The 144179-nt window shown below is 36.4% G+C and overlaps 2 long non-coding RNA genes across 2 annotated transcripts; both read left to right on the top strand.

Moving 5' to 3' along the window:
• The first annotated feature begins 17110 nt into the window (after positions 1 to 17110).
• Positions 17111 to 88773, top strand: LOC120506739. The gene is made up of 5 exons (XR_005628586.1): positions 17111 to 17248; positions 26783 to 26969; positions 28766 to 28884; positions 87178 to 87303; positions 88566 to 88773. It is a non-coding gene; the product is annotated as an uncharacterized LOC120506739 (long non-coding RNA).
• A 7203-nt stretch (positions 88774 to 95976) lies between these two features.
• On the top strand, positions 95977 to 114479 carry LOC120506740. The gene is made up of 5 exons (XR_005628587.1): positions 95977 to 96137; positions 97142 to 97283; positions 98952 to 99013; positions 99884 to 99937; positions 114313 to 114479. It is a non-coding gene; the product is annotated as an uncharacterized LOC120506740 (long non-coding RNA).
• The last annotated feature ends 29700 nt before the right edge of the window (positions 114480 to 144179 follow it).

A 144179-nucleotide genomic window follows, 5' to 3' on the forward strand; every position in this document is an offset into this window, starting at 1 on the left:
AGCACAGTTTTAGTATGGAAAACAGAAGGGGAAAATTATATAATGTGTATGATATAATATAATATAATATAATATAATATAATATAATATAATATAATATAATATAATATAATATAATATAATATAATATAATATAATATAATATAATATAATATAATATAATATAAGTAGTATGGAAAACAGAAGGGAAAAATAATATAATGTGTATGATATAATATAATATATAATAAGAAGAATAATCCTTGGTATAAGTAAGATTTGAACAAAAAAAATTTTTGTAAGTATTGTTGCAAAGTTGTATAAAAAGTACAAAAAGGGGAATATCATCCAAACCATATGAAGATAAACAAAATATGTTATTCAAATTTATGTATCTTACTTCCATCTGCAAAGCCTGGAAATCTGAGAAAAAACAATCCATGCTCTTTCTAACGTTTTTGTTTATTTGTTGGTTTTAGGTATGATTTTTTTCTTTCTTTGTTTTTTGTAGGAAGATCTTCCAAAACATAACTGACCAAAACTTTTCCTATAAAGTAATTTTCCTTAGGATGTCAAACTTTAAAAAGTGGGCACAGAAAACAATCCATGCTCTTTCTAAGGTTTTTGTTTATTTGTTGGTTTGAGGTATGATTTTTTTTCTTTCTTTGGTTTTTGTAGGAAGATCTTCCAAAACATAACTGACCAAAACTTTTCCTATAAAGCAATTTTCCTTAGGATGTTAAACTTTAAAAAGTGGGCAAAATAAATTATTCAAAGACAGAAACATATTTAAAGGTCAGTTTGAACTAAAAAATATGCAGAAATACTGAATGACATTAATGAGTGGTATAACAATAAATGCAATGACTTTAAGTTTGGAGAGAATTCAAAGGAAGGAGTAATGAAAGGCAGTAGTGATGAGGCAATAAGTTGTCACTTAACAATAAAGGAAAATAATGATAGAATTTATAGAGAAAAATACTGTTAATGGATTGATTTGTATCTGAATTTCTATTTTACAGTGGAATGAAATATCCTAAACCAGTCCCATATGATTTATTATATCGTGAAACTGTCTCTGTGACTTATTTTTTGACAACATATTGTATAAGTCAGAGTAAAGTGGACTAGACAGTGATCTGTTTAAAATAATCTGGATTTGATAGAGAGATGATTTAGGCACACACTCAAATCTCATTTTTCTCCTTTTACTATGACTCAGTGAAAGTTGCCAAATTTCCAGGCTTTCCATAAGGTGTTAGCACAATGCATTTATTGGTATATATTTTAATAAGATATTCTACTCTGCTTAGGACATACTTGCACACATTTCCCATTTCAGTTGAAATGTTGCTTCGGTCCTACAGACTTGCCATCCCTTTAATTCCAACAATGGTAATTTTTCAAGCTTTGTTAAGTGATCTTTAACTCTGAATTCGTCCTTGTATCCTATTACCTTGTGAAGAGAGGTTAAAGATTTTATGTACTCAGGAAAACAAACACCTGCTCAGATGTTTCCCTGACTGTTTATATGTTTTGCATAAGACATGCTTTCTGAAGATTCCAAAATTAAATAAATTAATAATGTGGACTAAATTAGCCTTCAGTAAGGAAAAAAAATCTAAACTTTGGTTCTCTCTCTACACTGTCACATTAATTAAAGTATCAGGTAATATATTTCTGATGTTCTGAAACTTTGATTTTGTTTTATGTATTTTGATGTGCCTTTCACAAAAAAAACATAAAGCCTAAACCCAAGGCACATCACAAAGTCTCTGCTGTGAGGCATCAAAACATCCAGGAAGGCAATGTCAACCACAGAGGAAGCAAAAACAGTTTCAGTTTCAGAGAGCAGTTCAGAGATGATTATGAATGTCTTTAAAAAATCATCTTCTGCTCTGTTAATGAGGATGCTGGGGCTGGAACTGTCAGAAATGATAGCACTTCTTTCCTTTTTATTTTATTAACTTGTATCCTGAACCAGACATTTTGACACTTTATTTATTTAAGTATTGCAGGCTTCAGTTTCAATGTGTCTTAGATCTCCCAAAACTGCAGTTTGTATACAAGAACTGAAATTTGTGCTACTGAATTTGACTAAAAAAACAACACATTTGAATGCTTCTTCTGATATCTGACATTTCTGCCACAAACCTTAAACAAATTAAAAAAAAAAACAAACAAAAAATAACAACAAAAAAAAAAAAAAATCAAACAAACAAAAAACAACACAAAACCCCAAAAAAACCCAAAAAAGCAACAAATAAAAACATGAATGGAAAGTTAAACCTGCTTTCCAGTAAAGGTCTGAGTGGTTCACCTTGGAATCATAAGAATGTTATTAGCAGGAAAGGAACCACTGCAGTAGCTTGTCTATGGTGAGAGAATTTGTGCTAGTCCCAAAGTCTTGGCTTTCTATGTCACATGGAAAATGCAGTGACTGATTGCACCCACTGATTGGATTGAACACCACTCTGGCAGCCTCAAATGTCAAATATTTTAAGTTGTTCACTGATCTACTGACTTCAGATGCAACAGAAGCTGTAATAAGTAAGATATATTAATTTAATATGTGTGAAAAATAAATATGAATGAAAATATTGCTGAGTGAATACCTTGTTTCTTTTATATTAAATACAAAAGGTTAAATGTCGATATTGCCTGTCAGACTTAACATGAGTGTAAGAACTTCAACATTGGGTACCACAAGATTTTTTTTCTCAGTGATCAGAAATTTATTGTCATTCTTTTTATCCAAGATCTATTCTCCGACTGAGAAAAATCTTTTTTGTGATAACATTGTGACAAAGCTCAACACGTCTCTATAACCATCAAATTGCTATTTTCTTGCAGTAAGGTATATGAGGCAACATTGTGATTTTTTTTTTCTGTCAAACTCTATTGACATTTGTGCAGTTAGGTTCTAGTTAAATCAAGAACCTACTATAAGTTGCACTGGACACTGAGGGGTTAACAGCTATCAATTCTCCAGACTGTTTGGGAAAGAAAATGCATATAAAGACCAGAGCATCCTGTTAAAGATTCCAGGAGAATTTCTGATACAAACTTCAGGATACTAAATCTTGGAGCCTTGTAAAAGGTAAAAAAAACAGTGAACAAAATTATTGGATGACAAGGCATGTTGATACAGAATTATCTTTGAATGATGTTTTTGATATTTCTGTCTTCTGACTAAAAGAGAAGTGACCACAGACTTGGCAGATGGGTTGTTTTGAAACCTTTTCTATATGGTTCTTCAAAGTGTCAGACAACAAGAAAAGCTCTTTCATTTGGCTGGTATTTTTCTCTGAAATCAATAAAGTTTGCACTCGGGCATAATGAAAAATTCAGCAACATTCACTTAATCTGGCTACACATCCTGTCATGAATGTGTACTAAAGTCTATGCAGAGATAGAAGTAGATTATGTAATGTTTAAAAAATGTCTTTTTTCTTTTCTTTTTATTTTTTTTTATTTTTGAGATGCTGTAGATGAAGTTTTAGTGCTAATAGAAGATGAAGCCTTTGTTTAAGCATGTTACCATTGAGAAGCATTCAGATCAGCCCATTTCACATTATTTTTATTAATAGCTTCTCTTTACTTCAGGAAGGCATCATTATTTATCTTTGTCAATGACCATGACATACAGCTAGTCTCACAGGCACCAAATGGCTAAGCTAAAGGCTAAAGGTTCAGCTCCAGCAGGAGTAGAAAATCAACATGAGTGATGCAGATGGCTCATTCATGGCACTAATTATCTTTTGTAAAAGATATCACTGAAGGCAAAATGGAAACTGAAGCAAGAAGAATTTAAATAGAAGTTTCCATTTGTCTTCTTTTGAGAAGACAAGTGACTTTTCAGTGTGCCTCAGGGCCCATTACAATAGCAGTTGGAAGCAGGCTGTTTATAGCACATTCTGATTCTAGGTACCCTTTTCATCACATGTTCCTGTGTCTAGGTCATTTTGGACAGAGTCTTTGACGGTGGCACAGAATAGGAATGAAACACAAGACTCTCTGTGTCTGCTGAACTGCCATGGGAGGTTAATTACAGCTTATGGCTGTACTATATTACCTGTGGATTGCCTTTGGCAGCTGCTGTTAAATGAATACAAATGGGTCAGGCTTCAAAAGAACAAGTTCACCAACACATTTTGGAATAAACTATAGAATTTGACAGTGGATCTGGTCACTGAAGTAGAGTTCCATACATGGCTCCTAAATCCTATGCATTAAAAATTATCTAGAAATATTATTTATGGAATAATTATTTGGTTTGTAAGGAGTAGGTTTTATAGGGTTTTTGGACAAGAGACAGATGTTTGGTCTGTATTGGATAAACAGTTCCTAGTGACAGTATTATCCTATAATCATTGGATGTGTGCTGTGCTGCAAAGATACCGATCATAGTGTTTTATAATTGGAATGGATCTGAGCTTTATATCTCTGCAGGATGCAAAGTATGGTCTCATTTCTGTGAAATTTTGTACTAATTGGAGCTTAAAATTGTGCTTTCTTTGATGACCATTTGCAAAATTATTTACTTCACATGGAAAATCTCCATTTTTGGTTTTAGACTTACTATGACCTACTGAGAAGTTGTCCTCACATACATCATATATTTTACTAAAATGCTACCAGCAATGAAACCTGAATGGAATAATTTGAACAAAGTATCACTATTAGAAGAAGTATAACTAAATTACTGGATTCATTTGCTTAAGCAGGGCTAATTAGAATGGACAAATCACTGCTCTAAAATGACTATACTCCTCAAGCTAATATCTCTGCAGAGACCTGGTATCTCACACAGAGACTGCTTGGGAATCTCTAATATTGGTGGATTGCATTATGTCCTAAAAAATCCTAATACCTCTAAAGGTGATAATGAACCATATTCTCATTTATACTGCTGTTTCTTAAGTACCAACTGAGCTGCAAAAAAAGGTCATAAAATCTACATCTTCGGATAAAAAGGCTTCAAGGAGTAAAATCAGGACCTGATTGACAATTATGCTTAATCATAATCTTTCTCCCTCACACTATTTTGGACCACTGCAGCTCTCTGAGTAAAATCTACTCTAAATGAAACTAATCCTGAGCAATGAAGATACAACCTAATTGTAGTAGCTTGACCCTGGCTGGATGCCTGGCACCCACCAAAGCCTCTCTATCACTCCCCTCTGCAGCTGGACAGGGGAGAGAAAATCTACTGAAGGATTCATGAGCTGAGATAAGGACTGGGAGAGATCACCGACTTAATAATGTCATGAGGAAAATAGTCTAAAATTAAAGATACTAATTGGATTTATTACTGACAAAATCAGAGCAGGATAATGAGAAATAAACACAGACCTCACAATCACCTTCTCCCCTCTTCTCCTTCCCAGCTCTATCTCCTCACCTCCAGCAGTGCAGGAAGTGGGGAAAGAGGGTTAAAATCAGTTCAGAGCATGTTGTTTCTGCTGCTGCTTAGGGACAGGAGTCCTTCCCCTACTCCAGCATGAGATCCCTTAATGGGAGAAAATTCTACATTAACTTTTCCAACATGAGTCCATCCCACGGCAACAGTTCTCCAGGAAATGCTGCAATGTGAGTAATTTTTTTTATGGGGTGACATCTTTCAAGGATAGGCTACTCCAGCATGGGTTCCCCATTGGGCCCTAAGTCCCACCAGAAAACCTTACTTCAGCACTGGTCTCTCTCAACAGGTCTGAAGGTGCCTACAGGCTCCAGCAGGGACCTCCCTTGGGTTCACAGCCTCCTTTCAGGCATCCACCTGCTCCAGTGTGTGGTCCAGCTCCTCTGGGGGCTGCAGGTGGATCTCTGCATCCCTGTGGACCTCCATGGGCTGCAGGGGCACAGCTGCCCCACGGTGGCCTGCACCATGGACTGCAGGGGAATCTCTGCTCTGGCCCCTGGAATACCTCCTGCCTCTCCTTCTGCATCACTGACCTTGATGTGTGCAGAGCTGTTCCTCTCAGATATTCTCACCCTGTTCTCTGGCCGCTATCACACTGGCGCAATAACTTTTTTCTCTTTTTCTTCATAAATCTTTTATCACAGAGTGTTACCATAATTTCTAATTGACCCAGCCCTGGACAGTGGAACATCTGTCTTGGAGCCACCTGGCATTTTCTCTGCTGAACAGGAAGGAAGCTTCTGGCAGCTTCTCACAGAAGCCACTCCTGTAGCCCTCCACTACCAAAGCTTGGCAAACCCAATACAACAATTCATGTCTCTTAGTCTGAAAACTTACTGCCTTTTTAGAAATACCCACATAGCCTCTAATGGTTTCTGCTGGCATTGGGGCTCCTAATCACTCAAACTGTCAAGGGATGCAAAAGTGAAACACTGTTTTGTTTGCACTTGTCTGTAGTAGAAGAATGTGGTGGGTCCATGGCAACTCATGTACATCCTAATATTGCATAAAAACTGATGAAGGTGAAGACCTTTCCATTTAATTATGTTATATTCTTTTATTATTTTCTTTTGTTCAAAGCAGAAAGCAGTTTAGACAGAAAACATATGGTTTCTTTTACTACCTGAAGAAATACACCATCTGGCAATCTCTCAGAGCGGGTTCTGAGAAACTACCTTACATTCATAATTTTGGTGATAAACCCATTTCATTTGCTTTAGTGAATAACCATCAGTAACATGACTTAATGTTGTCTTCCAGTTAAAGTTCCAATTAAATCTTAATATGGGTTTGCTACGTAAGCAGTTAACAAGTAACATTGCTAAGTAACCATTGCTAATATGTTCTCCTGTGCACTGTGCCATATTTTTATTTACCTACTTGTTTGATTTTCTCAAGCTGTTAAAGTTTCATGCCCTTAAGCTTTACAGATCTTAAATAACAGATATATGAAATGGTAATCAGTTTAAGATTAGACATTTGCATTTAGATGTTCATATGTAGGTGTCTTTGTGTGCAATGAATATCTAAGCTTTTGTTTCAGTCACTGTAAAGCTGATCAATGCAATCAATAGAACCTAGACAATGATTTCAACATAAACTGAAATTCTAGAACTAGAGATTCGACTTAAAGAAAAGGAAAAATTACTCTGAGGGTGGGCAAACACTGTAGCCGGTAGGTTGTGGAGTCTCCATCTAAAAGTTCAAAATCCAGCTGGTTATGGACTTAAACACCCGGTACTATGTGACCCACATCAGCACAGGTTGGACTAGACAATTTCCAGAGGTCCCTCAGCTCTTCTGGAATTTTTTGATTCTGTAAGTAGTCTTGTCAGGAAGCATCACTCTCCACTCCCCTTGTTTTTCGAATTCACAGTGGGATGAAGAAGGGAGTACTGGAAGAATGAACCAGGAGCCTTGTGATACAGGGATTTATATTTCTCCACTCACCTTGTTTTCGAATTCACAGTGGGACGAAGAAAGGAGTACTGGAAGAATGAACCAGGAGCCTTGCGATACAGGGATTTATATAGGGTTATGGAGGTTTTGTTCTTCTGCTGGTAACACTGTGCAATTGTTTTTAAAGCACCTTATTTCCTAGAGTGGGCCTAATATAGTCACATAAGGACCTTACACTCCAGTCCCATCCTATCATGTCACCATCTGTACACTTGTCATGACACCATCACACAGCTCTGGTAGTATTTATTGTTCACTCTGCTACACTGTTGAACATGACCATGTTTCAGACACTGACTGCCTCTAGGCTATTAAATATGCATGCTTACACTTGAGGGACACCTGGAAATAAACAGGACTATGGAGATGGAAGCAAGTTACATGAATTATATAGTGCACATACCATATATAGTACAGTTCTGCTCTGAAGTAAATGCGGACATACTTCTGGCAGTAGGCACCACAATAGCTTCAGACAACCCTTTACTAAAGATAGGACCAAAGGGTATAAAGCCAGAGCATTTTTTTTTAGAAAAGAGGTAGAATTCCAGTTGAATTTGGAATCAAGGCAACTACAAAAGAAGAGGTGAAAGTGTCTTTGAGGAAAATGTGAAAATATCTCATAACCTGTAAGGAAATGAAATACTTCTAATCTATCTATTGTTTGAGGTGCTTTTGGTTCACACTTCTTTTTTTAATTTTTTATGCTTGTTTACTTTGTTATATGTAGAATTGTTTTTGGTGGGTAAAAGGGTTTAAGGTGGTGATCTATAGTTTTGATCTGCATCAAGAGACAGCTCTGTACTGAACACTCCCAGCTTTTAATACTGCCTATTAAAATAATTTTTTATATGAAACAAAAATAGACATAATTTAGGAATCTCTAACTGACATTTCACAGGAAAATGTCTACTAGCTTCTGGAAGAGCTGTGAAAGTGCAGAGCATGCAATTAATCTGCCTCTTTCACTGTTGTATTCTGCAGCAGCAAGTGAACAAAAGCAGTTCTCTTATTACCATCTTGAACACTGCCAGTGTTAATATCTCAGAAGAGGAGAAAGGTGTGTTCTTTTCAGGTCTAATTTTGAAATCCTAACAGGCTGAAGTTGCTTCAGAGGATTGCATTGCTTGCTTGTTTTTAAAGGAAAGAAGCCTGAAGTTAAGTCTTTAAAACAGATCTCTGAACTCCCAGTCTTTTGCTAAAAGGCTAGGAGGGGAAAAAAAGGTATGTTGCAAAGTACATTTATGTCAGAATTTAGATCAGAGCAGTAGAGTATTTTTGAAAGAAATCTCCTGACGGTATTCATTTAAATTGTTAAAATTTATATCTTCAATTAATTTTTCAGCTAAAAAATTAGACTGGTTTATAATAAGATTAACCTAGAAGAATCAATCTGGAATTACATCCATATCAAAAAACTACCAGGCATTTAGTGCACTTTGCTAGAGAGGAGCAAGTCTGAAATAAAATTGAATCAATACTGAGTCCTCAGAGAACTTTGGAATTGTTCTGACTGCTCTACACTACTCACTAGTGTAGATATTGCCCATTCTAGAAAAGGGGCACTTATATGTGTCACAGTCCCATTACTGCCTACACAGTGTTTTGCCACATGCAGTTATGTTAATGACAGCTGGAGTACCACTTGACAGTTGTGGTGAGATTTTCTGGGATTTTGCAGAGTTTTTTCTGGGGAAAAAAAAAGCATCTGCCAGTAAGATTCTGCAAAGGCAGAACAAAAGTATATTTAGAAGAGAAAGCTGCAAAATATGACAAGACAAGCTTTTAAGTTATGTGTCATAAAAATTTAGATATGATTATTCAGAACACATTGTCATTAGTATAAAATTTCCATTACTTTCATTATAAAAAGGACTGAGAAATTAATGATTTTGTGAAGTTTTGTGATGGATGCAGACCTCTAACCTAGCCAGCAGTTCTCTGGTGCAGGCTTCAAAGTTGGTATAGGTCTGAGCCAAAGTTGGGCAAGGGAAAACATGCATCAATGTCCACTGGGTCATGCTGCTCCAAGAAACATCCAAAGAAGTGTGACCCAGTGGGCATTGATGTGTATGAGCTGGGAACACCAGCCATGTACTTTTTCAAGACTTATTTATCAAGAAACACAGAGTTAAAGTTGTGGGTACCAGGAGTATCAGGCACGCCTTCCCATTGTATGCAATTTGACTGCGAGCCAACCACTTTATTCCATAAATATGACAAAGTGAGCCTTCTTTGAGCCCTTCCTGCTAGGCAATGTGGCTGATATGGTAGTGATCTCCTCTTGAGGTGGGACACCTCTCAAAATTGCTTCTCAAGGCAGGAAGACCTTCTACTAATGACAGTCTTCTTTGGATGAGTCTAATTTGTGTTTTTTCTAAATTGCATCTGGCCTGTGTACCAAGTGACTCTTCCCTTGAGCACAGATGCCTCTCAAGTTTTGAGATTCCTTGCTTGAAAATCCTTACTAAGAAATCCTTCTTTACCCATCACACTAGATCCTTGATAAGTAACTTGCAGAATGCTGAATTAGTACTAATTAAATCCATATACCTGATTTTGTTAGGTGTAAAGTGTTTTTCAAGTCTGAGATAAAGATTTGATCTAGCCACCACCAAGCTCCATCAGGATCTTAGAAATCAAGAGGGTCTGTTCTGAACCTCTTCACTCAGTCAGAGGTTCTCGCTTATCCTTTTGCATCTCTGACCTCTCTCCCCATGGCATATCATTCTAGCTTTATATGTAAATTGGTTTTTCTTTGTATGTTTCTTCCATGCAGTCACACTGTAACTAACAGCTTGTTGATGAGAGGCTGGACATGACCCAGCCATGGGCACTCACAGCCCAGAAAGCCACACGTGTCCAGGGCTGCATCCAGAGCAGCGTGGGCAGCAGGGCCAGGGAGGGGATTCTGCCCCTCTGCTCTGCTCTGCTGAGACCCCAGCTGGAGTTCCAGGTCCAGCTCTGGGGTCCCCAACATAAAAAGGACAAAGACCTAGTGCAGCGAGATAAAGGCAGGGCCACAAAGACAATCAGAGGGCTGGAGCACCTCTGCAATGAAGACAAGCCAGGAGAGTTGTTTTACCTGGAGAAAACAACTTCTGGGGAGGCCTCAGAGCACCTTCCTGCACTTCTGATTTTTTTGAGGTTCACTATTCTTATGTTTAATTGAGGTAAGGAGAGAAGAAAAGAGGAAAAAGAGGAAAGAAAGGCTATTTCCTGGATTTAATTTGCCTAGTTAAAATTCTCATCTAGTGGATATCATTATCCGTCCTTTTTTTCTTTTTTTTTTTTTTAAATTACATAATGGTCTGTTATTGGATATGTCCTTGGATTTTATGTCTGTGGAAACATCAGAACAAAATTTCTGAGCAATAATTTGCTTATTGAGGAATCTAATTTCCTTTCTGTTGCAACCATTCAGAACATAGGGTTAATTTTGATAACCAACACAAATTGGAAGATATAATTATTAATATAAAATAATGCTTACATTTAAATTTTGAAACTCTTGAAAGGCTAAACAACTTTAAGTTGCTATTGAGAGTCTTTTCCACATGAACATGATTGCTTTCCTGGATAATTTATTTTTATAAATAAATAAATAAATAAATTCTTTTTTTCCACACTATTTTCTGAAATTTGGCCACAATTTGGACTGAAACACCAGGAGGTCACATCATTCTGCCCATAGACATTTTTTCTCTGAGCAGTGGTATAACAGAGCAGCTGAGATACAGCTAGTTATCCACAAAAAAACCAAACCAAAACAAAACAAAAAACAATCCTTTTCAGAGCCATTTATTCTTAAAAATAATGGAAAATATTTGTTATTTATATATTCTGTTTCCACAGGTTTGACTTTGTAGTTAGCTGTCTTAAAATACACCAATATAGGCAAAAAACTTTTTATTGTAATTTGGTTATTTATACCTATACATAAGTATAGTATATAATTCTATATATAAGTATATATATGTATAAGTACATACAAAAGTATAGGTATAAGTAATAAGTATAGTATACGTTTTAAACACTTTTTCTCACAATACACACCTGGAACTTCTGGGCTACATTTTTACCTTTTCCCTTACTAGACTGTAAGGACTATTGGCTCAGAAAATATAAAAAATGTACCAAAATAAAACTATGAAGTGAGGGATGAAGGCAGCTGAAAAGGACAAGGTGATAAAAAAAGAAAATATAAGGCTAACATTAACTTAATATTGGTATCAAAATAAAGGGACAAGAAGGTTTGCTCTCCTGATAAGCTGTCATCTGCTCAAGAGTGGGAGTAGGCAAAACAGAACTGCTACAAATGAAATCATATATGAAAAAGACGTTTATAAAACAACACCAATGTCAGTTAAAAAATTAAAAGCATTCACACCAATAATAATTCTACAGAAAAAAATGGAAGAAAACCTGATGTAAACAACCGTTTCTGTAAAGATAAGTGGACTAAATGACAGGAAGACAAATATAGAAAAGACTATAAGAGGAAAAGGTCTATGAAAATACAAATCTAAAAATAAAATATCATGTACAACTATAATAATATTTGTGGGATGCAAAAAATCTATTACCCATCTTTGTATTTTGTGAGCTGGTGCTTCAGCTCAGCATGGCACTATCAGAAGAGATGCAAACACCCCTCAACAAGACAATCAGTGTGATTGTTTTTGTGATAAATTGCAAAAAGTTCTCTTACACACATTTTGATTTGAAGACAGATGATATCTGAAGAGAGATGGTTCTCATTTTGGATTTGGGACAATTGCTCCCTCTTGGCCAAAAATTATTCCAGTCCCTAACCATTTGTGACTTCCCCATTTGTAAAACTTCTGTACCTGTCAGGGAATCTAGTGCTGTGCTGACAGCTGATATTATATTATCCATAATATTATATATAGCTTTTGAAAATATGGAGAGATATGTGTGAGACAGGCTTTTGACCAAGGTGGACTTTCTGCCAGAGGAAGGTAGAACTAATTTTATATTATCCTTTGTGTTATGTATTATATGTTCCATAATAACAGTTTTGTTCTTGCTGACAGAAAGCTTTGAAAGAATAAAAAATCTAGACATGGGAATCCATCTGGAGAATTAAGTGTTACATTTGAGCTAAATTTGAACTTCATCTTCCTTATGTTAACGTATCTGTCTTCAATGCATAAGACCAAAAGCCAGGACAGAAGCTTCTCTGCAATACAGCTTTTCCTGTTGTGATACTTTCATTAAACTTTCATTGAAGATTTGTAAAGAGGCCACGGCATATCTGCAAAAATAAATTCCTGTGCCTGAATTCTAACTCTTGGTTTCTCTAGTTTTTCTTATTTGCAATAATGCAATACTGCAAAAAATAAAATGGGTTTAGACAAATGTTTGATATAGAAAAGTCAAACATGAAGCCCAGGGTTTGTTAGACAACAGTACCTGAGACACGCCTTCCCAAGTGTTACTTTCTGTAGTTTTATCCTTTGATAAAATGTCAACAACATGTAGGTTAGTAGCAGATTAATTGTATCTACTTTTCCTCACCTATATTAATATATATGATTATGAGACCCCTTCCCTGATCTGAGTGTGGTGAAAACTTAAATAAAAGGGTTTCTCTCTCGTCTCATTATTTTGCCCACATCAGTAAAGTCTATGGTCACAACACAGTGATCAATGTTGAATTAAGGGTAACTACCAGAAATTTTAAGAGACAAAAATTTAATAGATCCCAAAGTTCTCAAGGACTGAATTGAGTAGGGTGAATAGATAAAAGTACTAATTTAAAGTATAGAATGGTACAGGGAAAAAGCTCAAAGAAAATGTTTTCAAGAGGAAGTAATGTAGTTTATATTGAAGTTTGATTAAAGTCCTAAAACAATCCATCCATAATGCACTGCATGTGCTGATAAACTTTGAATAAGACTGCTGAAAAGAGATAGAGTGGGAAAGTTTCCATCCTGTTTTACTTGGAGAACTTCTACTTATTTTCTGTAAATGAACCAGGAAAAGAGAAAATTAGTCAAATATATATTCTGACAACAGTATCCATAGAATTTTAAGTGTGTTCTTTCAGAATAATAACACACAGAATATAATAATAATGCAAATATTTGCCCCAAAAATCCAACTGTAAGTATTGTCAATATTAGACAGGTTATAGGGATATATTAACCTGTCAAAAAACAGATGAAATTTGAATTTACAAATAAGCTAGAAAAGAGTAAATAATAAATGAATATTCATAAATATGAAAATCTGTACACTAAAATACTATCTGTTCTGGACATTCAGTAAATTATTTTAAATAACAAAAAAAACCATGGAAGCCCTAATTTGTCTGCTAGTAATTCACACGACCAAAACCAGAAGTAAATTCCATCAGTGATTCACAATGAATAAACTCATTGTGTTATTTATTAGCCTGTTGAACTCTGCAGATACATAATGTGACTGTGAATAAATATGCATGTGTTTATGTGTGTAACTGCTTATTCTGCATTCATTTCCTACTTAACTTTTACGAAATTAAACCATTAGCCAGTGAACTTTTTCCTGTCTGTGCAGAATTTATGCTTCTGCTTGAGTTGTAGTTTTTTGCTCCAGCTGGTTTTGGACGGCAACACATATCCACCATTGTATGTCTTAGTCCTCTTTGATTCTATCAACTTCATGCTTTTTCATATAGCTTTCATACAACTAGTGTATCAGAAAATAAAGATTCTGTTTATGCAAGAAATTGTTTACTCTCTGAGGAGACAATTATGCCTAGGAAGTGTTTGGTCCTGTCAAGGTCTACTAGGCACAGAGAAAGAAATCAGTGTATAGAGCTTTTTTTTTTTACAGTTGTCCAGGAGTTGCCCAGCAAAGCTGCCTCATCATGTTGGGTTTTTGGTTTTGGGGTTTTTTGTTTTGGTTTTTTTTTTTGGGGGGGGGGGTTTTTTTTGTGGGTTTTTTTTTTTTTTTTTACTTGAGCACAACATAGGAAGAATCTCTGGGTAGAGATGTGAATAAGAAATACTACTAAGTAGTAGAAGAAGACATTTTAGATACCCTTTATATCTAATAATAATTGGCTATAAATGTCAATGAAACTGTTATAGCCTGCTCAAGAGAATCCTCATAAAACTGCTGATTCCTTCTTGCTGCTTAGGGTCTGAATGATCTTAGCAGCCTCCTAGGGGAACCCAGTGTTTCTAGTATGCTGGTTTTGGAAGAAAAGTTCCACCACAGCTCTGCAACATTAATGACCAACACCCTGTGAATTGCCTTGAAATTAGGTGGCAATAAGTGAACTAAAAGCATACACATTTAACATTTCTTGGTAAGAATATTACAGTGTTTCTGCTTTTAATTCTAGAATCTTCATCAGTCCCCAGCTGACTATAGGAAATACAGTTTTTCTAAGTCACTTGCAGAAGCACAACTGCAAAAACCTCTTCTTTCTAGATCTTGAAAATCCACATTTTGTAACAACACATTTTCCCTGTATCATAATGTAGTTCTCATTTCCACTAACTAAGCCTTTATTTAACTTGGTCTTTCTACTATTCTCTGTTTTTCTTTGGTACTTGATCTGTTTAAAATGTATGAAGAATGTTTCACATGGACATAGTCATGGGCTTGCTATCCACCCTGTTAGCAGAGAATCAGGAACACATATCCACATGCAGTATGACTGTGCACAGTCCTATTGAGAGATGCTGCTCATTGGCTTCAGCTTGGCAGTCACACAGATCTGCGTTTCAGACTGAATTTGGATCTTGGACTGCCAGCTTCAAGGATAAGCAGAATGCCCTAAACCTACCTTCATCTTTAAAATGCAAAAAAAAATTCTCCGTAATATTTAGCATTGTCTGCCTAAAAATAGGTCTTCTCAGAGATTTTACATTACTTAAAAAGCATGACATTTTTATGCCAGGAAAATTAATTAATATTCTGCTCTGCCTTTTCCATCATAAACTTGGTGTGCTTTATAAAGAAGAGAATTCTACATCTGAGAAGAAAATGAGGTATTAGACTGCTGCCTGCTCTGTGAGGATGGTGGTTTTTTATTGTTTTGCAATAGTAGAATAAGTCTGGAGTTGATTAATTAGTGCAAGATACCATGTGGCCTGAAAGTCAGAAGTGAACTATAAATGGATTTACTACGTCATGCTTTTGCATCCATATACGAAGAGCAATATATTACATAGAACATCTACATCTTAATCTTCTCAATACAATACATAAAATAAAGAAAACTTTGACACAGAAGAAGTTATTCATCATATTCCACACCATGTTCCAAGCCTGTTCCCTACTGCTTCTACCCAAAGCAATAACAAAGCACTTGCCATCAGAAAAGTGTCAGTTTTATTTATATTGATCACAAAATTACCTTTTGTGCTGTTTGCTCTTCAAACTGAGTATATGTGTCAGTCAGGAAGAAGAAAACAAACCCTTACAGAACTGGCATATCTCCAATATTGCATGTGAAAGGTGGTAGGGAGAGACAAAGACAGTAGTAGGATAAATTTGATGGCGAGAAGAATATACAATGGAATAAATCTTTCTACAAAGCCTCCATGAAGTTGTTAATGTCCTCAGTAGAATTCCAGTCCTGGTTTATGACATTTGCAGATATTATAACTAGGCCAAAAATGTGTCCTCCAAAGATATATCAAGAATACCAGAAACAGTATTAGCATTTTAGAGAGCAGTATTCCTGCACCACAAATCAGAAATATCCCAGTGTCCCATCCTGGTGCCATGGCATGGAGTACTACAGGTGAGGTTGTCAGGGATTTTTTATCCTCAGAGAAAATCTCCCCCGATGTTGTGGTCTGTAAAGGTTCTGTAAAAAATTCTCTAACACTAGTGAATTGGCTCCAGGTTCTCCAGAATGTTTACTTCCAGTCATCAACACATTTCTCCTAGGTTCCAAGTAGGTATATTTGTCTTAGCTTCTACTCCAGGTCTTGCAAGAAAGCATCTTTTGAGGAGTGACATGATTTCACCTGAGTTGGAAACAAATGAAATAGATACGATACATCAAATTCCATTTAGTTCATGTGAACTTTTTGTAATAATTTATTTCATATGTCTCACTGAAAGGATTCATTTAATTATACATTAAATTTTGTATGCACTGAAGTCCATATAAACTTTCCAGATAAAAAAATATCACAGAAACTAAAATTATTGTTAATAACTTTCTGAAAGTCTAATACATAACTGTGGTGCAAAAGAAGATGTCAAGAACAGCTGACTGAAGGACAGTCAGAAGAATTGAAAAAGAAATGAAAACTTTATAATTCTATAAATTTATGCAAATCACTGGTGCACTCACAATTTGAAAACCTCATGGCTGTTCTGGTTATCTCACTTGAAAAGAAACATAGAGTCACTGATAGGCTGAAAGACATGTAAAGCATGTCTAAAAATATTAAACTGATTGAGACACTTCAAGTCAGACAAGAGATGACTGAGATATAGAGAGATCTGTAAAAACATAGGTAATATGGAATGGGTAATTGCATTTTGGATTTAATGACATGGAAATGAGAGAACATCAAATGAATTTGTGAAAGAAAATTTTCTCAAAAACTCAAAGGAAATACCTGTGTCATTCAATACTTAAATGGATCGTTGAACCTGTGGCTACAGGATGTTTTGGTTGCCAAGACTATAAATGGCTTCAAAAGTTGATTAGGCAAGGTAATGGAGGAAAGCTTCACCAAGGACTGCTAAACATGGGGGTCTGATTACAGCCTCTGGCTTGAGTTCAGGAGGTCTGTGAACCAGAGAGAGCCAGGAGCTGCAAGAACAGAAGCAAGGAAATTACCACTCTGTGCATATCCTGCTCTTGATATTCGTTCCCTGAACATCTGCTGCTGAGCACCACTGAAGGTGAGCTTCTGGTATGACTCAGTGCTGTTGATCTCAGAGGGGCAGTGGGTGGTGAAAGCAGAGAGAGCTGGTGTGGGTTTTCAGGCCTTTTCTGATTTTTTAGTGGCATTTTCTGTGTAGAATTAAAAACTAATTAAAAAAACGACCCTGATAAAATACAGCGTGCTGACCCAAATACTTCTTAATTCAAACAGTTTAAAAAGCAGTTGTGTGACAGTTCTCTTTTGTTCTAAGCAGGGAAACTTCAAAGAAAAGTGACAAAAATCATATCAGAATGGAGATTACCTGTAATTCCTTTAATGAAAGGAAGGAATGGAGCTGGTTCTCTTATTCCTCGGATAAACTCTTTAAGCAGGGAACAACAGTGGCACAAGTGTCACATATGGTGTGTGCAAGGCTTGCTACAAGAAGTGTGGAATGAATAACACTGACAGATTCACAGCCACATCATGGACCCCAGGGGGTCAACTGAAGAAGAAGCCAGGACTGCTCAGATGCCAAATTTCACTTTCCTGGAAAATGTCACTGTTGACAGCAGTCCTTTACATGCTCGAAGTGCCTCCAAGGTTAGGCATCGGTGTGACTAGTACTACACTATTTTTGAAAAAGCAGCTGAAGAATGTACAGCTAAAATAAAGCCACCAGATGAATGTAGGACAGGAGCTGGGTGACAGCAATGCCTTACCCCACTCCCTCAATTTTCACCCCCAAATACCACCTGAAAGTTGTCTGAACTCAGATGCCTTAATTTTGAGCTCAGAGGCTTTAAATAAAAGTTTGATGTTGCTGTTGTCTTTGCAAAAGCAGCCTTGAGTGAAATAATGCCCCAGCAAAATACAGTTATGTTTAGTATAACAGAACAAACAAAAGGAATTGAAAAGCATTGCACTTCATGCTTAAGATCTTCTATTCAAGAAATACTACAAATTTCCTGACCTTTCAAGCTGTAGTCTTTTTGTATCCGGAGTGGAAGCTATTTTTGTATGACTACAAACATAGAGTAGGGCAGTGGCTGTCAGTCTCTGGTGTATCAGGATGACACTTTGAAGACGTGATTTCTGCCCATCAGATCATATCACCATGTAGTGGATAATATTACTTGACATTCTATAAATTCATCTTTAAACCTTCACATCGTACAACAGAGAAGTTCCAACCATGCCACCAGTATTCATTTGGGTTTTGGCAGTTGCTTCTTAAAACCAAAGGCATATAAACAAGCAATATCCTCCGAAGATCTTTCTCAATTGGCCAAGAAATATGGGACCTGAGAGAAAATATCGCAGCCTAACAATTCAGACACTGTGAAATGTCACAGCATTAGCACTATAGTCCATGATAATAACTTCGTTATAGATAATGATTACCTTTCTTGGAAGCTTGCCAGCATGCCTGTGTAACAGGGATTCAAACCTACCATACATGTATCTTTGTTAAATAGGTGGAGATTCACTGCATTAATTTAAGCCAGGTATGAATTGAGACATTTTTACTTCAGTGTAGTTGTTCCTAACCTACACAGGAATTAAAAAAAAAAAAAAAACCAAAGCAAAACAAAACAACAAAAAGAAACAAAAAAATAATAAAAAACCCAAAAACCAACAACATAAACAAAATAAAAACAAAAGTAGCTCAAAATCTAAGTTATGAATTCATAATTTTAAATAAATGAAACAGATCCGCAGATGTTATAATTTTTTGGGAGTTGTAACTGATAAGAGCTGTCTAGAATCATAGATATTTGTTAATATTCCAAACATCTAATATATATATGAAATACAGAAAAACAAAGTATAGATACATGACCTCTCTATTAAATAGGGTAATTTTTCTCTCATAGCATGTTCCCAAATGGTTATGTATGCTTAGAATTCAACTATAATTCTATAATTCTAATATAATTAGATACATTTTAGATAACTATATAGATAGAAAATTATATTTATTAGATTTTCTGGCAACCTAGTGTATGCTTTGTCTAATTTTTCATTTCTACCGATCAAAGACACAAAGTTTTATCTCTGTCCTACAAAGACAAGAAGTTTGCTGTGGGAACTGCATTGATACACTGAGCTTCTTCATGTCACCTCTCAAATACATTAAATACAATGACCTTTTCAGAAGAAAATAATTTTCTATCTGCAGACCAACCCTCTTAAAATAGCAAATGTTTTTCTTTATTATATAAATGTGTTGTAGGATTAAGTGGACCAGCTTCTATTCCCTTTTTTTTTTTTTTTTTTTTTTTTGTTATCTAATAATCCTTCCACTGCAAACTTCAAACAAATTGCACTTGAGAATTTCTAGGTGTCTACATATCATCGGCTGGAATACATGGAACTAAAACATGGCACAATAAATATAGTTTTATGACTGGAGTTGGTTGACAAGAGGCAGAGGAAGTGTGCCCAGACCCTCCTTTTCTCCAGACTAAACAGCCCAGTTCCCTCAGCTGTTCCTCACAACACTTGTGCTCCAGACCCTCCACCAGCTTCAATGCCCTTTTCTGAAGATGTTCCAGATGCTCCAGACCCTCAGTCAGTGTTTTTCTTATAGTGAAAAGCCCAAAAGTGAAGATGTGGAGCGCCCATCCCTCGCTCCAGTTAAAAGACAAGCACTACAGCATATGTCTTAGTAGTGGATTTGGCAGTGCTGAACTTCATGACCTTAAAGGTGTTTTCCAACCTTAGTGGTGCTGTGATGCTCTATACATATACATAGTGAAAGTTTTGGGGGAACAGAAAAAGCAGAATAAATATTGTGGAAATATATGTGTATGTATGTACATATATATATATATGTGTGTGTGTGAGTGTACATATTTTCTGCATCTGGTATTACACACACAAACCTTGGAGACAAAACACTGAGACACAGGCCCAATCTGGAATGCCCTTTCTTGTGCCTTTAGGATATTCTGAAGATTTGATTTGCAAGGATATAAAAAACTAAATAACAATATGTCACAGTGTTATAATGCAGAACTTGAAACACTGATTTAGCTGAAATGTTTCCACATCAATGTAAATGTGAAAGTGAGAATGGAATTTGTACAACAAAGCAAATTTCTTTTACTGGTCATGCTGCATATGAAAGGGAGTTTGTATTGAATACGTGTACTTATCTCATGAAAAGACAGCAAGTAATCTCAAATACAAATGGAAATGTGAATATGAATAGACAATTTACACATACAGAGACAGTTTGAAGATAATAAAAGAGAGTTCTTGACCATTGGAAAAGAGATTTTCAGTAACTTACTACTTGCTCTGCAAGTATGTGATGAACAATACCTGCATTTCCTGGTCCCTAGATATCAAAACTTGAGCCCATTGTAGAATATTGTTTCCTGAATGCTGCTATTACCCAGGGTTCGTTTTACTGGAAAAGAAATGAATGCAGAATATGAACATGACTGTATTCATGTGCTGGTTCTGTCTGGGATAGAGTTAATTTTCTTCACAGTCACTCATGTGGGGCTAAATTTTGGATCTGTGCTGGAGACAGTGTTGCTAATTCAGGGATGTTTTAGTGCCTGCTGAGCAGGGCTTGCACAGCATCAGGGTCTTTTCTGCTCCTCACCCCACGCCACCAGTGAGGAGGCTGGGGGAGAACAAGGAGTGGGGATGAGATACAGCAAGGACAGCTGTAGGGGCTCAAGGGATATTGCATACCACAGGTCAACATGTTTAGCAATAAAATTATATGGGACGTGGCAAGGAGATGCTGCTTGGAGACTGGTTGGGCATTAGTCAGCTGGTGAGGAGCAATTTGCATCACTTGTCTTTCTGGGGGTTTATTTTTCTTTTTTATTGTCTTCTCATTACTTCAACTTCAGAAATACCATCGCTGTAGTATGTATTTTAAATTATTCTCTCCTATGATTTAATCTCTAACATAGAGGACAGCGTCACAGTTTCATTATTTCAATTGTCTTAATGAGCTGGATTTGGGATATCCAGCTACAGGCTATACTGGAGATAGAAATTAGAACAATTTCAGATTTTTTTTCTTTTTTTTAAGGAAGAGAAAGGAAAACATGTTTCTTTTGAGGTTTTTATATGCTTATTAGGCTTTTCCTAATGTGCCCTTCAAAATACTATTTTTAATGCATTTGTTGAATTAATAGTCTGATTTCCATAGTTTATGCAATAAAGGTTTATTTATATCAGTTAACTATGCAAAACAATTCATACAAAATATCCTAATTAAAAGCTGCTATATTATTTCTTGATCCCAGTGGGATATTCTAGTTGGAAGTATGTATCCTAAAGACTGTGATGCCAAATTATCTTTTCCATTATAGCTGAACAATTAAATGGAGCCAAAAGACATAAGAGAACTTATCTCAGATACTTTAGAATGTACTGATAATATTTTCAATCTAGTACAAATGTAGTGGCCAGTATTTGTTTTGCACAGATGAGGTAAAAACCAGAAGACAGTGGCAACCTGCTTCCTTAGGCCAGAATCTTATGTACCTGATTTATGACCTTGGCAAACATTTGAATTGGAAACTTCTGAGGACTGGACTGTCATAATTCAGAGCATATGTTTGTCATTTTTCTGTGACTTTTTAAATACAAAATAAGACTTCCTATAAACTAATTGAAAGCATAATTGACAAATAAAGGGATGTCCTGGGTTGACTATATGATGCTTGACTAGGCTATGTTTACATTACGATTATCAGTGACAAAAAATTCTACACTTACTGCTGAAAACAGACATTGAAACAACTGAATGCAAATCAAAAAGGTTTGAAAAAAATTCCTTGTCTAAATGTTTGGGGTTTTTAAAATTTCATTTTCTTTGTTCAAGTTGTGAATATTTTTCCTTTCTCATTTCAATAATCTGGCATCTTGCAACAAACCAAAGTTGAGTGCACCAAACCAAATTATTTATACTTAAGTATCTCACATTGGAGGAATGTTTGCTTTCTAAAACAGTGCACTTTGGGATAGAATTTTGTATTTCCCTGTTGAAAGTATAAATGTTCTTTTCAATTCTCCACAGAAAAGTTTAACTGTAGAAATTTACCTAGAAGTTTAAAATGTCCTTTCATTATCTAATGGTCATCAATCTCTTTACTAGTAGGAGTAAAACACATATGTGATGGTGTGATGATCAGTAAAGCAATAATTTTATCTCTGTCTTGCAAAAATTTCTGTTACAGGGATTGTCAACATTCGATATAGTACCAGTTCTCTAAATAATCTGGCTCAGTGTTGCTCTGCTCCTATACTGATTTTGCTTTTCAAAAAGAAGAAAGCCCCACATGAACTACCAAGTCAGATTTTGTGCCCTTTGTCCATTCTTCTATTGTTTGCTACTAACAAAAATAAGTTGGTCTTGTCTTCTTTATAACTGCCATTCAAGTGTCAGTTATAAAGATTTGTTTCAGACATTTTTAGGCCACCTCTTAACCACCTCTACACCAGATTAATGAAGCTCACTTTCTTGAGCTTCTTCTTATTTCTCCCCTGTGCAAAATTTCAGTAATTTCTACTCTCTGTTGGTGCTCCAACAGATTTTCCATGTTTTTGTTGAAAAGAGGACCAATACTAGCTGCAGTAAATCAGATTTGGCCTGAGCAGTGTCAGCAACTGGTGTGAATCATCAGTTCCCTCCATATAATAGCCATATTTCTTCTGATATAACCAAATATATTAGAACTATATTGATATTTGCAATGGAATTTCACTGTAGAGCTGGATCTTGTTGTGGCTGAACCCTAGCTAAGCATCAGTCACTCACTCACTCACTCACTCTCTCACCCTCCTCCAGCATTGGGGCAGGAAAGGTAATTAGTAAGGTAAAAGTGAGAAAGCTCATGGGCTGAGATAAAGACAGTTTAATAGGTTAGGCAAAAGCTGTGCACACAAGCAAATCAAAGCAAGTAATTAATGCACCACTTGCTATCAGCAGGCAGGTGTACAGCCATATCCAGGACAGTTTAATCTTAGGTGACAGGGGCCTGGATTGACAGATATCATCATTCAAGATGTCCTGTGCTTTTTAATTTTTCTCCCAGCTTTATATTCTGATAATGATGCTGTATGGTACACAATATTCCTGTGATCAGCTGGTGTCAGCTGTCCCAGTTCCTTGTGTCCCCCCAACCTCCTCTCTGGTCGGGTGGAAGTGAGAAGCAGAAAAGGCCTTGACACTGTGTAAGCTCTGCTCAGCAGTGACTAAAACATCCCTGTGTTATCCAGTCTGTTTCCAGCACAATTCCAAAATATAACCCCATACTTGTTACTATGAAGAAAATTGACCCTATCCCGGCCCAAACTGGCACAAATCTATATGATCCCCAGAACACTTTAATGATGGCTGTTCCCTGCCAGTAGTCTATCCTCTACCACAGAATTACTGCACTCCAGGTACAGAACTTGGAGCTGCTGCCTAATGAACTTCTTAAGGTTTCTGTCAGGTTTCTGTCAAGTTTCTGTCCCTGGAGTTGTTAACTGAAACTTTCATCAGAGGATGAAAGCCAGATTGGAAATGCATGTGCTTTCCACTTTAAATACAGCTGACCAGAAAATCTTCCATCTACTCAGCACTTCCTCAACTTCCAAATGAGGGGATGGAGGACATGTTCAAAGCTTTAGTAAATTCAATTATATACAAATCCTCCATAAATGTATTTTACACCACTCTTACCTGAACATGTAGCTAGTAATTTCATTTTAGCCATTCACATTGGACAAGCATGAATGACCCCTTTTTGAATCCATTTTAATTATTCCTGATGGATGCTTTCTCCTTCATGCTTTTGGAACTGAACTCAAAGAGGAATTGGCTTAATGCTCTTTTCAGGGACTAAGATAATCCTATGATTTTGAAGAGCTCATTTCTAGTTTTCCTACTGAGAGGGAGTCTCCTTTTCTACTCACAATTTTTTCCCCTCTTTTGTTCAGATTGATTATACCTCTTCCTAATATGATCTTTTCTTCATTGAGTGAGTCACCACAGCTGAGGTGGCAACACCATTTTCCTCATAAGGTTTTGGTATGATGAATGCATCTGCTTCAGTAGGAAACAGGTCAGAAGTCTTCTAGTACAATAGAAGTCTGCCTAGTAGAACAAAATTTCACCTTGTTTGATATGAGAAAACTGAACAAGGGGTATGGCATTAGAGGAAGCTGTCTTAATACCCAGCATGTAGGTTGTAATAGAAAGTAATTTTGTTGGCTAGAAAGGAGAACAGAGGCGTGCTATTTATAACAAGTTTCAACATCTGAGTTGCTTAATAGAATTGGTTTTGGGCAATAAATTATCTGCATGTTTAAATTATAATAATGATGTAATTATGGTAATATGCTAATAATTGCTAATGTAAGCATGATGTTAATGAAAAGAGTGATTTGTGTAGGTAATAAGAATTAGACACTCTAATGTATTGATCTCAATGTGTATAAGAATATCTTTGAGAATAAGTATGTAAAGTAGATAAAATGAGGCATATTTAAAGGAGTGATTCTTCAGAATTTTCCCCAGGGTGATTTTATTAATGCCAGACCACCTGCTTCTGCTAGGCCATGTGAAAAGGAAAGAAGATAACAAGCTGAAACCCTACTGGAAAACAGACACTTTAATTTTAGTGATAAAAGAATGTTAATTCAGATCCCTACTTCTGATGAATTAAATCTCTGATTGCCTTCAGTAATCTTAGACTGACTGTTAAGACAAGAGCCTAGTGAGATTATTTGGTCCTCATCAAACTCATTTTAAAGGACAATTAAAATTCTTTCTATACTAGCAGAATCTCTGATAGATCTATTCACATAACAGTGAAATTGAAATAGGAGATTTTTTTAGCACTGCTGTTTCCACGACAGATGATAGATAAATCAGCATATCCACCTTTATATTAAAAAACATATTTAGGTTTCTAAAAGCTTCTAAGCAAGCAGCATAGACACTGAGCAGTTAGTTCAGGTACATAATAAACATACAGTCTTTATTAGTCTGAACATAGCTATATAATTGCCTACACACTCATTGAAGAATGGACTGGAAATAATCCTCTCAAATGTGCAATATCCACCAAGATACAAGGTTTTTCTTAGGTCTTTTAAACCATGTGGACATATATAAAAAGAAGGCAAAAAAAGAAAGGAGAGAAGGAGTTTTCCAAGAATAATGAGCAAAACAACTGAAGGGAGATATCTTTCAAACCCCTTGTTTCCAATCAAGAAACAGGAAGGACCTTCTAGCCAGTGTAAACTGAGCAGAAACCAGGTGGATACAAGCTCTCTTCTGCACTTTTGCTTCTCCTGTCTTGGTCTAATGTCTTTTCAAGAAACAGCAGCTTTCTCTTAAAAGGAAAGAACATATGTCAGCATTAACATTAATTTTATCTAGGAACTATGATGCAGGCATAAACATTTACATCTTTTATAAAAAATGCCCTTACATCTCTTATAAAATGTAATAGACCAATATTATATATTGACATAATTATAATAGTACAGCATAAGAGAAGCAGAAACATTTTATATTGAAAATACATTTAATATAAATTATGCAAAAATAGCTTTTAAAGAAGAAATTGAAATTAATGAAACTTCAAAAGTGTTGCAAAGAATTTATCAACATTTTTGAAATGTAAAAAGAACTAGTTCAATTTCGTTCAAAATTAATTTATTCTTCCAATTTACCCTTGTTTAAAAATATTTAATTGGAAAATTGCTAATCTACACTCATCTTTGATCCAAGTAGTCAGTCAACATTTTACACTTTTGGTTAATATGAAAAAATAAGTCAGATGAATCAAAAAATTATTTTGGGCTACAAGTTCATCACACCATGAGCAAAATCCTTGTACAGGAAATTTACTCCCAAATCCACAGCTGTAAAAGCCAACCTGGCTGCTGAATGTAACGCTGGTCAAAATACCACTGTGCATCATAATGGCAAGAGAATGAGATGTGTTGATAATTAAACTTGTCTGACATGGTACCAGATGATTTTGACTGCATGACTTTGTTTATATACTAATAATGTTAATGGTTACCATTACGTAATTTAAAAAAATGGTTCATTTTTAAAAATTAATTTCAGAAATGAAGTGCTGTTTTTTGTCCACAGAAAGGATGCTTAATTTTGAAAAAGGTTTGCAAAGGTTTTTATTTTCATTCCTTTTTTTCTTTTTGCTTAAGCTAGTTTTCCAGTGATACTAACATGGCAAGGGAAATTATCAAAGAGAAACTACAAGCAGTGTAGTTTGAGCCTTATCCTCTGATGGTTTCATCATTAAGTTTTATAAGACAAGCAGATACTCCTTGATTTTCTCTGTCTTGGGGTTTTCAAAGTATACTGAAATTATAGCATATTTTTGAACACTAACATTAAATCTAAACTGGACAAAACACTAAAGAAAATGTGGTTAAAAAATCTTTGGCAAACTATGCTGAGATCAGTTGACAAAAAAACAGTGTAAAAAAACCTATTTACTGTAATGAGGAAGTATTCTGATTGACTATTAATATCTTTTTATTCTAACCCCAGGTTCTGAATCTTTTATAGGTACTGTTCCTGTCTCTGTTGCCAGTAATTCACTGCAATTCTTACCAAAAGACAGCTGAATGGAAAGACAAAGCAGATGGATGCTGTGTACTCCCGAGTTCAGACACCCAGACCTAGAGCTGTACAAAAATCCTCCACCTTGGTGATACTCACACAGATTTTCTCCTGACAGTTCTGACCACCCAAGGTGAGCATTCACCAGCCATTGATGTTCTAGAAACCCATGAGAAACAACATCCTTGTCGTGCAACTATCACAAGTTGCCACACCTTCTTAGAGGAGCGCATTAGGGAACCAGAAGATAGAGCAAAGGAGGACCTTAGGAATTGATGCTATGTGAAGGACCTCAACACATCTTCAGCAATACTTTTCCATAGGAATGCCCCAGCAGTGAGGGACACAATGCAGGACACACCCTGCCCCTCCTCACAAACTGTTTACTTTGGTGAGACAAAAGCATTGGTATTTGATTATGAAGAGAAATGAGTCTGGAATATATTAGCCATGGTTCTTCATCACACAGCAAAAGCAACTGTACATAAATCATGTCAGGTTTGATTTATCATGTCTGCATTTTCTAAAACTTTGAGTCTTTCATGGCTAGATAGTTAAAACTAACTGAGATAATTAAGACAATTTACATTAACTTTATTGTTATTATGGCAATAACTTTGCATTTTTAAAGAAAGGAAGAAGGATAAGGAAATATTGGAATTAGCCAAAGAAAAGAAATAAGGGTGAGGAAATGTAAGGATTAACTCCTGCTGTTCACAGCTCTGACTTAAACCTAGTCTGAATGTTAAAGTCATAGTCGTGCTTCAAAATGTTTTAAGTCTAGACTCTTTTGTCAGGACGGCACAAATCAAGATTGGCACCAAGGTCTGAATAGCCCAATCACATTTAACTTTTAAGAAACACATAAAATTCTGAAGAAGATGAAGCGCTTAATGAAAATATTTCCAGATGAGTATTCCAAAACTAATAAATACCAGAATTAAGGTCTCAATGTAACCCCAATTTGACACTATATTTATGTATTATGAGAGCAGCCTCTGCATTGTATTATGCTATTCTCTAGCTCCAGATTAGAGCAACCAGACACAGAAGAGATAAAAAGCCCACACTGCATCAGTGTGACTTGTCCAGAATCACAGTGGAACATCATCACTGTGATGAAGTCCAGTTTCTTTGGGAAGTATCCAGTAATCACAATTATTAAATCTTCTTATATATAGCTTATGCTTGTGCTTTATTAGCTGTTTATCTTCATTTACTGGGACAAAAATGCATGGATATCCCACAGTTGACAGTCTCTTTCATTATAAAACTTGATTGGCAGTCTGTGAACTGAATGAGGAGAGAATGCTACGAAAAAATTGCATGTGCTAATGTAATTATAGATGGTAATTCTTACATCTAAGACAGACTAATTAAGGCTGTATAGACAACCTTAATTCTGACATTTTTCTAACTTCTGAGTAATTGACCTTGCAATCGCAGTACTCCACATGTATCAATTATAATTAGCTTTTTAAAACATGAAAAACAGCCACTGTTGCCGAGGCAGAAAAAAAAAAAAAAAAAAAAAGGAGAAGAAATCTTCTCCTCTGGAGCCGAGCTGTGACTTTTTGAGAGTTAAATCTTTCAGAACAAAAATTCAGAAAGCTGCAAGATGACCTACCTACTTCAGGCAGGCCTGGCACTATTAGTAACCCCTACCCAGGGCAGGTACTAGAAACTAGAATACACATCAGCACTGAGAATTTTCACATATTTGTTGTTGAAAGGTGGTGATTAAGGATGCCTGGCAGCAATCCGGGTTTGGTGCTATTGCTGCTGCCACCAGGCTCTCTTGCCCTTGCTTTGTCTCTGTAGTCCTCTGTTTCTGCCTTTCTTACCGAAGTTCCTTCCTCTGCTATTGCCTTATTTTGTTTGCTCATTCTTCTGGGCCTTGGTCCTTGCACCTCCTCTTCTGAGCTGCAGATTAGCTGTTTCTCTCTGCTCCTGCTGCCTGCACTCAGCCTGCCTTCTCTCAGACCTCATCTATATTGAAAAATGAACCATGAAACTCCCTGAGGATTCAACCAAAGTGCTACCTTGGGGTAAGTTTCATGTGTATTTTGGCACTGGTCTGCTTTCATACAGAGCCTGGAAGGCAGAACCACAATGTTCCCTGTTAAAACATGAAAACTTTGCCTGCCTGTCAAACAGCCACAATATATCTTCTCTTATAGTGTTTTTAATATGACTCTGCAACTTTATCCCTTCAATATCATTGTGAGAACCTTTTAGCTCATGTTTTATTTATTTTTAAATAATTCAGAAACTCAATATATAAAATTCAGGTTTTATTTTGGAGCATGGAAAACCTACTATGTAATTATTATAATGTAGAAATATGTAGAAAAAAGTTAATTGAGCATTGCTTTGGAATCACTATCTCTACCTCTCTTCCACAGACAGCAAAAAGCAGAATGTTATTAGAATCATAATGATAACTGACTTGTGATTAGTAGTCAAAAATTTAACTCATCTAGTTTGAAAGGTTGAGAAGTAGAAATATTTCTTTTGCAATATTTTTAAATAAATCAAATGTCATATTGAGTAGATGAGATCCTACTGACAGTTTCAAATATTGTTTCAGTTCAATCTCTGCTTAACCTGTTGTCAGAAACACAACTTACATAGTTTTTTCAAATGACTAAAACAAGTTCAATCCTAAGCAATTAAGCAACTAAATATGATCTGCTTTGTCCAAACTTTGTTTGGAAGAAAAAAACTCTGACATGGGTGTATTTTGATGTTATAATATTAAAGGAAAATAAATTCCACAAGGAACATGACATTCTCAAATGATACAGCCAAGACTTTCTTAATATACAGTATCAGAGTTCTTCACCAGATACTGCCCAGGGAGAACACCATCTTAGTATTAATGAATATAAACAAGCAATAAATGAATTTAGAGTTAGCATTTTCTCACCATCAAAACAATGAGATGCTGGTGCATTTGCAAAGATAATGTATTTATACAGGGTATGCAGCAGGCTCCCTCTCCCCAGGGCATATATTTATATCTGAGCTTCTTATCCTGGGCTCCCCTTAGCAGTGAGGAGGAAGTGACTTTAGGGCACAGAACCAAACCTCCAAAAATGAGCCATATCTAATTAACAGGACCAAGTATGTAATCTATGCCGTAATTTTCACTGAGCTTTAATGTCATAAAGAGATTTTTCCAGATGTCTTTTTATTTCCCAAGAGACTTCATCTTTTCACTGAGTCTTTTTATAACAGTTTGGTGTTTGGTGGGGAAGGGGTGTTGTTTGTATTTTTGTGGTTATTTTTTTGTTTCGGGGTTCTTTTGTTTCTTGGTTTTTGTTTTGCTTTTGATTTTGAGGGGTTTTTTTACATTTATCAGGAAAAGGGACAGGAATATGCCTTGATATCAAATTCTATTTATTTGTGGGAAATAAGATAAATCATCTGATAAACTTGATACTCAGTTACTCTTTTTAGAATATGTTTATTTATAGTTTGAAGAGCTAGCTTAAAGCAATGGAAAGTAAAGACTAAGACATTTCAAATCTGAACAAGCTTAAAAAAGTTTAAGTAAAAAACTGGATTGTGGATATTCTTCAATCTGTTGTATTTACTGTTAAAAGAGAGGAAAGTAGAAGGAAGTGAGTAGGCACAAAGCATATACTGTAAAAATAATTATTTTAAAGCACTGAAAATTTGCCATGACATGCTGTTTTCATTATATTTTTCAATATATTATAGCTATTCTAGGGTTTTTTATTTATGTTCCCAAGATAAATCTCATTTATGTATGACATTGAAAGGTGTGTATCAGAGGCTTTGCTTCTTTTGTTCATACTGTATAGAGCAGCAGCTAAAGTAGTTCAGAAGGCAAAGATCTACAGAATTAATAGGATTCAAAGAGGGCTGTGAAGTAGTAGATTAAAAGAACATTGATGAGAGTGAGAAAAATAAATCAGTTTATTTTCAGCTGATCACTATTGATGAATTAGATGAAAAGGAAAGCAGCTATCAGTTAACTGATGGAAATAAAATTGAGTCACGTTGTATTGGATTAACTTTGCCAAAAGCTAAACTCTCATTCAGCAGCTCTATTCAGTCCCCTTTCCCACAGTGGGGGCTGCTATGAGGAAAGCTAATTCCATCCTAACCAGACCCCACAAAAATCTCTACAGAAGATATTTTAAACTCACATTTGACAAAATAGTATTTTTAAGTGAAAGATTTTCCAGACAAAATCGGAAATTCTACTTTCATTGGACTCTTGTGTTTTCTGATTCTTGCTTTAAATCCGCAAGAACACTAGGTATCTCCACACCAATTAATTACAATCTTTCACTTTGCAAATGACCATTTACATAAAAACAACAATTATATTCAACTACTTAAAAATTAAGGCTTACATACCATATTAACTAAAGACAAATATAAACTGTTTCTTAACATAGAGAATTTTCAGTGGTGGATTAAAGTAGATAATAAAGCAACATTTAAGATACATTTTCTGTAAGAAAAAACAAAGAAAAATTCTTACAAGAAATAGACTAAGTTAGTTAATTTTACAAATTTACATGTCAAATATCAATTCCTGCTCCCTAAAATCATTGCAATACTGCAGAAGAGATTGGACATGAAATTTTCCTTGGAGCAAATTTAAGTACATGCACAAGAAATAATGGAGCATGTAGATTCCAAAAGACACAAATAACTCGCTGCAGTGTAAAGCATTGGAATACCCTGGCAGCCTGTCTTATTTATGGAAAAAGGTCGCAATAGCTAGAGGACATGTCAGGAGGTATGCCCACATCTAAAGGAGACACTATAAATAGAGCTTTCATTCAGTGCACATATCTTCTGTCTTTTTAGTACACTGTCAAGTCTGAGCCTACCGGTAATTTAATGGCAATTTATAAATTATTTCTCTGCTGACTGTAATGACAGAAGCCTTGAGATTCTCAGTGTGTGAGATGGCAAAAGAAAAGTCAAGTTTTAAGTATAGCTTCCCTCTTAGCTAGGCTGTTTCTTTGGTGTACTTATAAAGCAAATGATAACAAATTTTTCACTAACTTGGTAGTAATTTAGAGCCCCCACATCTATCTGTATGAGTCAAGAATCTGCTCATCACTGCCACTGTGGAAATTACACATCTGAGTCAACAAATCTTCGTGTCTACATCGAATGAGTGAACAGGAGACTCACTTGGTTCTCGGGGCTTGCATAATATACAAGAAAATAGGAAAAGCACACTGAGCCAGACCAAGGGTCTCTTTGCTGGATGGTCTTTGATATTAGGAAGTGACAGCTGAAAAGACAGAGACTGTGAGAACCAGGCAAGCCTTTAGAATACAGGCTTATCCTGTGTTTTTTCCACTCTGTCCTCCCAGCTTTCAGCAGACTGTCTAGGGATTTCTAGAGCCAGAGATATTTTTGTTTGTTAAAGTCTTAATGTGTATCTCTTCCATGACTTTGTCATATTGCTTTTTGAACTGATTTGCACTTTTGACATCTGGAATGCTGCTTGGCAGAGTTTCCACCAGAGTCTATGTATTCAGGTGAAAATATATTTCTTGTTCGCTTGTTTCAACCTGCTCAGGGATGATGTCTTTTCATGATCTCTAGATTTTATACTGTTAGAAATAAGGAGGGTTTTCTACCCTTATATCCCATGGGACTTGAAGGCTCAGCTAAATTCAGACCTACAGGATTCATATATTTCTGAAGTAAAATTTAAGTTGCTATATCATTCTGTTACAATGAATGCATTTATTTCGCAAAAGACCAGATTCAGTTTCAGGAAAATTATGTTTATTTTTTGTCCAAGCTACTCTCAAAAGGAAGAAATTTATACAATGATTTTTATACTGACAGTTTCAAATTTTTTGTCACTATTACCTGTCAGATTCTTAGACAGAATCAGTTTAAGGATGTTCATTCTTTTACTAATCATAAATAATAATAAAACTTTCCAATTTTAGCCTTCAAAAAAAAAAATTCCATGCATTTTCAAGAAATAATAGCACCATTCACAAGCACTCAGCACAATGTTTCATAAGTGTGATATAAGGCATTGCAAATTCCAGTTTCAGATAAAAATGCATTGCTTTTTTTCCTATAAATAAGTGTTTGTGCTATGGCAAGCTTTCCCGAGAAATTTTATACATAACCCCTTGAAAATTGCAGAGAACAGACAGAGCTGTCTGATGGTATTCAGCATGATCAGGGAAGTTGAAATGATAATGACATAAAGTAATCTTGCTTAATATTCCTTTTAGATTCTCTGCTTTACTCTGGCTTATCTGGAAATTGTTACTATTCTAGTCATTTGCAGTGAAGTACAAAATTGTTTTCTGTATTTCTAGCCAGATTATAAAACAAATACAGAAGTCTAGGAAATTTCTAGAGTTCCTCAATGTATCTCTCTTCTAGGACAAAGGGACACTTTTTCAGCTCTCGTCTCCTCATTTCTCTGGTTTTTTGCCTCTAAACAGCCACTAAGTTTCACAATATGTATAAGCATATTGAATGGCTGAATAATATAAAAGTTCCAGATGTTAACTTTTAAAGATGAAAGACAGGAAAGGGCTGGTAAATTAATTGCTAGCATCTATTGACATATGTTCCAACTCCATAAAGGGTTCTTTTACAGTAAAATACTTTTAAAAAATAGGGTTTTACCTCTATCTATTTTATCACGATTGACTTAATGATGCAAAGTTATCAAGATTATTTTCATTAAAAACCTGTCAACATCCTGTGTTGGTTAAAGCTGTCCTCTTGTTCAGACTTAGATCTGTCAGACTCCTAGCATCAGCACATGTTCCAACTTATTTTGCAATGATCCTTGTATAGTTTTTCATTGCTCTTCCTTTTGAAGTATTGCTTGAGTCTGACATATCATCAGCTTTATCCATCTCAGCTACTTCCATGAGATTTTGCCTTGTTCTCTCTGGCTTTAGAAAAGGGTATTAAGAGTGGTATATGAAAAACAAGAGAAGGAAGACAAGACTGTGAAGTGGCACTTGGGAGCTCAGTGTCCCAGGGAAGTATCAGGGATCTGACTGCCCGCCCACCAAGCACTTCACCACTCTTGTAAATTTGGAATACTTAAGGCTCAACTTTTTAAAAGAAAGTTGAAAATCATATATAATGTTGCATTTCAAGACCTACAACTTGCAAGAAATAGCACCAAATATCCACAAAAGCTATAATAAAATCATTAGAGATGACAGCCATGGAAGAATGAAAGCTCCATTGCAGGAATTCTTCTGGAAACAAGTGCTTTGTAAAATGGTCCATTTTAAATACTGTCATGTTCCCTTGTGGAACTGTATCAAATTTGAGTGAAATTGGTTATGAAATACCATAGATAGTGGATTATAAAAATACATAACTTCCCACACAATGCATTAAATAAAAGAAATTCTAAGGAAATAACCTTTGTGTTTACAGTAGTTTGATGCACACTTTATTACCTACATCTGGTGGCATAAATAAAGATTCTTTCTTGTGGATGGAGATCCCTATTTAAATCTATAGTGTTGCAAATCAGAGATACTTGGCTGAAAGGTGGAAACAGACATACAACATGAAAAGGTAATTTTAGTCACTTAGGTTTACAGTTGAATGTTGGAATTGGAAAACAATTAGAAGAATATACTTCTAGATTTATTCTGTATGTGGAATTACTGACATAACTTGCTATTGCAAATTCTATCTTTGTTGAATGCCAGCAAGATATGTGCATATATTGGGAGCTAAACAGGCTGGCCTGAATATTGCAGAGGAACTAATGAATATAATCTCTAAAATCCTACTTGTACTTGGTAAATGAGATGATATTTTTATCACAAAATCTGCTACAAATTGTCAGCACTGTAGTAAAATTTCTATTCACACCTTTTTCTATGAGCATGTGAGGAAATAGTATCAAGCTGCACAATCTAATAAGTTCATAAATGCTTACTAACAACTCAATATTCATTTTTTAACAGTCTGAATCCATACTAGTATATTCAATTTTGATATTCAACTCAAACCTGTCCTTGAAGTTGCTGGTGCCAGACCCAGGAAGTATCTTCTCTGCAAGTGCATAGCTCTATTTTTCTTACACTTTAAATTGCTACTGGGTAAAAACATTTTTTGTCTTTATTAAACTGAAATCTTGAAATTGTGTTCAATACATTTTCTGTTTTCAGACACTAGAATAAAATAAAGTGTTGTAATGTTAAGCACTACATTTTCTTAGTGAATACCAGTCATAACATTTAGATGAAAATGTCTTCATATTTACAGTCTAGATTTTAAAAAAATGGTTATAATTTTATTTTCTTGTGATTTTTAGTTTTTCTCAAAGGAAATTTTGATGATTCTAAAAGTAAAAAAAACAATGGCACTTTGCTGCAAGATCACATTGTCTGAGAAGTGATTCAGAAAGTGGTTTGAAGGAAGTAGGGAATTAGCATAATTGCCATGTGTATCCTTCTTTTTGTAATGTTCTACAATGCTGTAGAGAGAACCAGGAAGACTTGTTTTTATTTTGAGATAAAGAAAAAGTATTATCAGACATTGTTACCTTCTAAATCCCAACTTTGCAAATCCCACTGGGGTCAGTAGGAGCCAAGTGACAAAATCCAACAGAACCATAGCACAGTGCTCTGAAGCACTCGCTGATCCTTTTGCTCCAAGCTATGACTAAATGCAGATATTGGTTATTTTGGGAAGTCCAGATTATGCTACTGCTTCATACTGGACTCTACAACAGTCTCAGATGAAAAATACATTTTGTTGCTGAAATTGGATCATGTTTACATATATGCACATATTTTCAAAGCAGCTCTAAGTTTGGTCATCCATTTCTAGAAGAAAATCACAATTTGTCATCTGATTTCAACTGAATTTTGCATCACATATGCATTTTAAAAATCAATTATCTGTTTGGGTTTTTTTCTAAAGACTTTTTTTCCACTGTTAAACAATTATCTTGATCCAGTATGAAACCAGTTCTGATCACCAGATATCTTTTTCTCCAGTACAAAATAAAGCAAGCAACATAAAAGTATGAACTAAAATGTGGCCTGTAAAATCTCATTTTCTTCCTAAATATCAACACAGTAATTATTAATTAGAGAAAAATTCAAAATTTATTAAATTTTCATGTTAATGTAAATCCCAGAAAACATTAATAATTATGTATATGATTTAATAGAATAAACAGGAGTTAATAGTTAGTTGTTTTTAGTATTGTGCACTGATTACTACATTAATAATTTAAACAACAAATTAACCATAATTACATTAATTGCAACAACTGAAAATGTGTGTTAACAGATGGCGTATGTGGTTTACTGTAAAAAGCAATATGAAAAATCTTTGGGTTTACCTCCTATCTTATTTTGCCTAAGATTGTAAAAGAACCTGTTCCAAAATATTGACCTGTAAAAGTAAATTGCAGGAAGGTCCTAGCTGGCCATTTCCCCTCAGTCCTGATGACAGTCAGCTCTGACAAACTGAAGAGTTGGAAAATTAAGAGGTGTTCAATCTGCCAGAAAGACAGCAGAATGTGCCTGCATTTCCAATTGTAGTTCAATTGAAAATAGGTAGCAGATGAAATACTTTAAAAATACTCCCACTCTCCTGCTGGAAACAGGAATGTGGAATGAGATGTGGAGGTGTGACCTGTTCCTGAAGGCCTCCTTTCCAGCTGCCAGTGGCCAGTGTAGCGCCCAGTTGAAGGTCTCTATGAAGATAAAGTTTCATCTAAGGCTTTCAGCAGCTTGTGGTGCAACACAATGGCTGAGGTCCAGCTCTTATTCAGGGGTCAGAGGAAGAAAAGAGAAGTTTCATGAGGTTCTCTGAGGCTTTACAGGTTGCTTACTTGTTGCACCAATGGCATAGGAAGGGTGAAAGCCTTTCACATGAAATACCCTGGAAAATACAAGGGGCCTCAGACTTGCAATGTAAATGTTTTTTTCTTAACATCTGCCATTAGCAGACTAAAAGCAATAGAGTTAATTTTATCAGTGTGCGTGAAAGCCAGACTTTATGACTACTCGACCTCAAAAGATATCTGCAGTTTAAGTCTGTGGTGGAAGTCCAGAGATGAATTAAAGGTAATGTTTCCTCCACCTTAGCAGCATTTGTCTGTAATGAGAAATTATTGCTCTTATCTACTTTGCACCTACCATAAAAAGCACAGAAATGTTACAGCTATCTAGTCAAAGAAAGAAAAGAACTAAGTTTTTACTAAAGCATAATTATGAACTGCCCAATATACCCAATAGATCTGCTAGAGTTGATTGTGGCCTGTAAGGAGCTACTCTTAACGTACTGTACTATGTGTAAAAGTGAAATTTTCTGTCTTCCTGAGTTACCCGAGTGCCCAAAGACTAATTTGCAAACTGAATCACTTCTTAATTGGCGCCCAGGGGTCGATCAGAGTCTCTGTGTATTTTGGATGCCTCCAGATAAATAGAAGTTTTCAGACTTCCAGTTTTTGGCTTAGGCTCCCAATTCCTTTTTAGATGTATCTATGAGATTCTGTGGATTTTAAGCAAGTTTTTTAAATACTGACAAACATTTAAGTAGACATGCATCTTTACATTTTTTATATTAATCTAAAACTGATTTATGTCTTAAAACACAGAATAATCAATAAATAAAACAAGTCATCAAATATATAACCATAAATCCAATGATAAAATGATGAGTAAAGAATCCAAAGGAAAATCAATCTTCATTTTACTATAAACTATTCAAAGATACCTCATAAAAAAATAGATGGTAGACTCTCGGTCTTCTGAAATTTAATAGCTAAATGTTACCTATCTTCTTTCTTTCCCTTGTAAATGTCTGTTTTTATTGATGGTTTCTAAATTACTGAATGGACATTCAATAGTGCTTTTATCAGCAATCATGGAGTACAGGTTTTCTGTAATTATAAAATTTTCTTAATGATCTACCTGTAAGTTTTTTTATGGGCATGATCCAGAAAAGTAAATTATATAATTTTCACACAGATTTAAAATAAGAGCAGGCAGGAAATAGAGATGTACATCAAGATTTAAAGTATATGGCACATGGAACAGCTGTAAGTCACTTGAAAATTTTCTGTAGTTGTTAAACTCTAGAGTAAGGTTGACCTAGGCTGGCTGTCAGCCCCCTACCCAGTGACTTCCTCACTCCTCCTTCTCAGTGGAAAGAAACTATGATGGAAAAGCTCAGGAGTTGTGATAAAAGCAGTTTATTTGTAATTGTTTATTTATTATTATGGGCTGCTATGAGTAAAGTTAACTCCACCACATCCAGAACCAATATACAAATATATCTTAAGTAATCACGTACATTATATAATCCACTCCAAGAGACAGAATAAGGAAGACACTAATTTATTTTCGCCTAGTATAATGAATGATTCACAAAGAATTTTTAAAGAACATTTTGAATGCTAATATAAGAAGAGCTAGTTCAGGGTTTCTTAGTAGTGTAGGCAGTTAATTTTTGCCCTGCAAGGATGAAGATCAGATCTCTAAACCCTGGAGATGCAGACTGTCCTTTGTCTGTTGTTGATGGATGGTGCAGAGCTGGTCAGATCTCAGTGGCAGCCTGAGAGCCAAGATTGTTAATGCCGGGAGGCCCCTCAGGTCCCCAAGGCCCTGGATGCCCAGACCCTTCACCCAGAAGGGAGAGGGGCAGCACATGCACTCCTCTTTGAGTGTAGCATAGGTAGAGTAGGCAGCAGCCACTACCTCCCTTCCTGAAGTGGTTTACAATCAAAGAATCACTGAGTTTGGAAAATAGTTTTAAGATCATTGAGTCCAATTATAAAAAAAACAAAAAAAATTTAAAGCAAAAAAACCCACACTCACATGGAAAAAAAATCCAAACAATCCAGCAGAAATCCAAACCTACATGTTACCACATTCTTTCTAGAACTGGACCCAAATCTACATCTTCAAATGTTTATGACACAAGGACTGAGGCAAACACCACATCTAGGATAGCGACAGAGTTACATTACGTAGAGTTATGTAGTTACAATTCTCTACACACGTTTATGAAGCTCCGTTGTAAAGCTGTTCAGAAGGAACACTACAGTAGGCTGTTCTTCACCAGTGATAAGTAATTTACATTCAATTGCTACCTGATTTTTTTTTTTTTCTGGCCATTTCATTACCAGTTTCCTTGCGTGTGGACTTGAGTGCATTAACTCCCCTTTAGGCTATTATATATTTATTTGGCTTATAGAGGCACAAATCGTCTGGAGAACTTGGGAGAAAAGGTGTTCTGAGGATTTTAATCCCACCTTGCTACTGACCCATGGTAGGTAATATATGTTGTTATGTCTCCTGATATTAAGATGAATATAAAACTGGCTGTTTTCATCATAGGACTCCCTCAATGCCTGAAAAAAATATTTTTAGGAGAATTCAACATTTTCTTCTTTTTTCCCTTGATTTTCTAGAGGTTTTACTGACAGCAAATATGTTCTTCCGAATAGTGCCCAGATGTTAGGACAAGCTGTTGGCAGCTCAATGAGAAAGTTCGGCATTTTTGAGTAAGCCTGGATCCAGCAGTGGGAGCCAAAATGAGTCCATAGCATCTTCTGCTATGATAAAGAAATGACAGCTTGAATGTGTAATTTCTGAAAGAGCTTTTAGTTTTGTCATTTCAGACTCTGGTCTACTTAAAACAATAGAATGAAAGTATTTGGTTTGTATCCTTTCTTCAGGTACACAATATGCATTTTTTCCAAAGTGTTAACATATAGCTAAATAGTGAAATAGTGTAAAGTAAGCAACACTAAATTAAATAATTTAGAAATTCAGGAAACACCAACTAAAAAAATGCAAAACTCAAACTTACCCCATCATACAAAGACAGATAGATAATAGCTTTCTTCTACTTTTCTTTCTCCTTTTTTTAAAGTAGCTTTTATTGTGTCAAAAATGGCTTTTAAATGACTGAGGTACAGTTAAATAGAGCAAATATTTCTCAGATCGAATGTAACATGAAATGTGGGATTTAGATCATCTAGCTGTAACCACAAAAAAAAGGAAAAAACTTGATCTTCAAATTTATCTAGTCATCTAGATTATTTCCATAATAAAGAAAAGAAACAGGCACCATCTATGAGCAGCTTACACAAATTATGTTAAATGGCCAGGGCATAGGAAAGATGGATCAATGACTAACCTAGCTCTTGAGAGGAGTGAATAAGTGAGATGAATCTCATCACTTCTCTGAAACACTGGCCTTTTTTTTTTCTTTTTTAAAAATTGTCATATCTTTTGATAGACTCTTCACCTCAGTACCAATTCCTGATATCAGACCAATAAACAAGCTGTTACCTCTAAATTCTCTATTCAATATAGTCCAGTCTGTGATTCTACCATTACAAGATGAGCATATGTATGTACATCAGTATCAATCACAGCACACAGCACTTCAAATTGCTTTAATATTTCACAGAAACAGAACAAGCTGCACAAGTGGTACAGCTCAGTGATGACTGAGCACCAGACTTAATGGAATCCATTTAAAACACATTCTTAAAATATTAAATCAAAATGACAATTTGAATACTGCCTTTAAATTAACAGCTCATAAGCATTTATTCATAAGCAACTCCATTTTAATCCTCTTGATGTATAAATACTATAAAATTATCTAAGGTCAAAATAATGTTTATGAGATTTTTTCCCTCTTTATATTTTAGTTTTATAATAATTTTATAATTTATGATTTTATAATAATTTTAATATATTCTTTATTTAGTCTTTGATTGAGTAAAACACTACCCAGAAAAAATAATTTTAACCTCAGACAAAGACAATGAAGTTTTGAAGTTTGATTCTGAGGCTGTCACCAGATGCAAAATTTTGATTTTCCCCATTGTGAGTCTTTGGGTGATATTTAAAAAAAACCCACTGAAATTAAAATGTTATTCACTGGAATTCACTGCATTTCATGGCTTACTTAATTAAAGGTAAAAGTGGAAACTTGCAAATTATTTATCAGGTATGCAAATGTATGTTTGTGATATTAAATGTTTGGTTGAAAAGTACCAAATGAAAGCATATAAAGCACAAGGTTTTAAAAATTTGTAGTCCTTTAGCCATATTATGACTGCTACTTGTCATGGCTGCCTCATAATTCTTTCATAACCTCTGCATAAGAAATCAAAGAGCTCGGTGTTGCTCCTGTAGAACAAGTGTACATCATGACAGGAACTGATAGTACATGTGCATGCAATCTCAGAAAGGAAGTTATTAGAGAGATGTTAAAGAAACTATTTGCACTCTCTGATGTTAGACATCTCTCTTAGGTAGCTAAAAGTTTTCTTGGCAATCAAGAATGTTGTTTCTTGAGACAACCAATGGAGCTGCTACCCTGTCCTGCCCATTCTAACTACTGCAGAGATTTCTGTCTTCTTCATGAACTTGTTCCTCATTACAGGTTAAATTCAGTTAGGTTTTTTCCCTCCAAAAATTGCACCATAAACTCTTGTTATGCAAGATTTGATTAATGTCCATTTCAGATGTCCCTGCAGCAAGGGCAGAACACAGATGGAGGCCAGCCACTGATCTGAGTTAAGCCATTTCCACCCGTCAGTCAGCACCTGCAGTTTATAGCAGGATGTCTTAAGGAAAGGTGGTATCAGTGATATCTTACTGTAAGAAGCTGAGAGGTTCAGAAATTGATTAATGAGCAGGTCCACAGTCCATCAAGTGAGAGCAAGATAGAGAGGTGGGTGTACCATTCTAAGGCACGCTCTCACCACTCATCCATCAGAGCCCTGTGTTAACAGATGAGTCACTTCAGTTTCCCTCTTCAGTCAGTAGAGAAAAAGGCTTCTCCTAAGGTGAGCTAAAGCTAGAAACTAACCCAGCTGCATGCAAGTGGAACTCATTTCTTTCCTTTGACAGCAGGACTCAGAAGTTACTGTACTTAAACACTGAAGTTAGACCTTGTGAGTACTCCTTAAGAAAAAAATTAATTGCCCTTCGAAATCTCGGACAAATATGTTGAAGGGAAAACATTTTCACAAATTACTTATAAGTGGCTATACCCTGAATCCATTCTAGAAATACAGTGAGCAATGCATTGCAGTGACTACAGACCTCAGCTTTTTCCTGACAAACATCAAAGAGTAATGAAGAAAATATGGAGACAGGTGATTTCACCTCACTTCTTTTCCACTTCATAGGCTAGCAAGAACCAGGCAAAACATTGGCTGACAATGCTGGAAAATATTTTTTTTCTAGTCCTCTTCTATATTGGCAGTATACAGTGGTTTTTTAAGCTCTGCACTCCATTCAGGTCATTCAGAAAAAAAAATTGTTCTGACCCTGAGCAGACAAACCATTTACTGATGCTGAATTTCCATTCCTGTCTGTTTCCACTGTGTTTGAGAATGTAGAGTGAGCAGCATTTAAAGGATTTTTATCTATGAATATAGGTAGTATGAGATAGAAAGTGTTAATGCTGAATAATAGGATGGAAAACATATTGTTTATTTTTTTCCTGCAAAGCTCAATGCATACTGAGTAAAGAAAAAATGTACCTGAAGGTTAAACAAAGACCAAGGCAAGCATAATGAGTTAGCCAACACTTGAAACACCTCTCAACAGGGCATACTAACCTTCAGTAACTCTCTTCTACCACAGTAGACCACTTGTGCTCTTCAGGCTAGCTTGGTATCTCTGTGTCAAATTGCAAAGTTGATTCACTCCCAGAACTACATTTCTAAATTGGAATGACCATAATTTTAGCTTATGCAACTTTGCTAGAAATAATATAATAAAGCAATTTACATGGATCACTTGTGGTTCAAACACAACACTATTTTTTAAACAGGAATCCATCAGGGAGAACCTTCTAGTGCTGTAGAACTGATATAGCATGGGATCCTGGTAGGAAAACAGAGAATTGGCCCTGTGTAAGAAATAGGCATGCTAAGAATATTGATTTATGATGGACCCTGATGATTAGTGTTTCAGAGACTTTTTCCCCAAAGGACATTGTAGCTAAACTTATATTTTACTAGTTGTACTGAATCTGAAACCCAGTCGTGGGAGATGTGATGGTAGGTGACTGCCTTGGCCTGTGATCATGAAATGGTAAAAATTAAAATTTTCAGTGAAATCACAGAACTGATCAGGTGGGAAAGGATTGCAGCCCTACCTCCCTGCTCAAGCAGGGTCATCCTAGAGCATATGGCAGAGAACTGTGTCCAGACTATGCAGAATATCTCCAGTGAGAGAGACTCCTGATGTCTACTGGCAATCTGTTCCAATTTGCTGTTGCTAATAAGAAAAAAAAAAAAAAAAAGGACAGCAGAGTTGTTAGACTTCAGGAGAGCAAATCTTAAGCTTTTCAAGAATCTATTTAGCAGAGTACTCCAGGTATCTGCTTTTAAAGGCTTAGGAGTTCAAAAGTGCTGGTAAGTATTTAAGAACCACTTTACAGACAAAGAGGAGCAACAATTCCACTGTGTCATAAGTCAAGCAAGCAGGGTAAAAGACCAGCTTAACCGAATATGAAACTCCCTGTTGAGATCAAGAGAAAAAAATTGCATAAACTCTGGAAGCAAAACCAAGCTTTCCAAAATGAAGAGCTCTGTTTTATAGATGCAGGAAGAAGGTGCAAAAGGGCAAAGCTCAATTAGAGTGAAACTGACCATTGTTGTGTCATACAACAAGAAGAGTTTTCAAAGTGCAGTAATAGCAAGTGAGATCTAAAGGAAGCATTGGGATGATCCTTTTTGAAGATAGTTACCTGACTAATAGGGATGAAGAGAAAGCCGATGGCTACTTGGTACTTTTGTGAAAAATCCAGATATCTCACTGCTCATATTAGTCAAGATTTTAATGGTTAAAACATCAATCTCTTTATACTGCTTCTATGTAAGTGTTTAATGGACCTTCTGTCTCATTTCAGACTCTACAGAAGTATTTATGATAAGGTGCATCTGCATACACCACTACAAGCACATATGTGTGGGAGGAATCTCACTCTACTGGGGTAAAATCAGGGATAAAAAAAAAAGGTGCCACTTAATCCTTAAAATATATCTGAACATATTAAGCATTTAAATTTAACAGTTATTAGTGCACAGCACTGGATTTCAAAAAGGATGTCTGTGATAAGGTTGTGATGTGATATCATGTTCTCTTGCTTGCAATTAGTTGCAAAGTTATCTTGTGTGTAAGTCACCACCAAACAGTTATCTTATTAATATTTTTATATCTGCAATAGCAACAAGAATATTAGTTAAAGGTTATTCAGACCCTAAATGAAGAATAATATAAAGTAAATATCAGCACAAAATATCTCAAAATAGGTGCTTTATTTCCTACTTTTTAAAGAAAATTAGTTTGGAAAACAGCCAATCCTATTGGAGTAAAAAAAAACCCAAATCAAACAAATTTGTCTGTTCAGAAGTTTTCTGCTAGATGCCTATTGCATTTCATTTCAGTGTCACAAAACCAAGAATCAGCCATTAAAATGTTTTTGACCAGAAAATATTAATAATTAGAGAATCAAAATTTATTTCTGTCTGTATTAGCTTAATGATTGGATTAATGCACAAAAGACTTCATAAAGAATGGACTGAAAAAATTACTGACATGCTAAACATAACTTTACTGCAAAGAGTATACTGACACCATTTCATTCCTTTACTTTTTCTATTCTTTAACTCAGAGTTTGATCTTGCAGCTATAAATTAACTAGGTTGTATCTAGCACAGGAAATACCTGAAGCAGAATGAGAGCTTCTCTATAGAGTTATAAAGAAATGACATTTATTCCTACTAAAGAGTCCAAGAGGAAAAAAAAAAACCTCAAAACCAAAACAAAACAAACCAATAAAAAGCCCTGAATAGAATAAGGCTTAGATCAAGCAGTTTTGTTCCTCATAGAGTTCCCAAATTTCCATAATTACTGTTCAGTGACTTTTCCAAGCCAGAGGTTACATCCTTAGGATTATGTTTAGCAGCCACTAAAGACCTATTCTTTGTGCACAGGTCCAATCCCTTTTTTAAGTTATTTGTATTTTGGCCTTCATAACATCTTGTGGCAATAAATTACATGCTCTAATTGAGCTCTATGCAGAAAATAATTTGATTCCTTCTCAGCACCATTCCAATATGTCCTGGATTTGGGGAGTGTAAGGCATGGACTGGATGCAAGACAAACCAGGAGAAAAAAGGAAGAAATGCTTAATGGGAGAATGATAACAAGTAATCATTCTATAATATTCTTAGTGCAATGAGAGTGGTAGGAGGCACTGCATATATTTCCATAGCTGAGCAACAAAAATACTTTTATGGGTTTCTATAGACCTTGCTTCAGAGACTTGTACAGAGCTATTACAAATTTCTTGGGCCATACTTGTTTTTATTGAACAAAAAAATAAATGCTTTAGGATTCAGAGGTATCCTGAAAATCTTTCTTCATTAAACCAAAGATCTCATCTTTTTCAGGAAAACAGCTCTCTCTCCATTCTCTAAAGCACATTTTGGAACCTTAAACAGATGTTTTAAAACTGCAGCTTGGTATTTTGGTTCCAGACACATTTCACAATGACAAGAACTTCTACAGTGTATTGCATTCAGATCTTACAGATATTCTAAGAACTGGGGAATTAAGGAGATCAGTAAACAGATGCAGGGTAACAACTTGCTTTTTCCAATCTGTTTTTGCAATTACCCACATGACTGCAAGGGAAGAGCAAGAATACGAAAAGGTAGCTAGAAAACAGAAATTCCTGGAGCTAGCAGGCCTGGCAGCTGAAAGCAAGTGAAAGCATACCCCTACCATCCTGTCCTGCATCTGCTCACTTGCTACGGAAATAAGACAGAAATAACCGATTTATGCATCTCAAGGCCAGAACAGTGTCAAGTGGCTGACAAGATTTCTGCTAAAATGCCAGCAGCCCTTGCTCTTCAGCAGCAGAGAATATTAATGAGCCTTAACCACAATCTGGTCTAGGACTGCTTCCTACAAAGTGTTACAGAGAGAAGTCCATGTCTCATGGCTCACAGGCACCCTCCATATGGAATCTCCCTTCAATTTTGTTTCGTGATATAAAAGATGTAGAGGATTTAAAGTTTAATAGCATGGTGGGTTTAGTGATCAGTAAAAATACCAATATTTGCCACAGAATAATTGTCTCCATTGCACATGGTATGCCGAAAGAAGCTTTTGTAATGCAAGGCAGATATATCTTTATAGGACACATTTCAGCTGTTGATATTTAGATTTCTATATTTCTGTTTTTCTACTGGGCAAGAGTAAGAACACCAATCAAAGCTTAATGTACTGCACTAGCAGGTAGCATGGGTTTAATGATCTTTTTATTATTTGAACTGAAACACCATTTTTTCTATATATGTTATGCCTATGAAATTTTGGAAAAGAAAATAATTGTGTATTGAAATATTTCTTATTTAGTGATTAGTCTAGAGAAAAATTGAATTATGTCTCTAACAAACTCTTGATTTAGCAATAAGCCAAAAAATGAGAAATTTTTTAAACCTTCAAATTTCTAAAAGAAATGTTAATTTCGCAGCTAGTCATCTATTTCTCACCAGTAGTCATCCCCCACAGACAAACATAGCATTTCACTGAAGTTATTTGTGCTTTTCCTTTGGCCCTTTTTGCTATATTGGCAGATGTCAGATAAATTATTTAAACAGTATCTTGTTTTACTTTTAACTTACCATTACGATAAGTTGAAAGTCTATATTACTGCTAGTCTACTGGACACTGATCCTGCCCTAGCAGGCTGAACTGTAATTTGATGTGCTTTGGAAGAAGGACTAGAAATGACAATTAAAAACATAAAACTAACATTTGGATGCAAATTGTTGATAACTGCTTGAATTTCAAGGCTCTTAATGAAATAGACTTACAATGTTGAGTGAAGCATAGTTTTGGAAAGTTGTGTCTTGCCTTTACATGCCACAAACAGTGCTGTAAAACATTGGAAAAGTTCATTAAGTGTTTGTAAAAAAAAAAAAACAACAACAAAATCGAATGAGAAAATTGATCTACAATAGTTGCCTTTTCTTTTTTTTTCAGTTCTGTGTTCCATCCAAAACTCAGTTGATTGCTGGATTTTTGTTCTTTGAAAGTTCTTGTGGTTTCTTGTAGTCTATTTAGTGGAAAGTCTTTGGCATGTTTCCCTTTGAGATTATTTATAATACCCACAGCTATATGAATATCAGGCATTTGCCTAAAGCAAGAGATTCTTGTGTGATGCATAACAGCTTCAGAAAAGCTGTTCTTTGTATTTTGGTTGTAACAGCTCCTGGAAAAGTTGGAATGTTGCTGTTTTCATCCTACTAGGTAAATTATGGTGATTCCTCTGAGAGAGTGTATTTGTTGGAGTATGTTCCTGCAAAAGTCAGAGAAACGTGGAGAGATAGCAGTCTGAAAGTACTGAACCTTGCTGGAAGGTGCCAGGGAAGAGTTATGAGAATGTGAATGTGCTGTGTGAAATTTCTAGACCAAGGGAGTTCTTCGGTTTTTCTGTGAACCCTGAAGAACTCTCATCAAACTACTTACCTGGTTCCAGCCTTTTGCCAGGGAATAAAATTGTAAATCTGAGTCTCCTTGTACAGGGAAAAACTTTCAAATCCCACTTTCCTCTCTGGATGATTACTCTAATAATCAAAATAGTAGGTAGTAATAGGCAACAGTAGTAATGGGTGTGGGTCATCTGTAAATAAATAATTAAGGCAGATTCATTGAGGTGTTTCATTCTGGCAGAAAGAAATGGAATTAAATGGAAATCACTGTATTATACGTATATATATGCATACTTAATTCTGATGTATGAACACATAATATGGGACAAAATCCAGGTTTCAGACCTTTTTTTGAGTATAAGTCGTTGAAAGGAGTATAGGTCTCTTGATCAGCGGGCTGGTTATTATTAAAGCTGTAATTCTTTCCCTTTGCTGTATGAGAACAAAAGGACCCAGCATGCTTTTGTGATATCTGGGAACTAGGATTGCAGAAAGAAGCATTATGCTTGGACAGATCATTTTCACAGTCAAAACAGTGAATTCATGCTAAACTTCTGTATTTCTCTCCTACTGATGCAGAACAACCTATAGTCATAGTATAAATTCATACAGTGAAAGAGATTGACTTGTAATAGATGTATTTAAATTTCATTCAGTATTTGTGAATTTCAGCTTGCAAACCATTTGTGCTGCTTCACATTCTTTACTCTTGTTTGGGACTTGTTGAGTTTTGACTTTTTGTTTTTGTATGTTTCTTTGGTAATATGAATTATATGCAAAGGTTATAGCTCCTGGAATTGGTGCTTGACCCTACTACATGTACACACAAACAGCATTCATAAACTGTGTCAGATTAACAGAAAGGCAATAAAGAAAAGCAATTATCAGTGTAAAACCTTTCTGTCTTGTTTTTGATGTTAGCTCATACCAGAGTAAATAAACCTCAGCCCTCTAGTCCAGGTATTTACCTAGACCTTTACCAAAGTCATTTAAATTATCTTGAAGGGAAAGTTGAGTAACATCCTACTTTAGCACTTTGCAGTCAATCAAAAATTGTTTCCTTCCAATACACCTATTATCTGGCAAGTGTATGATTTAATACAGAAGAAGCACAGGATGATTTTTACTGGAATAACCTTTTATGGTTTTTTTTATTTTTTTTTTTTTATTTCTGCTAGCATGTTCTTTTGAAGAGCATGGATAAAACAGTCTTCCAATAGTATGGGAGGCCTAGAGTCTTTACCCAGCTCTTAAGGCAGTACAAGTTACTGTTACATTTTCTAATTAGAAAACTAGAAGCTTTTTAAAATAGAGGAAACATGAAATCAATATGTGTTTCTAAAGTATTCAGCATAAGTGACCAGCACAAGGGTCATGAAGGATATTTGAGGTACATTCAAGACACCATAATTCACTTCACGTTACTTATTCTAGAACCACATTCAATATGCTGCAAAGAGATATGTGCAGGCAATAAAACTCAAATTTTCTGTTTCCGATTGCTGCCGTTGTGAGTTCCCCATTAATTACAAAGCATATTTCATTTGGATTAGGAGGCATATTTCTTTTCTATATATAGCTGCAGACCAAGAGATGTGCATTTATTTGAAATAAGTTCACATTATTGATTACTGGTGTTTCAAGACTACCAAAAAGAGCATATTAAATGTATTTCATATGTAAAAAATGGAACAAAATCACATTATTTTATTCTGATAATTTAATAATTCATTCATTTCATTCCATTTCTTTCTGCCATTAGCACTGTTTTGTTTTTGAGCAGTCAGTTTTAACAGGAAAAAAAGAAAACCTGTTTCATCTGCTTTAAAAATGTCTTCAGGATAGTAGTCAGAAAAAGGAACAACAAAACATTAACCATCCATTCATAAACTGTGCTGCCACAGAAGATACTGTGCTTTGCTGTTTGTTCTGTTCAAACCAGGGCAGCAATAGAACCACTGCTATTCACATTGGCACTCAATGCTGTGTGTGATTTTACCTGCAGTTCCCCTTATCCACCAAACCCGTGGGCTCACCAGCTCCTATGAAAGGAAATCCTTACTAGTGTTTCTATGTCCTTCCACTCTGCAGGTGTAAATAGCCAGAAGAACTGTTCCTTGAGGAGGGAAAGTAAAGCCCCCTTCACATTAGATCATCTTCAGCAGATCATACCTGGTGCTCTGGTGGGTTTATGAGTGGTGCACTGAGAGCAATTAGTTCCTGAATGAGGATAACAACAGGCGATTACCCTTTTTAACAGCTGCTAAGTGGTGTTAATTGCTGGCTATATACCACAAGCTGAGCAATTTTGTGCAAACTGTACAAACAGAACAAAACAAACAGATGATGTAGGGAGAAAAATGGGTCTGAAAGAACCTCTATTAATCCCAAACAGACATACAGCTGGAGAGACCATATTCATTGCTGGTGTGAATTATTTGTAACAAGCAGTTTGTCAAATCCAGCCCGTTACTGAATTGTCTGTGAAGAGAAAACAATTTATATTAGTTTCTTCATTATTCACAGTCATTTAATGAATGGTTTGTATGAAAACATTTTTTGCCTAAGGTTTGGTTTCTTCATCATGGCTAGTTTGTGATAAATTCATTCTTATTGAATGATGTCTTGATTTCTGTGAAAGAGAGTACAGAATAAGATTTTTTCAGAATCTAGCCTTAAATTTTAAGTTGATAATAAGCAAATTATCTCTAAAAATGGGAAGAAAATATCTCTAAATGAAATTATGATGTAGAGTTTCTTTTATTCTCACTGAAATGTTGAAAATAACAGGAAAAGTCCAGACAAGAAATCTTACAGATGTTTCCATATTGTTTTTTAGATGCTCTTTTGGTTTTCAGGTCTCTGTTGCTAAGAGCATTCACTAATCACAGTGCAGTACATGACCAGCAAAGCTGGCCACTGTGCATATTGTATTGCATAATAGCATGTTTTAGATTTTACATGACAGATAAGAGTTGATTTATTTGGAAAGTAAAACTGCTGATTATAAAAAGAGCCTACATGCTGTGAAAATGTTGATAGGTTATGAAAGTAATCATAAAAGGGGAAAAAAATAGAGTTTAGAAAGTCCCTCTCCTGGTTTTAACTGGGATATAATTAATTTTCTTCTTAGTAGCTGAACAGTGCTGTGTTTTACACAGTAAATATTCAGTAGGAGAATAATGTTGGTAACAGAGTGATGTTTTGGTGGTTGCTCAGTCCTGCTTGTCCTGTCAAGAACTTTTCAGTGTCTTGTGTTCTGCCAGTAAGGAACTGCACAAGCAGCTCTGAGGGACAGTGGCTGAGACAGGTGACTCAAAGTACCCAAATGATATTCCATACTGCAGAACATCCAGTATATAGACTGGGGGAATTTACCTTTCAAGGATCAGTCGTGACTTGGAGACAGGCTGAGATGGTGGTGAGAATTGTATTGTGTATCACTTGTTTCTCTCAGCTCTCTTTCTCCCCCTCCTTTTTTTATTACATTTATTATTAATTTATTATTATTATTATTATTATTATTATTATTATTATGAGATGGTGGTGAGAATTGTATTGTCTATCACTTGTTTCTCTCAGCTCTCTTTCTCCCTCTCCTTTTTTTATTACATTTATTATTAAATTATTATTATTATTATTATTATTATTATTATTATTATTATTATTATTATTATTATTATTATCCTCATCATCATCATCCTTCTCATCATCATCATAATTGTGTATGTTTTGTTTAGCTTTGTGTCAATCATGTAACTGTTCTTATCTCAACCCATGAGTTTTACTCTTTTCCTGATTCTCCTCCCTATGCCACCATGGAGAAGGTGCAATGAGTGAACAGCTGCATAGTACTTAATTGCCTGCTTGGGTTAAACCAGTCCCAAAAAATCACTAGAATAATATATTCACAGCTGAAAAATTAGGTTCTGCAAACAAATTATGAATGTCTATTTGAAGTTATTCTTTGTGATGAACTACATACAAACAAGCAAAGCAAACATCAATAAGTGCACTAGATAACATCAAAGTAGTGGCATTGTTGATCTACCTAAGCTAAATGCTCCATGCTGGTTGCTTTTCCAACTGTGAATCAAGAAAAAGGACCAAGTACCAAGCATGCAGCAGACTGAAACACCAGGATTGTCATCTGGTTTCTGCTGCTTTGGTTCCTTCTCAGCTTAATCATCTGATTAATTTCTCTTGCTCTTTTTTGTTTTCTTTTAGAAAGGATGTTATTCTCCCTAAAGTTTATGTTGATCTTCTATACACAAATATTTCTCCTAATATGCACATCACCATTATAAGCCATGAAAAAATTCTTTATTACCAAAAAGACCTTTTTCAGTGGACTCCCATGGAACAAAGGCAGCATCCTATTTTTGCAGAAAGCCCGTGAAAGTAATGAAACTCTTACTTAGCTAAGAGATCAAATGCCAAACATCATCAAAGTGCTTAAAACTTGTGCTTCCTTTTTCTTCTCTTTCTACAGAGCTTTTGAAGGACAGGAGAGTGCTGGCACACAATAAACACAGCTTGTCTCTAAGACATGGCACTTAGGCTATGACATTAGATTTTTGGGTGTTTTGAGTGGAAATTTGGGTAGTTTGAGTTCAATTTTTCTTGAACTGTGAAAAACATAATTTTAGACTACATTTGATCTTCATATAATATGAATATTTGCATGGAATTTGACTTTACAAAGTAAATTAGAAGTCTTCTGAATTCAATGATTTTCATATTGTCAATGGGAAAGTAATTTCTATAGCAACATTTTAAAGGTTATTTAAACACTGAGGAAAGATTTGGGGGAGAAGGGAAAAGGAAGTGGTTTTCTTTCTTTTCCTTGCCATTTATTTTTGCTTAACATCTTTCAGGAAGAAAGCAATAAAAAAAGAGAGAAGAGAAAGAACAGAAGGTCTGGTACTGGCAAAATGGCCATTGACCGAGAAGAATAAGGATTATGACTCTGGGATTTTATCTGTACATTATAATAGATTTACAAGCTGAACAGCTAAAACTTCTTAACTTCCATGCCCTGGAGAATCTTGTTATACATTAGACCTTTCTTTAAGTAATGTAGGTTGTAGTTTAAGTTTATAGTCTGTGCAAATACATACAAACAGAAAGAGAGGAGGCACATAAACCTAGTCTTAATTTTAATAAGGCTGTATTTTATATACGTCAATAAAAGTCTCTATGCTCTAAAATCATTTCGGGGAATACAGAACCAAGTAAGGTTTCTTAGCTTGATGTGTAGCACTTGGTTTCAGTAAAATAATTCATTCCATGGTTTACAATGCTACAGAGTTTCCAAATGCAGAAGCCTGCTAGGAGGATGCTGCAGCAGCTCCATGCTGACTGTCAGTCCAATCAGGATTTGTCCTCAGTCTTTCCAGTTACTGGCATGTGGACATACAAACCCTCAACCCACATTAACTGCCAGTACAGACACCCTTGCATATGCACACACACACACAAAAAATATCTCTCAGTGCAGCCCCAGATCCCACTGTCTCTCCAGCAGCTGGCCTGGACTCCAGATCCCCCAGGCTGGCACCTTCGTTTGCCACCTCCTTCTATGGCTGCAGCCTCAGAGGCACACGTCCTGCCCCCTGTCCCAGCCCACATCACCTACTCTCTGTATTAACTGGAAGATCCTTCACTGACTGTTATTGCCATGCTCATTCCTGTCACTGGCACTGTGGACACAGGGACTGCTCTGGCTCCTGGTCCCAGCCCCAGGGCTACCACTGAGCCCCACACACACACTTTTGCACATAGGACAGAGACCTCCATTCAGGAAAATGGCTTAGGAAATGGGGCTTAGTGAGAAGCTAATACACACAGTAATGATCAGGAACAGGGTGTAGCCAAGCAGATGCACTAACCAGTGCCTGCTTGCACACAAGTGGCTCATCTATCAACTTATACTTCTATTTTTCCACTTCTTCCCCAAGATACCTTGATTCCTCCTTTTCCCCACCCTTGGTTTGTCCCTAAAACATCCCATAGTCAATCCTGTGCAATCCCAGTGCCCTTCCCCTACGCTCTATACCAGGCTCCATTCTCTTGATCTTGCTGCAGAAGGTGAGTAATAAAATAAGTAAATAAAGGAGGCAGGGGCCAGTGTACATCATGGAGCCAGCAGCAGCATACTGTGTACAAAACTACATATCAATGAGGGGAGCAAAGAGGAGAAGGAGTCACTGCTCTTTTAAGATAATATGGACATAGTAGGAAGATTGTTTTCTTCCAGCCTCACTAGATTGATGTACCCAGATACACCCCTCACCTCGCAGTGCCTGGGAGTGCCTGATGAAATACAATTACAAGTTTATGCATGTAATATATACTATCTCCCCTCTCATAGATAATTATAAATTGGTGCTGCTGAGTCTCTGAAATCCTCCCCTGCATGTCAAGATGACTATTTCTTCTGTGTTTCTTTATTCGTCCCCTGGCACAGTTGCAGTAGAGAGTGTGGACAGGCAATATGAGTAAAAAATACGTACTTCAGAGGAATGCTGCAAGGGTTTCTTGCACTCTTTCCTGCCTTACGTACTTTTACTGTAATTTCTTCAACTTCTGAATGTTACTATAGGACAGATAAAGTAAGAAGATCTCAAAACTGAAGATAGATATTTTGACATTTTCTGTAAAATCCTGAAGCATGAGGTAAGATGAACTGGTGGAAAGAAACTGACTAATCCACAAAAATTCAAATCCTCCCTCATACTCCTTCAGAGTTATAAATCAGAATATTTTTACCTTGATATACCTGACACATGAGTAGAAAGTAGGCAACTATTTCTCCTTCATTAGTTTTTAGTGGATAAAGGCTGTAGCAATTAACATAATGAGCAGTGACACTGGCACCTTAAATTTTGAGGTAGCACTCTATGTAATAGACTTCACAGTTTGAACTTCATGCATGTCATTGGAAAAGTCCTTCTGTGATTTTATCTCAAGACTGAAATGAAATGGAATGCAAAGGATCATATGGAATGTAAGTTTCTCCAAGTACACGGTGGGATTTGGGATGTGGGTTGAATTTTCCCAGTAGGAGTGTTACAAACAAAGCTGCAAACACATTCATTTGTTAGCACATCAAATTTGTCTCCACTCTCTAACAAAATAACACCCTCTTTCCTGGTACTGTTAATGTACTGATAGAGTGGAGTTTTCTTAGAAATCCCTTCATAGTTAGATCTCTTTTCTCATCAAGGCCTATAGTCCCGTGTGAATGCTTCCCTTCATACTTCTCAGTATTTGCTCATGTTAACATTTTATGAACTTTCCTGTTGAATTTGAGGACAGAAAAGATAACTTGATTTAGCTGAGATAATCTATTGATGCTTCCCCTAAGCCAGTGTCTGAAATGAATGATTTGAATGGAATAATTTGAAGTTTTATTTTAAAAGCTATCAGCCCTTCTGAAGTGATTTTCCCCCCATCTTTGCAGAAACACACACACACAGACACATATTTATATATATTTTTCTTCCTTACCATCTCTGAGAGTTATTTCCCTTAGAATCCCTTGCTTTTACTTTGCCATTCTCTATCTGATGTTTTGTTAAGGGTCTTATCATAGTATTATCACTCGTACCTTCATTTCAGTCACTTCTTCCCATTTTAATAGAATTGGTACAGAAGATCTTGCCTGTCTAATTTATGTCTCCATCTTCAGTTTAAATAACTTCTAAACTAATTCAAAAATCTTCTTGAACCATCCATTTTCTTTTTCCCTGCTCTCAACAGGCCCCTTGATAGCTAAATATTCCCCTTATTACTAATTAAGATACTTCACTTATTCTTCTATTAGTCACAAAAAGATTTCTCTCTGGAGTTTTACTCATTGTATGCATTTGGTGGCTTAGAGTAATCCCCAGTCATAGCAGTTTCCTTTTCTTCTTTCTTCTTAATATTAGGCACAGATTTTCAATCAGTTTATTCTCATGTAGCATCTAAACCAATATTTACACCTTTGATATCAAACACATTTCCTGCATTTTTCCCTTGCTTGTCTCCTTGAACAAATTGTATTCTTCTGTGTCTGTGTCAGATGTGCAGCATATCCCACAGTCTCTGTGATGACAGCTAAGTCATCATTTTGATCATGAATTAGGTCTTGAAGTATCTCCTTGTACCAGTGTTTTGATAGTTTACTGACAACTAAGAGAGTACCATTATTCTTCCTATAATTCTCTTTTTCATTAAATCCTTGTCTTCTCCTTCCCCATAAATACTGAGCTTAAATTCTGCAAATTATATACATTCCTTCAGATTTTAGTTCATTCCATTATAAAAGAGATAAGTTTAGTTCTTCTAAGTGGGACAATATGTAATAAATTCACAGAAATTGGAGTTGTACCAGTATTAAATCTTTGGAATTGAGAAGAAAATTATACCAGCAATCCTTCCTGACTTGAAATGATGTCTTCTGATGATTTTTAAGAATTATTATTACATTATTATTTATTATACATATCACTATAGAGAAAACTACAATAGGTCTGAGCCCATATTGCAGTGAAGACATTAAGGTTTCCCTTTGGAAACAATAATAAATTGTGTCAGTTTTCTAGGTCTAAGCAATTTCCTTGAAGAGTGTAATTAATTTGTAAGAAAACACCAGCCAACAGTAAAGATTGCAGAATAAAATAGCAAATCAGAAACTTGTTGAAAAATAACACTTGCCATAAAAATGATAACAATACCATGCAAAGAAATTGAAAAACAACATGTAAATAAATTACCGTGGCACTGTTCTTGCTACTATGGTTAATGTTATGTCAGCATTTTCATTATAAGATCCATTTTTCAAAGTTTATGAGTCATCTATAAAATTTTAAAAAAATCTTTCTGAGACTAATGCTGGAAGATCATGCTCTAGAAGGAGTTTTGATTACAATAGTGTAGAGGAAAAACACCAACTACTCTTCATAAAAGAGACTTGAGTTGAAAAACAAGATATCAGTTTAAAAATATAATTTAAATTTTTGTGAATAAATTCTAGTTGGAGATGCAGCTATAAAATTAGCTTTCTTTCCCTGTCATTTGGGGAAAGAAAATGGGACTGAAGCCAAAGCATTTAGGTGGAGAGTCTGTAGAGTGTCTTTGAACGAAAGAAGCCATGTTGTCATTTTAAATTTTACTGCCTGCTCCTCATACTCCTCTCTAAAGAAAAATGTTTTGAACCGAAGCTCATTAGGAAGAAGTGACAATACATCTGTAGCTGAGTCATTGATGCAAGTTTATATTGGTGCAAGAATAACACACTGAAAGCTTTTAAACTAAGATTTAGCAAAATATTTCCTCTGGAGGTATTAAGAGAAAATATGCTTTGTTAATAGAACAATTTCTCACTTATTTAGAATATGTTTTCTCTAAATAATGGAGTAATGAGTAATAATATGGGCCATGAATGATAGAACAGGATGCTATTAAAAGAAAGCACTTTATAAGCTTTATCTATAGCTTCTCAGCAATTTTCTGTTGCTGTTGAAGACAGACTGCTGAATTGAAAATATCCTTGATCTGATCTGACTAAATATAGCATTCTTATGTTTTTTTTGTGGACTTGGGGTAGTGTTTGAGACCATTAGCATTGAGATAATGTTGAAGGACTCTGGACAGCATAAAGAGACAAATCCAGTACAGTCAGCTTTCTACAGTTCAGCCTCAAGAAGAGATGACTGAGAGGGAACTCATGAATGCCGACAAGTATCTGAAGGGAGGGTGCCTATAGGATGGAGCCAGGCTCTTTTCAGTGGTGCCAAGCAAAAGGACGAGAGGCAATGGGCAGAAACTGATGCACAGGAAGTTCCACCTGAACATGAGGAAGAGCTTCTTATCAGTGTGGGTGACCATGCAGGTAGCCCAGAGAGATTGTGGAGTGTCCCTCTCTGGAGATACTCAAGAACCATCTGAATACAGCTTGTGCCATAAGTTCTAGGATGGCCTGCTTGAGCAGGAAGGTTGGACCAGATAAACCCACTGTGGTTCCTTCCAACTTTACCCATTCTGTGACTCTGTAATTGTGTTAATTTTGTGAAGAACCCTGGCATGAAAAATAACTTGATACCATTTTGAGGGCAAATAGCTGAAATTACTAAAAAAAATTATTCAGGATATATTTTGCTTATGAATAGAGGCCTAGAAATCCATATAAAATCTTCATTGAAAGCCCATGTTTTCACCAACAGACATTTAAAAGGCATCAAAGGCACATTTTTAATAAAATGTTACTTCTTTAGAGAGAAGAGAGGGTTTGCAGTGACACTTCATTATGCTTTTAAAGTTTCATTATGGGCTATCATATCAGACACTTCTGTGTCCACACTGTAGGTATCTCTGGATATTGGATGCATGTGAGTACAAATCAAGGAACTTCAGTTTAATTGTCTGCATATTTACATATACAGATATAGTTGGATTTACATATACCGATACAAATTCAGATACTAGAAACTCCTACTTCCCTGGCTGAGGCATTTCTAAGTACCTTTTCCTTCAAAAGCTATTTCTTTCTTGTACATATCATCAAAAGAGAAACACAGAGTAGTTGATGTGAAAGGCAGCTCCAGAGTCAGAGTTCCTATGCCCCACTCAGAGCAGGGTCACCTAGAGCTGGCTGCCCAGGGCCAGGTCAGTTGGGTTTTATACATCTCCTAGAAAGGAGATTCCTCAGCCCCTCTGGGCAACCAGTTCATTGGGCACTACTGAGGACTCTGGCATCACTTCTTTATTCCCTCACCAGCAATTTATACACATTGACTCAATCCTTCTAAGCCTTTACTTCTATAGTTTGAACAGCCTGAGCTCTGTCAGCCTCTTATAAAAGTGATGCTCCAAGGCCTTCATCAGCACTGTGGCCCTTCATTGAACTTGCTCCAGTAAGTTCATGTCTCTTTTGTACCGGGCATTTAGGTCTATGAGTGCACCAGACATCAAATTCATCTAGTTCTATTCAATATCACTAGTGGGGAACTGAAAGCTATTCAATTTACCCACATAGATACCCACAGCAGGGTTCAGTTATCTAAACACAGATGTTCTGCACTATTTCAAAAAGGTCTGGAGTATTCTCCATGCCCTCCAGCTGCCAAGCACCAGATCATATTTTCCATCCTATGTGAATATCTTGGAAATTTTCTGGTTTGCTAGAAGCCATGGATAGTCTAGGTTTAGACATTGATGTTACAATAAACCTTAGACAGTAAAACAATTTTCCATGTATTATAACTTCATATATAACTCTGTTATATCATGTTATCCACATAAGCTAAGGTTCCCCTTGGAGTCGTCAGAGTTTCTGCCAGGGGCAGTTCATAGGAAGAGATAATCTCCTTCCATTTAACCAGCAAAAATAAAGTGAAATTATATGAATATGTCCTCACCCCCTCTGATCACTCTCTCCTTCTCCCAGACTTACACAGCCAAGGCCAGAAACACAAATAGAGGAACAACAAAAGAAAAATACAATCTTAAAATACCTGAGAATTAAAAACAGGAAATGAAGAGCTGATTATAGGTCATTTTTTTTCTCTCCTTCAAATTTTGCAATAAATAACATGCTTTAGTAGTGCTACATTATTACTATCTCCCAATGATTTTGTTTACAATGCCTCTCATTATTACCCACTCTCTCAATGTGCACTTTAAAAATGTGAATCACATTACCATGATTGCATTTGCATTAAACACATGGTTAGTTTTTTAAAAGTACAAATGCTTGTAATTTTATGACACACCCGCATGAATTATAAAATGATGCATAATAGAACTTTGCTTGATTTCATAATTACCTGTTGTTATCTTGGGCTAATTAAATATTCAGCACTGCATGCTAATCCTGAAAGCCTCCCTGGCACCCTCTCTTCCCTTTTCATGATTTTTTTTAGTATATTCCATTGAGTTACAACTTGTTTCATGGAATCTGTAGAAAGAAAAATGTTCAACAGCTATGGATATATGCAAATCTTCAAACAACCATACTCAAAGTTAAAAGTGGAAATTTCAATATGTACCTATTATTTCTGGCAGGCATATAGTTCATTGCTTTGATCATATTTCTTTACTAAGCTTCCTCATCTGGTTGAAATAGAGCCTCTTAGAGCTATTTCTCCCCTCTTTATTTTCTCAGAAAGTTACCTTGTATTTTATACAGCCTAATCTTCTAAAAGAGGCTGTTTTCTACTTGTCCATGGTGTATTATATGAGCATCTAAAGATACTTTGAGGAATTTCAGACTTGAAATACCTTGTTCAAAAATAGAAAGTGTGGCAGAATAATTACTATATTGTAGTACTTTAATTCATATGAATAAAATGACCAGCCTTGCTATCATTCAAGTTAGCAGCAAGGTCCTCAGCAGACAGAATACATTATTAAAGCATACAGAGGTGCTGTTACTTTCATAGCAGGTGGAACTCATTTTTTAAAGAACGAATTATGTGACCTAGGCAAATCATCAAGCAACTTATTTTTCCATCAGAAAGAGAGCACTGTTTTCCTTCAATGTTTCATTTCAGCCCCAAGATAGACATCTTCAGGAGGTGTCTAAGTCAGCTCATTTCACCTCCCTTGCTCTGCTCCCAATAAAAAAAGTTAGTTTTGGATGGAAGGCAGCTCATTTGCCTATAAACATCTGGTGTAGACATGCCATGTGGTGTTCAGCCAGAAAGGAAAGAGGTTTAGCTTGGGTCTTCTGTCAGATACAAGCTGTAGTCTGATGTCCCAGATACGGTGGGGAAAATTAAGAGCAGCCAATACCTGCATTTAAGCTATTGAATCAACTTTAGATGTTTGAATCAACTTTAGATGTTTGCATTTGTAGCTGGCTAGAGATAGGTAAGAAATGGTTCGTTTAGTAATACGTACAGGTAGGTCTTTTCCCAAGAGAATAACTTATTCTGATGAACAAGAGCTTGCAACATATGGAATCATAAAATTTGAATTTTACTTGCAGTTCTTTGTTTTAGACTTTGTTTAAGCTTAAAACAAGTGATAAATTGAAAAAAAAAAAAAAAAACCCCAACCAAACAACCAACCAAACAAACAAAACAAAAATACCAAAACAACAAAAACCCAACCAAACAACCAACCAACCAAACAAAACAAAAACAACAAAACAACAAAAACTGTCCTGGTTTCATACAGGGATTAAAAAAAAAACAAAGCAAAACAATCCATGAAAACCCAAAACAAATAAAACCCAAAACCTTAACTTCCCAAAAAAACCCCCACAATTAAACCCAAAAAACCCACACACAAAAACCCATCAAAAATAAAACCAAAATAACTCCCATTTGCTGTAGAAAATTTAGGCCTTATACAGGTCAAATTTTGCATTCATGATTCAAGTGTTGTTCCCAAGCATCTGCTAAGTTTATATATTTTAAAAGTTACTTTGAGGAAGTACATAGAATGTAAAATCTTTACTTCTTTACCTACTTTGATCTCCTCCACATCACATTGTTCCTGTAGGTATAGTTAGCCTAAATTTAAATTCTTGGTTCTAAACTGCTGCACTACTACTGCTTTCAGCACATTAAGTGTGTGTCTTAGTACTGCGTAAATGAAAGGGGTGTCAATCATCGTGCTTTTAGATTCTTGTATTTCTCAGTTAATAATGATGATCTTTGAGCTTGGTCCTGCAAGTAATCATTTGTGAGAGTAAAATTAGGCATATAGATTTGCATTTGCAGGATTAGTGACAATGTAAGGTTTGGCATTGTTAGGTTGCTATGCAAATGCTTAGCAATTCTCTCTTTGATTTCCTCCATTTTTATTCCCTTCTACATCTCCACACGTCCTTAGACAAGTGAGCATATAGTTAATTGTCACTATATGACACGAAAAAACACAACGCGAACACTCTGCTGTTCTCAAGGTAAAAAGGGAAGTTTATTTTCTGATTCCAACATTTACAGATTTCCAAAGGTGACAGTGGATTGGAGGGTGAAACTGCCACCTCTCCAGTGACACTGGACAAATGAGCAGTCTGTCAAATTTCTCCTCCATAAAAAATGCAAAACAATAAGTTGTTTAGAGAAAGAGTGTGAGAAAGTTTGCTACAAGAATGTAAACATCAGAAGGCCTATAAAATCTTAAAAAATCGGGGCAACAGTCAATTTCTGTGAAAGTTTAGTGCTTTGCAAATCTAAAACCTGAGATAGGGTAAGATATGCTTAGATATGTTTCTCTCAAACTCGCTTTGAACATTTAAGACTTCATTGCAGCTAATCTTATCACAGAAACTATGTTGGAAATAAAAATGTTACAAACCAGTTGTACAAACCTTTGATGTGCTCATACACATGCATCTTGGTGATGGTTCTGATGTCTTTTCCAACATACTAGCATTGGAAAAGACAACAGAACCATCACCAAGATGCATGTGTATGAGCCCATTCACATCTTTTATGTATAGTGCAAACAGGATTTTTTGATTAAACATTTAAAGTAATCCATTCCCTCCCATATGTTTATCCTTTTATTAACTGTAAATAGCTGAGCCATTTTCAGTCCTGTCATTATTGTTAGTTTGTTCCTGCTCTCCACTCCACATGAGCTTTCCCTTGGCTTAGCTCCCTTGTAGAAAATGCACCAGCATACAGAAGTCAGAATAATACCAATAGAGAGGAAACAAAAAAAACCAAACAAACTTACATTTTACCAAGGCCATTTAAAGATCCACAATCAGTAGCACACAAAACATTTTGACATGGTTTGATTCTGTATCTTTTGTTGCCAGATTGCAGACACACTTTACAGTAATGGAAGCGTTATTTCCTCTGATAACCACCATAATTTATCAGAATACTTCTCTTCTTGAGTAGTATTTCCCCGGTTTTGCTGCATTAAAATAAATTAAATAAATTTAGATCAGTTTTGGCTCAACTCTCTAACTACTTTGTCAAAGTCTTTTAGAGCAAACCTCAGATGCAGTTGTTATTGTCCTCTGTGGCAACAGTCATTGCAAACATCATTAAGGATGTGAGGTCTCTCCCTTAATTAAGAACTAAAAGGTTTCATTTCCTAAAACAAAAGCATGTGGCAGGTTTTATTGATCTGGTCTATGTCGCCAACTGAACACATTAGCAGGGGTTATTGATTACTCTAGTGGTAATTAGCTCTGTTCCTTGTCAGGTAAAGCACACATTCCTAAGATCTTTCCTAAAGAGGCCTATATGTTCATTCACATTCACCGAGTTATACAATGGAGGGGGTTTTTAAAGTCTTTATTGCCTATGTATCATTTTCTAAAATTTAACAGCAATCATTAGAAAGGTCATTTTCCAGTCATTATCTTGTTATAATTCTTTCTGAATGCCACTGATGCACTTAGGAAATGAATTCAAAAACAAAAGAAGCACAGCATTGTTATTTTTGTTTTGTTTTGTTTTAATTGTAAACACATATGGTTATTACTGCTTTTACAAACTCCCTGCAAAAGAACTGCCATTATATGTTAATATGGAACTGTCATAAATAATTTTCTAACAGAATACATAGGATCTCTCCCCCATTTTGAAAGAATAATTTCAGACTGACAACTGTCCTAATTAACTCCTTAGTAACATTAATCCATTTTTGGCTCTGGTATAGAGCAAACCAAAAAAGATGGCACTTTGGAAAAAGACTTGATAAGTAAAAAGGAGCCTAAAAATGTCTGCTTACTTAAGACAACTGGAAGTCCTGGCCATCATGGGTAACTGAAACCAGTCTGATATCTGCAGAGGAAAAACATGGAAGAGCTCAAGCAACATGAGATGTTTCTGGACTGCATTGTTCCTGGTGCAGGTGGTTGAGAAGTAGATGAAGGGAGCTGCTTTCCTTGGTCTCACAATTACAACAAATGATGAACTGTCAGGAATGTGAATGCTGGGGGAATTCTTGACTCCAGAGATGGTGCAATTTGTGATCCCGTATGGTCCATCCCAATATGTGGACAATCAAGTAAAGATGACAAGAAGTCTGGCTGTGTGAACGTGGATTGTCTTGCTTGTATTAACTACAGTCAAATGTAGGGGGGAAAAAAAAGAAAAAGTGAGAATATGAGAGGTGGAAGCAAGATAACTTGTCCTCTCCAAGGACAAATTTGTGGTTAGGAAAGCCAAAACTCATTTGTAGTTATATCTGTCAAGGTTTCAACAAGAATATCAGCAGCAAAAGGAAGACCAGAACCATCAAACTGCTGCTGAAGAGCACAGGCAACTTGATGTACCACAGCCCAGAAAATACTTTTGCTTTTACTGCTAAGATTTATGTTCTAGGATTCCAGACTCCTCAAATCTGTGGGAAAGTCTGGAGCAAAGTAGAGTTACCCTCAGTGGAAGAGGATCAGATTTGGGAATATTTAAAGAAACTGAACATCCACAAGTCTATGGGACATTGTGCTCATGAGTGCTGAAAGAGCTGGAAAATGTTGTTGCAAGGCCACTCTCAGATACCTTGGAAAGATCATGTTAAGTGCAAGAGATTCTTGGCCAATGAAGAAAAGGAAACTGATGAAGACACACAAGAATAAGGATCGGGGAAACTACAGGCCCATTATCTTCACCTGAATCCCAGGGAAGATGAAGAAGAAAATAATCCCAAAATACATTTCCAATCATATTAAGGAAAATAAGGCTTTTGAGACTAGTCAACATGAATTTAAAAAAGGAAAATCAATTGCATGTATTGGGGTTTTATTTTATATAAATCATATATATCATATCGAATGCCTGAATACCCTGGTAAACTTTTGCAAAGAAATCATTGGCTCAGCAGATTACTGTTGTGGTTCATGTTCACTTCAGATTTTGACACTGTCTCCCATCAAATCCTCACGAACAAATAGGTAAAGTCTAGTCTAGATAACTGGGTAGTGAGACAAAATGAAAATTAGCCCAGCTTCCAGGATTAGAGAGTGGTGATCAGTTGTGTCCACTCCAGCTGGAGGCCAATCACTGGTGGTGTGTGCCAGGGTTTCAAATCAGGGCCAATTCTGTTCAACTCCAACAAGCTTGCAGATGTTACGAAAAAACCCACCTGCAGATAGTTGGGAGTTTGGTTGGGGGTTTTTTGTTGGGTTTTTTTTTGGCAGAAAAGTTGGTATTTTAATGATGACTCTTGATGATTATAAATTTGAAAGCATTGTTAACACACAAAAAGATCAAAATATATTTTACAGAGAAAAACATGATACAGAAAAACACTGAAATAGTGAAATATAATCATTTAAGGCACACGTTCATGCATGTATGTCTTGAATTGTCTTGATTTAGAGATGTCTGAAGGCTAGCTATTGTTAGTTATTTCTACAAATAGTTGAGAGGGACAGGCACCTCTAGACTGAGGTACAGCCTCCCAAGGGAATGAATAATTTTCTAGGGGAGCCTTCCAGTGACTATAAATACAGTTTGAAGAGTGTGTCTAGCTATAACTAGGCCTGTTTTACAAGATTAATAAAATACATTTTGGCTATAAAGTGGAAGCTCATCAGCTGAACTTTGCAAAATTTACTGGTACAGTTATGTTTAATCTATTTCAGTAATTAAATGCAGTTAGCCCTGTGTATCACCCCTAAACAGCTGCAGCAGTCCTGATGTCTGCTGAAATTGTGAATTCTTTTTTCTCTTTTTTTTTTTTTTTTTTTGCTTAGCATCCTAATATTCATATTAAGCATGCCCTGCTCAGCGATGTGAATACACAATGCTTTTTTTTTTCCCCCAGTGAAAACCGGATCACATTTGCTTGGCGAGCTTTAATGGGTTCTTTGCAAATCTGACTGTAATGGGAAGTCTTCCAGCATTATTTTTATCTCAGCAAAAATGCACAGATATGATTTAGTGAAGCAAGGAAAGGTCCAGAGAATCTTTGTAACTCCCCATATCTCAAGTCCATTCAAGAACCAGAAAACAATACATGCCCAAGAAATAGCTGTGTGAGTGTAAGTAATTTTAGAATGTCACTGTGATTAAGATGCTTTGACACATAGGGATAACTCTAACTTTTCTGGAATTTGAGAGAGACAGATATAGAAAGGAATGCTAAATTTTTACTCAATTGGGGAATAATAGTGAACCACCATTTATGTGACAAAGTCAACATAAAGACAGATTCCTGACTACACCAGTAATGTCATTTTTTTTCCAAACTATACTAGAAATTAACCACCAATCACAGACAATATTTTATCTGGAATCTTCAGTATACATTTACATTACCTGCTGTAACAGAGTCAGGAACAAGTTTGGAAAACTTATTATAAACAGACCAGACTTAGCTCTCCACACTGCTTAGCTATCAGCTGACTCTCGATGTCTTCCTAAAGAACTTCAGCAAGTTTTCCACAAGTTTTCTCCATTCCAGTTCAGGGCATAATGCCAGACAGATTCTCTCTCCATAAGGCAGTGTGTATACAATTGCATAATGTCTGTCTGATACAATTACATACAATCTCCTTAGTCTTGAAATATTATCCAAACTTGTATGTTACCTTTGAATACTCACATATGCCATATGCCAGTGTACAGAAGCCACAGTCTTATTTTTATGTTATAAAAACTTCTCCCTATCAAATTGCACTATAATCCTTGAATTATTTCAAGCACCTTGAAATTATTCTCATTAGCACTACTGCAACACATGCTAATAATTTTGTATTTTATATTTTAGGGGCACTGTCTGAATCTTCAGGTGCAAAGGGCTACTGTATGGCTGTAGATGTAGCCAGCCTGCCAGAGGGGAGCTGTCCCTGGCATAACATACACATGAACCAAAGAGTTCTGCCTGACATCGGGTCTAGGGGCTGCTCCCTAATTCTCTTTTATTCATCAGAATAGACACACTTAGGGTCGAGAAACATTAAATCAGACCAATAGTAAAAATCAACCAACCAACCAACAAAACAAACAAAAACCCACAAAAAACTCTAAAACTTCCACCAAACCCAAAACAAACCAAAATCAACAAATGAAAACAATCTCACCCCAAAACACGAACAAAACAAAACAACAAAAAATCCCCAAACCAAATGAAACAAACAAAAAAATCTAAAAAAAATCCAGACCAACCAACCAACCAACCAACAACCAAAGGCAAAAAAGAACCCAACAGCCTGTAAATAAGGAGATGAGGGAATTGCATTTACTGCTTTACAAGATAAGAAAAATGTGTTAAAACACATTAATTCCTAAAAAGCACATAAATATTGCCTATAAACATAGCTGTGGAATAAGTTCTAGAGAATCAGAATTATTTTTTAATTGATTCAGTATTTTCCAACCTTCCCCAGTTCGTAGACATCTAACAATTCTTTAGGAGTCTTTGACATTCTGAGGAAAATCACGTAGGTTCTATTCTGTACATGGAATATAAACAGACTTCCTCTTTTCTCTGATGCTTCTTGCAATCTCTTTCAGAGTAGTCCCCAGATATACAGTGATTTGCAGACAGAGGAGTAAAACCCCTAAATCCCTCGTCAATAGAAAAACTGAGTGATCCAGAAGTAAAGTTAGGATGAGAACAAGTAAGATGTTGCTATTTATGTGAACACTGATGTTCTAGATCCGAACATGAAGAATGAGCTGAAATTTAATACTATAAAGACTTATGAAAAAAAGTATTTCACACAAATATTGTGACACCCAGGAAATGAATTGTTGAGAGCATTATTGTCTTTATGGTACAGAGAAACTATTCAGTAAACTGTGATCCTCTGATAAAGTCAAGTAGTCTAAAAGTTCATAAAAATAAAATTATTTTCCTGTTTTTAAAAAAACCTGTAAAATATAGTTTTAAATTATTTATCAGACCATAATTGTAATCAAAAAACTTTATTTTCAAATATAATTCTAGATCACTCATGCTATGCTGAGATGCTGCTTCTTATCTAATTTGGATTAAAAAAGAATACATTCTATAATTAGAATGAAAAAACTTTGTCACAAAAGAAAATCAAAATCTATGAGTCATTCTAATTAAAACAGAAGCTTATAAACCCATATTCCTCAAATAAATGTGAGAACTCCACTTTGCATGCTACTACATTTTTAGGATTGTTTATTTCTTTTGTAAGGAAAAATATATTACTGTACACCCTTAAAATGCTACAGTTCAGTTCACTTAAGCATTACAGACTTTAATTTTTCATTTTTATTCTTTTGTTTGGGGGTGGTGAATAGTCCTCACAGGCCCCTTGACAGAACTTTAGTATTCTCTACTCCAGTCAGCTATACTGGAGCCTCACCACAGTCTGAGCAATCTCAGGAAACATCATAGTCTAGACTCAAAAAATTATCAATAGGAGGATGTTGCACAAGAAGGAAACCATAATAAACAGTATTAAGTGAAATTCAACTTTTGAAAGACAAAAAAATTCAAGATTTTGGTTTCAAAAAAGGAAGGAGGAGGAAAATTCAAAAACATTTTGCAGAATGCAAATTATTTTCAAGACTCTAATTATGGTATTTTAATTAAAATGAAAAAGTCTGTGCCTTCCCCAAGTGCCAATTCCCTGTAAAAATTAGGATGGGATTCATTAAGCCTAATTTTAGTCTCCATCTGAGTCATTTTATGCTCCTTCAGCAGCTGATAGAATTGAGCAATGCTAGGGAGCTGTTCCTTTGGTTAGTTCTGAATATCTACAGCAGAATGAGAGCTTAAAATTTGTTGCTTTCATTGTTCTCATTACTGTCCTATTCCCCTCAACACAGCCCTCTGTATTTGGCTATAAAACAAACCCAAAGGGAACATTTACTGTAGTCACACCCACCACAATGATCTAAAGGTGCCTAACAAGGAGACAGCTGTTTTTCACAAGCCTGTTCAATACTAAATTGTATTTTTCTACATAGGAACAGGGGACAACAGCAACTGCAATATGGAAGCACCAGGTCCATGCTGTAGACAGAAAGTCTTATCCTTGGATGTGAGGCATAACTGTGGACTCAATCCCCACAAATTATAAGAAACATGGTTAACTGTTTTGCTACATGATAAAAAAAAAAAAGTCAGTTTAGCAAAATTTTATATATTTTTTAGGTAATTTGTTTTCCTAACACAGGTACTAAAGTAATAAACATTATTTTAAATACCTGGTATATTCAGTAAAGTACAAATACTTGTGTATGTAAAAGTATCTTTATAATCTGTAATTTTGTGTTGCCTTCCCCTTCCCAGACAGGAGCTGAGCACCCACAGTAACAACCAAGCAGATTAATGAGCAACACACTCAGTGACAAAAATGGGGTGGAGGGCTGCTTGTCTTCCAAAGTCCGTGTCTACCATTGTTCCTCAGGATGTCCAATTTTTCACTATATAATGCAATGCAATACCTAATATCCTAATACCAATTCTCAAAATTACTGTCAACATAATGGAAAACCAAACTCATCAGGAAATAAATGAAAGAATATGAATACCTGGATTCAACATATTTTCTAGAAAACAATATAATTTTGGTCTATCTAAAACACTACCCTGAAATAAAATTCAAATGCTTGTCAGATAGCAAATATACAAACACTTAGTAATTTTATTACCTGTATCCTTTTCTCTGTAGATAAACAAGAGGCATCATTCCATTCCTTTGCATGGATGTCAGATTAAGGCTCATTTGTCAATTACATATCTCAGCATATGAAATGCAACCACTAATCTGTACAATACTGCGTGTTTCTGAAAAGCATGGACAGAACATCTAGAAATCTACTCTTTTTTTTCTCAAGTGTCTGTTTCAGTAATTAGGGAAATACATCTCCTCATAAAGCATTGAAAGTATTGAAAGCCCTTCTTGAACTAGACTCATTATTTAAATTCCACAGTAGCTTAGCAAAAAGGAAAGAAAGAAAAACATAATTTATTACCAAGAAGAGGGTACTATGCAATACATAACCTCCTAATACCAATTCTCAAAATTTTTGTCAACGTAATGGAAAACCAAACTCATCAGGAAATAAATGAAAGAATATGAATACCTGGATTCAACATATTTTCTAGAAAACAATATAATTTCGGTCTATTTAAAACACTACCTACACCCTGAAGTAAAATTCAAATGCTTGTCAGATAGCAAATATACAAACATTTAGTAATTTTATTACCTGTATCCTTTTCTCTGTAGATAAACAAGAGGCATCATTCCGTTCCTTTGCATGGATGTCAGATTAAGGCTCATTTGTCAATTACACGTCTCAGCATATGAAATGCAACCACTAATCTGTACAATACTGCGTGTTTCTGAAAAGCATGGACAGAACATCTAGAAATGGTCACCTACTCTTTTTTTTCTCAAGTGTCTGTTTCAGTAATTAGGGAAATACATCTCCTCATAAAGCATTGAAAGTATTGAAAGCCCTTCTTGAACTAGACTCATTATTTAAATTCCACAGTAGCTTAGCAAAAAGGAAAGAAAGAAAAACATAATTTATTACCAAGAACAGGGTACTATTTCACTTCTTGTGAGTTTAAGTGCAGAATTTAGGAATGACTTAAGGCACAGTCACACTCTGCAGGTGTCCTTGTGGTTTCTCCCTCTAAAACACAGGGTCTGCCCCACTCCTACATCTGTGCTCCTCATGGCCTCATGAAGGGTCTCCTGTCCTCTGGGGATGCAGGAAAGATGAACTCTCTCTTAGGTGTTTATGTATGGAGCATATCAACAGCCAGCAAAGGAGCCCCTTGGGTAGATAGCCCGTAAATCAGGCCTGACTCTTTATCAGTTGAGATCCCTACTACTACTGCTGGGTTTAGACTTCAGCACTCTTGAGAGGTAAGACAGGCTGTAAAAACTTTGATGAAAATTGTGTTGTATTGTTCTGATAACACACAAATAGTTAAATCTAAACTGTGTACAGCTATCTGCAGCAGGAACATGTCACCCATTGGCTTTCCATTTTCTGAGAAGAGTTGGATGTTGTTTGAGAACAGAAAGGAAGAATTGGTCGAAAGACAAGTATTTACAAATTAATGAAAATAAACTGGTATCTGGAAAATAATGTTTTTAAAATCATAATCTGTTAGAATTCTATTAAACTTTTACTTCTCTATTTGGCCAAGAATTTTCATAAAACCTTTTGAAACTTTGTGGGTTTTGATGCCCATACAAGGAGTTCTGTAAGAAGAAAAAAAAATTAAATACTGCAACACATGCCTTTGGAGACCTTGTATCTACATGCCCCAACTCCCTCTCTATATGATGAACATGACATTAACATATTACTTTTCTGAGATATGTTTGAAACATATAAAATGAAGGCTGTTTCCCCCTCTTGTATTCAATCAATATCAATAGAGCTGACTGAAACTTGGGTGTGCTAGCTTTGCAAAAATTGATTTTTTCTCTCATGTGATTTGAATTTATTTTTTTTATGAGTAAAAAGTAAGAAAATAAGAGAACAGGAGCCCCATTTTTGGTAACATACTTTGTTCTAGAATTTTAGAAGAAAAACAAATAACAGGAGATAAAAGAATAGGAAGGATTTATTCTTTTTTCTGATTCAGTTTCATTATGAAAATCTACTTTTTATTGGCAATACTCAAACTCATAAAGGTATTATTTATTATTTTATGAGCAGGATCTGTTCATAGAAAGAATAAAAGTACATGTTAGAAGATGTGACACAATATGCAGTATGACATTTAGTAGCACTCTTTCATTAATTTCACTTCATGGCTAATTTTCCATAGAATTCTGCTGATCTGTGGTTACAATTTTTCACGATAGATACAATTTGCTCTGAAGAATGACTGCAATTTCTTTTGAAGAAGAAGAAGATTGAGCTCTGAGTGCTTTCACTTCATGTTACAGTGAACAGTGAGCAGATTTTCCCAGAGGACATGCAGTTGTGAGGCTGCAGCTATGTCATCACAGAGCTCTGCTGGAATGCCCTGCAAGTTAACAGCTGGCAGCCTCCCTCCCCAGCACCTGGCCAGCATCACACTGCAGAACCTCAGACACGATTCAGCCGCACCAGCACAAACTGCACCACCCTCAGAGGAGTCCACATCCCTCTGCCCCTGTGGGATGCTTACCCACATGAACTCAACAGAGACCACGACGGTCCTTCCCTGGCATGCAGCATAATAACAGCAAAGGCTGACCTCTGAAACTAAACATTTTGTTACTCTTCACAAAACTCCCAGAGATGCTTAACTGCTTTATTGTGTTTTGTTGTTGGTTTGTTATTTTTTTTTCAATAGGAAAGGAAATTAAAACATACTTCATTAATTTGTTGCTAAATTTTCAGCACTGATATGCATAAGAGAAACTTTTGGCACTTAAAAATGAAAGGAAATTTTTAGTTGCTGTGCACAGAGCCCAGCTAGCAGCTCACCACCCCACAGCCCTCTCTATGTTCACTCCATTCCCTACCAGTATTGAGGAGAACAGGAAAAACAGAAGTGATCAAACTCATCAGTCAAGACAATGACAACTCAATAAACAAGAAAAAGGCAAATCAAAATTCCAAAAAACCTGCGCAGTCTGGAGCAGTGGACCCAGCACATTGAATTTTGCAAGTCAGCTGCTGTGCCAGGCACAGTGACTTTTTCAACTGAATGTCTCATATCCCTTCTGTAGACCAAATTCTACTACTTTTTGAAATTATATAATTTATCAAAATGCACAACCTTAAAAATTAATTTATTCTCATCAGAAACAAAGATGATACAATTTCTGAAGGATTAACCTTCCAAAGTGTTGTCAAAGAGTGATACTAGGCTTCGTGCAACATCAGAAGACTTTGATTCATCACATACCAGCTAGCTGTAGGAATCTCTACAAGTATAAAGTTGATACACCTCTCTGGATGCCAGAAATTCACTCTTGTGATGCAAAGTCCCTTTCTCCACCCTACAAATGATATATGAGTTACAGGGGTGAAGAAGATTTCACCAGGACAACTGTGCACAGAAAATGAAGGGTGCAGTAGCAAGTCCTTAAGATCATAAGTACTTGGTGCAAGTATTGGGAAAGTCTCTTGTAATTTCTCTTGATCCTTGAGACCTCAGAGATCAAAGATCAGTACTTAAATAAAATACAGGCCCAGTAAAACCAATTTAAAGATTTCCAAGCATTTGTCATTCAAAATGACATTTCATCAACATCAATGTTTCTAAAGTGGAATGTCAACTTTGACAAAATTAGGTCTGAAAACACAATAGAACATTTGGGCAATTTTGGAACACAATGTTTAGATCTTTTCAGGCATCATTTTGAAATCTTCTCTATTTGAAATCACGTTTCATTATCTAACATGAGCCACATTATCCCCAAACTAGCACAGACTTCTTTATGAGATGACATTCTGACACTGACAGTGATTCAACCCCATCTCCTTAACTCTCACCTTAATCAACAATTTGATGAGTTTTGTTCTTTGTCATTACATATTATTCTAAATACGTGAAGACCAACTGTGGAAAAAAAATTCTCAACTTCAACAAGCTTAAAACATTATTGTCTTACAGACAAGACTTTCACAGACAATTTGGATACATTGCCCGATAGATCCCTTACCTTGTCTCTCTCTGTGTTCCAAACACATCTGGGAAAGATGGTTCTGCAGCAGTGAAGTATTTGGTCTCTTACAATTTTGCCCTTTGCACTTCAATCAGAATGATGTTTCTTTACGGAAGACTTCATCTGTCAGATGTTTACAAAAACCAAGAAAGAGAAAAGTGAAGCCATATACACATTTTCACTCAAAAAGTTAAAGCCTTAATAAAAAACAGGAAAAAAAGAGACAGACATTAGCCATGTTTCCCTTGAATTTTCAGTTTGTTTTTCAAGGAAGAAGAACAAAATCCCAGGATAGAACTCTGATCACTAAGCTACAGAACAAGGAATACTCTTTGTGTTTTCATTTAAAGGAGATAAATACTGCTTTTTCTGAGACATTAGAGAAACTCTCCTACGCTTCCCACTTAAGCAACATTTTAGAGAAATGAATCACTTTTGTATTTTCCCAGAGGTTTTGGGGTAATAAAAGTTTTGTTTTATTTTTTCTCAGAATTGCTGTATTTGTCTAACCTGCAGGTTTCTCGTTTCATGCTGAGATGGAAACACCTCATTTTCCTGTGAGAGAATAAAAATCTGCTGATATTATTTATCTCTCAAGCAGAATGAGAGCACAGAAATCTCACAGGCATACTCTCTTTGAATTTCCTACCTAACTTCATATAGGGCCTTGGATATAGATTCACATGAAATATTTTTTTTTAAAATCTTGTTTTTCAAATATAAATCTCTGAGGTTGGTTTTGGTTTGCTTGTTTGGGTTTTTTTTGGTTGGTTGAGGGATTTTGTTGGGTTTTTGTTTGGTTTGTTGGTTTGTTTTGGTTTCTTACTTATTGGAAGCCTTTACAGTTTTGCAGCTGTAAGGATTCCTGCTCTTCCCACAATGAGCAGCACTTTCAGGAAACACTGCCCAGGTGTTTCCATCATCCATTCCTCCCAAACAGTGCTAACTTCCCACTGCAGCTGTAGAGGTGACCCATACAGCTGCATTAGCAGAGTTAGGCTAAGTATTTTGCAAAAGCCTTCGAAAACTACTTAAATATAGTAAATGAAGTGAAGAGACATTAGTTAATAAACCTCAGGTGTGACTCTGAAACCCTGTGAGGAGCAAAATTAGTGAATCAGCAGGATTTACACTAATTTATAGCCACCAAAAGGGCATACAAAAACAATGGTCTGATAATTAGCTGTGGATTCCCTGCAATATGCAGCAGGAGTAGCCAATGTTTCAAAATAATTAATGTGAAATGAGGGAAAAAATGCCAGATACACAGCAAAATATATTGTTTACCATTTTCTGTTGCAGTTTGCCCTTGTGAGTATGCCAAGACTGGCTCTTATTTCATACCATGTATAAAATGTTGCTACCATCCCCAGTGACATTGGCCCCTTGAAGACACACAAACACGTGGCTTTGTTGGTGTCACAGATGACCAAGCACAGGCAGAGACCTCTTCCACCAGTGAAACCAAAACCTCAAGAATGGAAGCACCAAGAATTCTCTGGACTTGTTAATGGATGGTGGGGCTTCCTCTGCTGTACAAACACAATAAAACCCAGTCATTCACCAGGGTCCTTACCATCTAAACACAAAAAAAGCAGAGTTGGCTTCTCTGGAGAAGGGAACAGTTTATTAGGTGTTGGTGTATAAGAAATGTTGTGCATTTTAATTCATCAGTAATTTAACATGCATTGGTCTACCCTAATGGGCCAGCAATCTGGATTTGGGCCTGAGGCTACTGATGCAACAGTGTTAATAAAGAGCAAATCACTACACTAATTATGATTAATACTTTCTTTCAATGCAGCATTCTACTTCATCATTTTTAGCAAAGTGTTATTTTTTAATTTAAACAAAGCACATTGCCAACAAGCTAAATGTGTCAAATTGAACAGTTTAGTCTTCTAGTATATATAACCTCAAGTGTATTTTTGCATCTGTTATATAGTCAGTGGGTGAGGGAATGTTGTGCTTTTTACAAACAGCTTTCCATAAATTTAAGCAGGCAAGCAGCTAAGCTGACACACAACTACAATGTCACAGCACTGGGAGGAGTTTCTGGTAGTGTTATCACTCGGTGGTGAAAAACTCTTCAGTAGGGCTTGCTGGGATTATCTCTTTAAATCCTTGAAAGAATGGGATTTGATGATGCTTCATCAATGGGATTAGGGCTCTCTTTTTCTTAGTCCCCCCACCTTTGGCTGATTTCTCATAAGTACTTCAAAGCCATGCCCAAAACAGACAGGCCACGTCACCTGATGTTCTTCAAGAACAGCTCTAGTGTCACTGACATCAGAACCTGGAGCTTGTTACACTGCTACACACCACAGAGCTGATGCTCTGCATCAGCTCCTCAGGCCTAAAAGGCAGTAGTCTGGTCCAGTAAACTAAGGAAAAGGCTAGGTGATTGCTTAGATTCAAAATAAGCTGTGACTAATGAAAGATATGAAGATTAATTAGCTAAATCTAAGTGGTACTACTATACCTGAATTTGGAAAAAAGTGCCAAAGTCTAAATAATTCCCAAACTTTCTGAGCAGTCAATTTAAATAAATGAGACTCATCACCTTTTCTGAGCAACCACACTACTGCTGTCAGCAAACACAATGGGAGAAGGGCATTATCCAAACCTAAAACAGTGAAAATATTACTCAGTGAAACATTAAAAATTTTAATAGGAAATGGACAAAAATAATTTGCTGAAAATACACAGTAACAACAAAAAAATTTATAAAATGTAAAACTGTGACCAAATCCAAGTTCTTTACCATGTGTACACATAGAACTGTCTTGTATATATAGACCTATATATAGACCTATACGTATGTGTCAGTATATGGGCCCATGAAAAGAAAATCCTACCACCACTGTTTCAAAGCAAACAACATGTATTCTCATTAATGTCTTCTTTTGTTGCTTGGGACAATGATGCAATAAAAAACTAAGTTCATTTTTAAAACATTATTTGTTTCTTGAATGAAATAACTGTAGAAAAGCACACATCTAAAACATACATCCAATTTAATTCCTGTTTATGATCAAGTTCAAAAAGTCCCTACTGATCGTCTCAAGGTTTCCCCTAATCAAAGAGCTGAAGAACTAATTTCCATTGGAGAGTTTGCAAGGACCCCCTCCGCAATCTGGACAATTATCTTAGAAATGAATCCTACCAATATCATATCTGTGAAAGGCCAATAGTTAGCGCTAAAATTTTATGCAGTTAAACTTTTCTCTTATGAGTTCTGTTGACTGCTTGTGGTCTGGAGATGTTTTTCTCATCATAACTGAAGGAGGTCTGCTCAAAATGTTCAATGGACTTCAGCCAGTGATACTATTTTAAAGAGTTTTTTTGTCTGCTACCTATCCAAATACAGGTTTCATTTCAATTTCATTTGAAATGCTATCCAATATCTCCCTAGCCCTCAGAGGACATTCCATCGAGGCACAAGGCTTTTCTAGGTCCTGAGTCACATTTGCAGATGTCCTAGGTGTACTTGAGTATTCCAGATGAAAAGAGATGCCTAAAGTGAGGGAAATGCCTTGGGGGGTAGGGATAGATTGCCCACATCTAATGCAAAGTGTACTACTGCACTCACTACAATTAGGAGTTTAATCCCATCTCTATGCTGCTTCAATGCGTGATTTCAATGCAGCTGTGATTAAAGAAGAGTATTCTCACATGAGCCATTCTGCATGCCTCCCATTTCAGTAATTATGTTTATTTCTTGATCTCAAGATGCTAATTTACTTTACTGTAAATAACAATAGATTTCCCTAAATCTGTTATAGTCCATTTCCATAACACTTTTTTGATTTTGTTTCCAAACTGTTATTGTTTATTGTGAAAGATCATAGCATTTGCAACTTGATTAAGATGAGCATTTTCAGTAATCTTTCCAGTTTGCCACTTTGCTACAATTGGAAAATTAAGTTTCCTTCAGGCCACCTGGCTTTAAGTGCTTGTAGAATAGATTTTTTTCAACAGGCCAATTTCAAAGTGAAGGCCATGTCTCCTTTGACAACGGAGTTCCTGGATTTATACCAAAAAAATCTACTTTTCCTCTTTTGAGACAAGAGATGTTTATAGAATGAGAGGCTAATACAGCAACAAATTCAAAGCACAGAGTGACTGCACACAGGGAATGCCTAAAGGCTCTAAAGCTACAACCAAGACCACTTCTTTTCCATTTTTCTAAAGGACAGTTTTCAGAGTTCTTGAGACACATATTTCCTGCAGCTTTCCAAACAGCTACAGGAATATGTCTAAAGGTTTAGTTTTACCAGCATGTGAAAATCTACAATAATGCCCCTGAGATGTTGGATGTTTGAAAAGAAAGAGCAAATCTGTGGAACGGGAAGTTACCTGAGTTTGAGTATTGACACATACAGATTCTCATGTGACCCAGGTGATTTTTTTTGAACACTACTAATACACGTATTCTGCCAAAAAATTAGGAAACAGTTAATTTAAAATAATTTATGGTGTCTCAGTAATATGTATGACCCAACTATTGTTCTAATATCACAGTATTATTACACTATTTTGTATTTTTATAATTTTACTTTGATGCATAGACCAAATGTATCCCCGTTGAACAAAGAATCAAAAAATCTGCATCCAATAAGGAGAGTTCTTATGTCATGAAATTTAAAAATTTGAAATACATTAAATCACCTGAAAAATAAATATAGTCTTCTGGGCTTTTTTTATTTTGTTTGTACCATAATAATAAAGAGCATGTGTACTGGTATACATGGAATTCCACATAGGCATAAGAAATCATATGTGGAAGAGAAAAATCACTGCTTGATTTACTTGTCCATACAGGTAATGCTAGAATGCCAGGAAGCACAAGGCACACACTACTCTATCTGCAGCATTGTTCAGTTTGCCTCCTGAAATTCAATCTGAGTGCAATCAATCTTGATCTGTAAAGAGAAAAGATCCATAGAGAACTGACCTAATTGGTTTCTCAATATCTCATTTCAACCTTGTTTTTTTCATTTGCTGGTTTCTTGAATTGAACTTTGTTAATCTCAAGTGCTTGCTATGTAAGAAAATAAAGCTTCCAAAATAATGAAGTAATTTTTCTAAAAACACAAAGCCTAAAAATATTAAATTTTATCTTTTCTTCTTTTTTGTTTTTCTTCCTCTCACTGATCAGATCCATATTTTGCAGGTGTCCACACTGTCTGGGAGGGGTTTGGAAGCAAAAAGGTTGGCAGATTACTTGTTTACTTTTTTTAAGACAGGTAAGGTTTTCCAGTATTCACCTGATTCTGACAGCTGTAGAGATAATAATTATTTTATATCCTAAATGACTCCTCACAATAAAATAATGAAAAAAGGCAGCAGTAAATGCAATTTTCAGAGCTTTTAACAGAAGTACTTGTGCATGGCTAGAGGATACCTGCCTGGGTAGATACTCTGAATTTAATCTGGTTTCACAAATAACAGGACCAGCTGATTTGATCACTGCTTAACTTGATCTTCTGTTTAATTTGATTAGAGCATTAGAGGCCAATATGTTTTCAGCTTAAAATAATTCAAGAAGTGTTTGTTTTTCACAGTACAGCAGGACAAGGTTATAAGAATTAAAGAAACCACATTTGCAGGAAGTTAGAAATTTAGTAAGTAGGCTATTTTGGGAAGCTCTATTAAACTCCATCACAGTGAAAGGACAGTTGGAAATCTGAGACATCTCTAATGTGTACAAGGCTACACAGTTCCCATCAAAGAAATCTGAGTGATTTTACTGTGCAGATGGTAAATTTATCAGGTGCATCAACTTTGCTCTGTGACTGCAGGAATGAAAAGCAGAATGGAAAGAAAATATTCCCCGGAGAAAGATAGAGAGCAAGATCCAGACTATAAGCACTCTGCATTCACGTCAATAGGCAGTATTGCAGACTACACTAAGAATACAGAGTGTCTCAAGTTTCAGTTTTGCTTATTTTAAACTGCCCTGTGGACACTCATCTTCACCTTTGCGTATTGGGAAGTCCTCCGCATCTGTTCTCCTGGACAAACGAACATTTCCATCCTCACGGCCATGGAAGTCACTTTCTCCACATCCCTGCTCAAAGAAGCATCTGGGGCAACCTTTACTGCAAGGGTTCAATGCTATGTTATGGCCACTGTGGTGCAAACAGGACCTCCTGGTCCTCTTCTTCAAGCTGCCTCCTGTCAACCCCCAGTCTGTACTTAACCTGGTGTTATGACTCCACAGGGGGAGGAGGTGGGATTTCCCTATGCTGAACTTCATTAAATTTCTTTTGTTCCATTTCTCTAGTCTGTGTCAAGGATGATCTGGATGGCCGCTCTTCCATCTCATGCAGCAACTACTTTCCCCGTTTTATGTCATCTGTGAACTTGCTTGAGTGTATGCTCTGACTCATCGCCCATCATTCATGAAGGTGTTCAAGAGCATTTCTCCCGGTATCATCCCCTGCCATACACAAGACTTGCATCCAGCTGTGCCACTGATCCCAACCTCTTGAGCCCAGTTGTTCAGACACTTTTCTAATCCATCTCATCATCTTTATGGACTGCATGCTTATCAGATTGTCTAGGAGAATGTCATGGAAGGAAGAGTGGAATGCCTTGCTTAAACCAAGATAAATAGGAATGGCTGACCTTAATTTATTCATCTTGCCAGTCCCATCATAGAAGGTTATTGGATTGCTCAGGCATAATCCTTGCTTCAAAATCCAGCCTGACTATTCCTATTCTTTTTGCTCTGCTTAATATGCTTAGAAAAGCATTTCAGGAGAATTTACTCCATCACCTTTACAGAGATGAAGATGAGCAGTCTGTAGTTTCTTTGATCCTAATTTCTCCTTACCCTCCTCAAAGATAGGCATGACATTTGCTTTCTGCCATTGCTCAGGAACACCCTTGTCCACCAAATCCCTGTGACCTTCCAAAGATAATGGACAGTGTCTTTACAACTATATCCATCAGATTTCTCAGCATTTGTGTGCAATACATATATAAATTTAAGACAAGAACCTTAGTCTTTTTTTGTCCAAGTCTGGTAAAATTATGAGGAACAGAATACGGGCTTTGAGCTGAAGGAATGGAAAGTCATATATCACTGGTAAAGATGCTATCACCAAAAGTTATATTATATGTATTACTATATATTAAAATGAAAATTTCTTTCCATAGAATCTAATTTCTAACAAAATTACAACAAAATACTACCACCCCCTCCTGCCAAATTAATTTGATTAAAAATTATTATACTCTAATAACTTAGATTCCTTCTTTAATAATGCTGGGGAAGTTTCCAGGGATACCACGTAGATTGACCAGATCAGGTTTAGCTATTCATCCTTATCTATCTTTTGCAAATGCTACTGCTTGAGGATTTTTTACTGCCCAGAACAGTGAAATCCATAAGCATCTAAAGGAGTTGTTCTACTGTCAATGTCACCAAAGAAGGTGGCCAAATCAGATCTTAGTAACACTACAAAGGAAAGGAAAAAATTATGGTAGGAAGTGGGTGTGTTGAATGATAGAAATCATAACATTTATATGTTCAGATGCTATGCTAGAGGATGAGGTAATCCCCTCTATATACATTACAGAGTTACCACTTTCAGAGTTGATAAGTAATTTAAATGCTTGACAATGCCATATATTTTGGTATTAAAAAAAGGACAGAAATTCTTAATGCATTCATCTCGATTAATAATATTGAAATCTTATTGCATTCTTAAAATTCTACTTCACCTTTTCAAAATTGAGAAAATATCCATTTATCTGATATCAATAAGGCTTTTGAAGGGGCTTTCCTACAGGCACATTGTGACTGCAGTTTCATGTACACTATAAAATAATGTAACAATGTTCCGGATAAGCATGTAATGTATGAGTTGCAGGAGAAACCTTTCAAAGCAGATCTTTGTTGATCTGCTACAGATTTCTGGGCAAAATGGATTGAATTGGAGCAAAGAAGCAATAACTGAGAAAATAAGCATTGTGTTGTTGAGTGAAGAAAAGATATGTGGCATAAAAATGTTTTCCCTTGTGTTTTGCACAAGCCACATCCATTGGATTATTTTGCCACCCTGTCAATAGCATGACTCTGTGTTTGAGGATCCAGAAAAAATCAGTCTCTGACACCTTCAAGAAACCCATCAAATCATGTGTATAGAAAAGCACTTTGACGTCTGTAAATGATAAATACTAATTGCTTTTACTTGCCATGTAAGTAGTGACGTTGTGGTAAAGTGAGAATAGTGTGCTTAGATCCTCATATGTCATCTTGTATTTGCCTGTCCATTTCCAACAGCTTTTCAAATGATAGTGAAAATTAATCACGTGTTCTGTATCTGGTCTGTTACAAAAAGCCTAGTTTCCTTATGTAATAGTACTTAATGCACTTTTTTTTTTTTCAGTTATATGAAAATTTATTATTCTTTGTCACTCTTTGCGCAGGCAATTCTATCACTCTCTCTTTGTGTTTGTCCAGAGGATTCAGTAGCTTTATAATCTCTATTTAAACCCTGCCTTTATGATGCCTTGACAAATTACTTGAATACTTCTCCACTACCTTTTTCACTTTCACATATGCGGGACCTATTGCCTACTGCCTTATTGAAATCTGGGGACCAAAAAGTGGAGTGGGAGACAGTTGCAGAAATAAGAATATAATCATCTTTTTTCTCTAGACCAAAATAGGGCAGGGCAGGGTAGACTCTTACTTTGGGGAGAGCATCATCCATGCTCACCAGAACTTGATAACTTTCCTAAAATCTTTTCTGAAGAAAATGTACCCCAGCCAAAACCAGCATATTGACAATATTTTTCTTGTGCACCAAATGCACCAACAGACTCCCTAGCTCTGAGCCTGTTCTCAGAGCATGCAGGAGCAGGGACTATGAGCTTGAATAGGAAGTACACAGAAGAAGTGGCAGTACATTGTGCCTACACAGTGCTGCTCAGCTGGAGAGTTTTGATTTCTATTGAAGTTCTAGGATGACTGTGAAGGTCTTCAGGCTCTTTAGATAGCCTTTAAGCAAGCTGGCTCTTCCTGCAGGTATTATTCCCTCTCAGTGAATGGGCTAAAGACACTGACCTGCCTTGGGCAATTCTTTTCTGCAGTACCCAAGATGCTGAGTGGCTGTGCTGTGGCTGTACTGAGAGAGGGAATTTATCACCTTCACTGTGGTGCCATGCAAACAAAGCAATGTTGCTTTCAGGCCTGAAGGAGTCTGCATGTAGCCTCTCTGCATGTGACATGAGTTGGCTGTGGCCAACTGTTCCAACATCTTTTACATGCAAGTGGAAGGCTCTGGTTCAGGAAAAGATATTTAATTCTCAGCAGATCAGCATCTGCTGCCACAATAAGAACCTTTGAGCATACGCTGTCAGCCTCATGTAATACATTAATCATACATTCCAGCAAGTGTGAATTCTGGTTCATACAAAACCCCTGCAATTTACAGGCTAAAAGTATGTATGTGTTATAAGCCAATTTCATACTCTGTTCATTAAGAAAGTCATCACCATGGTAACATATACATCACAAGTTACTATCATAATCTCTAAAATTGTCAAGCACATAGCAACAAGAACACAATGCTGGGGTATCTCCATTTAGTAATACTTGAAAGTTGTACATAAGGTTTAATAAGCACCTTATAAGTATTAGAGAGAAGAAATTGGTCTTTTACACCCAGCTGACACAAAGAAAAATCATGTTATTAATTTGTAAACTTAATGATCTTGAGTCAAATTTTGCCAAAGATTAACTTGCTCTCATGTTTTTCATCTTGCCTTTATATTTCTCCTTCATCTTGTTATATTAGCTATTCTTTGAAAAATCATTTGTAATAGGAATATCCTGGAGAGGAAACACTGTATGCAACTTACACTAGGTAATAATTTACATGTGGGAAAGCTGTAGACAATAATGTGGTCTTCCAAGGGACATGGAGCTGCTTGTTTTAACCCTATTGCTTAAACCTCTGCAGAAGGCTCAATTTCCAGATTCAATTTCTCCAGTGACATAATTCATATCACAGTAACTATATCTAGTTTTATAATAGGGAGAATTAGCCAAATTCAGATGCCGTTAGAGCTGTAGTAAATGAGAGGAAAGAGTTGAACCACAAAAAGGCAACAAAGTCATAACCAGGGAATTTTTCCTAGAAGATTGATGAGAGCAGAAAGGTAAAATAAAAAGAGGAGTGATGCATCAGCTTTCTTCTGTGTGGCTCTAGCAACCAAGAGATGGCAAACTCTGCGGGCTTTCATATTAATGGAACTTATCTGCTCCCTGTAAATTAAGGGGAATGGCCATCTCTGACTTTCGCTGTGCTTTGCCTGATAAAAGAGAAGATCTGGTTAACAATTTGATATGCACATCCACATATGCACAAACTTTCCTCTCCTCACTGACTGAACATGACAATGCTCTATTTTAGATTTTATCTTAGTACTTTAACACACTAAATTTGAAAAGGTATTTTGATATCATAATCATACTTTTTTTTCCCCCCTTCAAATTATCCCTTGCTTTATTTCAAAACTTCAAACTTGAAGATCATTAAAAACTTCAGAAACACGAGGGAACAATGCTACTATGAAAATGTTTGAATAACTAGTCACAGGGATATTTAAAGACAGTGGAAAATGTCAAGACTGTAAATTTAACTTTGACTCTAGTAGGAGGTTCAGAAAATGTTAAGGCATAACTTGAACAAGAGGGCATGTTCCTGACAACCACAGCTATCATGCCAAATCAAAATTAAGCATCCATTGTGTGAATATGTTTAATTTGACAGGACATTACATTGTTTTTCTTTAAAATTATACTTCACCAATAATTTCCACTGTCAATTAAATGAGAAAATATATATAGTTCAAGAATGCACTGTAGGCTGCAATCATGCCTTCTAATGTTTTCATTTGACTCATGGCTTAAATATAGAATTTTTTTTTTTTTTTTTTGGGGGGGGGGGGGGGTAAAGGGGGATTAAATATAGAATTATTTTTTTTTTTGGTGGTGGGGGAGGTTAAAGGGATGATTTCTGTGAGAAGCTGCCAGGAAGTTCCCCCATGTCTGGTAAAATCAATTCCAGCTGGCTCCAGGACAGTCCTGCCCCTGTCCAAGGGTCAACATATCAACAACAGTGGTAAAGCTTCTGGGATAACATATTTAAGAAGCAGGGGAAAAAAGGCTGCCAGAGCAAATACATCTGGAGAGAGGAGTGAGGATGTGTGAGTGACATGGTTTGTTCTCGGCTGGACACCAGGTGCCTACCAAAGACACTCTATCACTGTCCTCAGCTGGACAGGGGAGAGAAAATATAACAGGCTTGTGGGTTGAGCTAAGGACAAGGAAACGTCTCTCACCAATTACATGGGGAAAAAAAAAAAAAAACCAACTCAAATTGAGGAAATTAATTGAATACATTAACAGTCCATAGGTAGGTAATATATCTGTATATACAATACAATTTTTATAATTTTATGAAAACGTCTTTTACTTGGGGTACCCAGTCATGCTACATTTTTCTCTTTGAATAATTGAGGACGTGTGAATCCTCCCTCTTTTAGGATGGCTGCAGAGGTTACCATCTTTTGCCAAATAATTCTGGTGGTTCTGTGGCATACAGCAGAAGGAAGGTAAAAAAATGCAAGTCTTCAACCATAGGCTAAATAGGAGTTTAATCCTTCAGGTTATTGTATCATAAAATATATTTTTTTAATTCCCCTCTGAAGTTTCTGTGCATCATTACCTTACACAGACCTCTGGATCCTGCTGCTGTTGAACCTGTTTGTAGGTTTAATGGTGTGTGCAACCATTAAAAACAGGCTGCATGGCAGTGGGTGTGCTTAGTGGAGTTCTCTGTGGTCACAGTTCCAGAATGTGCCATCCTGCCCCAGGTGGCACAGCACTGTTAAGTACTATGGGCAAGAATCACTGAAACATCAGCAGAGCACAAGTGACAGCCCTTGTGACTTGAAGTAAGAGCAGTGAGCTGATCTGATTTTCCTTGGGGACTGATATCTGCTCCTAGAGGAATTCTTGAAGCCTTCAGATCCTTGCTAGTAGTGCATGAGAAGAAACACTTCTCTTCAACAATTTGCTGGGAGCTGAGAGGTAAGAATGTGTCTTGTCTTCAGTTGCTCCTCATCAGTGTTGCAAGGGTTTTTTCCTCATTTCTGGACAGGGAGTGGCCAGCTTTTGGACAGCAACAGACTGAGCCTGGGTGGTAAAGCTGTAGCTTCTTGGCAGAAGATTTAGGGACATGGTGATGTACAGAAAATACCACAGGCAGTGAAAGACAACACCAGTGGTCAGTAACATTGATATCAGCTATACAGAATTGCTGATCCAGGTGTATACTGCTGGATCAGCGTAGTACTCACTATTCAATATGATATATCAGAAAGCAAAGGGGCTCAAGTCTCATCCACTTTTAACATCTTGACAAAAGTATCCTTTTAAAGTTTTAAGGGGGAAAAAAAGATTCTTTCATTGAAAGTAAGTTGTTGGCATGTGAGCATTATACAGTCTGTAAGCTGCCATCTCTGTTTGAAATACGTTGAAGGAAATCTATGTTCCAGACTTTATCAGGGATGTATATACAGCCTAGACCTGGCATTATCCTAAACAAATTGGATAGATCTTAGGCAAACTCTATCCACTGGTAACCAAAAAACATAGAGAAGCCAGTTAGTATCTTTTCATGTCTACAGCCTGATTCTAAGTTCACTAGGAGAGTTTTCGAGCTCTGGTGGGAAACTGAAGTCTTTGATACTCCTATGCTATTTAATTTGTATTGCTATTACAGGGCATTCACCTCCTAGCTGTGTGGGGCAAAAGCCTGCCACCCTTTGTCTTGCTGGAAAAAACCCCTATGCTACTTAATTTGTATTGGTATTACAGGGCATTCACCCTGTAATACCAATACAAATTCATAATACCAATACACATTCACCTGTGTGGGGCAAAAGCCTGCCACCCTTTGTCTTGCTGGAAAAAAACCTTCTCTACAATGAAATGTATTGTCTTTATCTAGAATTGAAGTTCTGAGGTAGTAAATAAGCATTGTATTACTCAGAGAAAGAATTAGAATTAGGTAGTTAGCTTTTAAGACTGGTGTAGTGTGTACATTGGGATAGTTATGTATTGTCATCCAGGTAATTAATAATACATTAGCTTAACTGAAAGGTCTGTACATAAATGACTGCAACTGAAGTATAAATAACTGCATCATATAACTATAATCCATGTAAAATGGATTTGTAGGACTATGAAATAAAATTGTATTAAAAAGCAGTACAAGAAATGGGACTAAACTCCCTGCTATAAGAACTACTACTGATTACTTAGATACATTATAATTACATAAACTACAATAACTGTGTAATTTCATAATAGTTAGAGTCACAGTTTTATAAAGTGTGATTGCTTCTTGTCTTATCCTAACTCATGTTCTAGCATTTATCTTGAAATAACTTCCAAAGAAGAAGATTAATTTTCATATTTATGGACTTAAAACTTATTGAAGTAAGTAGAAAAGTATTTTATTTCAATAAGTTTTAGAATGGGATCAATAGATAAAACTATAATATGAGGAATAATAATAACATCCTTGGAAGAAAATGTGTGTTGCTTCTTACATTCATACCTAATAAAGAAAGGGAGAGAAAGAAAGATCTGGGGTGATTATCCCTTTCTGAGACTGCTGAGAATTAGGACCTAGTCCAGGCACACATTCAGGTATCTTGTCCTCCCATCCTGTTTTCTCCATTAGACTGAGCCTATGGTTCTTCCACACCGAGAGGGTTCTTGCCTTTTTTTTTTTTCCTTTTTTCTTGTTTTTATTTTTTGTTTGGGTTGGGTTTACTTCTTATGTTGAGTTGTTCTTTTCACGATTGTCTTGGTTTTGTTTTTTTTGCTTTAATGCCAGATACCTTCATGATATCTGAGCTGAATTCATTGGAGTTAAGTTTTCTCACTCATTCTTATTTTATTCCTGTTTGTTTTACTAGGTGTCCATTATAAATTACCACTCAGCTGAACAACATAAAAGAATTACACCGGGCTTATGGAAGAAGGAAATTATTCACTACAGCTACCTACTTCATGTGGTATAAAGCAATTCTACTCAGAGGATCTGAGAAGTGCCATATCTTTTGTGTACCACTAAAAACAGTAAAGAAAGTTCTAATCTGCCTGTCCTTCATCTAAATGCAGTGTGTAATTATACAGACAGTTTTTTGGCATCCCACTGTTCAGCACTCTGCTGACAAAACACTTGAAATTTCTTCTGCTTCCAGGAGTTATTGGGATTCCCTTGGCTCAAAAGTTACTTACTTTAGGGACTGAACAAAAAGTACTGAACACCAGAGAAAGAAAGCATTGAAAGATCTTTTCCATAGGAACAACAGTCTTCAGTGCAGTAGGTAAGGTATCTTAATTTTCATCATCCTCTTCTTCACCCCTAATTTTTGCTGGTGAATCCAATTTGAAAAAACAGTTGGAGAATTTAATCTCATAAATTCAGAAATTAAATATTCCAGCATTTCCAAGACAAAATATTCTGCTTTTGTCTTGCCTGCTATTCATCTAACCTTTTAATCCCTGATGAACTTTGTTGACAGAAGTTAGACAGAAGTTCTAACTTTGCTGATGTTTTTAATTATAGAAGAGCCAAGAGATCAGTAGGCTTTTATTACTTATAACAAATATCTGGTACTCCACAACCTGTTGTACACAACAAACAGAAAAGAAAGTCCTGTTGTTATGGCATGCATCCTCCTCAGAGAAGATAAATCTTCGCATGTGTCTGCTGGGCATTGGCAGATGACCTTATGTGTCTTTCATGTCTGAGCATTCTCACAGTTCTGAGCTTTCTTTCCTGCTCCCTTTCCTTCTAGAGGCTCCTTGCAGCAGCAGAGGCAGAACAGAATGCAAGTCTGTCTCTTACCCATCCAAGCTCAATCCACTGATTTAAAATGTCAGTTAACTGGGTTTAGTATTGCACCAGAAACAAGGGAAGAGTCACAGACACTTGTCCCACTCTCCTTCACTTACAAGGAAGCACGACCCCCCAGAAGAGACACAGGAACTTAGGTTGTCACAAAAATGACCAATCAAGCTCTTTAAATATGTAAGACAAATCCTCCCTATTTTATCCATGTAAACTATCCAAATTAATTAAACAGTACCAGCTCGTAATGACTTAAGAACAATTTTTTCTCACCTATTAGCAACCTTGTGATATTTATGAACATTTTGAATTAGAAGTGGCAAGGAGATCAGGTGGTAATAAAGTGTGTTGAAAGTTGACACAAGACTATTGTGCTAATCCCAAGATAGAAACAGGATGAAAAGATGGTGCCAGTTACAATGAAATTAACTATTATTTATGAAATTACTAAGGAATCTGATAACAATATAATAATAATTACTATCTTGGAAGAAACTACAGAAGCATTTCCAATTTCTGAATTTAAAAGCCCTGCCAAAGATCAATGAAAACATATGTTAACGTTTAGCAATTAATTATTGATAATTCAATGTAACTCACTCTCTGTGCTGTTTACTGAAATTAAAGTCATTTAGTAATCAATAATCATCCTTATAAAACAAGGATAATACTTAGCTAACAATAGTGCAGATCAGTAAATTAGCTTATCTAATAGAACCTAATATTTTATTTCAGCATGCTATCTAAGAAATAGTGGGCAACAGTTTCACTGAAGCAGCCATGAGGAATATGGGTCCTTTGCACAATTTTCACCATGAACATTTAAAAAAAGAAAATCCCAGCGATGATGGACTTCTTCATTGCAAGTTTTCAACTGTGTGAGAAAACATAAATGGTCCTGTTACCTTGAATACAGATGGACTCAATAAATAAAATAATCTTGCCTTGCTAGCAGTACAATGCAGTTTCTTAAACATTGCTTCTTGCAAAAGCATTCTCTCAACCTCAGCCCAGATTCACGCTATGACCATTTATTTAGTTGTCTTGGATTTTCTTGCTGCTCCTACTCCATATGCCATTTCTGTCACTTCTTTCTCCTAGGCACACAAATCTATTGAGCAATACTGTCTCCTGATAGTCAACACTTCTAACAATTCATTTTCTGACATCAGAGTATCAGAGTATGTGATCTAGGTGTTATTGTCATGTATCTCACTAGTCTTAAAAATGTCATTCCATTCTTCCACTTTGTCCTGGTTTAGGGCAAATTTGGGAGAGAACCTCCAAAGGGGACCCCTCCAGAAAGCAAACCCACACAGCTTCCCCCCGCCCCCACAATTGGTTCAGGAAGGATTCCTCGGAGAGAAGTGAAAGCACCTGTTTATTTAACAGGCAGAGCACTCCCCAGCACACAAAATGAACAATACCACATGACAACACACTCACCTATCTGAAAAGGAAGACAAATTCAGAAAGTCTCTCCTGGGAGTGGTCGCTCTGTTGTTGCTCCCTCCAGCGCTGGGGATGGCTGCTGCAGCCACAAAATGCAAACTCTTGTTGTTTCCCAGGTCACAGTCCGGAGCAGGCTCGAGTGGTTCCAAGAAAGGGAAAGAAAAACAGTCCAGGGAAAATTCGGACTGCTTAGCTAAACTAACTAACGAGAAGAGCAAAAGCAAGAGCAAAGCAGGAGCAAAGCAGAACCAAGAACAAGAGCAAAGCAAAAAGCAAAAGCCAGGCTATGTACTGCCTCATCTCTGTGTCCCGCCAGCCATGGGGGAGCAGGCTGATAACAAAACCAAAACAAAACTCTGCTCTTCAGAGCCAGTCTGGAAGGCACAGAACATAATATCCAGCATAAACAGAACAGACGACTGGGGATATTCCCATCATAATGTCACCCTAGGACACACCTAGTCCCAAAGACCCGTAATTACACAAGACATTCTGTTTTCTAATTAGACTACATACTCCACAGCTTCAGTGATGTTTTCAAGCAGTCCTGGCATAGTAGGGTAACATTTCACTATGCAATAAGTTTTCATTACTACTCTCTAATCAATAATGTATATAATAGTATATAAAAACATGCAAATGTAGTTTGTACATATCAATTTCTAAAATATTTTTTTAATCTTTAATTTTTTCTTCAAGATTTTAGGACTGCAGACAGATTAATATGTTGCTAACTAGGACCAAGATTAACCTAGCTGGACAGAATGTAGTACACAGTATGCAGTACTGTGTACTACATACAGAGTAGTAAGGAACTTCTGTGCATGACACAAGAAGATGCTGGATATGACAGACAACAGTAAAAGAAGCTGATAAAGATTAAGGATAACTCCTTGACAGATGGCCAGATTTAACAGGTGGCTAAGTGAAATGTATAAGAGGAATGACCAAAGTTCACAAATAATGGATGCAGAAATAATGTGCTGCAGAACTCTTTGCAGAGCAAATATCTTCTGTTTCTTATGCAGACAGGGAAAAGCTTCTAGTGAAGAGAGCAGGCCAGTGATAAACTGCTGTAAGGTATAATACTCTGTGGTGGGCTGTTCCTGGCTGGATGCCAGGTGCCTGCCATAGCAGCTCTATGATTTCCCTTCTCATCTGGGCTTGGAAGGGAAAATGAATGGCTTATGGGTTGAAATAAGGACAGCAAGAGATCACTCAGCAATTACTGTAATGAAAAAAACCAGACGCAAGTTTGGGAAATTAACTTAATTTATTGCAAATCAAACCAGAGTAGTGTAATGAGAAATTAAAACTAATTCTTAAAACACCCTTCCATCACCCCTCCAATCTTCCAGGGCTCAACTTCGTATTTCTCTACGTCCTCCTGTGCAGCAGCACAGGGAAGAATGGAATGTTGTCTGTAGACTGTTCATCACATGGTGTCTCTGACACTGCCTCCCTCCTGAGGAAGGACTCCTCATACTCTTCCCCTGCTCCAGTTAGGGTCCTTCCCACAGGAGACAGTGCTCCATACTGTCCTTCAATGAGAGTCCTTCCCATGAGCTGCAGTTCTTCACAAACTGCTCCAATTTGTGTCCCAGTCACAGGGTACAGTCATAGAATCACAGAATATCTGAGGTGGAAGAAACCCATCAGGATCATTGAGTCCAGCTCCTGGTTCTGCACAGAACACCCCAAGAGTCACACCATGTGCCGGAGAGTGTTCTTGAATTGTTTCAGGCTGGCGCTGTGACCACTTCCCTGGGCAGCTGTTCCAGTGCCCACCCTCTTGGTGAAGATCTTTTACTAATATCAAACCGAAAACACCCTAAAATATAATATCTAACTGAAAGTCCCCAGCACAGGATCCCTTTTGTGGGGTCAGAAATCCTGACAGCAAAATTGCTCCAGCATGGGCTTCTGTGGCCACGGGTCCTGCCGGGAGCCTGCTCCAGCACGAGCATCCTGTAGAGTTACAGCCTCCTTCAGGAAGCTACAGACAGCTCCAGCATGGGTTTATCCAGGGGCCACATACTGGTCTCTGCATCCCCATGGGCCTCCATGGGCTGCAGGGGCACAGCTGCCTCACCATGGCCTGCACCATGGGCTGCAGGGGGATCTCAGCTCTGGTGCCTGGAGACCTCCGGCCCCCTCTTCTCTTGGGTCTGCAGGGATGTTCCTCTCACATATCCTCATCCCTCTCCCTGTTTGCTGTAGGTCAGCTTTTTTTTTTCCTCTTCTTAAACATGTTATGTCAGAGGCATTACCATCATGTCTGATGGGCTTGGGCCCCTCATCCCTTTCCCTGTTTACTGTAGGTCAGCTTTTTTTTTTTCCTCTTCTTAAACATGTTATGTCAGAGGCATTACCATCATGTCTGATGGTCTTGGGCTTGACCAGTGGTTGCTCTATCTTGGACACAACTGTCATTGGTCCTGTCAGACATGGACAAAGCTTATGGCAGCTTCTCACAGAAGCCATCCCTGTAAGTGACTCTAATTTAAAATTAACCCTCCTGCAAAGAAAACTTAATGATTCCCATTCATCACATCTATGGTTATAATGACATATTAAGTTATCATAAATGAATCTTTGCCATTCAAGACTCTTGATTGATTTTTAAATTATTTTTTCCATAACACATTTTGTAGATTTTAAGGAATTTATTTCAATTTTTGTGAAATCGTCATCTAAGAGAAGGAAAGTATGAGGACATTGGTAATGATTCACAGTCTTCCTAGTTATTTCCAACTATGGGTGAACAAAAATCTTATTTCAGTACATGCCAAAGAAAGTGCCATGGAAGCCTGACTCATGCTTGTAATGGAAATTTAAAATCAAGGTGCTGGAGCAGAAACCACATAGTGCCAGAAAAAAAGTGCTAGGAATGCTAACATTCAGAGTGATTTCTGGGGTTTTTTTTCAGATTAAAAACATATACTAGTAATATGATAACAATCTAAATAATTCATTGCCACAACATTTTCATTTACTTTATCTCAAAATTTGCAACAAATACAGTTATGAACTCATTCCACAAATGTTTTATTCAGAGCTACATACAACCAGCAGGAATCACAGAGTTTGACTATTCATGCATTATAGGATGGGCATTCACCATGCATCTAAGTCTTTACTTGTTTCACTGGACCTTTGTGTATTGAGACATTCCTGTCAAATCTGAGGAAAGTGGTAACCATAATAAGGTCTTGTTTATTGTTTAGCAAAGCAGAGTAAATTGAGAGCAATGTCTTTCTCCGTGGGAGAGCTTGAGTGCTGTTGAAAGGATGATTGGAAAACAAGCATGACAACACTAAGAGGTATTGCATCAAAAAAGGGTTTGCATCACACAAGTTTAATATTTAGTTGTCCTGTGTTCATACCCTGGCTCATAGGCTGAAAGGCTAGATTACTCTCACAAATGAGCAAAAAGTAATAGCTTTCCAGAGATTCCTTTTTAACTTTTAGAAAACAGCAGAGAAGGAAAAGAAGGTTAGTTTGGTCTATTTTCTGACTGGAATGCTTCTGATCAATGCCTCACCATGAACAATCTCCCCGCAAGGTGTTCACACTCTTTGGATGTATTCTTAGAACACCTTCCTTGCTAGAGCATAGTCCCCTCCACTTTTCACTTGAATGGTCTGTGCAAAAAAACACGGTTGTGATTTATGGCCCACATGGAGTCTCCATCCTGTTTTCCCACAATCCACTTCTAATTTTCCCATAGAACTGAATGCAAAACCTTATCTCTCAATAATATGGCTTAAGCCTTGATCCCATATAAATCTGTGGACTGCTGCCCTGCAACCCAAATAGCTAAAATTGGTATTTTTTTCACTGAATCAATGGAATTTATTCCACTTATTCCACCTATGGATTTTGTCTATCCATGAGGTGCTAAACATTATAAATGTCCAGATCTATCTTTCCAACCTCAGAGGAGTTACTCAAAACCTCCAGGCCAAATCTTAAAAGGCTTCTGCTTACAACTTAAATGTAAATGTATGAAAGAAGAGACACCTTTAAAATGAAAGGTTTAAAATACTGATTGTTTTAAGGGCTGTGTAACACCGATCAATACTCTCCAGAAGAAAACTAAGCTTGCACTCAAGGTGAGACTTAGCTAAAGTGAACTATTATGATCTCTAAAACAAAGAAAAGGGAAACCTGCTGCTTAATTTTAAATAGCAAGGTGTTCAGCAAGGAAATAAAACTAAAAAACTATATTGTCAAGGTAACTTAATAAAGGAAATCTATCATTCAAAGTCAATTCAGAACACTTGTCCATCTAATAATTATATTCCAAAATATTTCATGAGACAAATATTCATTTAAATAAAAAGAATTTGCAGACAATCAATATCAACAAAGAAATCAATACACAGAAAATAATAATGAGAAAACAGACAGGCCAAGGAAAATATTAACAAGGTGGATAACTTGAGTAGCAATATATTTTGCATTGTGTAATGGGATTGTAACATTAGTTTGTTTGTATTTGTGCTTAAAGCTGGGGGAGGGGGATGGGAGAAAAAAGAGCAATGAGAATCAGAAATATGGAAAGTAAAATAATTGTACTTATTTAGCTGATAATAAAGAACATTGACTCAGGTATGGCCCAGCTTTCACCTATTAAAGAGGCTACTGCAGAGGGGCAGGAACAATTTGTTCTCCATCTCCAGAGAGGACTGGAGAAAAATTAATGGGTTTAAAATGCAATGAGGAAGATTGGATAGATTGATGAAGAAACTTTATAAAATTGAGGACAGTAAAGTACAACACCAGACTGCCACTAGCAGCTATGCAGTCCATATCACTGGAGATCTCTATGATCACTTTAGAAGCACATCTGCAAGGAATGATAGACATGCAGATCTTGCTTTGTGACACAGTGATAGATGTAGATGTAGATGACCTCAACCTACTTGCAATCTGAGTGGGTCTGTGAGATACATAGTACAATAAATAATTATCACTTTTAAAGTTCAGGAATGTCCAGGGGATGTTGCATTGAAAAGGGACACTTTTCAGATTTAACATCAAGTGGTATTCCCTGACTTACCTGTTAGCAATCACCTGGAATACATTTGAGAAACAGAAATGGAGAAAGGTTTAATGTTCCCAATTCCCACTGTAGTTGATAACAACAGTCCTGTTGATCTCAAGGTAAAAAAGATTAGGAACAAGAAAAGAGTAATACACCATGGACTTAGAGCTGTAAATTATTAATTTAAAATGTTTCCAGTGCCTCCTGAAACACAGTCTGAAAATACACCAAACTTTATTATTTTCATAGTGACAGACTACAAGGATGAATTCTCTGAATGCAGTGAATATACACAAAACTCCACTTGAGGGAAAATCCTTGTCTTACTTACATATTTTGGAAATGTCACTGAAAATTTAAGGTAGATAGATATCTAGAACATCCAGTTGAAGGAGTAATATTTTCCTCTCATCTGATCTCAGCGTTCCCAGTTTAACACTTTATCTGTGTTATTTGACCTGCATTTATAATCTTCAATCTCTCTTTGAACTATAATCCTCTCTAGCCTGCTGAGCCCTAGCCCTTATGTGTAAATGGTACTGTCAAAGTGGTCATGTATAGAGAAATGCAGGGGTTTGTAGAAGAATCTCACTTTTGAAACAAAGACTGAGAAATATGCACTGAAACAAATATAAACAGGCAAAACAAAGCAGGGAGAGAAACGAATACATGATGGTGGATTTTTGTCTTATGGCACACTTCACTTTGCTGGAGAAATTCAAATCTCTAGAGCCATTTGCAGTCCTAGATTAAGACTAATACCTGAAGAGACTCTGCCCTTCACAAAAGCCTCCTGGGAACAAAGCACACTAGGGAAACCTGTGTGCTGCAGGCTGGGAAAGGCATAACCAACCCATGGACTACAGCAAGCATGAACTAGACTGGAGAACACTTTTTTATCTTCTTGGTTGTGCACTCTGATTGATAAGCCAACCAAACTAGGTATTATGGGTGCTAGAAAATGGGGGAAGACAGACTCCAATGCAGACTGAAAGACTTTATTGAAATCAGCTATGAATGTGCAAATGTAGCTATATTGATCTGAGCCCCAGCTTTTTATAAGGAAGTGTAAATACATAGAAATTGGCCAGCCCTTGCCATTTGTTAAAACCAGAAGCAAATCTATCACTTGCTTTCATCACCTAAATTTTCCACAGACCATATAATTTACTGTTCCATTGTTTCAGGTTTATTTATATTAGTTTATCTAAAGCATGTTTACTAGACAGGTATGTAGTTTTGTTTGAAAGAAACAAAGAAATCCATCACCTGCTGTTTTTTGTCCTATACATCCCTGCAAATGCTTGATTATGTCATAGTTAAAAATCTGTCTTGTATTTCTCATTTGAATTGTTCTAGATTTAACTTCCAATGGTTTTCAGTTTTGCAATATCTTTTTTCCAAAAGATTGAAGAGCCAATTAGTATCTGCTATTTTCCTCCACTGACGATCTTTACACACCTTAATTAAGTCACTGCTCAATCTACTTTTGATAAGTTAAGCATATTGATTTCTCACTGGAAAGCATATTCTTTTCTCATCAAAAGATTTTGCAGCTCTCTCTTCAATCAGATTGCATATTGATTTCTCACTGGAAAATTTAAGGTAGATATTCTTTTCTCATCAAAAGATTTTGCAGCTCTCTCTTCAATCAGATTTTCCTCGTGAAAAAAAATGGCAAATGCAGTGAAAACCAGTAAGAAGAAATTCCAGCTCTGAAACTTTATGACAAAGTTTCCTCAGGGTCTTCATTCACCATCTTGGAATCTTTAGTCAACTATTTGCCATTTTCCATTTATTTCCAGGTAGGTTGGATCAAACAGTGCTCTGAAACAACATTTCAAATGCTGATGATTAATATTAACCAGTGGCCAGAGTGGTGTATAACAATATATCACTTAATGCTCTAATGTCACAAGAATTTCTTCTGCTATTAGAGGGCTAATGTTTAATGTCCTCACTGACAAATCTGCATGAGTTGAGCCACTGAATTGTATTGTGGTGTAAGATGAGACAAATTCTTTTTCTCCACCCCTTCCTTCTCTATAAGTGCTCTGAGTAAATAAAGGAAATTTGCTCCAAAACCTGAATGACAATGTCATAGGATGATCAATTTTAATTTTTGGAAGATTAAAAGGGATATTTATGTTATTTTACTGTGGGTACCTTATTCAACCTGTTTAGATTTCAAGTGAATGTGATTCTGTGTACAAACTTTGGTATCAGAGATTAAGGCTTTCTGGGAGAGGAAGCTATAAACTAGGAAATAGCCGAAGTGTTATTTAATATGCCTACTCTTTTTCTGCTCACACTATCATTCATGAAAAACAGCAAATAAGAGATGAAAAATAAATGATAACAAAGGAATGACCTACGCTTAGGCAGATTCTCAAAAAAAAAAAAGTTATCATATCATACAAACTTTCTATAATTAGGAATCATAATGTCTTATCTCTTTTACTTTTGGATCCATCAAGATAATTTTTCAAGAAACTTAAAAAGGAATTTTAATTTGTTTGCAATTTTACCTGCAACTCTGAACTGCAGTTTACCCTTTGTGATTCAATATGATGAAAAAAATGGTAGACAGAATGGAGTGATTCAGTATTAGCAGACAAAAAGTGCTACATTATGAGAGTAAATTATGTTGCTGGGAAGCAAAAAATACCTGCTTCTCAACTCTACAAGATTAGAGGCCTCTGGGCACTAAAATTACATCAGTAGAGCAATCTTGCAGAGGAAAATTGAAGGTTTGCATTAAAAACCCATCTTAACATAATGAACAACCAGTGAAATACTCTCCTCTCAGGAACATGGTCCATGGACAAGGAGCCAAGGATATCCCAGACCTTGTTCAGTGTGCCAAGAAGGGTCTTGTTGATGCCACAGCAGGAGTCAGCAGGAGTCAGCAGAAGTCAGCTGCTGCTGGCCCCAGAAAGGCAGAGATGAAGGTAAGCAGACTGATGGAAGCTAGAAGGCTACAAGGCACCATTGTCTAGAAACCAGAATTATACCAGACCACTGCTCATGCATAAGGGCATTACATTTATTCTTCGAGCAACCTTTTATTTGTCAAGGGTATATGCAATATCTGATCACCTCATAAATGCTGAGAATCATGTTGCATGAAGTAAACATCATTTCAGTCAGTAGAAAAAAATAATAAAATGTTTGAGGAGTCTTATTGTAATGGTGTCAGAACAGGCACCATTTCAACTGTGACACAGATGACACAGGTTAAGACTGAACATCTGCATGTCTCATATCTGATATTACAGTAACTTGAAGAATCCCTCAAGCATAATCAGAACAGATCTCTTGTCATTCAGGTGACTACTAAAAAGATATTCTGGAAGCATTAAAGAAAAATTGCAAATTTAGCTATAAAATAATAATGACTGACTTAGTAAGTAAAAATTGGTACCCAAATTTTCCAAAGCACTGAAATTAAACAGAAAATTCTTTTGTAATATGTTCTCAAGCCTACATGCCTATATAAAGAAAAAAAACCTATGGAAGTGTTAAGAATCCCAATAATATTAACTGAAACACATGGTGTAGCCTTCAGCACTGAGCTACTAGTTCACCTTGAGCACATGCTTAAAATAAAATCTTTAAATACTGTCCCAAATCAGTGTGCTCTTTTAAATAGAATCTTCCAAAAACCAGTAAAAGATGTGTTGTGGTCAATATACATGGGGAACTTTATTACTCATTTCCATGTATGTTTGTATGCATTCCTCAGTGAGTTATTACTTTGTTCATTTTGTTCCTTTTTTTAGTTGTAGTGTAGGACTGGAAAGAATTTTCCTTGGACACCTATGCAGACCTAAGCTCATACAAAAGGCACACCACATATTGATCCATGCTATAAAAAAACTGCCTTCTTACTGGAAGACTATTCCAGAATATCTACCTTCTTTCAGACCAAATTTGCAGTACACGTACATGAATAATATTCAAATTGTATGGTATTGATTGCCTTTCTTTTCAGGGATTCAGTTTAGTCTCCTGTATCCCATGAAATTTCTCATCAGGTTGGTAAATGAGTAATGTGGGTGCTACTCATGCATCATTAAGAACCCTTTTCAGTAACTCAATGCAATAATTAGAAAGAAACACAGGAAGAAATTAATTTATTCTCAAGCATGATGAGTCAGATATGGCGCTATATGTAACATACATTTTCTTTTAAGATACATGATTGTTGTAAAAAATATGTAAGAGTCAGTCATTTCAGTTTTAATTAGGATCAGTCAAAGTGTAATTCTCAACCCAGAGGTTCAGCTATCCTTGATCAAACACTGGTTTCATGCAGCTGTGTGATCTTGACTCAGTTTTACCAGGGAAATTGTGACAAGGTGTGACAAGAGCACATGAGCTACATCCATGCACTATAAGAAAAGCAAAACTACAGACAGAAATGTAATAGTTGAGATTCTAACAGTTAACACCTTGATTTCCCTATAAGGCAAAGGGGTTGAGCAGTAGGTAGTTAGGTGTCTGCAGATTCTCTAGGATGGCAGCTTCAAAACATCAAGGATCAGACCTTTCCATGGGATAACAAAGACAAATTCTTCCTGCCTGATTAATAGTTGAGTGCACTGGTGTCTTTCCAGGTGTGTGAGTGTGAACTGGTCCTTCTGGCCTGCTGGACCTGGCTGCCTCTTTGAATAACCCAGTAAGTTAAAAATCAACATGCCTTCTGAATCCATCCTCCTGCAGATTCTCTGTGCATTCAAGAAACGTTACCTCTTTTACATGACCCAGAAAGGAAGAATTACCAAGAGATTTCACTGCTGCAACTGGTCCAAGCTTTGCTGGGTCAGCACCATAGGCTAGCCACAGCTTGTCTTTATCTCACCTACCTTCTACTGAGTAAAGAAAATCACTTCTTGAGTTTTGAATAGTACATTCTCTGTGTCCACAGTAGTGATGATATAATGTAATAACAGATGGGAAAAACTGAAGCCTTTTTCTTTTCCTTTTGAAGCAAATAGGTAAACATTTAGACAAGTGAGACTTCAGTCAGGAACCCAAATTTCTCCTTTATTTCACCACTTTTTCCTGTGGACCATTTCTCACTTTAACCCCTTCCATAAACCCACTCAACATTAGTACTTCACGAGCAGGGAACAAGGTGTGATGCGTGAAGTTCTGAATTTGCCCATTTTTTTTCCTAATGCCTTGAACAATTCCGAACTGTGGTGTGTCAGCATTCTCCTAAAAGAGGTAGAACAGGAAAAGATTAAATTAACTGGGTTTTAATTCTAAACATGATCCTATTGAACACATCACAGTAGATGACCACAGACATTATTGGCAGAAAACTTATTTGTTAGAGCTTAATCTCTGATTAACAGCTTTCTCTGGCTCAATTTTGAATTCATGTGGGGTCATTCTGCTGAGATGAAAAGTGCATTTAAAGCTCTTTTTCATTCTTTTCTGAGCAAAGCATGACCTAGATACCAAGCCTATTACAGCCTAATAGAAATAGCTTGACAATCACCAAACTCATTTAACTGTGCACATTCTCTCTTTATATTTTCAGCTTTTTGAGACCTGTTGACAAGGCTCAAGGTGGGATGCTGCATGCAAAACCTAGGTATTTACAAAAAGGCGATAATATAAATTTAATGAATTTGCACTTTTTGCCCTTAGAGAAATATGCTGTACTGTCCCTATGCTTCATTTTACTCAAGGGTCACAAAGACTTACCATGAATCAAATTTTGCAGGATATTTTTGATATAGGGATATATTATATGCCCCATTTTATGGATGTGCAAATAGTCATAGGAAAGTAATATGATTTTCTCAAGTGCCACAGTGCGAGGTAGGATTTCTCTCATCTAATATTATCTGCCTGTGGGTCAAGTCTAGCCAGATTGTCTCCATGACCTTTAATGCTTTAGGAAAAGGAAGACACATTTGTCCAGAGAATGATACATCTCACTTCTCTTCCACCTTACTTTATTCCATCTTTCTACCTCAAACATTTATCTTAGGCTGACAGAGATCACCTTGTGGATGAAGCCACTCCTTTCCACCTGCTACACAGGGAACTTTGGTGACTAGCTCAGACTTGACAGCTTCTAGACAGAAAAGGTTAGACATCTATATCATTATTATTATTATTAGGTGATATGAAGACCACCTTTAGTGATAAATAGAAGCTGGACTCATCAGTTTCTTTCCCTGTCTCAATTTGCAAGATCTGGATTGAATATATTACAGGTCTGTTGCACTTACTACCTTTTGGAATCTGTTATCTTCCTTGTTTATGCAAAGACTGTTACTAACAGCAACAGCAAAACCAAATACTCATTTCTGCAAATTATTATAGGATTTCTTCAGCCAAATTGAAAATTATGCCGATTTACACTTGAAAATCTTGTCCTTTTAGAATAGCGATCAACTAACAAAGGAGTCAATACAAACAATTTTCTTGAGTAAAGATTCTTCAGTACTGTGGCCCTTTATATGTTACACTCCCTAGGTCTGATACAGTTATGCATGTGCACACAAGACTGAAAATACACCACAAAAACTTTCAGGATCTCTCTATCAATTTCTAGTTTGGGGACAGGTCTAAGTTTGTTGCTGTTTTTTGTTGAGTTTTTTTTGATCAAATAGTAATATAAGTAGGTGCCTGCAATGAGTTGATTGTATCTCTGAGTTCCACAAAAGAAAGGAGCCAAAATAATGATAAAAGTTTTGGGAAAAAAAAAAACAACATTGGACTTTAAATGGTATAATTTTTTCATTTAGACATCGGAACCTGACACAGTGTAATTAAAGACAGAGACCCATTCATGTTTAATCCTCAGTGCCTAATTCCTCTTCAGGAGACAGATCACTAAGGAAATTATTCAGAATGATTTGCAGAGAATGCAGACATTAATCAGAGATTGAATTCTCAAAAAGAGACGAAGAATTACAGGGGTCAAAAACTCCAAGCATAGTCACACACTGGCTGAAATTGAAGAGAAAGTTATTTCTGTGGCTTAGGAGAGTGGACCCTTCTACTGAGAGTAACACTGTGATACTCAAGAAAATTAGGTATAAATGATGGCAATTCTCCTGCAGTTCACAGAAACAAGCCATGATTTTTTTATTTTTTTTTTTTTTGTCTGTTAGAAATAAGCTAGGACTTAAAAATTACTCAACTCGTTTGAACTCTCTGACACTGTGACCAAGAGAAGCTGAGAATAATTTTGGAAAACTTCCAGCTATCCTTTAGCTTTGGGAAGATTCAGTAAGTGCTTAGATAGTAAGAAATAAACACAAAGCAAGCTTTACTCAGTGCCCACTACCCATTTCCTACTTGCAATATCCCCAAAAGGCTGGTGGCAAACTACCTCTTTCCTGGGGCAAGGTCGAAAAAAGAATAAATGGCACATGGCTAATACTGGAGTTGGTTGTGGCTCTAGAATAAATAGAGACATACTGGCTTTACTCTGGTGGCATTTCTAAATTGTAATCAAGTTATTAACTCTGCAGTGGCTGTTACTTTCAGACAATAGTAATGGCAATATCTTATGTCAAGGCATTGTAGTCTCTGTAGTGTCTCTGATTTTCTCTGCAAATGTAACTAAGAGAAAAATATCAGCTTCCCTTTTTGTGATTTTCATTAAATATTCCTTCAACGCAGAAGAGAAAGATCATGAGAGATCTGTATGGTAAACTACTGGTAGCAGTAGAAGTATTTTCGTCTAATGTAAAAAATGAATACTTTTCAAGAGCCTTTCAAAGTATAGATTTTTCTTGCTATCACGTACTTTAGTGTCAGGACCTCTATCATACTCTCAAGGTCAGTTTCTCCCATTTATGAGTCCTTTCCCATTTTCCCCTCAGAACCAGACAAGCTATTTGTTTTACCAGATGGGAAGATGAGGGGAGAGGCCTGTTTTCATCCATGGACAGAGACTCTACTACCTTTTCTTCTTTGTGCTGCTTGCCATGAGGTGACAGACACTGTTAGAGCACAGTCTGTGCATCCTGTGACTAATTTATACCAGTGTCATAATGCTGTGTAGTAACATTTGGTGAAGTTCCAAGAAAAGAATATGCAGACAAATTTTACACTACAAACTCAGTTTAAAAACAAGAAGGGTTCTTAGGTAATACTGTCTGTTGTTCAGGTGGTCAACCAGATATACACACAAGGATTATTAAAGCATTAACATGTTACATCTTTCAGAAGATTAAAATTGCAATAAATGAGCCAATTTTTGATCAGCTTTTTTCCACTATTCCTGTCTGAGCGTTCTGTCACCAGGAATGTCAGTATTGAGTACAGATAAATCTGGAGCTTTCTCCACCTCAAGAGAGAAAGTGTGATAGAAACAGTTCTATCTCAAAATTATCTGCTCTGTTTCATATTAGATGAAGAGCTCACTAGTAATAGAATAAGAATTATAAAGCATGCTACAAATTTAGGCTCACATTGTAATAAAGAGATTATATATTTGTAGAGATTTTCTTTTCTAGAAGTCATCTTCTGTTAAGTCTGTTAAATTAAACTTTTAAATTGGCTATTAAAAATTTCTTCTTTGAGAGGGCTTTGAAGCATTTTGAAGCGGTTGCCCAGGGAAGTGGTTGTGTCACCATGCCAGGAGGTATTTTAAAAAAGTATTAATGTGGCATTTAGGGATTTTATTTAAGGATGGAGTTGATAGTGTTAGGATAACAATTGGAGTTGATGATCTTAAACTTTTTTCCCAGCCTAAAGGATTCTATGGCTTTATACCAAGCAGTGTCATCCAGCATCCAAAAACCCTTTGCCCACTTGCAGCAGCCACTACAAACAATAGCACTATGTACCCTTTGTCATTACCTTCCAAAGTACTTCTAGGTTTGCTCATCTGTGCATTTGAGTGTACCACCTTTACAGCAGAAATCCTAACTTTAGTTATGTATATTTTGTCATGGTTTAACCCCAGCTAATTCCATACCGCTCCTCCCACTCCTCCTTGCAGTGGTGTAGGAACAGGATCAGAGGACTAAAGGTAAGAAAAATCATAAACTTAGATCAGACAGCCTAATAGGTAAAGCAAAAGACACATGAACAAGCAAAGAAAAATCAGGAATTCATTCACTGCTTCCCATGGTCAGGCAGGTGTTGAGCCATCCCCACCACAGCAGGGCATCATGCATAATGGTGACTTGGGTAGACACAACATCACTCCAAATGAACTGTGAACATCCCCTCTTCTTCCCCAAATTTATATGCTGATCATGATGACATATGGTCTGGGATATTCCTTTGGTCAGCTGGGGTCAGCTGCAGTGGCTGTGTCCCCCATTGTGTCTTCTCACGTGTAAAATATTTTCTTTGACCAAAGGAAATATTACAGGAAGTGGAAGTCATTAAAATTGCAGCAACACTCAGGAAGGGACTATATCCACAGGAAAAAAATTCTTGACTCTCCATTTCTCATGTCCCAACTTCTCAGCTTGAAATTGCCATTAACTGATTTTGTGAATTTTTTTGTAAAAAAAAAGAAATAATGTGTAGATGTTCAAACATCCAATTGTAGTGACATAAATGAAGAGGCTGATTTCAAGTTTTTATATGGAGAATGATAGACTTAAGTGCTCTTTTTCTATATATGAACTCTACTTAGTACTCACTTCCTGGCATTTGAATTTGAATTGCCTTTAGTACAAAAAACCCAATAACATACTAAAAACAAAACAAACAAAACAACACAACAACAACCAACAAAAAAACCCAGGAAAAAAAAAAAACAAACAAAAAAAAGACCCTACTATAATATGTTTGTTTATATCAGTAACTCTCCAGTGAGTGTGGAATACATGCAATTATGTGTACACAGCTACGTGATGATATAAGGAATTTATGTTCTGTAGATGAATGAACAGACTTGATTAACTGCTTCATTAGAGCTCAAGAAAACATTTACAGCTGAATGAGGAAGTTCCATTATACTACAAAAATATTGTGGGTTCAGATATATAAAATGTATCTCAGAAAATAAAGCATGTGTATATAACTTTTTGGTTGGGTTGTTTTGAGCTTGTTGCCCTCCTATCTCAAAAGAGACAATAACTTGGCTGATGTGAAAATAACTCATTTGCCTAAATATTCGTAAAATAATTTGAAGACTTGCAACAGCAACACTTTTTAAAGGTATTATTTGATTGGTACTCTACAAACAGATTGAAAAACATGTATAGTCTTCATATTTCAATCAAAACCTGGGAGTACATGTCTAATCTTTACTTAGTTTAAGCTGCATTTAACTCCTCATAACTTTTAATAAAGTGATGCAAAAAATATTTTTTTCTGTAAGAATTGCATTTATTCTGATTTTTTTAAAATCTGTCATAAAAATCCAAATTTAAAAAAAATATCTGTGCTATTTTATTATACCATTTTATTGCAATAAAGAGAAGATTCACTAATTAAACCAATGAGATTCACTGCAAATGCTGCTAGGATTTATTGCATTTTACAATTCTCTAAAACACTACAAAGCACATGCCAGGAACTGAATCCTAAAAAAAGACGGCCAGATAGACAGTAACTCCTATAGTAAAAGCTCAGGATTAGCTAGTTTCTGTTTTGCGGGACTTCTATAGGTTGTTCTTATATCATTCTAATTTCTTTATAAATATGTTCTTCAGAATCAAGTCAGAAGCCTTAGATAAATCTGTACAGAATAAACGGATTGTACTTGCTTTGTCTACCAAGCATACTTCTCCAAAGATTTTTCTCTAAGTTTTTCCAATTAATTATATTGGTTTTTCAACCTTTTGATACATATGAGATGTATCACTGTTTCTCTGTGAAGGAACATTATGATGAAGAACTTGTAACAGAGAAAAGTTTACCAATTTAACTTTTTTAAAACCAATTGTGAAGCATTTGCTTCTTTTGGAACACTGGAGCTTTTCAGCATTTCTATTCATACTGAAAAATCAACATGAACAGCCCAGAGAGATCTTTAGCCATATCCTTTAAATTATAAGTCATAAACTATATGAGAACCTTTTAATTGCTTTTATCATCTCTCCATATGACATAATTCAGATGCATGTTTGTCCTTCAAATAGAACCAATATATTTACGGAACATCCAGTCAATTACTGATAATTCTATATGCACTATCAAGACCACTTTTTTTCTTTAATTATACCTTGTTCTGCTGGGATCTACATGAAAGTATCTCCTAATGTTAGTATTGTTTCTAATAGACATAACTTAGTCCTGTAGAGCATGGATTTCCATATAATTTTTTTATTACTCCTATCATATATGAAATATTTAATAATATATGTGGTTTTGTGCATGCAACTGCTCTCTTTTACATCATTTCTAATCAGTGTGACCTTCCTTCTGGAGAGTAACTGTAGCATTTCTGCTACGCACCAAAGCATTCTTAAATAACTCCTTGTTACCCCTCATATTTTTCATTATTTATTTCTTTCTCCCAACATTTGCTTTCTGCCTACAATTGTATTTAATCTGCAATTTTTATAGGTACTTCAAAAGACAGTTGCTTATAACTATTTCTGGATAAAGACAATGAACTAATCTAATGTGTTAGTAAATGCTTAGAATATTACGGGAAGAGTTATAAGTATGTTGCAGTAGAAGGCTTCCATATCATAAAGTCAAAGATTTTTTTTTCTTTTTTTCAAATCTTGCAATTCCTATACAATTATATTTAAGATAGATATATTTAAGGTAGATATAACAAGGGTAAAGGTATTTGATAGCTTTCCTGAGTGCCTGTGAATACCTTCTCTGTGTTTTTAGCCATACTCAGAGCACTGCTTTTGTACAACTGTTAGTGTTAAGAATTTCTGCATTGCTGCAACCGTTCATAAATTATCATACGCCCATACCACATCCTGCTGCAGCAGGGAAACAGGAAAAGTGCACATGTATTATCACTTAGAAGTATAGTTGAATACTTTAGTAGGAACTAAACAGATATTTCAAACCTTCAGTTAGTATCAAATCTTGCATAAATAAAAGATATCCAAGTATTTTCTCACACCTCATATCTCTCTGGGACATTTTATAAATGAAAACACGAAATACAAAATAAGCTTATCTAGAGAAGATCTGTTTTCTTCTTTTGTGTTCCCTGAATAAGAGAAGGCTGAGGTCATGGTTCAGCACCTTATCAGTTAAAATATTTTCTTTTACTTCATACAACACAATATTGCAGGTGCCAAGTCTGTTTCAAATGCACAGGTTTAAAAGTAACAGAATCAACAGCATAACTACATTCATGATCTAATCATTATTCTTGCAGTCAGCACTACTATTTTGCTTTTGCCCTTGGCCTCTTAATCTATTCAGCTAATTAGTTTTTTTACCCTCTAAACCCCTATAGTATGCGCCTGCTGTGTGCATGCTCTGGCCTTTAATCACCAAACCCTCAGTTTTCCACACAGATGCTTACTACTATCTAATCCTTTTATCTTGGCTTATATGTTGACTTTTCATCAGTGAATTTGTCCTATCAATCTTTTTCTAATTTTTTTAAGCAAGGCCTATGTGGTTTTCCCTTTTTTTTTTATGAAAAGCATTTGATGGCGCAATGGTGTTTGAAAGGTGTTGAATCCTAAGTCAGATCACCCAAAGCCTTTTAGTTATCCCTTGAGGTTCAAGAAAAGGCTCTATCTAATGCTTTGAGGGGCAATACAGAGCAGATAGTGAACGACTCAAGCTGAGGATAAAATTCTGCAGTGGGTTCTCTGAAATGACCCTTCCTCAGAAAGAATTATTGTTTTGAAAATTAGCTGAAAGCACAAATCCAGGAATGTTGCACTTCTCTACAACTCAGTACTTTGTAGAAATTCTGTCTTACAGCCAGTCATGCCTACAGGCTACAAGAAATTTAGTTTATTTATGACAATGTGTCTGCTATCCTTTGAGCTCAGCTGTGATGGGGTTCACAGATATGGGGTTTGAGAGACATGTTCTCTTTGTTTTTATAGGTTTTATTCCTACCATTTTCTTACCATGTGAAATACCAGATTGTAAATTCTTTGAACCATACTAATATCTGTTTTGTTTTTACTGTGAAGCTTGTTGGATAGATCAGTGCTAGAGAAGTGGTTAAGGTTTGTTTAACATTCTCTCATGGCACTTTACCTAGACACAACTCTCTTTCAGGACAGACTTTGCTCAGCTGAATCACATCTACCTCACAGACTAAATCACAGACTCTTTGCCCTGCCTTGTCTCAGGGATAGAGAAAACACTACAATGACTAAAAATGCTATAAAGGCAGGAAAAATGAGGAATATTTTCTTACACTTGGTAACCTCCTTTTTATGCAGGGAAATATTTGCAATCTTTTATCCCTCAACTAGTTGTACCTAGACAATGGTTTTAAACAAAACATTGAAAGAAGGCCTGCAAGTTACATTATTTCACAGAGTATTATAAAAAATTAAAATAATAAAATAAAATAATAACAATTAAAACCCCCAATATAACTTCTGGATATTATTTATTTCCCATTTGGTACCTTCTGGAATATTACCCTCCACCTATATATAGATTTGAAACATGTTGTGATTCCTAAATAAGCTTAATAGCTCTTGTACCTGCCCTTCCTTATTAATTAATAATGAACTGATAAACTCATCTCTATTTTATGGTGAACAAGTTAACTAATATGTTAATTTAATAAAACACAATTTCGCAGAGTCATACTTGAATCCCAAATGTGTACTGTTGCCTGGAATCAGTTGTAGTGCAGGATTTAGCATTTCCTCTCACTGAACTTCAGATATTTAGGATGAACTTTACTTAGTAAACGGCTCATCAAGTGGAGGTCTGTTCTGTTCAGCTTGATATCTACTAAACGATTTAATGAAATCCTTTGGAAATAGCTTAGTCTTCTCGAATAAGCATTGAAAATTATCTTGGCATACATAAATTACTTTTAAATAACTAAGGGTATCTGGGCTGAAATCTAGGGTTACTCTACATTTTTGCTTTCATCACACGTTCCTCATACATATTGTACATTGTATTCATTATAACATTATATAATTGTACCCTCTACCACATGCCATTAACTTAAGTCATCAATTAACAAAGATTAAATCATTCAGAAGGATGTATTTAATTTAAGATAGTAAATGATCTTTCCACATCCAGGCTCAAACCCCATTTTTCTGCTCTCATTGAAGGCTGGATCTGCTTGTAGTCAACTAGACACCAAATGTAATTGAGCCCATCCAGCCAGCAGATCCCACGGAGATAGACAAAGAAATCCTTTTCTAATGAAGATAAATCCTGTGTCAGGCAGGATTCTGCTAGCACAGAAGTGATGCTCTGACTGACTCAGTTGTAAGGATGTAGGATTTATAGGAAGTGGATAGAGATGAATTTACTTCTAGTTGAAAAAGATTGGCAGGTTTACTACAAGTTATGATCCTATTTGAGGAAAGCAAAGCCTAAGGATTGGCCTTTCTAAAGGACAGGGTCACAGCTGTGTGATCTGTGAAAATCACTTGAAGAATTACCCCGGCTTCAGAGCCTTCACTCTGACTGAGATGTGAAAATAGACTTAAATTTAAATCAGATTAAACTAATTAGAGTATGCTTACTTATTTCACTTCTTATTTTTCCTAGTAAATCACTTCATAAAAGTTTTCATTTCAGTAAGTAAAATCACTTTCAGTTTTACTGTAATGTTTTTTCTACTTTTCATAATGATTTCAGGAGGGATGTCAAACAATAGGTATCCCAAGAACATGACAAGACCTTTTAGGGCTCATCTATTGCCAAGCAATGACAGCTCACAAATAAGGTAAAGTCCTCAAAGGTTTGCAGAGTGCTCCCTTACTGAACTGCAAGAGCACTCTCAGAGCCTCTTGTTGTTAGAATGCATTTGACAGACAACAGACAGTAAAGAAAGAGTCTCCAATCCACTGGCACTCACAGGATTCATCCTCAGGAAAAGTGGCAAACCTGTTTGTGCTAGATTCACAAGGTGATTTTAGGCTGAGCACTTCACTGTCCAACTTGCAGGCAATTTGTCAAAGAGACATTGTAAACCCAAGGCGGTAAGTGGTATCTCTACTGAGACAGAAGAGGAATCAAAAATAAATCCAAGCTTATAAAAAAGCAATGTCTGCAAGGTAAGTTAGCTAAAGCAGATAAGAGAAAAGCGGTCTCTGACTCACAAAGATTGGAATGAACATATGGTTCAAGATATTTTAGAAAAAAACATTCAGACAGGTATTCACACTCAACTCCTTCTTCCCTTTCTGACCATTCACCTGGTATCTGATATTCATGGGTACAGGGAAGATTTAGATTGGCTATTCAGAAAAATTTCTTCACTGGAAAGTTTGTCAAACACCCGAATGGGATGCCCAGAGGAGTGGTGGAGTCACCGTCCATGGAAATATTTAAAAGACATGTAGATGTGGCAGCTGGGGTCATGGTGGACTTGGCAGTGCTGGGTTAACCATTGGACTTGATCTTAAAGGTGTTCTCCAATGTAAAGTGTTCTGTGAGTCTCTGAAGAAAGAGAAGTCTCTTCTTCATCTCAAAGGTCAAGCTCAATCTAGGCTTAATGAGTATAGCATTTCCCTGACAGAAAATAATATTTTAAAAAGCAGTTTACTGGTTTTCAATTATAATTTTAAATTCTGTACAAAAAGTTATTTTTTTATGTAGTGATAAGTCTCAACCTGAAAATTCCTCTCTTACATAATTCTACAGGATCAGTTTTGGTTTAAAGTCCCTTGCTAACTGAGCAGACCATAAAGTTACTTACAATGTGGGACTGCAGAATATTGGATATGATTTGAATAGTGGATATGATTTGAATTTTTCTTTAGACATCCTGTGAGTATCTACTGTTGAAATTAGACAGGGACCAAAACTTGTATTAGCTCTATAAACTGTACTATTTTGAGCAACCCTTTCAAAATGCTGTATGTACAAGGTTCAGAATTTTATTGTCAAAGAATAAAGATGTTTTATTTTAGAGATATTCCACAAAGAAACAGGGCCAAAATTTGACAAATATCCATTTCTTGCTGAGTTTTCAGACAGAGAGAGATTAAAAATAATAGTGTGAGAGTCTGAGAACTAATCTTGTAATCACAGAACAGGACATTTCTGCTGTCTCATCTGTAATACTTCCACATCTCTACCATAAATTTATGGTAGTCCTTTCCTTGGACAAGAAAGAATTTTTAGGGGGTATTAAGAAGAAAGTGGGACTATTAATGAATGAAGAAAGAGGATGCAACTATACATAATGTTTAAAATATTGAATTCTCTGTTCTATTCTTCCCAAGACCTCCACCCCTCAAAATAACCAGTCAAAAAAAGAAAAAAAAAAAAGAGAGAGAGAGAGAGAGAGAGAGAAAAAAACTCTGAGCTGTTATAAATTTTTATAAATGTATGTAATAAAATAATTAGGCATAAAAATGGAGAAAATGCATTGGAAAATAATCACTATTAATCACTATTTCTAACATTCCTGTCGATGAGGTGACATGCAATTTTCTCAGGTAAATTTGCATCCTGAAGTTCTTTAAACACAACAGAAAATTTGGTATTGACTGCAAGACCCTAAAGATACTAGTTATTAGCAACTTAAAATAATTTTTTATGTACTGGGGAACACCTGGGGAAACATGAGAATATATTTTAAAAAAACCATTTATTTTCTAAAATGGTAAGGAAATAGTTATGCTAAGAACCGGCTGTAAAGCACATATGCTATTAACTGAAACATAGCAAACTAAATGGTATAACAGTTTCTGTATGTCTTAAGAATGAATTTATAAAGCATATAAATAATTAAGTAAAAATAGTGATACATTAAGTAAAAATCACAGAACAAAAAATACATTAATATATATAGGGTTTTCTTTTAAACATATCATATAGACCATAGTATGGAAATAGTCAGTGATGTAGTACACAGAATTAAAACAAAAGTTTGAGTTGAAAATTATTGTTTTGACATTAATACTCTTAATTTAAAATGGTGAATTACCTCTTCCTCACATAGTTATGTTTAAACTTCCAAAACAGAAGCAAATACCAGTAGCTGAATAATTTTTCTAAAATTAGTTTTGGTAAAATTGAATTAATTAGCAGGTACTACCTGCATCTCTTTGCCTCTCTTTCAAAGGTGTTCCTACAATTTCAGATCTTTAAAAGGAAAGGGTATTTCAAAATTAGGTAAAAGTTACTTTGAGAAAGAACAAACCTACATTTTTAAATACATTACAAATATTTTTTTCTGCCCCAAAGTTTCTCCCAATGTAGGTTTCTTCCCTCCTAAAAATAAATAAATAAACAAACGAACAAATAAAAAAGTTTTTGAAAACCTGACATTATTAAAGAGAAAATTACCACCTCTGGGCATTTTATAATGCTGCTTACAAGCTGCTTTTACCTCCACAGCACATTAAGAAGAATTACGGATTTTTTTGTTAAACCGCACAACAAGTTCTGGAAACTCGTGAATTGATATGAAACTTGATAGATTCTGTGGCTGCTAAGATGAAACAACACAGAGTGACAGGCACTGTCACTACATCTACCTACGTCTCCCGACTCACCAGCCAGATGAGCTGAGTGCAGCCCTGCAGTGTCCTGACAGACTGGAGCAGTACATCATTAATGTTATTTATTTGCACTGCTTTAACACTTGGCACAGAACACGGATCAAAACAAGACAGCCCCTGTCTCGGAGAGCTCACAGTCTAAATATAGAAGCTGAAACAAAAGATGAGTGTAGACAGACAGGGAACAAAGAGAAAGCAGTGAGACGTGGCTGATCTTGCCATATCAGGAGACTTATGTTCTTACTTTGCTTTGTTTTCACAGAACTCCTCGGAGTAATAAAGTGAAGGAGGAATTTGGAAAAGGATAAAAGAAACATTTTTCAGTTGTTTACAGAGACATCCTCCCAAAAGACAGCAGGATTTAAAACACAGAGTTTCTTGTATAAAAGTCAAATAAGATGGCATCATAGATTTAGTAGGTGCAGAAATGACCTTTTGAAATACCAAGGTGTCAGTTGAATTATTTTGTTTGAATCAACTGATTTAAAGAAAGAAAAACAGGACAGTATCATGACTCCCCAAATATTTTTTCTAATTATTTGTGGAATTGTTTGAAGGTTTGTTTCTTTGAAGGCTTTTAGGATTTAGGAAAAGAAAAATGAAATAGAAAAGGAAAAAGGAAAAAAGTGAATAGGGATAGGAAAAAAAGTAAAGAAAAAATAGTAAATAATAGAAAATAGAAAATAGATAGAAAATTGGAGAAAGAGAAGGAAAAAGAAAAAGGAAAACAAAAAGGAAAAGGGAAAAGGAAAAAGGAAAAGAAAAAAAAAGGAAAAAAAATTAGAGGGATGAATATGAACTAAAACAGTTTAAATTATTGACAAAGGGGATACCAGAGTTTAATGGATTAAAATATTTCTTCTGAGCACTAGTAACTGTGTGTGATGTGATCTTGTCTTGGGAGCAGACTTGCTTAGCCCTCTATCATTTGAGAGTACCGGAGGACAGATCTCTATTCCCTTTCCTCCACACAATGCCTGGCTCAGTTCAGGCACTCCAGCATGTCTTTAAATCAATAGTCAAATGGTTCAGTGCAAGACTACAGGGAGGTCATAACCTGGAATCACACTATCAAAGTCAGGGGATTTTCTGTGATATAAAACTGTTGTTAGACAAGAAAGGAGCTATGAAAATGTACTTCAAAGAAAACATAAAGTTTATTTGAGGCAACCTAACTACTGAATTACATTTCCTTTCAATTTTATTTGTGTGACTCTTTCACTTCCACAGCATTCTTTACTTCTAAAGAATGTACTAGCCCTAGGGATTGAAAACAAGATGGTTTTATTTTTGTTTTATTTTGCTGTTGATATCAGCTCTTTTTTTTAATCTGTGATAAATACACATTAGCCTATATTTTGCTTAATTCCCAGTACACATTATTGCCTAAATTTGTAAAATGTTATAGATTTTGAAATAAAGATTTTATTAAAATTACCTGAATCACACTTTTTAGCAATTTTGTTTATTGATTTTTCTGAGACGCTATGTATATCTAGTAGAAATTATTTGATTTCAGAGAAACATTAAAAGTAGTATACTGATGTTACTTCTCAAATCCAATATTATGTCTCCCATAGTAGCCCAAATCCACAATGCCAGAGCTAAGTGCAAGACAAGCCAAATGAAAAGTGGTTAAAGTTCATGTCTCCTTACATTTTGATTCAATCTTTCATGCTTATATGTGTCTCTGTTTTTCTACTGCATCAAATAGCTCAATCACATTAAATGGTCTCCTTATGGACACTTCCACTATCTCAACAGAATGTAGGTGTATGTCTGGGGTAGAGCTAGTACAAAGCCCAAAGGTTTTGTTTTGCTTCTTGGCAAACATCTTATTGAAATGAAGGTGAGTCAGTAGCAGAAGTTACCTATCTGCTAAGGAGAGTTTCTTTCATTCACATAAAAATTAAATAATAAAGAAGGTACCTACAGAAAACAATGCTGAATTTAAAGAAGTCAGCTAGAGAGAAGAAAACCAAACCAAACCAAAACAGAAACCCCACACCAAAAGTAATTCAATAGCTTCACCTCAGTAAAAAGTGGATTAAATAAATGGATTTTTAAACATTATGTTGATAAACCTCAGGCTTAGCAGTTTCTTAAGTGGAGCCAAAGACAAACGTATGTTCTGAGTGATATCTTTATCTAAAAAATATAATAGTTCAACTGAAAATTATTGTAACAAAATGGCTGCCCGTTTACAGTACTTGTATTGTCAAAGATGACATTAATATGTGGACAAAATTAATTTTTCAGGATCTTTACTTTAAATATTTCCATTAAAATTATTCCTAATAGCTGAATAATAGTTGCATGTACATGTAACTTGGTGGTTTGCTTAGTAGCCCTTGTCACATCATCATTGTTTTTTGTCTTGCAGGTGCTATGGAGGAGTAATATCATCTGTTCCTCAAAGTCAGTGACAGACTGAAACGATTAGAAAGCCACCACCACTGAATTGAAAGACTTTGCATGACAGTTACAAGCTTTTCCCTATAAAGAGTCATATGCTCTTCACTCTATGAATCTAGAAGACAGACTGATAATATTAAGTGATTTATAAAGCCACAATCATATTTATTGGAAGTAGTGGGTGTGTTTTTCTGTGACTACAGCTGGACCTTTCACCTCCAACACAAATTCTTAAGCTTACTTGTAGCTGAGAGAGTGCAGTGTACAGGAAAAGTTCTTTTTATGGGTTAACCATAACTCTGTACCATAAAAGAGTTGACTACTGTAATAAGCATGGAGTGAACACTACAGAGAAGGAAGGGAAACCTGTTTCCTCCAAATGCCTTCCTGATTTAAACTTTTGCTCTTTTCTATAGTTTGTTTTTCATTCACATCTGGCCTACCAGGCATGTATGTGAGCACAAAAGGCAGCTTCTATCAGAAATAAAACATCATTTATTAGCTCTTCTGATCTAAACAAATGTGAATAGAGATTTTCACTGTCCTCATAACACTCATTAGGACAAAATTACAGTAAAAGGAAACTACCATCAGCTTTCAATACAGTTACAAAAATTCTGAATTAAGGTAAATTCAGTAAAGAATATATGCAATACAAAATGTATATAAATTGACTTTTAAGACCAGAGAGTACTTATTGAAATGCACCTTTGAGAATACGAATGTTTTACCTGAATCAAGGCTGCACTTGTGAAAAGGAAAAACTTTGATTTCTTTAAAGTTTCGTCTAAATAATACACAACACAAATATTCCACCCATGGGTAGTGAGGAGTTAACTGTTTCTATAATTGTATTATCTGCTTTTTGCTCCAGGTGGGAGAACAGACTCATCTCACTGAGAAATGCACACAGGCACAGACACAGATCTTCACATGCTGTTTTCAGCACAGTTATATTTATAGTTACACAGTTTGAGACACACAACCATTTCGTTTCTCAAAGTGCATCTGACTTTGCATAATTAGCATTAAAGAATAAAGAGACAAAGTTTTTTTTTACATGTGGTCAGCTCCAATACAGCTATCTCTAAGAGAGAGGAATAATCCAAAGTTATTGTCCCCAAGTCTAACACACACATCCCACAGAAGGTGGTACATGAACAATGGACAAAATGTCAGTCCTAGCCCCAGATGAACTCAATGTCAATGTCTTCACTGACATTAATGGCAGAAGCTGCCATTCAAAAACAGCATGGGTTTATGTTAAGGCAAATTAGAATGACTGGAATAGATCTTCACCTGAAACAAATTAGCCTAGCTCCCACCGAGGACATGGTCCATCACCCCTACAGCACACAGAAGGTCCAGCAATCTAAGTGTACTCTGATTATCATCTTATTTCCTTGTGGATTTACATTTAGCTGTTGCCATGAGCATTTGATAAAGTGGTAGCACATGCCTGGGGGTTATAGGACATGTTACTGTAGCAACCAAAATAATAATTTTTTTTCATACCTTAGTAATAATTTCAAGTGAGATCAAAAGGTGATGGTGAAAGTCAAAGAAATCTGTCCAACAGCATGTCAGTGAAATATATCACATTTATGTCAAGGGTTTTGCAGGAAATAGCGTGTACTAGTTTTCCATTATAGCGGCAGAAACTGCACAAGGTCTAATGATCAAAAACATTGATTTATTCCTGTCACAAACCTTCAGTCCCCCCGGCTTCTAATTAAATCCATCTTACATTCTGCTCTGGTATGTAACCCTTCTGCTGTACACAAGATAAAACCACTTGCTATACCTCATGCCTACAGCCTCTATCATTACTCTGACAAAACATTACTCTCAAACAAAGGATCCAAGAGTGGTCCATGGGGACATGAGCAATATCTGAATCCAAAGAGATAGGACAGAGGGAGGGTCATTCAATCTCAGCATTAAGGTTTTATTATTTGTTGCAGAATTTTTTTACAACTGAAAATAAAATTCTGAGTGCTACATCTATCAGCTTTTGTGTACAGTTGTAAGATTAATTCTTGAATCAGAAAAAAACAAAATGCATACAGATAATGTGCTGGACATACAATCTACCAGGCTACTTACACAAATTATGACACATAAACTTAAGACAGAGGTCTTCATTCTGATAAGTCTGAAATACTTCACTGTCTATATCTAAGATTTTATTTCTATCTTTCTAACTACTGAGGACCTAGGTGGCTGTGGTTTCAAGAGGATAAATGAAAGGCAATACAAATCCTGTGTTGCCTTGTGTATAAATGCTTCATCCCCTGAAGCAAAATAAATAACAATTTTTTAAAAAACAAAATAAAACTAATATAACAAGCTCTTATTGTCGTTTTTCACAGCAGAGATCCTTAAATTAGAAACTTTAAAAATTATATTTTTCAATATAATATATTCAAGTGTCTGCATAGTTTTTTTCATTATACATTCACACATTGGTGTGTGCTGGCAGTAATGTGACAATTTATAATCCTAACACTTTTATATCTTAAATGATAACACTGTGATCTTTCATATTTTTTCAGATGTTGTTTTTCTGCTTCAGCTTGCCTGAAACACAAAATCTACTGTGTATTCAGATGGATACATGATTAAAATGCTGCAATGTCAATAAAATATTGCACCACAAATTAGAGATTATTTGGCTATTATTTAAAAGTAAAAGCTAAAAATCATAAATATGCCTCACTTCAAAGGAATTCCAGCTTTGGGTTTTCAGTGATTAGTTATAGATTCTTATTCATCTTCAGGAAACCCTATAGCATTCAGGTATTCATTTTATAGTATGGGTTAAGGAGTGTTTCAAGTGGAAGGTATTTAATAAAAGTAAAAATTCCATTCTGCGAATAATTAACTATGTTTAAATAAAATCACATATGTGCATATAGAATCATTCAAAACATAGTTTCCAATTCTATCCTTCTTGTAATCAAATTAATAAAACCCTGTCATTGTTGAAACAGAAGTGCTTAATACTAATTAATTTTATATTTTGTTAGAAATATAAAATGTCCAAGAGCAGAGTTAATTAAGCTTGTGTTATTTCTCCTTAGGCTAAGGAGAGGAGAAGGAACCTCTATTTCCATTAATCTGTATTTTATGCACCTGTGTTTCTAAATCAGTTAACATAATGGCATTTCAATATAAAATTTTTATAAGCAATAATAACTAAAGACCATGTAGCAGATTGAAAAGCAAACAAGAGTCAGTATACCTGTTATTCATTTTGTATGTTTTCTCTGACTTATCTTTACTCTAAGGAGAGAGACAGAGCTTGTATGAAACAGATTTTCAAAATATATCCTAGTAAAACAAAGAGTACATAAAACTTAACTCTAAATTTTTCAGCTAAATTAAAAGCTTTAAAGATCAGGGTAACCTGAAGTATGTATATAAATACATATTTTAATTTTGACATCGGATATGGTTCATGCTCTTAATGTCAAGAGTCGTGGGGGTTTTTCATTTTTCTTCCTTATTTAGTGAATATGAAAGTCACTGTTTTATAATTCAACAAATACAATCATTTTTTCTAATAGAATAACTAAAAATGTATTCCTTCATCCATGCTGGATTTTACTAATAGGCTTTCTTTTTATTTTTTTCTCCATTTGATTTATTTATATTATATATGGTTGACTGTTAACCAGTCACTGTCACTCAGTTTTGAATTATGTACTCAAATAGTCACAATGAGTTGCATTGTCATTTTAAAATACTGCATAAAGTGACAAATTTTGATACAATATTACTAAAAGCACATAATGCCTCAGGAATTCTTCATTTGTTTCCTATTTTGCTTGTCCAATCAATATGTTTTCTCTAGGAAGATCAACACCTGACTTTCTGTTTCTCTGAAATTCTGAACTTGTTTTGTGAAAGGGATGATATTGTGGTGATCGGTGCTAGGGAGATCAGTACTCCCTGGTAGTAAAAGAAAATCATTGCACAGAAGGACCACAGCTTACTACATGAATGAAGCAAAATACTTTGATTCATAAAGTATCTACTACTGTGAAATTAAGAGACCAATTCAAAGGTGATTTAATCAACTGGAAAACCAGGGTTTGTCCTCTCCTTATAGATGATGGCCAGTCACTGGGTTTCACCTGTAAGCCTTTATTAAACTCAATTGAGAAACCAATATATCATAAACCATATGGTTCCGATCCATTCCTAAATGGCACACATCACTAAGAACTATAAACTTGCATGAACAAACAAAAAGAGCATACATTAATCCTCTTACACATTTTATTATATTTTATCATTCAATGCTTTGGTGCGGAAACCTCTTTCCACACATTTTGGCCATTTCATTTATTAGTTTATTTAAGGCAGGTGATGTCTTTATGAGGCTGTATATTACCTAAGTCATTGTTTTTGTTTGACCCGGAAGTGAGTTTTTGGAAAAATTGTGGTCAAACCAATCAGTGGCCAGATTTGAAATTTTCACCTGTGGTGGCCACTGGGGATTTGGATACACCTCTGAGAACACAGAGGGGTTAAAAGCAGAGGATTCCCAGAGAACTTCCTCTTTGGAATCCGGTGTTGGTGAATGGAGTCTGACCTTCTCTCCCCTGCCCAGCTGCATCTGGGTGAGGGAGGAAGAGGCCATGCGGCCTGTGACGGATGAGCCCTGCAAGAGGCAGGGATGGAGGAGACCTGGGATGTTTGGGCAGCCCCCCCAGAGAGAGTGATAGAGACTGTGCTGGCAGCACAGCCGGCCAGAAGTGGGGGATGCAGCGAGAGAAGGTGCCCGGCAGCTGTGGGAGTCCTGGGCAGACAGAGGCAAAGATTTTAAACCCTTGCTGGAATAATGGAAACCTTAAAAATACTGATCCTCATGAATGAGAATGAGGAGAGAAATATGAGAGATGATGAAATGGGCAAGTGTAAGGAAAGTTGGAAGAGGTGAGAAGAATCCTAGGTAGGAAGAGATGATGGAGTGGCCTTGAGCTGGACTCTTTCTTGTATGGCCATGGACAGACCCGTGTTTTTCCCTGTGACCTGGAGATTGTATTTAGGGGGAGGCAATGCCTTGGAGTCAAGAGTGAAGCAGTGGCGTGAACAGAGACGGCTGAGGAGGGTGTGGGATGCCCTCTGTCTCCACGGAGAGGAAGATCTCTGTTCATGAGGCCCCTCAGCCCCAGGGGGTAAATTTGGGGGGGACTGGTGTCCCAAAGTTGAGAGACTGCTACTTTTGGAACTGGATGGAGCATCTTTAAACGGGGAGCCCTAAAAGCAGTCCTGGCCCATGTGCAGTGGTGAGAGCGCTGGACATGGCGGGGGGAGAAGTCGCGAGGGCCGATGTTCTCTGGGCGGGGCCATGAGTGACATGGAAGCACAGGAGGTTTCAATTGTGTTTCCAGGGGGAGCCTATGGTGCAAGGGGGGACTCCTCTCTCCCTGATGGATTTGAGAATTGATTATTTGAGGGGTGATGATGGACTGAAAGTTGATTACCTGAGAGATGGTGACTGGGTGGAAATCTAAGTTGTTATTTCATTTTGTGGAGAAATGGGAGGGGGGAGGAGGAATGTATTTGGAGGGTTTTCATTCTTAGCTTCGTGTGTGTTCCTTTTTCGATATTGTAATTAATAAAGTATGGTGTTTTTCCCTCCATCCCCAAGTGGGAGCCTGCTTTGTTCTGTTTCCGGGTCACATGTCACAGAAACCATTTTGGAAATACCCCTGCCATGGGGGCCCTGGCATTGTGCTAGGGTCAAACCATGACAGTCATGGTCACTATATTTCATTTAGGGATTAACAGACTTTGTGAAACAATTAACAAAATGTTAATTCCACACAGCTTCTTTGCTAAATTATGTAAATTGCTTTTATATCTTTTTGCTGGTGAAAAACAAAGTAACTCCACTCATATCAATAAAGTGGGGCTATTTTATGTGATTCAAGAATTTGGGTTAGATATCTGCTTGCTGTAATTTATTGTTTAACAATTTCAAGTCAGGCTTCCCTTTTGCAGTAAATTGAGAACACCACACCATTCCTATAGTCAGAAGATTCCCTTGTGAAGTGTTATACAGGGTTCTCATGCAAGAAATCAAGGAGAAGACATGAAACCTGGAGTTGCCTAGGAATTATCTCTACTAAAATGCATTTTTGAAACTACAATACCCTCCTGAACTTGTGACTGTGTGCCTTCATATGCTCCCAGTTATATTCCACGTCCTCTAGTTCCTAGGATTGCTCCAAATTGATGTTGGTGAGATCTGGTGAAATGTCTGTTCTTTATTGAGCGCCACAGAAATACAGCAAGCCATACAGAAAATTATTTAGTGATTAGGGTACCTCAGCTTGGTTTGACATGGATTTGATGGAGGCAGTTGATCTCAAATCTTCAAAGCTGTTTAGTTCACCATCAAACTTTGTAGGAAGTCTACATCCAAACAACTTTTAACCTTTAGTCTTTTTAGTCTCCTGGCTGCCTTTCTCAGTACACCAGGATCTTCTTGCCCCTGCCTTCCTTTTCTATTAGGGACAAGAGAGGAGGAGAAACATGGAGCATTCCTGCAAATACCCATGACTAGTCAGAGCTGCATCAGGTTCTGCTATTCAGTTGTCTGCTTTGTGCCTCATTTACTTCTTATTACAAATTATATATTCAAAAAGTAGGTAAAGACTTACATGAATGACAGTCACTTTCCTAATGTAGTGGTGAGAGTGGAGATGAGAATCAGAATCTGCACAAGCAATTTTTTCTCTTGTATAAAAATTCACTCAGCAGCATGACTGCATGGCAGCTCTACAGCCAGAAAGCACACTGCTCTTCATTTATGGGTCACAAAAGCAGTGTTATGAACATTCCAATATTACCTTATATGTTTATAAGGCTCTCCCCAAACCACTTAAAAACAGTTACATTCATCCACTGTCCAGAGACAATACAAGCAAAATTCCAGGGGAGAAAAAAAATTTTTGAGGAAATTTATAGGAGCACAGATAACCAGGCATGAAATGAATGGACTTCTGCTTCTTCACTGTGTAAACAGCAGATTGTGGTACTGCTGCTGTTTAAGGAAAAAAAATGTTATTTTCCAATCCCACACAAAAGATGTTTAGTTTCTTCTCAATCTCTATAATAAGCATTAAAGAGGAATAAGGGCCTCCCTCAGTATTCTACATTCATTACCTCTGCATGGCAAATATGTTCTATTCATTATCTATAACCAAATAGTATATGAAGTTTCCATCAGAGATCAGGACCCCATTGTGCTGGATACTGGACAATAACATAGAGGAGAGATACCTTGAAAATTTAATAGTTTCAACAGACATGAGCAAACACAAGAGATAAATAAAATTAGACTGAGTAGCTTACTCATGGTCATAGAGTAGTATGTGGTAGTTCAGGGATCCCAATTCATTATAGCAGCAAAGTCCGGCTTAAAGATCTATACCCAGTTAGCCAAGGGAAGATGGGTAACCTGTCCATACCTGAAGAGCCCTAAGGAAGTAGAGCAGGTTGTACCAGGCAACTCATTGCCATACCTCTTCTTTCTGGAGCTACTCAAATGTGGACAAAGAGAGAGAACAGACATTAACACATTAGGACAGATGTTAGCTAGACAAATACCCCTCTGCAGGGTATATTTGAATATGAAGTGGAGTATAGGACAGCTGAGCTTCCTAAGGCAGATGATAAAATGCATCAGTTGCAATGAAGATGCAGATAAAAAAATCCAGTGAGTTGGGGTGCATGCTTCACAGTCTGGACCACTCTGAAGGGATGGTAGACATCATAGAGGGATTAAGTGACACATGACAAAATCATGGGGCTCAATACCACTGAAAGAAGACAAAGACTGCATATAAAAATTTACTTTGAAAGTGAGCGATATTTGCTGATACATCTGCATACTTCATTTGTTATTTTCATTAACTCACTTCTGTCCTTATCTATTATACCAGTTTTTAGACCAGTTGTTTTTCTATCATTGATTTACTGAGATGCAGCCATTGTTTCATTTACCTACACTCAAACCCCAGCATCCATGCTTACAAATCTAAAGCTAGACCTGGAGAGTAACAGAGTAAATCCAGCTCGACCCTGTACCAGCCTCAGAAGTAGTAATTAGCTATGTAAGCTGTTCCTTTGAGTGTCGCTGTAGTTTTTTTTTCATGATTACTGTGAGCTAAAGCCTTTAGACAGATGCACCAAAGTCTTATGAATATCAATTCCAGAAAATAATTTGAGCAAATAATTAAACTAAGACTCGTATGTACTTTAAAAATGCACTCTAGTCATGTCCACATGCTGCTGTATGGACGACTTACAAATGCAGAACAAACAATTTCATTCAATTGCCATTTATTCTGTCTTCCATTTTCCTTTGCTGGCAAAAAGTCTTTCCTCTCACTTCTGCATTTATTTATGTTATTTCACAGAGTGATATAGTGAAGAAACAAGCATTCACTTGAATATTTATTCCCTCATACGTAAAATATGAGGGACCCTAGGGGAATAGGTTTCAAAAAACAAGAGTGTTTTTCCAACAGTAACATCAACAAACAGAATTTTTTCCAGATACAAGTTGTTTGAATCCCCAAATATAATATTTCTCTTTGATTCGCTGCTCTATCTTGCCTACAGTTAGCATAAGAATTACTTCAGCTGAACAAAACTACTTACAGATAATATACATGCAGTTACATTGAACCTGGCTAAAAGAACAGTTTGGTTTCTGGCAGGACACTGAAGGAGCTAAGCCTTCCTTTTTGTTTTGATATAGGAAATTTAGTAGCAAAGCTGAAGCTGGTATTGTTCTTAATCTGTTGGCTCCAAATGAGACATCAAACCCAACAGTGATATTTATAAACCTCTCCCCAACAGTGCTCTGCCCTGAACGCATGCAGAAGTTCACACTAACACAAAAAATATCTCCATATGTCTACTTATGGGAAGTCTGGCCTTGTTTTCTCCAGTTCACTGAGCCCTGTTTTTATTATTTCAGAGTTGAATACATGAAAAAATTGTTACACTTGTCGTCCAGCGCCTATAACAGATTTGTTTCAACAATGCATAACTTCCACTTTACATGCAGTCTCTATCAATTTCATAATGTGCCATAAAACTCAGTGATAATTTGTTTTAGCTGTCTGAAAAAAAAATATATAACTAGTTTTTAGAGATCATATTCACAGGTTTTTTTGTGGGCTTAATGTATTAGTAACAGATCTTGTGCTAAACTTCTTAATCATGAGGCATAAACTTCTTTTTCATGAGGTATCATTTTAAAATATTGTTTGACTATAATGAATGTTCATTTCCTTAAAATCACCATATGAAAATATGACACATGACATGCTTTCTAAAAAGAACAAGTTATTTCTGGTGTTGCAGTTCAGAAGTACTGATGCAAACCATCTGATCTACTAAGTATGATAACTACATAACACTTTTTCAGGAAAGTAAAACAATTTAGAAAGTCTGACTTTATGGAATGAACCTCCATGAACCTCAAAATGTGACAGATTTCACAAGAGAACCATAAACCAAACTATATATACTTATATGTATAATATATACTTATATACAATATACATATTTATATATAATATATAATTATATATAACATATAAAAGTAGATTATCACTTTCAAATACAAAAACATAGTAGAGAATAAAAAAATTCTTTATGTAAGATATGAAATCCATCTCAGGAAATAACTTCTCCAAAATAAAAAAAAAGAAAAGAATTGAGCACAAGGACCACCTTCACAAAAAATTACCTGTGAAATTAGTTTCCATTTTCATTATAAATAATGGAATATTATAAATGTCAATATTTTTTTCTTTTTCCCTCCTTTTCTGAGTAACTGAAATATTTCAGTTAAATAAGTTTGCAGAGATAATAACACTGCAGTATGGTAATATTGCAGTGAAAACAGGACAAATTTGTAAACTCCCATTTTGGACCATTTTCACTGAGAACTTAGATATTCTACTTAATGGAAACTCAATACTACCTTAACTGTACTGGATCATTTGGATTTATAATAAGTTTTATCCTTGAGGGAGTTTGGTCCCTTTCTGTAAGGACCTAAAGCATTCATACACTGCAAAGAAATCTCATAGAACTAGCTTAATATACATGTAGCCATTAGGTTAACCTATACATAGTCATTGGTTAGGGTGAATTTTTTCACATAAGTCTGTAGGACAAAGTTTTTTGACAAAATGCTATCAATTAACAAAAGACCAAAAATACCCAGAAAATAAGTTTTTCTTTTCAATTATCTGTGCTAAAAGAAATTCCACTCCCCAACCGCACCACCCACCCCCAAAACACAAAATCTGATTCTGATATTTGTGACCTCAGTAGGAGAGTGCAGTAGCTGGCATTCCACTGCACTCAATAGCCCCAAAGAGATGATAGATTCACAACTTGATATATTTAAATGCTGGAACCCATAAGAGTGTAAAGTGACAGTGTACTGGGTTTGTATGGCCTGGTTTTGGAAGTGAGGGTGTTGCTGCAGGGGTGGCTTCTGACGGAAATTTCTGGAAGCTTCCTCAGTGTTTGGCAGAGCCAATCCCTGGTGGCTCCAAAGATGGACGCTGTGATGCTGGCCAAGGCTGGGCCAATTTGAAATGGTAGTAACACCTCTGTGGTAACAAGTTTAAGAAAAAAGAAAAAAAAAAATAAAGGTTGTGCCACAGTTTTAATTGTGACCAGAAAAGAGCAGAGTGAGAACATGTGAGAAGAACAAGTCACAGATCAGGGAAGGAGGGGGAGAAGGCGCCTCAGGCACCAGAGCTGAGATTCATCTCCAGTCCCTGTTAGAGACCATCGTGAAGCACCTGTGGCCCTGAAGCTCTTGGAGATTCACGGGGATGCAGAGATCCACTCGCAGCCCATGGAGGAGCCCATGCTGGAGTGGTTGGATGCCTGAGAGGATGCTGAGACCCATGAAGAGAGAGGCCAATACTGGAGCAGCCTGTCCTTGAGGGACTGCACCCTATGGAAGAGTGTTTGCAGTTTGCAGGGAACTGTTGCTCATGAGATGGAGCCACGTTTGAGAAGTTTGCAGAGAACTGTCTCCCATGGGAGGGACCCTGCAGTGCATCAGAGGATGGACTTTTCTCTTCCTGAGCAGCAGAAGAAAACCTCAGGTGATGAAAAGACCACGAACTCCTTTCCCTGTCCACTTGCACCACTGCGCAGGAAGGTAGAGCAGGGAAGGAGGAAAGTAGGGGGAAGGTGTTTTAAGGGTTTATTTTACTTCTCATTATCCTGCTCTGATTTTGTTAGTAATAAATTCACTTCATGTGTCTAAGTTGAGCCTCTTCTGTCCCTGATGGTATTTGATGTGTAGTCTGTCTCCTGGTCCTTATCTCAACTCACAAACGCTTTGTTAAATTTTGTCTCCTTTGCCCATTTTGCAGAGAGAAATGAGAGAGCAGTTTTGGTGGGTGTCTGGCCAGCCTTAACCCATTACATCCATTATTGAACATACTTTGGCCTCCATGCTTCTTTTTATTCTACTAAGCAGTAAATTGTATGGTTCTGAAAAAGATATGATGTATTTATTTACAAGAACCAATTTAAAAAATCAACAAATAAAGGAGATAAAATGAAAACAGACTTTTAAAATTGTATTTTAATATCTATTTATAGAACAAGATTTTCCAGTTAAATGGGATAAACTATTTGTTATAAAACTTACTTATGAGAGAAATGGGTATTTTTCATTTTTTTTCAGTTGTGCATGAAAACACATTTTGACATATCAGTGTCTTTGACACAATCTAAAACTTGTGGTTTAGAAATACAGTAAATGTTTCCATGGGTCACAATTTCAATTTTTGAGTAATGCTATAACTACCTAAGTTTGTTGTTGTCATTTATATCAAGAATAACTTTTATTACCTTCTGATTGAGAATAATATGTAATCAGGATTTTTATTAACTATGAATTTTTAGCATGTAATTTCTAAAATAAAAGTATTGACATTGAAACTAAAAAAAAAGAACACAAAGACTGATTTTAAGGTATAAAATGTCTCAAGTACATCTCATCTCAAGTTCAATTTCTATTTGTTTAACCAAAAATTGCAAGGGAAAAGTATAATCACTTTAAATAATTTAAGCTGGCATGATTTCTACTAGATGCACATGCATATTCATCTAGTGTAAACTTTGGAAAATGAATGATCTTTATTCTAATAAATGGTAATGATTTCATACAATCGCCTTTATCTTAATGTAGTTCTCTCAATTACCAGTGATGGGATTCACACCAGCTGACCTATAATAAAAGACAGTTGCCTTAGACACCGAAGCAGTGTTCTAATAGAACAGCACAGCATATTTTTAAATTAGAAACATTTCAAGGGAGTGATCAGTATCACTTTGACAATACCATAAAATTCATTACCAAACATGAAGAATAATGAAGCATGACAACCATAAAAGGTGTAATGAAAATGCTCAGTTAATAAGAATGGATTTACCCAATTGGAGCTTTCCAGTGATGGGTTTGGGGGTTTTTTTGAGCATTTACCTTCCATTTGTTTAGTTGAGGCTGCTTTTTCTGCCAGCAGTACTCTCCTTCGGCACAAAAAATTACCACATCAACATGACTAGTAAGAATCTAACACAGCAGATAAATGGCAGTTGTACAATTGTACCCTCCAGCCTGTGCTTTAAGGGGTTAAACTGAGGCCAAGCTCACTTCATTCTAGACTAAGCTACCCAAGCAGGACATTATCTCATGCCTAGCCCTTAGGGTCCTTGTAGGTATTTCTGCTTTCTTCACACCATGCTGAGAGGGTGTCCTGGTTTTGGCTGGGATAAAATTCATTTCTTTCTTAGTAGCTGGCACAGCGCTGTGTTTTGGGGTCAGTGGGAGAATAATGTCGAAAGCACATTGATGTGTCAGTTGTTGCTGCTCTGTGCTTATCCTAAGCCAAGGACTTTTCAGTGTCTCAAGCTCTGTTGTGAGAAGGGGCACAAGAATCTGGAGGAGGCACGGACAGCGCAGTTGACCCAAACTGTCCAAAGTCGTATTCCATATCATAGAATGTCTATTCCATACCATAGAGTGTCATGTCCAGTATAAAAACTGGGAGCAGGTGGAGAGGCATCACTATTCCCCCACAAGAGGCATGGAGATTTTAGTCAGACTTGACTGTATCCCCCTACCCCTTATTTAATGAGCTCAGGAGGTAATGGAAGGAAAAAATTACTCTTTGGAGGTCTGTCCTAGGGCAGTGTGGAGAGAAGACCAGGAGCAGCCTCCTTTAGAAGTTCTTTAACATGTACAGTTCAGATTCCTTTCAACACCTGAGCAGTCAGCTCTGAATGCCCATAACCTCTCTGTTGTATATGAAAGCAATATATATCACAAGGTTTCTACTTGTTTTACATTGTCAATGAAGTGCCCATGACTAGCAGGGGAGAGAAAGGATGCAAAATTTGATCTTTCAATATTGACATAAAGTCTTGACAATAGTGCTCTCTGGAAAGCTTCTACAATTTGGTAAACAAGCTGATAAGGAACAGTGTTAAACATGCTTGCAGGAATAATGTAAGGCAGTGAGGGGATTTTCAGAAACCTTTGAAATATATCAGTCCTATAAAAACAGGATCATTTCTGTCTATGCCAATACTGAATATGCACGGGCATTTAACTTCAAAATATAAAATGGTTGAAGTTGTTGATTTGGTTTTGTTTTTATAAATATTAGGGGGAATCTAACAAGGGAATTAAAGAAAACAGTCTGAGATTAGTCATCCTCTAAGAGCAAAACTTTCAGCCTCCAAATAAAGATATAATTCAATAAACCTCAGATAAGAGACATCAAAGAATCCTCTCACCACATAAATTTCGATCTAAAAATAGACAACTAGATCAAAGGAAAATGTGTTTTTCTCATAGTAAAAGTCTATAAATACTGAAAAACAATAAAGTAAGATGAATGCACTGAAGGGACTGGTTGGAAGTGAAGATATGGACATAACAAGCATAGAAAAACTTCAACTGAGAAACTAATCATTTATGTGCCTTCAGAAACAAGAAGATAATACACAGCACTGACTTAGTAGACCAAGCTGCTAGAAAAAAGTTCCAGAGCTTAAATTATAGTGAAGGTTAAATACAGTAAATTAATTAACCATAACAATTATCCCAATTCATGTGAACAAAAATGTCATGCTTAGATTAAAGAATATATTATTCGGTTTGCTTTATATCATCTTGTGTCCATGATAATGCCTCAGAAATGCAAACATCAAGGTCACTACAAGGAATGAAAAGAGAAGCATCATTTGATGTTTTACTTAATACTCATTATCTGGGAAATTGTATTAATGACTTATAATACATAGTTAAATCGTGAGATACCAAAATGACTGCATTTTGAAATATCCAAGAGGAGAATATGAAGTAGCTGTAGTATAAATGAAGTAGCTAAATCTACACTGACACCCTCTTAAAATACTGTACTTTATCTCACACTTCAGTCATCTGATTGAAAAGTTTTCCTTCGTCTCCATACTTCATCCTCTTCATATAAAGAAACTTTTGAAACAAGAAAGCCTCCAAGAAATCATGGTAAAAACAAATTAAGAGGAACTAAAATGAAAAAAATGTATAGGGACAACATTGCTTAAAAGCATTTTGCCAAAGAAATGTGCAATCTCTGGCAAAAAGGTGTTAAAAAATATCAAATTACTAAATCCAGACCACATAGTTATGGCAAAGCAAAGGTTTTCAGAGCACAAAAGCAGCTGTGCTGAGCCAGGTCAAAGGCTGGCCCAGCCCTATGTCCCACTTCCATCAATGATGACAAGCAGATTTCTAAGGAAGATCAAAGTGATGACGCATGCTGTGAATGCTCTCTGAGATCCACAGTGATTTACTACTCAGGAGCTTCTTGAAACAGAAACAAACCTTTAACAGGATCAGGTCTCTGGTATTTCTATCTAATATCTTAAATTGTTATTTTTGTCCCCTTCCTTTTTCAATGCATGCAAAACCTTAGTATCCAAAATATCCTGAGCAAAATTCTTTCCAAGTGTATCCCATGAAGATGCAGCTGCCAACTTAACACTCAGGTTTGGCTTGGTTTTTGAGTAACCTGTTTTTCAGATCTCAGGGGATAAGTAAACTAACACCTTACAGGGTAACGAAACTAAAATACACAAACTGAAGTGAGAGGTAACAATTTGCAGCTTAGAAATTCAGGAGAAAAATACTGACATGAAACTATTCTGATCTATGGAAAAAGCATAGAATCTGCCTTTTTGGCAGCACCAAAGACCAACCCTTGCCAGAGTACAACAGGGCTGACTGACACTTCCCACCATCCCATCATCATATGACTGCTGATCCAGAGAGGATCATGAGGCATGCAGACACAAAGATGGTAATTTTTGCTCCCCATTGGTTGCTCTAGCCAGACATTGTGTGCTTGCAAGTGGTACATGTATTACTGTTTGCAGTGTCTTTTTGTATACAGTAAAGAATTCTGGAAAAAAAGTGACCTGGGGAGAGTTAGCTACCTACATATTATGTAGACAACTACCTCCCTTTTTCTTTTTTTTTTTTTTTTTTTTTTTTTTTCTTTGAACCTACCACCTGCCAACAGCATGCGATACTCTCATTCTCACTTTGGAAGAGAAAATTAACCATCTGTCTCTTTTTATCTATTCCTTTCCCCTTATGATAGGACAGATTTCTGTCAAAACCTTCCCTAAATTGTTGCTTTTCAGACTGAATGGTCCTGGGCTATTTATGAATTCCATTGACTGCCATTCCATATTTTTTATTATTCTTTGTGTCTTTCTGTGAGCCTCTTCCAGCTGCTACATCCTTTTTTAGATTTTGGGATAAGAACTTTTTCTACCAATATGATTGTGTTTTCTATTTTCTTTTCTAATCTTTTCTTTATAGTTCCTCATGAAGCGCTGTGAAGGCTGACCTAGAACAGGGACTATACAGAGCTAAAGAATAAAGTAGGTATTTATTAAAAGGCCTCAATGGATCCACCTTGGGCAGTACAAGAGTAAAGCCAGGGCTACACCCAAGATGAACCCAAAATGGTCACAAAATAGACAATGGATCACAGGGTCTCTCACATTTATACATTCTGGTCCATTAGTATATTGGAGTTAATTGTCCAATTATAGCCTTAGGGTATAAAGTCCCATCCTTCTTGTTTTTTCCTCTTTAGTCCACTGTTTATGCTCTTGGGCCTGAAATTTGGGTGGTTATTCCTGGTCCCAAGCTAGGAAAGGAATTGTTTTGTCTATCAACTTTGTGAACAGAGCTTACTATCCCCTAATATGAAGCTCAGAACTACAATCTAAAGTGAATCTAAAGTTCACTTAAGAGTTGGAGTCAATGATCCTTGTAAGTCTCTTCCAATTCAGAATATTTTTTGATTCTGTGATTTAAAAGTACATGAAACATCTAAGTATCTTTTCAGGATCTGAAAAATACAAAATCTAAAACCTAAGGCATCTCTCACACTCAGTTTATTTTTGACCACTGCTGATCACTGAGCTGATATTTTCATGGAGCTATTCATCATAAGATCCAATTTCTGAATTATAACAGTCTGTACAGAGCATATCATTAATGAATAAAGTATCTTTTAAGAGTAGAATTTGTTTCCAGATGAGGAAAATAAAAAGAAATCAAAATATAAGGTCTGCTTATTTAAAAGTAAAAGTACAAAAGGATGATGAAAAAGGAATAAACTTATAGACAAGTAAAACTAGTATTAAAACATGGATATATGATTTGATTTATAAGGCGAGAGTTTGGTAGCAAAAGGGTACAAAGATGGCCTCTGTGAGAAAAAAAGACTAGGGTTGTCCCTCTATTCAATTTCAGACACCTCCAGAAAGGGCCCACTGATGGCCAAAGGCCATCAACAATGCTGGTAACACCTCTGGGATAACATATTTGAGAGAGGGTAAAAAAACTACACTGCAGATGTGAGAGTGAGAACACATGAGAGGAACTGCCATGCCAACCTCGGGGTCAGCTCAGAAGGAGGGGCAGGAAGTGCTCTATGCAATGAAGCAGAGATTCCTCTGCAGCCCATGGCACAGACCATGGTGATGCAGTTGTGCTCTGGTGGCCCATGGAGGTTCATGGTGGAGCAAATAACCCAATAGCTCCAGCATCCCCTGGAGAATCCCAGCCACAGCAGGTGGAAGACCAAAGAAGGCTGTGACCCCAAGGGAAGCCTTTGCTGGAGCAGGGTCCTGGCAGAAACTGTGGCCCAATGAGAGACCCAGGATGAAGCAGTCTGTTCCTGAAGAACTGCACCCTGTGGAAGGGACCAAAGGAGAAATAGTTCATGTAGGACTGTCTCAAATGTGAAGGACCCCACAGTGGAGCAGAGGAAGACCATGAGGAGCAACATTAACCCCATTTCCCAGTCCCATGGTACTGCTCAGGGCATGAAGGTAGAAGAGTCAACAGTGAACATGAGCCTGGGAGGAAATGGGGGTGTAGGTGAAAGGTGGTTTTATATTTGTTCTTATTTCTCATTATCCTGTTCTGTTGGATAAATAGGTTAAATTTGTTTCCCCAAAGGAAATGGTGTTTTGCCAATGATGACAGTCAGTGGGTGGTCTCCCTGTCCTTATCTTGACCCATAAATATTTCAAACATATTTTTTTTCTGTACAGTTGAGAAATGATTGAGATGTTACAAAAGCAGAAAAGATGTGGCCACTACAGAAAAGCTGACTGAATATTTTACATCAGTGTGGAAATCAGAAGGAGCTTTTCCTATGACAAGTGAGTCATTGAAACAGTCTCAGACTGAAGTGTCAGTGGAGGATGTTTTAAAATAAATTAGTAAAATAAAGAGTAAAATATATCCAGTACCATATGTGATTCATTCAGAAGCTCTGAAGGAGCTCAAGTAGTAAATTGTGTAATTGTTAACTGTAGTATATAATTTATTACTAACATCACCATTAGTAAAGGAATTTAATTTGACAAAAGCTCCAGATTTCTAAATTTATCATTCAGGAAGACGTCAAATTATAGGTCTGAGTATTTGACTTCCTTAGTCTGCAAATTGCCAGAAACTCTTGGTAGATATAGCAGAGACATAAATGCACATGGAGCAATAAGATAGAAAACAGGGCTTTTGTGGAGGGAAATTGTAGTTCACAAAACTTTTAGAGTTTGTTAAAGAATCAATAAGCATGAAGATGACTTTGATGTGATTGGCAGAGTGGTTTTGGATTTGGAAAATCTTCTGACATATTTCTGAATAAAGGGAAAAATCTATGACAAGATAGCAAGAAAGAGTTTTCCCACAGTGGAAGGATACTGCCATTGATGTGTCTGAATGATTTGAACCAGGACTTGTGATGTTCATCAGAAGAGACACTCTGTGGAAAGGTGATATGGAAAAGTTTGCTGATACAAAATTATTACTCACTGTATTCAAAAATGAAATTAATTGCAAAGGTTTGCAGATAGATCTCACAAAACTGGATTAGTCAAGTTCAATGTCACTACATGCAAAGAAACATAAATGGAGGGAAAAAAAGACAATATGCACACAATTTGAGCTTCTAAATTATCTGTTATGGTAATAGCTCTTGCACAGCTCAGTGGAAAAGAGACAGCATAGTAAGAAATATATTATTAGGAAATTATTAGAAATTACAAAAGAAAAACAGAGAACAAAACAGTCACTGTTATGCTACATAAACCTGTGTTTGGTTAAAAATGTGAATTATTCTCTTCAATTCTGGTTATACAAAAATGATATAGCAGATTATTCTTGAAACCTTGCTCTTCCCACTTCCAAGTTACATGTTCAGGATTATGGAGTGAGCTAGACTAGACCTGGTGTGTGTCTGACCTCTTTCTATTTGAATTTATAATTATATAAATTGATCTAGTAAGGGATTTTAAACTTCCCCACAAAACTTGAGTCTCTAACTCTCTCAAGATTTTTGGAAAAATAACATAAAGATCTTCCTATCAGCCTCTACTTCTTTTTGGTTAATCAAGCAGAGAACTTAGGCTTCTTCTCTAAGCAACTCTTGGCCCTGTAATCGACACTTCATGGCTGAAGGCCATATTTCTATGTCTTCCAGAATCTATTGCAAATTACATCCATTTTAGAAGGTCTTTTCTAGCTGAAATCCATTCTGAAACTTGATTTTTCCTACCTTAAAATGAGTGAGATATGCATCTTGCTTTTCACCATCTATTATTAGCAAAGAATTCTTCCCTGGACAGCTTTGCAGGAATATTTAGGTATAAATGTTAATGCTATAAATGTCCATCTGATCTGTTAGAGAATGGTGGTAATAACACCAAGATTGTGGGTTTGATCCCTGAATGGGCCGTTCACTTAGGAGCGGGAGTCAATGATTCTTGTATGTCTCTTCCAATTCAGAATATTTTGTGATTCTGTGACCTAAAAATACAGGAAACATATAGGTATGTTTCATAGTGGGTGGTCTAAAAGTAGGTTCCACTTACAGCTGAAATCCATGTCCTTGTTCCTTTTTCATTTAGGCTAATGAGCAGGGGAAAAAAAAGGTTTCATTCATCATCATAATCTTTCTGCAATTAGGAATAGAGGAAGAAGACTTGTTTCTGGACACTTTTGGACACATAGATTGAGGAAAAATCTTTGTCCAAAAACATGTTGAAGTCACAATGCATAGTAAATTCAGATACAGTTCAGCTAAATTATAAGACTCTAGGTGCAAAATGAATACATCAGCATTCATTTGTAATTCATGGCTTTACACATAGGAGTGAATGAATAATCCCTTAACAGAGGAAAACTGAAGGGAAAAAGCAGAGGTCTCATGTTTATTTCCTCCCTTTAATGGCAAAACCAAGAAAGGGGTAGAAATGTCACTGACAGTTTCATGTGATGGATTGGTCTATATGCCTGAACATTAGGAACAAGCAACCCTCAATATCTGAAGGAAGACTGCCTAGCGTGTAAACATTAGATAGAATTGAAAGCGGCAGTTTCCATGGGCCCCCTACCAAGAGAACACACGGGGGGTGCATGTGCTTTATTGCTTGACACTCATGCATAAAGACAGCACAGCTTCTGCAATCTAAGTGAATCTCCTTAGGTTTAATGTTCCATTGAAATTTTGCTGAAATGTAAAACATATTTCAAAGGAACAAAACATTTTCTCAAACAGAGACCATTTCACTGTCATGGTAGATTTTTCTCTTTTATGGAAGCTAATTCCTGAAATAGACATATATTGGAAAAGCCAAACTGCCAGGGTCACTGCTGTCATCACAAAAATGTTCAAAGTAGCATTTTAACATCAAAGAATGCCTGTAATTGAAGCAATCATTAAAAGCATGCCAGCAATGCTGCTATAGCTGTACCCCTACAGCACCCCAAACCCCTTGCAGAATCAGATTTCACTGATCCTTGGTTTGGTTTTTACTTCTACCTTGGACCATTTAATTTATTATATGCATCCTGAATCAACTGTATTGGCATAACTAAGCAGTGTCAAAGGGTTGCACAGGGGTAAGAATAATTGGCTGAAGATGGTGACATTCTGAGTATCTTAAACCACATTTGCTGAGAAAGGCAATTTTTCATGAAGCTACAGATGAGGCATAAAAGAACAGAGAATCAGGTTCATATATGTTTGAAGAACAGTAGGAAGGTTTTTACTTCAGTTCTTTTTGTTATATTCTACTTTAAAAAGAACACTGACTAAAATTTCTTTCTTCATTAAAAGGTTTTTTTTTCCATGCATTAGTTAGCTTTAGTGCACGATTAGTATCAGAAAAACAGTGCAGTTCTGAACACAGGGCACAGAGACTCTGAAAAACAAAAGGTATTTGCAATCTAAAAACACTCACAGCATCTGCCTTATATAAAACTCATGTGGGAAAAGCAATTTGGTTTAAAAATTGAAATAAGAGACTTCAGACAATTTTTTGGAGAAACATCAAGGGATAAAATTCAGATCTATAGAAAGAAAATGCTGGGCAAAATTAAGGGATACACATAAAAATGAATTCCCATTAACAACTGTCAGTGAGACACTTCTAGTCCCATCTTGTGTTTTAAGAGAATAGCATACCTATTTCAGTAACAAGCTCAAAATATCATCTAAATGACCATGCTGTGATAATACTTCCAGTGCTTCTCATTCAGCATGCATGACAAGAGTATCATAAGAAGTCCATAAAAAAGGACAAATGTGAATTTTGTAAGCATTGTATTTTTTTTTCATGATCCTTCACCTCTATAGCTAGGTACTCTGTTCATATTTCAGGCCAACTTTCATGTGTATTTGTTGTTCTGAAGAGGTTTTTTTGTCCTCTCTTTTAGTTTTTATTTACAAACTTCCTTTGTGAGTCTTTTAAAAGAAGTTAAGAGGTATCCTACAGCTGTTAAATATCATCTGTCATCACTGGGCTGCTTCCACCATTCCCACCTATTTAGGAGGCAACTTTGCTTCTTTCTGTGAGCCTCACTCCAGAATAACTTTGGGTTAAAAAGTCCTATGGATGCCAGATGTAGAAGCTGCAAGCCAGCTCTCTTGGTTGGTTGTGGAACAAAGGCTGAATTTCAGCCTGTTCACATTTAGGTGCTAAGATAAACAGGTTCTCCCTCTGGAGGCTTTCAAAGACAGCTGCTGTTCTCCATTCATTATGTAGGAACCCTTCTTATTTACCATTGGAGAATAAAGTGTAAAACTTAGTCCAACTTTTTCCTTTATACCATTCAAACTGGAACCCAAATAAAATATGTTTTTCTTTTATTAGGAGATGGAAACTTTCCTTTAAAACAAAAATTCTCCATGGAAACTGACTGAGAAGATTTGTACTCTGTTTTGTTTGGGGATTTTGGTTTGGTGTGGGTTTTTTTTCCTTTTTGCTCCTTTTAATTTTATTTCATGTAAATTTACAATGCAGATACTATGAAATATAGTGCATATCAATCTATGTTTTCAGTACTAAGCAATACTTTAGTGTATTCTGCTAAAAATTTGGAAGAAACTGTTTTAAATGAACACCTTATTTGAGTAGTTGCTCTTGCCTTTGTTTGTTTATAAGTCTATATGACCTATTTTTTTCAAATAATTTTTAAATAAGTCAATGATTTAAATTAAGAACATGAACCCACCTTTGCATGTCATTACAGTAAAGATACAAGCAGACAGAATACTTTTGGACTAACACATAAACCACATCCATTTTGGACAAATTCCTTCTGTTGATGGAAAAAGTGGCTAAAACAGCAACACTGATATAAATAAAGGCTTCTTTCCAGAGATGTTCTAGAAGCAGATCTGTGACCAATTCTTAAGCAGACTACCAAGAATGATAACATGTAAGACTAATTTTTTAGACCATTTTCCCTCCAGCATTGTGGTACGAATACTGACAGGAGATAAATCCCTCTCCTGGAGCATGGGAAAATTGGTCAGCTGAAGAAGATTCCAGCTGCAGACCTCCGTATTAACAAAGATGATACTCCTCCTGGTGATATGTGAATATTATGAGAATTAGTTACAGATCCCTTTCCTGCTATGTTTACAACTGACTGTGCTTCTGCAAGGAACATTGCCAGGGAAATACAAATAGGTCTGCACACTGCTGGGATTAGTTTCAGTAAACTGTTTTGCTTGTGCATCCAACCATGAATCATTTATGACATGAAACTATAAAGTAACCGACAAACTGCTCACAATAAAATGGGGTAGTGAAGACATTTGTTAAGAGTGTTTTTCTTATGATTGGGAGTACCATACTGCATCCCTAAAATTCACTTCTCATGTTTTGAAAAGGGATACTGTAAAACAAAAAAAGTCTCAAGAAACAAAGGTAAAAAGGAATATACTAATGGTTACATTTTAATTGCCTTTGAAAATTTCATTTGAAAAAAAGGAAGTGGAAGTAGGTAACAGAACAGGACTTTGTTATTAAAAGATTATTGCAAAAGGAAGTAAAGTCTGATATCTGCATTTCTATTAATTAATATCTTGCCCCGTGAAAATTCCTATTGTTGTTATTTACTTGTAAAATGTGCTGTTCCCATTTTGATACAAGTTACGGTGGCAGTGTCTTAAAATGGATATGGCCTTGTAATATGTAAAAAAAGTTAGAAACTGTTTTTATAGACAACTGAAAAATGATTAAGTAAAGCAGAATTCTACTAAATTATGTATGTTTTGTTTCTCCCATACAGTTTTTATCTAGTTTGATATATTCAGCCTGCAGCTGTAACATGACAATGCCATGAAACCCACACTTCATTCTTACTCATGTATTGTAATACCCAGGGAAATGCTTGTTGAAGATTTGTTTATTGGTTTTCTTCCATTACAACTAATAAAAAGACAACCATCAATATGGTTTCTGTAATATTGCCAAAAGTTGTCTCTGAATGGGGTTAATTTAATCTCAAATACTCAGTATTCGTAGTAAGAACACCATCATGCATAGATTTTCCTAAAGTAATTGAGTTCATAAAGAGAATAGGACACAAGAATTGAAATCCCTAATGCCAAATCTTGAATGGACCACTCAACCATAATTTTCATGAACAAAGGTATCACACACTTTCAGCACTTCAGGTGTTTTATTTTCTGAATTCCCATAGGTTCTCTTCCACTTTCTCTTTGAAAGGATGTTCGTGTGACCTGGTCCTCACTGTCACAGCTGTCCGAGCTCTGCCAGTATGTGACAGACAGTTCACATAGTTAGTAAATGAGCTTCAGTTCTAAATAGTACTGTTTATCTTTCCAAAAGCATATTCCATACAAGGTCGGTAGAAAAACTTTGGAGGTTCACAGTTCATTAGGGAAATCAGCTGAAGGGCTTGCTGCAGCTGGAGTTTATTTTAAATCATGCTGGCATCTGTAAAGCAATGACATCAAAAAATTATTGTCAACAATGTTCTGTGTCTGCTGTGATCATCTTCCAGGGAATTTATCCAAATGAGGGGGCCTGCAACTCAGGAGTCTGAATTCAAAGCTACGCTCCCAGGAAAACATGGTGACAGAAAATGTTGGACTAGATTTTCAGCTGGTGTAAAATGTATAACATGTAGGCTATAGAACCTCAAGCTAGTTTGACATTAGTAGTCAACCAATTCACTGTCTTTCTTTGAACAATGCCATGCAATGCATATCAATATATTAAACATTTAAAGTTGTTTCATGTGGGTACCAGTAGTACAGTTAAGGGCAGTATGAGCAGGATCAAAAGTGACAGAATCCTGGGAGCAGTGGTAAGGTACTCTGGACCACAGAGAGGCCTTCATCAATCCTTCTGGTCAAAGGGAAGGTGTTTGAAAGGGCAAGTTGAACCTGGTGAATCAACAAGTGGTTGCAAGGCCTGGTGCCAGAGCCGGGGGTTTGGCTACTAAGACCATAGCACTCTTTGTGAAAACCTTGATCTAGTGGGGGCCAATGGACTCTGTCTGTCAGAGAAGGGGATGAGCATTTTCTTGCTGAGATGGTGAGGAGGGCTTTAAACAAGTCTCTAGGAGAGGGAAACTTCAACCCATCCTACTCCTACTAATGTAATGCCCATGCCAACGAGAGATGCTTAGAGTCTGTAAAGGAATTACAGGTAAACAGGAAAGCATTTGAAGAGCACCACAATCCAATTCCAGCCACTCCAACTCGGCTTCATCTGCAAGCCAACATCAATATCTCTTGGCAAACACACATAACATGGAGAGTAAGCAGTTTAAGTTGTACACACACATCCCTACAGGGCTCTGACCTTATTGACTGTGACTACACACACATGAGAGAATGGTTCCTGTAACTGGAGCTTTGGAATGGAAGGATACAGAATCTTTAGGAAGGACGGGCAAGGAAACTGAGGAGGGAGTGTCATCCTTTATGTAAATAACCATCTGGAATGCATGGAGGTCTGCTTCAGAACAGATGAGGAGCTGACCAAGATGAGAATTAAAGGAAAAGAAGGGACAGGTGACATTAGCAAGAGTCTGCTGCAGGCCACTTGAGCAATCATATAAGTGGAAAGGTGTTTCTAAGACTTTACTCATTATCCTGCTCTGATTTGTTAGCAATAAACTCAATATCTCCAAGCTGAGTCTGTTTTGCCTGTGACAATAGTTCGTGAGTGGTGTCTGCCAGTCCTTATATCAACCTATGAATCCTTTGTTATCTTTTCTCTCCCTTGTCAACCTGTGGATGTGAGATCTAGAGCAGCTTTGGTGAGTGGCTTGACCCTGGCATCCAGCCAGGGTCAAGCCCCTGCATAAAACCAATGCTCTGGTGTTGCCTCTACTGAGGCAGGGTGACCTGGTTTGAGAATGGCACGGCAGCCACCTCAGGCTGCTCGGGCCAATCACTCACAGACACCAATATGGTGGACAGTAAATGGCGTTTATTCCCTGGTTGCACAGCCTTATATAACTTTTGTCTGCTTACATAATGAACCGGGAGAAAGGGGAGGTCCCTATCTTTCCGTACAGCGCGAGGTCTTCCAATTGCCTGTCCCTATCTTCCTACACTTCCCTATCTTCCCACACTCCGGAAGAATTAAACCTATTCAAGTTTATCAAGAACATCAAGAAAATATTCTATAAGTAAGCTGGTGATAAAAAGAAGGCTGGGGAAAATGTGAGTCCTCTTTGGAAGGTTCCTGGTTTCCTGGAACATGGAGAAGGCTGAGGTACGCAATGATTTTTTTTTTTGTGAACAATCCAGTCACATCCTGGGCTGAATCTAAACCAACATGGTCAGCAGGTCAAGGCAGGTGATTCTGCCCTTCTACTCCGCCCTTTTGAGATCCTACCTCCAGGATTGCATCCAGCTCTGGGCAATACGGCAAGGATATGGACATATCAGAGCAAGCCCAGAGTAGGCCACAAAGATGATCAGAGAGCTGAAGCACCTCTCGTATGAAGAGAGGCTGAGAGAGTTGGTGTTATTCAGCCTGGGTAAGAGAAGACTCCAGGGAAACCTTACAGCCTCCTACCTAAAGGGGCTTCCAAGAAAGCTGGAGATGGACTTCTTACAAGGACATGTAGTGACAGGACAAGGGATAATGACTTTAAAGTGAAAGAAGAAAGATTTAAATTAAATATTTAGGAAGAAGTCCTCACTATGAGGGTGGTGAGACAGTGAAGAAGGTTGCTCAGATATATCATGGCTGCCCCATTCCTGGAAATGTTCAAGGTCAGACTGGATGGAGCTTTGAGGAACCTGGCCTGGTGGAAGGCGTCCCTAACCATGGCAGAGGAGTTAGAACTATATGATCTTCAAGGTCCCTTCAAAGCCAAACCATTTCATGATTTTTTGATGCATTTATGCCATGATTCATATCCAAGTGCACTCTATTACTTTTGTTCTCTGCTTACGCTATCATCTGCAAGTTTCATTTTTTATTCTGCTACCACAGAAATCCACCATCTGCTGCAAAGAACATTTATTGTTCACCTTTTAACTGTCTTAAGTGCCACATTAAGGTCATTTCTGGCTCAAAATCCTTGGGTGAAAGAACTACTTGTTGCTGTTATTTTTTGCTGTGGCATGTGATTCCCTCAGTCAGAACAACTGTTCTCTGTAAAGATATTAACTGATTAACTTGCATAATTCAATGACAACTTGACTGCCCTGCTCTCTCAAGTTTCTCTACCCTTGCTTAGATCTTGTTTGCCATGTTGATCTGAGACTGCATGTCATGGCAAGAAGCAAAGCAACATTCCTGTGGAGAAGTAAAGGCACTTTCTTTGACCTTTATTGCAGGTCACTCAAGACATATTACTGGTTTCCCTGTAGGTCTTTGTTTCCTATTGATAGTCATTTCTAGGTAAAATTTCCTTGACACCTGACTCAAAAACATTTCCCTCTTCCCTGGGTGTGTGCCCAGCTCCAAGTCAGAATATAACATGCAGGTGCACCAAGTCTTCTTGCCTGCAGCTGTATGCCTTAATCTCCAGCAAGAGGGAACTTTAACATGTCAGAAATATGTATCAATCTCCAAACAGGTGCCAGTCTGGATGTTTAGGGAGACCAGAGTCCCAGTGTGCACTAGGCTGCTTGTCAAAGCAGACATCTGTGCAGAGCCTTGGTACCTGTCCACAAGCTGACTGCTGCTTTGTGACAGGGTTCAAACTGTGAAGTCAGAGTCTCAGTGATATGAAGATTCTGTGGGAAAGAAGAGTACAGCCCCCACAGAGGTTTTACTCCTGGCTAAACAAAATCAGTCTTTTCTATCTGAATTTATTGACCTGTGCATTGAGTGAGCTAGCCAACCTCCATCAACACAATTAGTGAAAATATTTAATATTTTGGATCACAGACCTGCACAGCAACTGGTGGAAAAGATATGGAGCAGTCATGTTTGCAAAGCAGAACTCCAGTGTCTGCCAACATTCAGTCTTTCTGCATGTGTCAGGGATGGATGATAGTCTTAATTGATCACTTTGTGAGCTGGTGATTAGAACATTGTGCTTAGCTGCGAACACCACATGTTCGCTAATACAGGAGAGTAACCAGCAGAAGAGTTATATCTCTATAATGTCTCAGTCTCTTGGGTAAGTACATGGGTCTTTGCCTTGATATATGCAGAAAACTGTTTTACTCCTACACCTAAGCCAGTGGATACTGCTCTGACTGCTCAGTATCCACTGAGCTTTGTCAGCCTTTACAAAGTTCTCAGCAGCTGTCGTCCAGGAAACTTTCATCTAGCCTATATGTCATCTGAAATAGGATTCTACATGGGTCTAGAGCTTACTATACACATCCCAGCCGTCCCTCCAGCTTTCATGATAAATAATTATCTTTTGGTACTATCTGGCTGTTAGACAATATAAAGCAATGCTATAGATCACCATATCTGTTCAGTACATTTTTCTGTCTACTGTCCTTTAATTTTCTTCTCATTTCTTTACCATGCTTAACCCCTTATATGCCTTCCTCTCCTGCCCCTTTTTAGGCAGCTTGTTGGTGTCTTTATGCAGGCTTTTCAAAATGGGTGTTCTCAATGAGAAAAGAGAAGTCCAGTAATCTCCTGAACTGACTCTACAAAGAAAAATATCTGTCTTCCTTTTCCATATACTCCATGCTGTTTCTTGACTAAAATGAAAGCTTAACCTGTCAAGCTTACTTTAATCCTTAAAAAAATGCAGCTGCAGCAATGATCTTTGTAGAAGTAAACAGAGATAAGCCTACTCTGAGGAAGTGAGGGGATTAGTTGAGTATCTCTGAATGGCTAAACCACTTACAGTCATTCTTTGCAGTGTATCCATCATGTGTTTATTATCCCTACTATGTGCCAAGAAAAACAGTGTCAAAATAAATATGGGCAAACCTTATTCCTTAATCAGCCTTCTTTTTCAGTGCATACATGTGACTGGCTGTATAGCAGAGCTCCTGCAGAACTGCATGACACCCAGGGTGTTTGCTTACCCAGAGTGGAAGAATTTCACACAGTTGCTGAAAATCATAAATACCAGGCTCAGATACAGATTGTTACAGTTTGCTCCACTTCATGAGAATAACCTCCATGAATTATTTTGACCAACATCATTTTAACCTAGCACAGCTAAATCGTTTGTGCTTTGAAAGTCTAGAAAATAATTCATTCATCTCTCAGCAGGTATTCAGAAAAGAGATTTTCTTGGCATGCTAAGCAGTATACTATCATCAGACCTATGACTGTCCTCTCACTGAAAAGGAGAAATGAGCAGATATTGATGACTAGACTGTGAATCTTGTTTCAGGTTATTAAAGCTCATTTTAATGTATAGATAAACAACCAGATGATAACCTTCACTCAGAGAAACATGTTATTGATCAGATTATTTATTTTCAATACTTTCTTCAATGTCTTTCAATACTTTCTTTCAATTATTTTCTTCAATGGATAAAACCTGACAGTCTTCTTGTAAATTGTGTTTGAAATGAAGATTAACAGTTTTAGTAACATGGGTTTTCCCTATTCCTTTAAGACAAATTGACATTCTGGCATTAAAACATATTGAGACAGAAGGTAGACAGGTATAACTGTTGCAGTAAATTAAATTCTTATAAAGAAAATTGCATCAGAGCCAAACTGATAGTTCAACATCCTGTATTTTAAACACATTAGACAGGATTTTGGAGAAATCATGGACCCAGAAAAGATACCTGTCTTTTAGTGGGCCCAGTGCAAACCAGTTTGGTAAAATCCTCCCAGCAATTGGTGAAATAAAGTTTTGGATGGCCTTATTGTGGATGTTGTAGAGAAAAACAGACGTCAAACTGAGTTTTTTTAATGAGTACGATTATATTATTTGGTTGACTGCAATATCAGAAGCTAACATTTGTCAGTCCAGAAGGTCATTCTCAGTGTTCCTTCTCAATTATTAGGAATAAGATTTTACTCCTCTCCAAAAGAGCAGAAATATGGTTTGTTCAGGACTTGTTTTCTTTTCTATTTTTTTTTCCTATATATGATAGAATTCTTTTCAGCCCGATGGGCTATCTGGGGATCACACATGTAGATTTTGACCAATTAAGAAAACTTCATGAAAATTATGTTTATTTTGGAAAAAAAAAATAAAGGTGAGTTTAGGTTAGACCCCTGGGGAATTTTAGAGCTGAAAGTAAATATTTACTTAAAAATTTGATATTCAAGAAGCAGAAGTAATGTATATAACAAGAAAAAGTACTTCGTTCACCAGGACTGAAGACTGGGGTAAAGTTTCCTTAGATTTCATGGCTTGCAGAGCTGGTCTAAGGTGTGTTTTCAGACAAATACACCTCTTATTTCCCAGAGGAAAATGTGTCATATACAGCTGAATACATTCAGAAAGCAAGGAAC

This window comes from Passer montanus, unplaced genomic scaffold (assembly GCF_014805655.1).
Source record: "Passer montanus isolate IOZ18808 unplaced genomic scaffold, ASM1480565v1 scaffold4, whole genome shotgun sequence".
Lineage (NCBI taxonomy): Eukaryota > Metazoa > Chordata > Aves > Passeriformes > Passeridae > Passer > Passer montanus.